We start from the raw sequence: 144,179 nt of genomic DNA on the forward strand, positions 1-144,179 counted from the left end.
AAATTGTCGGAGGCTCGCGGAGATCACCGAGAAGGCTCGGCTACTCGTTAAAGTCATCACAAAGATTGGGAGCTTGCAGGGAGTCCGTCGGAAGAAGTTCGTCGGAAAGCTCGCCAGAACAAGACTCGACGTTCGCGGTTAAAAAACTTGCTTAGGATGTTTTTTTTTGTGTTATGTAGTTCACCTGTAATTAGGATTAGGATTAAGAGATAATCCTATATCCTGGTTAGGGGCCAACTGGGCCCAAAGTCAGATTTGGTTTGGGCTAAAAATAAGCCAAACAAATGAATTGAAGAGCCAGGCGGTGGCACCGCCTGGCTGGGCGGTGACACCTCCTTGGCTGGGCGGTTGCACCGTCCAGCACCCAAGCGCTGGGCGGTTGCACCGTCCAGCACCCGAGCGCTGGGCGGTGGCACCGCCTGGCTGGGCGGTGGAACTTCCAGCACAGGGAACCCTAAGAGAATTCAAATTTTGGAGCCCAAAATTTGAATCCTCTTGAGGCCTATAAATACCCCTCAAATCTCAGCTGAGGTTACAACTTTTGAGAAGCATTTTTGATTGAGAGAAAAGTCTTAGAAAGTCTTAGCAAGTCTTGTTTTCAATTTGCTAGAGAGTTCTCCTCCTCCTTTCTTATTGAAAATTTGTAAGAGGTTGAGCTGCTTGTAAAAGGTTGTAAGAGGGGTGTTTACCCTTCCATTTCAAGAGACTTGCTAATGGAAGGTGGGAGCCTCATCGAAGAGGGGCTTCGCAAGTGGAGTAGGTCATTTGACCGAACCACTCTAAAAATCGGCGTAATCTCTAGTTTGCTTTTTATTATTGTTATTTACATTACTGCAAATCTTCTTACTGCTTTAGTTCCTCATTACTCTTGCTGCGCAACTTTAAGAATACGCCTTCAAGTTAAATTTCTCAAGTTTTGTTCTTAACGTACGAAAGATTTTGATTAAAATCGAAGTTTTAATCCGCTGCACTAATTCACCCCCCCCCTCTTAGTGCCGCTCCGATCCTAACAAGTGGTATCAGAGCAAGGTTATCTCTCATATTTGGTTAAATACCCAAGAGAGATGGCTTACTCCGGCATGCAAGAGGGTCATTCTATTGCACGACCACCTTTGTTTAATGGGTCGGATTACACATATTGGAAGACTCGCATGAGAATCTTCCTCATTTCTATGGACTTTGAGCTTTGGTCTATTGTCAAGAATGGATTTCAAAAATCTTCTCTTCCGATGAGCGAATGGGATGAATCGGAGAAGAAGGTTTTTGCTTTAAATGCAAAGGCTATGAATGCCTTGTTTTGTGCACTAGACAAAAACGAATTTAATCGTGTTTCAATGTGTGATTCGGCTTTTGATATTTGGAGAACTCTTGAGGTCACTCATGAAGGCACTAGCCGAGTGAAAGAGTCCAAAATCAACATCCTTGTGCACTCTTACGAACTTTTCCGAATGAAACCAAGTGAGTCCATCGGAGACATGTACACCCGGTTTACGGATGTCATCAATGGACTCAAAGCTCTTGGTAAAGATTTTACTAACTTTGAACTAGTAACTAAAATCTTAAGATCCCTCCCTAAAAGTTGGGATCCAAAAGTTACGGCCATTCAAGAGGCCAAAGACCTTAAAGCATTCCCTCTTGAAGAACTCATTGGGTCTCTAATGACCTACGAAATGACATGTTAAGCTCATGACGAGCTCGAGAACCCTCTTCCAAAGAACAGGAAGGATATGGCACTCAAATCACAAGAAGACCACTTGAAAGGAACATCAAGTGATGAGGACAGTGACAATGACATTGCACTTTTGACTCAAAAATTTAAAAAATATTTAAGAAAGAACAGATTTAAAAATAATACAAAAAATAAATTTGAACAAAAGAAGGACCAAGTGATTTGCTATGAATGCAAAAAACCGGGACACTATAAGAACGATTGTCCTCAAGCCAAAAAGAGAACATCAAAGAAGAAGGCATTCAAGGCAACGTGGGATGATTCAAGCGCATCCGAAGAAGAGGAGTCCAACACCGAGCAAGTTGCTCATTACGCGCTAATGGCGTTAGGAGAAGAGGTATGTGATTTATTTAATGAAGATTTATCTTTTGAAGAACTATCTATCGCTTTTCATGAATTATTTGATGAATGTAGAACTGTTAGCAAGAAGTTAAGTATCTTAAAGAAAGAGCATGCTTTGGTACAAGATAAGTTTGATAGTCTTCAAACTCCTCCATGCTCTAAGTGTGAGCACTTAGAAGCAATAAAAAATGAAAATTTGCTTCTTAAGGAAACCTTAAACAAGTTTAAGGTTGGTAGCAAAGGATTAGATATGATCCTTGAACACAAGGGTCACATCGCAAATAGAAATGGAATTGGATTTGTAAAAGGATTACATCAAAATCCTACCACTTTCATAAAAGGACCTACATTACATGTTTCCTCTTATATGAAATGCAACTTTTGTTGCAAATCCGGACATATTGCCTACAAATGCCCATTTAGGAAAATTAGTTCACAAAAATTAATATGGGTTCCTAAAGGAACTATAAAGAATTCAATCATAAATAACAAAGTTAGTGGGTCAATTTTTGAGGCACCCAAAATCAAATGGGTACCTAAAAATCATCCTCTTTTGTAGACAAACCCACAAGCTAGGAGCAAGAGATGGTATCTCGATAGTGGATGCTCAAGACATATGACTGGAGATCCATCTCATTTCTCTATGCTCACTAGCAAAGAAGAAGGGTACGTTACCTTCGGAGACAACAACAAGGGCAAAATCATTGGCAAGGGAACTATTGGTAACAAATTTAATTTTTCCATTGATGATGTCTTACTAGTTGATGGATTGAAACATAATCTCTTGAGTATTAGTCAACTATGCGATAAAGGTTACATCGTTAGATTTGAATCAAATATGTGCATTATTGAAAAACCAAATCATAACATGACTATGATTGCTTTAAAACAAAATAATGTCTATACCATCAATCTTGATGAACTAAGTAATGAAATGTGCTTCTCCGTCGTAAATGATGATGCTTGGCTTTGGCATAGGAGATTAGGCCATGCAAGCATGAAAACAATATCTAAGATCTCATCTCAAGAATTAGTACGAGGAATTCCAAATATAAAGTTTATTAAGGACAAAGTATGCGATGCATGTCAACTAGGCAAACAAATAAAAACAAGCTTCAAACCAAAAAATCAAATTAGCACTACTAGACCATTACAATTGATCCATTTGGACCTATTTGGACCAATTGATACAACAAGTCTAGGTGGAAGCAAATATGCTTTTGTGATTGTGGATGACTACTCTAGATACACTTGGACCTATTTATTAGCTCACAAAAGTGATTGCTTCAAGTGTTTCTCAAAATTTTGTAAACTCACTCAAAACGAAAAAGGCTTCATGATTTCATCAATTCGGAGTGATCACGGTGGTGAATTCCAAAACCGTGATTTTCAAAATTTTTGTGAAAGTAATGGGTACAATCACAACTTCTTAACTCCAAGAAATCCTCAACAAAATGGAGTAGTTGAAAGGAAAAATAGAAACCTACAAGAAATGACAAGAACTATGTTGAATGAACATAGTTTACCTAAGTACTTTTGGGCCGAAGCCGTAAATACGGCTTGCTACATCATGAATAGAGTCCTAATAAGACCATCCTTATCCAAAACTCCCTATGAATTATGGAATAACAAAAAACCAAACATCTCCTATTTTAAAGTTTTTGGTTGTAAATGCTTTATTTTAAATGAAAGGGATGCTTTAGGAAAATTTGATGCTAAATCCGATGAAGGCATCTTTCTTGGTTACTCTTCCATTTCTAAAGCTTTTCGGGTTTTTAATAAAAGAACTTTAGTAATTGAAGAGTCTATTCATTTAGTTTTTAATGAAATTTCTGATTTAAAGAAAAATGATTTTGATGATGATCTTGGTTTTGATAATTTGAATTTAAATGAACCCTCTCCTCAAAATAGCCATTTGAATGCATCTTCTTCCGAAATTTCTTTACCAAAAGAATGGAAGTATGTAGATGCTCATCCAAAAGAGCAAATTATAGGAGATACATCAAAAGGGGTTCAAACTCGTTCTTCTTTCAAAAATTTCTGTGCTAACGCCGCTTTCCTTTCTCAAATTGAACCTAAATGCATTGACGAAGCCTTAAAAGATGATTTTTGGATCATTGCAATGCAAGAAGAATTGAACCAATTTGAGAGGAATGAGGTATGGAAGCTTGTTCCTAGACCAAGTGACCACTTAGTCATAGGTACTAAGTGGGTCTTTAGAAACAAGCAAGACGAAAATGGTATCGTGGTTAGAAACAAGGCTAGATTAGTGGCCAAAGGTTTCAACCAAGAAGAAGGTATCGATTACGAAGAAACCTTCGCTCCCGTGGCTCGATTAGAAGCCATAAGGATGCTCCTTGCCTATGCTAGTAGTAATAATTTTAAACTATTTCAAATGGATGTTAAAAGTGCTTTCTTGAATGGTTTTATTTCCGAAGAAGTATTTGTCGAACAACCTCCCGGATTTGAAAATTCTCTTCTTCCTAATCATGTATTCAAATTGACTAAAGCTCTCTATGGCTTAAAACAAGCTCCTAGAGCTTGGTATGAAAGGCTTAGTTCCTTTCTTATTTTAAATAATTTTACCAAAGGCAAGGTTGATACTACATTGTTTATTAAACATTTTGAAAATAATTTTCTTATTGTGCAAATTTATGTTGACGATATTGTGTTTGGCTCTTCGGATGAATCACTATGTGAATCATTTGCCAAATGTATGAGTCTTGAATTTGAAATGAGTTTAATGGGTGAATTAACTTTCTTTTTGGGATTACAAATCAAACAACTTAGTAATGGTATATTTCTTAACCAATCCAAATATACATTAGAATTGTTAAAACGATTTAACATGGATAATTCAAAAGCAATAAACACCCCTATGAGTACTGCGACTAAGTTAGATATGGATGAAAATGGTGAAAGTTTCGATCAAAAAACATATAGGGGAATGATAGGTAGTCTACTCTACCTCACTGCGACTAGACCGGATATTATGTTTAGTGTAGGACTTTGCGCTAGGTTTCAATCTAATCCTAAATTATCTCATCTTAAGAGTGTTAAAAGAATATTTAGGTATCTTAAAGGAACTCCAAATTTAGGATTGTGGTATCCAAAATCTGAAAAATTCGATCTAATAGCTTATGCAGATGCCGATTTTGGCGGATGCAGGATAGATAGAAAAAGTACATCCGGAATATGCCAATTTTTAGGTCATGCACTTGTTTCTTGGACTTCCAAGAAATAAAATTCAGTTGCACTATCTACGGCGGAAGCCGAATACATTGCTGCAAGTGCATGTTGTGCACAAGTAATTTGGATGAAAAATACATTAGAAGACTATGGAATTCACCTTGAAAATATTCCCATAAAATGCGATAATACTAGTGCCATATGCCTTACTAAAAATCCAATTCAGCACTCTAGAACTAAGCACATCGACGTTAGGCATCATTTCATACGCAATCATGTTCTTAACAATGATGTTGTTCTAGAATTCATTGACACAAAGCATCAATTAGCAGATATATTTACAAAAGCTTTGAATGAAGACCAATTTGAATTCATCCGAAGGGAATTAGGCATGCTAAATTGTCCCTAAAATGAACTTCACAAAAAGGACTCGTTCTTTTCCCTTCGTTTATGAATTTGAATTCTTCCTTCTTCTTCAATTCAAAATGATCCATTAAAGTATAAATTATGATCTTGAGGGAAGAAGCTAAACAAAAGGAAGGAAGAAAATTTTTTTTTCTTTCCTCCGCGTGATGCCAGCGGTGGCACCGCCAGATCCGGCGGTTGCACCGACTGGCGCTCGGGCGCCAGGCGGTGACACCGACCAGTTTGGCGGTGACACCGACCGAGTCACCCTTTTAACCCGAGGGGTTAGGGCCGGCGGTGACACCGCCCCCAACCCGAAGAAAGACCTCTCCAAAACCCTCTCCCATTCCCTCTAACCCTCATTCTAACTCTTAGAAACATTGGAGAAGGATTCTTGGTGGTCCAAGCTTTCCATCTCTCAACATAATCTCCACAAGGTAACACTTGAAATCCCTCCTTTCTTTTCTCTTTCTCTTGCTTATTTTTCACAATTTCATCATCATCTTGTCTAGAAAATGGCTCCAAAGAGATCAAAAGGAATAAGGATTGAAGGAGATTCATATAACCATGACCTTTTTAGATCAAAAGAGGTAGCCCTTAGCTTTCCAAAATTTGAAACACGATGTGTCCATAAGGGAAAATACGTTGATTTAGATGAACTAGAGGACTTAGATCCCATTAAGTGGTTTGCTCAACTAGAAGCTCTACCTCTACTACAAATAGATGAACCAATCTATCCACGGTTAGTGAGATTGTTCTATGCCAACCTATATAAAAACAATGATAGCCTAAGCACTTACATTCTAGGAACACCCATTAGAATTTTTGACAGCACCATTTGTGAGCTAATTGGCATAACTGAAAAAGATAGGGGATGCTATTTTAAAGGTAAATGGGACGTCAAAAAAATAGGAGCAACCTATTCCGAAGCCGTGAAAACAATTTTTGCAAATCCAAACCTTGACTTCCTACCCAAGAGCTGTGAACACTTAATGCCTTTCAACTCTAAAATTCTTCATCACATTATCACAAGCATCATATTCCCCAAACAATTTCATCTTGACGAAGTAAGTCAATTAGAGATAGGAACCATGTATTGGATTATGACCGATCAGCATAATTGTTTTGGGTACTTGATTCGCCAACACATGCAGGAAATTATGACTAAAGATACTATATTGCCATATGGGAGGTTAATCACTAGAATTCTTCATGCCTATGACATTTGCATTCCACCCGATGAAGAATCTATTCAAAATGATCGATATAACATAATAAATAAAAACCTGCTGAAAAAACTTAGGTGCACTTTTAGCAATGGCATATGGGTTAGGCAGCCTAGAAGGACGGATCCAATTCCTACACCAATAGAACAACCCGAAACACCAATTCTTATGGGAAGTGAATCTCCTCCTCCTAGTCCCTTTGGAGCAGCACCTTCAGCTCCTGTTTCCTCCTCTGAAGATATCATTATGGCGGAGCTATCTCAGATCAAATCACAGCAAGAACAAATTCAGAATCAACAAGTTGAAATTTTGAAGACACTACGACAAATGAATGAAAAAATAGATATCATGTATCAGCACTGTGGATTACCTCCTAAGGATTAAATTGATGTATCTTTTTATTCTGTTCTGTTTGCTTTTAAAAACAAGTTCATGTTTGTCATCGATTGTACGATAACTGATCTTTCCTTTAGATAACTACTGTCTTAATCTGCATAGATGATGATGTCTTTTGGATAAACTATTTCTGGCAAATTTGAATGATGAACTTTGATAAATGCTAAACCTTTTTCTATGATCATCAATTAGCTGGCTTGTCTCTTTTTGTTGATGACAAAGGGGGAGAAGTGATGACTTACACTAGAACGATAGTATGACTAATATGAATTACAAAAACTTGTGTGATATGAATGTCTTATATGACTTGCAAATCCTTGAAAATATCACAAGATTGATATCATGAAATTTATATTGAAAATCTTTATCTTCTGTGTGATATGAATGTCTTATATGACTTGCAAATCCTTGAAAATATCACAAGATTGATATCATGAAATTTATATTGAAAATCTTTATCTTCTGTGTGATATGAATGTCTTATATGACTTGCAAATCCTTGAAAATATCACAAGATTGATATCATGAAATTTATATTGAAAATCTTTATCTTCTATCGTAGCAAAATTCGTCCCGTATCATTTAACTTATGATTTTCATCGAAGTTTCGTACTTACTATTGTTTAATGAGGATAACGATAAAGTTCTACGATTAGAACTTATCGGGTTATGCTTGAATCCAATGGGATGGAATTCAAGTGTTTTTTATCTTCTCATAATATGGCATATAGATAGGGGGAGTTATGTTTAACTCCGTCATCAATTGATTGTCATCATCAAAAAGGGGGAGATTGTTGAATCTCGGATTTTGATGATATAATCAATTGGTGGGTTAATTGATCTAATCCATATTATTGAGTTAAGTGTGCAGGATTAACTACGATAACCAGAAAACATAAAGCAAGGATACCGGAGTCGAGCTCGATGGACGTTTAAGAGACCGAAGAATCATCGGAGATGCTGCCGGAACCATCCGAGAAGAAATCGGGAACGTGTCGGAAGTTCGCCGAAGAAATCGTCGGAGGCTCGCGGAGATCACCGAGAAGGCTCAGCTACTCGTTAAAGTCATCACAAAGATTGGGAGCTTGCAGGGAGTCCGTCGGAAGAAGTTCGTCGGAAAGCTCGCCGAAACAAGACTCGACGTTCGCGGTTAAAAAACTTGCTTAGGATGTTTTTTTTTTGTGTTATGTAGTTCACCTGTAATTAGGATTAGGATTAAGAGATAATCCTATATCCTGGTTAGGGGCCAACTGGGCCCAAAGTCAGATTTGGTTTGGGCTAAAAATAAGCCAAACAAATGAATTGAAGAGCCAGGCGGTGGCACCGCCTGGCTGGGCGGTGACACCTCCTTGGCTGGGCGGTTGCACCGTCCAGCACCCGAGCGCTGGGCGGTGGCACCGCCTGGCTGGGCGGTGAACTTCCAGCACAGGGAACCCTAAGAGAATTCAAATTTTGGAGCCCAAAATTTGAATCCTCTTGAGGCCTATAAATACCCCTCAAATCTCAGCTGAGGTTACAACTTTTGAGAAGCATTTTTGATTGAGAGAAAAGTCTTAGAAAGTCTTAGCAAGTCTTGTTTTCAATTTGCTAGAGAGTTCTCCTCCTCCTTTCTTATTGAAAATTTGTAAGAGGTTGAGCTGCTTGTAAAAGGTTGTAAGAGGGGTGTTTACCTTTCCATTTCAAGAGACTTGCTAGTGGAAGGTGGGAGCCTCATCGAAGAGGGGCCTCGCAAGTGGAGTAGGTCATTTGACCGAACCACTCTAAAAATCGACGTAATCTCTGGTTTGCTTTTTATTATTGTCATTTACATTACTGCAAATCTTCTTACTGCTTTAGTTCCTCATTACTCTTGCTGCGCAACTTTAAGAATACGCCTTCAAGTTAAATTTCTCAAGTTTCATTCTTAACGTACGAAAGATTTTGATTAAAATCGAAGTTTTAATCCGCTGCACTAATTCACCCCCCCCTCTTAGTGCCGCTCCGATCCTAACAATTCTGTGATTTTTAGAGCTCAAAATTGTTGTAAAGCCCAAAAGTTCTTCTCCCTCTTTTCTTCCAAGTTCTGAGCTTTAAAGAGAGGAGAGAAAATTCTGTAAGGGTTGTCTCCTAAGTCCGTCAAAAGGAGTGAAACTGTAAAAGGGTGGTTGGCCTTGGCCAATTGAAGGAAGGCCTCTAGTTGACGTCGATGACCTCGTCAGTGGAGGAAGCCAAAAGTGGAGTAGGTCAAGATTGACCGAACCACTCTAAATCTCGGTTTGCATTTACTTTGAGCATATTATCTTTACTGCAAACCTCCTCTAAAGCTTACTGCTTTCTGCGCATATACGATCGGGTTTCAAGCTTTGAACCTTCCGAATCGGCGTTTAGACGTAAATCAGTTTTATCGTACGATCATCATATTTCTGTTTGCGTTTACGTTTTGATTTCTTTCATAACTGCAAACTGCCTTTATATCCATGCTTAAACTGCATCTCGCTTAATCAAGTGATTTACGAATCAGCATTTAGACGTAAATCAGTTTTTTCGTACGAATATCATATTTCAGTTTGCGCCTACTATTGGATCAGAATCATAACTGCAAACTGCATTTATATCTTTGCTGCATCTCGCTTAAACAAAAGTTAAAGTGATTTACGAATCGGCTTTCTTACCAAAACCACTTTTAACAAACGAACGCAGTTTTTATTTTAATCGTAGAAGGTTTTCCGCTGCACTAATTCACCCCCCCCTCTTATTGCTCTTGATCCTAACTGAGCCCAGATGGACCTATACGATACTTCGGATGCCTTAATGTGCCGAGCCTTCCCTACAACTCTCTGAGGCCCAGCGCAGATGTGGTATAACCGGTTTAGGTCGGCCTCGGTTGCATCCTTCAACCAGTTGGAAAAAGACTTTAAGCTTAATTTCCTTGCCAGTGCACGACCAAGGCCATTCGTGGTCATACTCCTCGGCCTCAACTAAAAAGACGACGAGCCGCTCTCCCAATTCGTCACCCGTTTCACTACTATGACCAGAGGAATCCCTGACGATCACCCTTCTCTGCTTATGCAGGCTTTTCTGATGGGTTTGCGACCGTCCAGATTCTTCTGGTCACTAGTCGAACAACCGGCAATGACTGTCCCTGAGATGCTTCAACGCGTGAACCAATATATAGCTGTCGAGGCACTAATGGCAAGAATACGTGAAGAGCATAATGCTAGTCATAGGTGCCCAGCAAGCCAATCACGTGAGTGATGGCACGTGTGACTTGACACGAAATCTTTTTGCTAATTATATTTTGGTATTTATCACTTTATATTGATTATTGTATATATGCATGTATATATTGTGATGTCCTTGGATTCGTGCAATGGGAATCGGATCATGATGAGATCATAATAATGAGATCGATTCACCTTTAAACTCAGATCCTAAATAATCCCGATCATAGGTTACTCGAGAGGGACATCGTGATAACTGGACAGACTGATATACTGTATACCCGTCCATATGATGGATGCAGTTGGTCTCATAGCTGCTCATGTGGGGACACTAGGGATACAGTACAGGTGCTCATTGGAGAATGAGTTCACTGATTGATTTGCTTTTGAAATGTTAGATGGTTGATGATGCCTTATTGTCAGACATCGATTCTATAGTCCTAGTGGTGTATTTGGTCCTTAGACTTGAGATACCAAGGATGTCCTATATGAGTGCTCCGCTCTTTGATACCAGACTTATAGGTTTGGATATCCCAAATCTAGTACAGTCGGTTATTGAGAGTGGCAGTTGACCTTACGATGGCTATTGAGTGTCGATAGAGGATCATCCACTCTCAGTGTCATGAGATAAATATCCCATGTATTCTTGCTCAGACAAATCCCTAGCCAGAGTCATTCGGGTTGAGAGAGAAAGAGTTCTCCGGGAGAATTCGATTAGAGCGAGGCTCGAGTAAAAACCATATGGGTCTGACAACACCATGCTCGATATATGGTCTCTGGGATATTAGATGGATGAGGGACTATAGGTACATGGTAACTGAGGATAGACAGGTCCAATGGATTGGTTTCCCCTGTATCGTTTGGGGACTACGGTGTAGTGGCCTAGTACATCCGTAGTCGATGAGTCGAGTGAATTATTATAGAGATAATAATTCACTAAGTTAGAATGACTTCTGATAAGTATGACTCATAGCCAGCTCGATATTGGGCCTAGAGGGTCACACACATATGGTAGGCATTGCGATGAGTAGAGGTTCGGATATGAGATATCCACTAGAGCCCCTGTCTTATTTGATATCCAATAAGCCCCTGAATTATTGGATTTCATGGACGAGATCCAATAAGAGCCCATGAGAGATTATTGGATAGAGATCCACTAATCTAAAAAAGCTTGGGTAATTGGATGCAGATCGAATACCCACTATGGGAGGATCCATTAGGATTCAAAGCCTCATAGGCTAGAGCCTTTGCTTGCCTCTCCTATTCTCCTCCCCCTCTCCACCTTAGAGTAGGCCTGGAGTTTTGAGGAGCGTCGTCGTAGCCCTGTTGTGTGGATCACCGTTAGAGAGGAGGATGCTTGACCTCCTTCACCCTCTCCTAAAGATTTGCAAGGAAACAGGGATATACGATCTTCCTAGGTTACACAATCTACTCTATATGCAGTTTTAAGTTTCACGGATTTTGCGCATTAATCTTTGCACGACGACGAACATCTCTTTAGGAATAGGAGATTTTGTTTTTCTTGTTCTTCCGCTGCGCATGTGATATCGCCCCCAACAATTCCCAATAGTGGTATCAGAGTCAGGTTGTTCGTGCGAATGATTGGTTTTGAACTATGTGTGTTGTGTTTAGGAAGAATTTTGACATTAAAATCGTTGACGCAAAAACAAGGAAGGACAGATGCTACCCTCGATCTGCGTGCCTGTAGCCACCTACAGCGACAACCGCAGCCAGGCAGCACAGCGCTGGCGCATGTGTAAGCGTTATGCCTGCAGCAGCCGGCCAGTGGCCTGCTTGCAGCAGGCTTGTGGTCGGCGGGGCTAGCAGCCTGTGGGCAGAGGCGCCTGCGGCCGCTTCTCCCGCGGGGTGAGGCGCCGCAAGGCAACGGCACCTGTCGCCGCTACTCCTGCAGGCAAAACCCCCCCGCAGGGGCGACCGCCCGGTGGGACAGCACCGCCTGCGAGCGTTGCCCCGTGGGCAGAACCGCCCGCGACGGCGACGGCGCCCGTAGGGGCAACACCGCCAGCGGGCGTGCCGCCTACAAGCGAGGGCAGCGCCCTCGCCCCGCCGCACAGGCCACCGCCAGCAGGGTGGCGGCGGCAAGGGAGTAGGGCATTAGGGCATTCTTGGACAAAAAGATAGTTTTACCCCTATGAATTTTGGAAATTTTAATTATGTCTTTTTATCTAAATTATGAAAATACCCTTAGAATTTAGAAAATTCCTTACATATCCTTGATTTGAAAATATTAATTAATTAAAAAGTTTAATTGATTATTATTTATTATTATTATCTAGTACTTCTACATGATAATGATTTATACATGTGATGTTTGATGTAAGGACGAGATGGACGATCATAGGGTATGGAGGTGCACCGTTGCACAAATAAATCTTGATGTGAGTGATTAGGCCTACTGGCTCTGGCCTGACCACATTAGGTTGTGGTCCATGATCATCTGGTGTGATTGCTTATACACATACTAGATTTGTATATATATTTGCATGCTATGTAGATATATATTATATATGTATATGTGTGATATGTCATATTAGGAGATCAAATTATAGAAACTTCTCTCTCAATAATATTAAGTCGGTAAACATAAGGCAATTAGATTGACCCACGTGGCCTTCCATCATTATAGGTAGGAACCGATTCCCGGTGTAGGTTGAGTTGGTCGAGTCCCTCGAGGCTCACCTATATCGCGACTCGCTATCTTGCTTACGACATAGAGATGTCACCGATGACCTGAGGACATAGTATGCTTGGTCAAGTCCCTCGAGGGTATATCATTAAATCAGACTCATCTTGTAACGAAGGTGTTGACTTAACTGAGCATCATGGTTGGTCGAGTCCCTCGAGACCATGGTGATTCGGAGGCCGAATAGGAGTAGATAGAAAGATAGAGACCTATAAAGCAAGGCTAGTGGCTAAGGAGTATCATCAAAGATAAAGTATTGACTATGACGAAACCTTCGCACCCGTAGCAATGCTAAAATCCATCCGAATTCCATTGGCTATTGCAACATACTATGATTATGAGATCTGGCAGATGGATATGAAAACTGCATTCCTCAATGGGAACCTCGAGGAGGAGGTGTATATGATACAACCTGAGGGATTCGTGTCCAAGAACTTCCCAGATAAGGTGTGTAGGTTGCTTAGATCCATTTATGGACTAAAGCAAGCTTCCCGAAGTTGGAACATAAGATTTGATGAGGCAATCAGATCTTATGACTTCGTTAAGAACGAAGATGAGCCTTGTGTATATAGGAAGTTAAGTGGGAGCGCTATCACATTTTTGATGTTATATGTGGATGACATCCTGATCATTGGGATGACGTAGGAATACTATCTACAGTAAAGGCTTGGTTATCTAGACACTTCTCTATGAAGGACTTAGGGGAAGCATCCTATACCTTAGGGATTCGAATCTATAGAGACAGATCCAAGAGGATGCTTGGCTTGTCCCAATCCAGGTACATAGAAACCATTGTCAAAAGGTTTGGCATGGAAAATTCCAAAAGAGGTCTCATACCGATAAGACATGGGATATCACTTTCTAGGAGTATGTCCCCAAAGACTCCAAAAGAAAGGGCGAACATAGATATAATATCTTATGCCTCAGTGATAGGGTCTATCATGTCTGTCATGCTATGTACTAGGCCTGATATAGCACATGCTCTGAGTGTCACGAGCAGGTATCAGGAGGATCCAAGCTTAGAGCACTGAAAAGCAATAAAGTGTATCCTTAAGTACTTGAGAAGGACTAAAGATCTTTTACTAGTATATGGAGATAGTAGCCTCAAGGTTGAAGGCTACACAGACTCGAGTTTTCAGTCTGATGTCGATGATAACAAGTCAAATTCGGGGTATGTGTACACATTGAATAGAGGAGCAGTGTGCTAGAAGAGTTCCAAGCAAGATACTACTGCTGACTCGACCACAAAGGCATAGTACATTGCTGCATCAGATGCAGCAAAGGAGGGAGTCTTGGTGAAGAAGTTCATCACAGATTTGGGAGTCGTGCCAAATAGTGAGGAGCTGATTTCCTTATATTGCGACAACAATGGGGCAATTGCTCAAGTGAAGGAACCCAGGTCTTATCAGAAATCTAAGCATGTTCTGAGGAGGTTCCACCTTATCAGAGAGATCGTAACCCGAGGAGATGTAGTAGTGGAAAGAGTTCCATCCGAAGATAACATTACAGATCCACTGACAAAGCCGTTGTCTCAGATTGTCTTTGAGCGTCATAGGGGTCTGATTGGGATAAGACACATAAGTGATTGGCTTTAAGTCAAGTGGGAGATTACTAGTCATAGGTGCCCAACAAGCCAATCACATGAGTGATGGCACGTGTGACTTGATACGAAATCTTTTTGCTTATTATATTTTGGCATTTATCACTTTATATTGATTATTGCATATATGCATGTATATATTATGATGTCCTTGGATCCGTGCAATGGGAATCGGATCATGATGAGATCACAATAATGAGGCCGATTCACCTTTAAACACAGATCCTAAATAATCTCGGTCATAGGTTACTCGAGAGAGACATCGTGATAACCGGACAGACTGGTGTGCTGTATACCCATCCATATGATGGATGCAGCTGGTCTCATAGCTGCTCATGTGGGGACACTAGAGATACAATACAGGTGCTCATTGGAGAATGAGTTCACTAATTGATCCGCTTTTGGAATGCTGGATGGCTAATGATGCCTTATTGTCAGACAACGATTCCATAGTCCTAGTAATGTATTTGGTCCTTAGGCTTAAGATACCAATGATGTCCTGTATAAGTGTCCCACTCTTTGATACCAGACTTATAGGTTTGGATGTCCCAGATCTAGTACAAATGGTCATTGGGAGTGGCAGTCGACCTTACGAGGGCTATTGAGTGTCGATAGAGGATCATCCACTCTCAATGTCATGAGAGGAATATCCCATGTGTTCTTACTTAGACAAAACCCTAGCCAGGGTCATTCGGCTTGAGAGAGAAAGAGTTCTCCAGGAGAATTCGATTAGAGCGAGAGTCGAGTAGAAACCGTATGGGTCTGACAGCACCATGCTCGATATACGGTCTCTAGGATATTAGATGGATGAGGGACTATAAGTACATGGTAACTAAGGACAGACAGGTCCAATGGATTGGTTTCCCCTGTATCGTTTGGAGACTACGGCATAGTGGTATAGTATGTCCGTAGTCGATGAGTTGAGTGAATTATTATGGAGATAATAATTCACTAAGTTAGAAGGAGTTCTAACAGGTATGACTCACGGCCAGCTCGATATTGGGCCTAGAGGGTCACACACATATGGTAGGCATTGCGATGAGTAGAGGTTCGGATATGAGATATCCGTCATAGCCCCTATCTTATTGGACATCCAGTAAGCCCCTGAATTATTGGATCACATGGACGAGATCCAATAAGAGCCCATGAGAGATTATTGGATAGAGATCCATTAATCTAAAAGGCTTGGGTAATTGGATGCAGATCGAATATCCACTAGGGGAGGATCCATTAGGTTTTGACAGGAGGCCTCTATAAATTGGAGGGATTCAGAGCCTCATAGGCTAGAGCCTTTGCTTGCCTCTCATATTCTCCTCTCCCTCTCCACCTTAAAGCAGGCCTGGAGTTTTGAGGAGCGTCGTCCCAACCCTGCTATGTGGATCACCGCTAAAGAGGACGCTTGACCTCCTTCACCCTCTCCCAAAGATCTGCAAGGAAATAGGGATATACGATCTCCCTAGGTAACACAATCTACTCTATATACAGTTTTAAGTTTCGTGGATTTTGCGCACCAATCTTTGCACGACGACGAACATCTCTTTAGGAATAGGGGATTTTGTTTTTCTTATTCTTCCGCTGCGCATGTGATGTCGCCCTCAAGATTTCCCAACACATAAGAGACCCCGTGCAGAATCATCGCGAGGGTAAACTTCGGGCCCACTAAGAAGAAGGCTCGACTGACCCGACCTATCGCTCCCGAAGCCCACTCTCACACTATTGAATTCATCCAAAATAGAAATATTCCTTCAAATCAAAAAGAGAGGACTTTTGAGAGCTCCTAATCTAATGAAGACCCCTCGGGAACTTAGAAATTGTTCAAAATATTATCGATTTCATCTCGACTATGGTCATGACACTAAGGAATGTCACGACTTGAAGAACCAAATTGAAGAGCTCATTCGCTGGGGACACCTCGGTCACTACATCAAAAGGCCTCGGGAGGAGATACCATGTCGGGACAGAAAGCTTATGCCCAAGCTACTATGGGAAAATGCCCTAGACATTGGCAGGAGCCCGAGATCACTTTCCCAATAGAAGAAACTGAGCAACCCAACCATGATGACGCACTAGTGATCGCGGTTAGGATTGCTAATGCTCAGGTAAAAAAGATCATGGTTGACACTAGGAGTTCCTCAAACATCCTCTACTTTGATGCCTTCCAGAAGCTTGGCTTAACAAAAGAAGATCTTACTCTGATGATGTCGGCACTGACAGGGTTCGCGAGAGACTCTATCTCTCCCCTCGGCATCGCTGTTCTATCGGTCACCTTGGGAGAAGAACCCAAATCCAAGAGTGTCATGTGACTTTTATGGTTGTGGAACTCCCTTTGGCATACAACGCCATCCTAGGCCGCCTGACCCTCAACAAGTTCAAAACCGTCATCTCCATCTACCATTGGGCGATAAAATTCCCAACCCGAGCTAGGGTCAGGGAAGTCCGGAGCAACCCACGGGAGTCAAGATGATGCTATCTGGCAGTCATGACGCTACCCAAAAAACAGAAGCATGAGAAGAGCATCGCTGACCCTCGGGACACTGCAAAACTATCAGTGCATCCCAAACCAAATGAACCTACCCTAGAAATTCTGCTAGAAAGGAACCGACCCGACAGGATTGTGATGATTGGGTCGGAACTCCCTGAAGAAGAACCAGTACAACTCATCAACTTTTTGGCCAAAAATGCCGATGTTTTCGCTTAGTCACCAAAAGACATGCTTGGGATTGATCGAAAGGTAGCACAGCACTACCTGAATATTCGCACCCAAACATGACTAGTGAAGCAGAGGCCATGGAAGCTAGTCCCCAACCAACAAAAGGTAATAAGCGATGAAGCAGAGTGGTTACTAGTGACGGGATTTTTCACCGAGGCAAACCCTTGTTGGTTATCAAATGTAGTCCTCGTTAAAAAATCTAATGGAAGCTAGAGAATGTGCGTTGACTACACTAACCTCAACCATGCCTGCCCTAAGGACTATTATCCACTTCCAATGATCGATCAACTAATCGATGTAACCTCAGGACATGAGCTTCTCTCATTCATGGATGCCTTCTCGAGATACAATCAAATCAAAATGGCCCCCGAGGATCAGGGACATACTACCTTCATCACACACTAGGGAGTCTACTACTACAAGGTCATGTCATTCGGGTTAAAGAATGCTGGAGCAACATACCAAAGAATGATGAACAAGATATTCGCCCATTAGATCGGGAGAAACATGGAGGTTTACATCGATGACATGATCATGAAAAGCAAGTTCGCTTGAACTCACCTAGCGGACCAAGCGAAAACGTTCAAGACGATTAGGAAGGACGACATTCGCCTCAACCCTGCCAAGTGTGCCTTCAACGTCAGTTCGGAAAAATTCTTTGACTTTATCATCCACCAAAAGGGAATAGACGCCAACCCCGAGAAGGTTCAAGCCATCATCAACATGCATCCCCCCGCTTAGTAAAGAAGGTACAACGTCTAACTGGTAGACTTACCGCTCTCACCTGATTTCTGTCCCAATCAGGAGACAAGTGCCTCCCCTTTTTCTGAGCTTTGAGGAACTCGAAGGACTTTAAGTGGACCCCGAGATGCGAGGAGGCCTTTGCCCAGCTTAAGGAACACCTCGCCCAACTACCCCGACTTACCTCGGTTGCTTCAGATGAACCGCTTGGCCTCTACCTTGCAGCATCTGAACATACGGTCAATTCAGTCCTAATCAAGGGGGATTCAAGGGCGCAACAACCAGTCTACTACATGAGCCACATCCTAAATGGACATGAGGTGTGATACCCACCGATCAAGAAGCTAGCCTTGGCACTTGTATAGACGGCCCAGAAGCTGTGATCGTATTTCCAAGCCCACTCAATCCAGGTAGTGATCGACCAACCATTAAGGCAAATTCTATCTAAATTTGACATATCAGGATGGATGCTCAAATGGTCGGTAGAGCTCAGAGAATTCAACATATGATACATCCCGAGTATGACCATAAAAGCTTAAGTCCTTGCCGACTTTGTCTCGGAGTTAACCCCTCCCGAGGATAATAGCAATGTGAGCACCGAGCCCCTTTATGTGGATGGCTTAGCAAACATCAAAAGAGGAGGAGCCTGACTCGTCCTGAAGGGACCCGAGGGCCAACAGTACAAACACGCACTTCGCTTTGGTTTCAAAGCTACCAACAATGAATCTGAATACAAAGTGCTCCTGGCCAGGCTTAGAATAGCCCTAGAGCTCTAGGTAAGAAGCATTAAGGTTTTCACCGACTCGCAGTTGATGGTTGGTCACATCAACGAAGACCATAAGGCTCAAGACATAACCATGTTTGAGTACTTGTCAAAGGCATGATAGCTCGTCGGCCGCTTCCAACACTTTACGATGACGAGGATTCCTCGGATGCAAAACACACAAGCAGACGCATTGGTAAAGCTTGCCTCGAGTCCAAGCACCGAATTACCTCTTCCCGAAGTCGAGCAACTCCCTTGCCGAACCATCATGGCCAAGGAGATTATTGAAGTTGATGCGACCCCAACCTGGATAGAGGAGATCCTCCGCTACAAGAGGGATGGAACGCTTCCAATCGACAAAGCTGCCTCATGAGGACTTCGGCGTACGCAAGCATGGTATTACGAGATAAATGGACGACTCTACCGAAGATCATTCACCAAGCTACTCCTAAGGTGCCTAGCCCCCAACAAGGCCTAGGCAATTTTAACTGAGGTCCACGAGGGAATTTGTGGAGAGCATAGTGGCGGTCAAACCCTAGCCTTCAAAATCCTCCGGCAAAGTTATTACTGGCCAACCATGCACCAGGATGCTAAGATTTATGTATAGCGATATCAACAATGCCAAAAGCATGCTCGGGTACAACATTAACCTATGGTCCCACTAACCCCAATAGATTGCACGTGGCCTTTCGTGCAGTGGGGAATGGACCACCTCGGCCCATTCCCCCCAGCATCGGGACAATAGAGTCTCCTCGTTATCGGGCTTGATTACTTCATGAAGTGGGTCGAGGCCGAGCTACTAGCGTCCATCACTAAGAGGCAAGTCGAACGATTCATCTGGAAGAACATCATCACCCGCTTTGGCATCCCGAAAGCCATCATCACTGACAATGGGACATAGTTCAACAATGCCAAGTTCAGAAAATTTTATGAAAATTACAGGATACAGTTGAGGTTCAGCTCAATGGCTCACCCTTAAACCAATGGTGTGGCTAAGGTAACCAACCAAACTCTTCTAGAAGGCCTCAAGAGAATAGTCATCGGAGCTCGTGGCATGTGGGTCGACGAGCTCCTAAGCATCCTATGGGCCTCCCGCACAACGCCTAAAACTGCCATGGGAGAGTCACCCTTTAGTTTGGCTTTCGAAACTAAGGTGGTGCTCCCTCCCAAAGTAGTCTTCCTGACCCCTCGGATTGAGAACTTCGAAAAGGGTACATCTAAGAAGGCCTCCACACAACTTAGATCTCGTGGAAGAGCGAAGAGCCAATGCACACCTCCGGGCCCTGGCTTACAAAAAAACTGTTGCAAAACTCTACAACTGAAGGGTGCGCCCATGACTGATCAAGCTGGGCGACTTGGTCCTATGAAAGGTTGAGGTCATCTACTCGATGTGCACCTAGGGCAAGCTTGCCCCAAATTGGGAGGGTCCCTACCGAGTAACCAAAGTTGTTTGGGATGGCACTTAGCACATAACGAGGTAGGAAGGAGATCGGTTACTAAGGACCTGGCACATATCAAGTTTAAAGAGGTTCTATGTCTAAGCAAGTGTTCACAATGCGGGGACCCCTGGGTTCGGTCCAAGAACCCCCACATGATATGAAAATTATGTTCTAGAAAGTAGAGTTATATTAATAATCAAAAGGGTTACATAGCCCGATCGATCGTGACAAACAAAAAATAGAACAACTTCTGACCAATCACCCAAAAATACATGAAGATAGACCTAGGCCTCGGGATCGCCCATGCTGTCGTCAAAAGGCACCTCGTCAGGCATCGCAACATTCTCGTCTTCAGGCAGGTTGGTGAAAGAATCTTCCTCGTTCGCCAGATCAGGATACCGAGCTCAGAACCGAGCTAGAGCAACTTGGTACCCGTATTCATAAGTAACTTGGCCCGACCTTTACAGATCGAGCTGGAAACCAACCGATTCCTTGTACTATGATAAGATTTTCTTCCCCTTTTCAAGCACCACCCGAACCTCCTCAGCAAGAGCTTCTTCAGCCTTCTTCGTCTCTACCCAAGCCGCCTCCAGACCCCACGACAGGTCTAGTAGCTCGCCCTCCATCGAGCAGACCTGCGGGACTCCATCAATAGGCACTGAGCCTCTGCAAGCTTTTCTCCAAACATGGCTCGGTCCCGCTCGGCATCCGCAAGTTCAGACTTCAGCCGAGCCACCTCCGATTCCAGGTTGGTCACTTGCTACTCGGCCATCGCAACAGCTTCCGGGGCAGAACCCCGCTTTAATTCTTTGATTTGACCATGAAGCTCGGAAATCTTATTCCCCATGTTGCTGATTACTCGACCCGCGTCCCGAACTCGATCTATCAGCCCTATGTAGTAGTGTTGGTTCTGCACAAGGACAGCGCAAAATTAGTGATCGAAAGAAGAAACCGCGAAGCAGATTAAGAAGGTGGAATTCTTACCCAGACCAAGGACTTGGCGGCTTTATCGATCAGCACCTCCGATGGAGAGGTATACACCTACTTCACTACTGTCGGGACGAGCGCACCATGGATATACGCCACGAACGAGAAGCCATTAGTCCACACGCGGCACCCCATGGTCAGCCCCGACCAATGCGGCTCGAGGGAAGCCTCTGCCTCGCCATCAGGTAATTCGCCCATCAATAGAGCTTAGAAAGGCTCGTTCTTAGTTTGCTGTCGGATGCGACAAAGGTCTTGCATCGACGCCGGTCGAACCGACCTCCCAGGCTCCACCCCCGACAGGGGAACACGCTCCTTATCGTGCGTGCTCCTGCCCACACTTCCGTCACCGGCAACGTCCTGAGAACTTTCTCCGCGCTCACCCCCTCCGCACGGTAGTAGTTCCCTCAGCCGCTGTTGCGTCAGACATCTTATGGGTCCCCACCTTAGCCTTCTTCCGCGGACGGTCTTGCTCGGGGCTTCTCCATCGTGCGGATGGGTCCAACCCTCCGAGGGAGGAGCGGACGACGAGGAAGGGTGAGAAGTCATTGAGATGCAAGGCATGCCTCTCAGTGCCTTGAGGTTCACCATATCTGCCCAGGGGTCAAGGGTTAGTCAGCAACACAAAAAATGATAAAGCTATGGCTTGAGCAGAGGCAAGGGGACGGGCTCGGACCATACCCCGAGAAGCCGAACTAAGACCCGTCTTAACCAATCACTCCTCGGCCATATTCCTAATGATCCTAGAAGAAAAAAGAATCTCCTTCAAATCCCCAAGCTACTCAAATTTCCCGTTAGACAACCTCGGGGAGGTATTGTTAATCAATTGAGCCGACCATGGGAGTTTAAAACCCCATCCCCGACTATAACTAATAAAGAAGTAATGACTCTTCCACCCCTTGTTATTAGAAGGCGCCCCACTTACCCTAAAATCACCCTGGGACAATAGGTAGTAACCACCCGACCCTCTGGAAAGATGAAAGCAAGTAAGGAAGAGTGAGCGGGTCACGGTGATACCCACACCATGACACTCCCCAAAAAAGACCACCATATACCACCATGAGTTCGGCATCATTTGTCAATGCAAAATTCACTAGTAAGAGAGACAAGCCTCAATCGTCTGGTGTAGAGGAAACCTTAGCCTTGCCTCTAATGCATCAAGCGTCAGCCCGAACCCATCAGGGAATGGGTCATAGGTGCATTGTCCAGGCCGAGGAGCATGTAACTCATATTCGATCGATATGCTATAACGGTCCCGGATGTGGCCGAGTAGCACCATAGTGATAATAGAATCAAAATCATGCAACGATTTTGAGACCTCAAGGGCTCGTACAACCTTCTCGTTCAAAGAAGAAGAAGAAGAAGAAGAAAGAGTTCTTGCTCGCTTTCGGGTTCTTGCTCAAACAAATCCCTAGCCAAGGTCATTCGGGTTGAGAGAGAAAGAGTTCTCCGGGAGAATCCGATTAGAGCGATGAGTGGCCTAGTACGTCTGTAGTCGATGAGTCGAGTGAATTATTACAAAGATAATAATTCACTGAGTTAGAAGGAGTTCTGACAAGTATGACTCACGACCAGCTCGATATTGGGCCTAGAGGGTCACACACATATGGTAGGCATTGCGATGAGTAGAGGTTCGGATATGAGATATCCGACGGAGCCCTTGTCTTATTGGATATCCAATAAGCCCATGAATTATTGGATCCTATAGACGAGATCCAATAAGAGCCCATGAGAGATTATTGGATAGAGATCCACTAATCTAAAAGGCTTGGGTTATTGGATGCAGATCCAATACCCACTAGGGGAGGATCCATTAGAGTTTGACAAGGGACCTCTATAAATAGGAGGGATTCAGAGCCTCATAGGCTAGAGTCTTTGCTTGCCTCTCCTATTCTCCTTCCCCTCTCCACCTCAGAACAGGCTTGGAGTTTTGAGGAGCGTAGTCACAGCCCTGCTGTGTGGACCACCGCTAGAGAGGAGGACGCTTGACCTCCATCACCCTCTCCTAAAGATTTGTAAGGAAACAGGGATATACGATCTCCCTAGGTAACACAATCTACTCTATACGCAGTTTTTTCAGTTTCGCGGATTTTGCACACCAATCTTCGCACGACGACGAACATCTCTTTGGGAATCGGGGATTTTGTTTTCTTGTTCTTCCACTGCGCATGTGATGTCGCCCCCAAGATTTTCCAACACGAGCCACACCTTGCAGCCAGTCCAATGCCCAAGCCATGCCTCGCGGCTAGTCCAATATTCGAGTCATGCATCTCAATCGATCATCACTCAAACCATGCATCAGCAAAATCACCCAGCTCCTTACTGAACCAGTTTACACATGAACAACAACTTGACCTGTTAAAGTGAAATAATTCTTTTCTCTCTTTGTGTATCAAAATGTGTTCCTCATCAAAATACCAACTTAATATTAAAATGCAAATATCAACCAGAATAGCATAAACAATAGAGCAATAAATCAATCACATAATGAGACCAAATTTTTAACGTGAAAAACCCAACGCGGGAAAAACCACGGGACCATAGTCCGCCTCAAACTTCCACTATCAATAGTAATGATAACAGGTTAACAATAAGTCTTTTCTAGAATAGCAAGAGGATCACAGGAACATCAAGATCATATATCTTGGCTCAAGAATAACATATCTTCATCATATAAATGGATCTTATCATAAGAGAATTTTAGGTCTCATAAAGTGGATATCACATGAAAGTACCTTAGAGAGGGTAAATTATAGATTAACACTATTAGGATTGTAGAGCTTGCTACAAGGATTCTCCACATAAAATTTGGACCAAAATTGACAAAGTTTAACCCTTGATCGTCAAGTAGGAAACTCATAATCCTATTTTTCTTCTCTTCTTTTCTCTCTCTGCCTTTTCTCTCACCGTGCGCCTTGCTGCTCGCTGCGCATGCTCACTGCCCTCACCTTTTGCCTTTTAATTAATGATTTTGGCTCAAAAGGCCCAATTGTCCAAGTCCACATATGGGCTAGACCCAACAATTCTCTCCCTCTAGCTCATATGGTGGGCTGTACTAAGCCTGCTTTTCGCCTACATGCTTCAAGTTTTTACTTAGGCAAAGACTTTGTCAACATATCTGATCCATTCTCATTATTATGCATTTTTTCTAACTATAATTCTTTCAACTCAAGCACATCACGAATCCAATAATATCTCACATCAATATGCTTGGATCTGGAATGATATGTTTAATTCTTAGAGAGGTGAATGACACTTTGACTTTCACAGTAAATAATATATCCTTCCTATTTCAAGCCCAATTCTTGTAGAAACATTTTCATTCATAAAGTTTCCTTGCAGGCTTTAGTAATTGCTATGTATTCTGCTTCTGTAGTTGATAGAGCAACATAATTCTGTAACTTAGACTGCCAAGAGATTACTCCTCCTGCAAATATCATCAAGAATCCCGAAGTGGACTTCTTGGAATCATTATCACCTGCTATATCTGTATCTATGTACCCTTCTAACACAGGTTCATCACTGCCAAAACATAAACACAAACTGGAAGTACCTCTTAGATATCTTAATATCAATTTCATTGCTGCCCAATGTTCCTTTCCAGGATTAGAGAGAAATCAGTTGACAACTCCAACTGCATGAGCTATATCTAGCCTAGTACAAACCATAGCATACATCAAACTACCTACTGCAGATGAGTAAGGCACTCTAGATATTTCTTCTTTTTCTTTCTCACTTGTAGGACATTGTTTCGAACTAAGCTTGAAATGACCTACAAGTGGAGAACAAACTGCTTTGGCTTTACTCATATTGAATCTTTTAAGAACCTTTTCAATGTAGGTCTCCTGAGATAGCCAAATCTTCCTTTTTTTCCTATCACGAAAAATCTTCATGCTAAGTATTTGTTTCATCGATCCCAAGTCTTTCATGGCAAAAGACTTACATAGCTCTTTTTTAAGCTTTTCAATTTTACCGACATCTTGACCAATAATCAGCATATCATCAACATATAATAGTAGAATAATAAAATTATCATCTGAAAATTTCTTCATAAACACACAATGATTAGATGTGGTTCTATTATACCCTTGGTTCATCATAAATGAATCAAACTTCTTGTATCACTATCTAGGTGCTTATTTGAGTCCATATAAGCTTTTCATAAGCTTACACACCATATTTTCTTTTCCCTTGACTTTGTAACTTTCTGGTTGCTCCATGTAAATTTCTTCTTTTAAGTCACTATGAAGAATTATTGTTTTCACATCAAGTTGCTCAACTTCTAAATTCAAATGGGCAGCCAAACCAAGAATAACTTGGATATAGGACATTTTCACCATAGGAAAAAGTATTTATTTAAAGTTAATAACTTTCATCTAACTCAATTCCTTCATAACTAGTTGTGCCTTGTGTCTTTATTGTGATATTATTTTCGGTCTTCAATTTGTAAATCCATTTATTCTTGAGAGCTTTCTTCTCTTTAGACAACTTTACTAAGTAATAGGTGTGGTTCTTAAGCAAGGATCTCATCTCTTCTTGCATGGCTTTATCCCACTCATTCTTATACTCATGTAGAATAGCTTCTTGGTAAGTTTCTGGCTCTCCCTCGATAGTATGCATAATATACTCATGTGAGGGATATCTAGTAGATGGTTGTCGCTCTCTAGTGGATCTTCTCAGTGAAATCTCAATTGGTGGTGGAGGTGCTTGTTCAGTTGGTTCAACATCACTTGCTCTCTAGTGTAGGAGTATCATTACTTGTATTTTTACCATAATCTTATTGTTCATCTCCCTCATAATCATCATGAACTACAAGTGAAGGAACTAGACCCAGACTCTAAGGAATATAAATAGAGGTTTTGGCTTCTCAACATTATCATCATCATCAAATAATTGGTTTTCAAGAAATATAACATCTCTGCTTCTAATGATCTTCTTGTTCACTAGATCCCATAATCTTTACCCAAACTCTTCATGACCATATCCTAAGAAGATATATGCTTTTGCTTTATTATCAAGCTTGGACCTCTCATCTTTGGGAATATGAACAAATGCTTTATACTCAAAGACTCTTAAGTAATTATAAGATATATTTTTTTTCTTTCTATACTCTCTCTGGAATATCACTTTTCAGAGGAACTGATGGAGAAAGATTTATCAGGTCAATTGTAATTCTTATAGCCTCGCCCCAAAATGACTTAGGTAACTTGGCATGGGAAAGCATACATCTAATCATTTCTTTAATGGTTCTGTTTATCCTTTCTGCTACACCATTCTGCTAAAGAGTTTTACGAACTGTTTTCTCAAGTCTGATACCATGGAACCTACAATAATTCTCAAAAGGACCCTTATACTCACCACCATTATCTGATCGAACACACTTTAGCTTTCTACTAGTTTCTCTTTCAATATTGACATAAAACTCCTTGAAAACATCAAGTACCTTGTCTTTAGATTTCAAAGTAAAAACCCATACTTTTCTAGAACAGTCATCAATAAAAATAACAAAATAAAGAGCATCTCCAAGAGTTCTAGTTTACATAGTACAAACATCAATATGAACTAAATCAATAACATTTGATTTTCTAGATGATGGATATGTATGAAAGACAACTCTATGTGTTTTTTCAGCTAAGTAATGATCACAAGATTTAAGAGATGTACCTTGTAACTCTGGTAAGATTTGCTTTCTAGCAAGAGTTTGAAGTCCCTTCTCGCTGATATGACCAAACCTCTTGTGCCAAATATCTATACTTTCACCCTTCTAAATTACATTAATTTCTCTTTTATGTAGCTTAGCTTTCATGATATAAAAAGAGTTAGGCTTCTTTCCTCTTGTCACAATTAGAGAACCTTTAGTGAGTTTCCATTTGCTTTCACCAAAATAATGTGCAAAGCCCTCATCATCAAGTCTACCTGTAGATATTAAGTTAAGACGAATATTTGGAACATGCCTTACATCTTTGAGTATCAATTTGCTCCTAATACTGGTCTCTAAGCAAATATCTCCAATACCCACAATCTAAGATGTACCACTATTTCTCATTCTGATATTACCAAAATCACTAGTAGTGTAAGATCTGAAAAAATCGCCATGAGAAGTAATATGAAATGAAGCACCAGAGTCAATTATCCAGTTACTATCCTAAGCTACAAGACTGACATAATCGTCATCACAAACAATAATGATATCACCGTCAGCAGCAATTGTATTGGTCTCTTTCTCATTTTTCTTCCTTTCATTCTGTTCTCGCTTCCAAAACCTACACTCTTTCTTCATGTGACCTAGTCTGTTATAGTGGAAACATTTGATATCTTTTCTAGACTTGGATCTTCCTCTATAACCATATGGATTTCTGCTATAACTTCTTCCACGTCTTTCTTATTTTTTAGTAACAAATCCACTAAAAGAAGATTCACCTTGTTCTTTCCTTCTAGCATCTTCATTTAGCAAACTATCTTTAACCATATCTATAGTTAGAGTCCCCTATGGTGTGGAGTTACAAATTGTCACCACATATATTTCTCAACTTTCTGGTAAAGAGTTGAGAAGTAATAATCCTTGCATTTCATTCTCATATTCATTTTCATAGCAACCAGCTTATTTGCAAGACTTTGAAATAGGCTTATATGCTCAACAATATTACCACAATCTTTATACTTTAAATTTACAAGTCTTCTGAGGAGAGATTCTATTTCCCACTATCTTTTTCGCAGAGGTTTTCTAACCTTTGCCAAACAACATCAGCTTTAGTTTCATTAGAAATATTCTTATGCAAATTTATATCCATCCATCTTCTAATATAGGCAATAGCTTTTCTATGTTGAACTTTTCATTCCTCATCATCCATAATAGAAGGTTTATCTTTAACCTTGATGGGCTTATACAAATCTTTGCAATAAAGTAAATCTTTCATCACACGCCTCCAAGTGAAATAATTTGATGTGTTCAATTTAATCATACCATGTGATTGCTCCATTTCAATCACACAAGAAAAACTAGCACCAAATAACCTATTACTCTGATACCACTTATTGGGAAAAATCTTTTAAAGTGAAATAATTTTTTTCTCTCTTTGTATATCAAAATACCAACTTGATATCAAAATATAAATATCAACCAGAATAGCATAAACAGTAGAGTATTAAATAAATCACACAGTGAGACCAAATTTTTAACGTGAAAAACCCAATGCGGGAAAAACCACTAGACCGTAGTCCACCTCAAACTTCCACTATCAATAGTAATGATAACAGGTTTACAATAAGTCTTCTCTAGAATAGCAAGAAGATCACAATAACATCAAGATCATATATCTTGACTCACGAATAGCATATCTTTGGATCTTATCATAAGAGAATTTTAGGTCTTACAAAATTGATATCACAGGAAAGTACCTCAGAGAGGGTAAACTATAGATTAACACCATTAGGATTATAGAGTTTGCTGCAAGGATTCTCCATATAAAATTTGGGCTAAACTTGATAAAGTTTAACCTCTGATCATCAAGTAGAAAACTCATAATCCTATTTTTCTTCTCTTCTTTTCTTTCTCTGCCTTTTCTCTCACCGTGCATCGTCCGTGCTCACTGTGCACGCTCACTGCCCTCACCTTTTACCGATTTGAGCTCAAAAGGCTCAATTGTCCAACTCCATCATCTGAGCTGGAGGAAGAGAATTAATAGGTCCAGCCCATATGTGGGCTTGGATAATTGGGCTTTTTGAGCCCAAATCATTAATTAAAAGAAAAAAGAAAAGAGATAGGATGACAAATATGAGAGAGGGCAACGTGCGTTCTTGCAGCTTGAGAATAGCGGCACGCAAAGAAAGAGAGGAAATAAGAGAAAGAGAAATAGGAGAGAGAAAGTAAGGTTTCTGAGTTTTCTGCTTGATGATTGGAGGTTAAACTTTATCGGTTTTAGCCCAAATTTGTTGCAAAGAATCCTCACAGCAAACTCTATAATCCTAATAGTGTTGATCTATAGTTTATCCTCTCTGAGATACTTTCCTACTATACCTACTTTGTGAGATATAGAATTCTCTTTTGATGAGATTCATCCTATGTGATGATAATATGCTATTATTGAGCCAAGATCTATGTTCTTGATGTTATTGTGATCCGCTGGTTATTCTAGAGAAGATTTACTATAAACCTGTTATCATTACTATTGATAGCGGAAGTTTGAGGTGGACTATGGTCCCGTGATTTTTTCCGTATTAGGTTTTTCATGTTAAAAATTTAGTCTCACTGTGTGATTGATTTATTGCTCTACTATTTATGTTATTCTGGTTGATATTAGCATTTTGATATCAAGTTGATATTTTAATGAGAAACCCATTTTGATACATAAAGAGGGAAAAGAATTATTCCGCTTTAATAGGTTTTTCCCAACACAACTGAACCGATTGCCCCTAATAAGACGATTGGACCAACCACCGTGAAGAAGCTAAGCCATGCCCCGAACCCCTCCATGAGATGCCCGAAGCATGACTCATGTGGGGGGAAGAGAATGATAGGGCATAATATGATAGCATACCATAGCCACAACAGCACCGATGTGAAAATTACAAGCCGATGTGACAGACCACGTCGACAACTCAGACAATGCGACCGTCCTCTCCCTCTTCCGCCTCCTCACCCCGCAACCCCACCCCCCCCCATCACAGCTTGTGTAGGACCGTATAAGTGATGCTGTTATGTACAAAGCTACCTCGGAAGGTCCGGAATGGCACCGTTTTGAGTACAGAGCCGCCCCGGAATGATCGGGTCGGCACCGCTCGAGGACGATCCGAACACATCGACTAGAGTGGCACCATCAAGTAGAGAGCCAACCAGAATGATCGAGATGGCGTCGCTTAACGACGATCCACACACGTCGATCGGAATGATACCATCGAGTATAGAGCCGCCCCAGAATGATCGGGACGGCGTCGCTCGAGGACGATCCACACACATCGACAGGAACGACGCCGTCGAGCATAGAGGCATGGGCCAATCGCTTAAGGGGTCGATGATCATTAACGTATGGGGTACGACCATTCCCCGTATACAGGTATAAAAGCTTGCCACTTGGTCAGAGCTAGGGGACTGGAGAGACTTCGAACCCTCAACTCTCTCTCATTCCGCAAAAAGCTAACTTAAACTTCGGATGGGTCGAGTTGGAAAATCCTCCTCCCGACCTCGACCTGTGTGCAGGAGTCCAGCGACGAAGAAGCAGACCACTCGCCAAGAGAGAAGACCACGCTCGGGGGATGACGCTCCCCCTCACCACCCGAGCATCCACGTAGGTAACTTTGTATATCCGGGACTGGACCGAGTCGTGCTGACATCTCAATCACGACGTAAAGATTCACCAACATGTATTAAAAAAAAGGGTTAAATATAAGACAAAGAGCAACATTAATAGTATATCTGATAATATTCTATTTAATGTTTAAGTTTGTATAGATTCGGATTCGATCAATGTATTTAGTTAAATAGTATTCATTGCTAAAAATGTATCAAAGGAAATTTTTTATAGTACAATAAAGAATCGTTTGGTCGAGATCGTGTAGGAATCATTATACGCATCATCTGGCCATTAAGTGAAGTTGTACATAGAGATACAAAATAATGATTTACTAAATCAACTTTTCAGTCAACAATACTACATGGTCAACATCATATTTGAATCGATTTCAATCGACTTCCTTGTAATGTCCACGTTGGTAATCTTATAGAGTCGGGCCCCACATAGCATGTCATGTCAATCATGTAAAGGTGACCTATCATTATGTGAGGATGACATATCAATGGTTTTCTATTTGTCATATCTCCGTTTAATGATACCTTAATGCATAAGATTGAAAACATGTCGCATTTTATACGACCAAACCTGTGCTTCACACCATTTATCAGTTTCCTTTTTTTTGTTAGACGAATTAATATATAGACACACACAAAGAAAGAGTGAATGCTCTCATTCTGTGCAACAAAATTGCAGTTCTTAGATCATTCATGCTTGCTTCATTCGAGCTATTCTTACAAATATAGCGATCAGCTTCAATTATCTCAAATAAACTTGACAGATATGATGAGAAATCGCCTCATAGTACATTACATGACTACAAATTTAATACTGTACAGAAACTGATGTAGCAGACTTCCAAGTGCTTCTTTGGTTCCATGTAATCGGTCATACACGATTCAGATCGAACACCTCGAGTCTCCATAGCATTCTACGAGGAAGATTGGTCTGCGACGACCACCGGGGATGACGTTGGTTCGTCCAAGTTCCTCTTGGAAACCAATGAGGAGCTTGCAATCGAATGCGATGAGCTCGACGAAGGCTGAGCCGGAGATGACGTAACGAAAACGGTGATGCTGGTGTTCGCGCTGCTGCTAGTGACAGCCGCCAAACCACCGTCTGCGGCCTTCGGAGCCGGAGGCCTGTCTATGGCCAAAACCCCTTCCAGCATCTGCACAACCTTCCCCATCGACGGTCTCTGCGAGGGCTGCTCCTGGATGCACCAGAAGCTCACCAGTAGCGCTCTCTTCAGCTGCTCCATGTCCACGTCCTGCTCGGCGAGCCTCTTGTCCATTGCGCTCTTGATGTTTCCCTTCTCCAGCTCTTCGTACGCCCACACCGAGAACTTCTTCCGGCCAGTGTCATCCGAAACATCGAAGTTGCGCCGCCCGCTCACGATCTCCAGCAACACCATTCCGAAGCTGTACACATCCGACTTGGATGAGATCGGGAGATTCGCAAGCCATTCGGGAGCCAAGTACCCTCTGGTCCCCCGAACGCTCGTCAAAGTCCTTTGCCTGTGGTCTTTCGCGTTGACCAGTTTTGCAAGACCGAAATCCGAAACCTTCGCGTTGTAATTCTCATCGAGGAGGATGTTTTCTGGCTTGATGTCGCAGTGGACGATGCAATCCCGGCATTCCTCGTGCAGGTATGTGATGCCTCTGGCTGTCGCGACTGCGATACTGAACCGCGTCGACCACGATAGCTTGCCCGAGGAGGACTCACCGGAGAAGAGGAAGCTGTCGAGCGAGCCGTTCTTCATGAACTCGTAGACCAGAAGTCTGTGCCGTCCTTCCGAGCAGAATCCGATCAGCCTGACCAGGTTCAAGTGGTGGGTGCTGCTTATGGTTGCCACCTCCATTCTGAATTGCTTCTCGCCTTGCTCGATCCCCTCGAGCTGCTTCACCGCGACCGCTGTCCTGCTCGCGAGGACCCCTTTGTATACGGCGCCGAAGCTTCCTTCCCCAAGTCTCTCCTTGAATCGCCTGGTCGACTTCTGCAGCTCGCGGTATGAGAACTGCACCGGGGCACCGGAGGCGTACTCGAGGAGCGCGTACTGAGCCGATGATGGCCCATATCTTGCGCCGTTCCGGCAAAAGCACCGCCACAACCCCCACTCGAAGAGCATCAACCCCGAGACAGTGCCAAAAACCAGAACGGCAACCAGCCAACCCTTCAGATTGGAGGACCGCGAGCGGAGCTCTCCCGGCGGAGATGGGGAGTTTGGGAGAGCTGGTGCGCACACTTTGACGAAGGAAGTACTGGGGAGCGCCGTCGACTGGTACCCGCTGACGAAATTGGACGCCTTCAGGTAGCAGAATCCCGATCCGTCACCGAGCGCAGTGGAAGCGACGCAGGAGCCCCCCGAGAGGCAGTTCAACCTGCAAGCGGTGATGCCAACGAAGAATTGCTCGGAGGAGATCTCCGGCGCGTATGTCAAGAACTGGGTGTGATCGAGCTGCAGCATGGTAGAGTTCCCTGGGCAGTCCTGGATCTCGGTCCTCCTCTTGCAACCCTTCCGGTGATCATCTGGGTCGACGAAGTCGAAATTCCTAGACGGGCAACCGCAGGTAGGAGACGTATCGTTGTAACTACAGATTCCCATGTTGCCGCACCATCCGAAGACCTCACACTGGTCCGCGACAGCCGCCCACTGCCGCGAGGCGACGGCGGCACCTCTGACGGCAGTGTAAGTTCTCAGATTTCCGTCGGAGTCCAGCTTCACAAACCGGATGATGTCGTCGCTCTCGCCGTAATCGCTGCTGTAAGCGATGACCACTGCGGTAGAAAGTGATGCATCGGAGAGCGACACGATTCCATTGGCTTGGAGGGTCAACACCGGGGAAGCAAGGGATTTGTTGGCAGTGAAGGTGGAGTTGAACCCCTTGTTGAAATAAGTGATGCTATCGTTCCACGTTAGGGTGAGGTTTCCGCTCTGGAGAATAGAGAAGGAGTAGACGCCGGAGCGCAGTACCTGGCCAAAGGTGAAGTTTTGTGACTGGAGGATGGTGTCGGTGGGGTTGTCGTAGGTGTCCCAGACGACGGCGGTGGAGTTCTTGAGCACGAAGTCGCCGGAATCGAGGAGGGCGGCGGCGGAGACGCCTTTGCTGGCGGTTCCGGACTCCCAGACGAGAGCCCCGGAGCCACTGACGAGGCAGAGGTTTCCGTCGGCGCGGAGCTGAAGGGAGGCGGCTGAGTCGACGGAGCCGCTGCCGCTGCCACCGGCAGACCAGACAATAATGCCGCCGGAGTAGCTGATGGCGGCAAGGTAGAGCGAGGGGCTCTGCCGATCGGAGAAGAAGCCGAAGGAGAAGGTCCCGGTCGGGGACGACCAGGAGGAGGCGTTCGAGGGGGAGAGAGTAGAACCGAGGGGGATGTCCGTCGCCCCGACGAGCGAGAGGGAGCCAAGTAGGAGCAGGAACGAGAGCAAGAGAAGAACAACGGAAGCGCAAAATCGAACCTTTTTACGCAAAGATCCCATCTTCAGCGCTCCCTCCGTCTCTCCGCCGCTTCTCCTGGCGAACGGGATTGGAACCAGGGAGAGAAACGGAAGAAGAAGGCCAGATGAACCGGAAAAATATTTATGTGAAAGGACGAATGGAGCACCGCGACGTTGTTCACTGAACTGGCGGAGGTAATACGGCGCTCCGCTGGCGGTCACAGGTGACGATCGCGTTATGAGGACTCGCATCACCGTCGGATTACTGTGGCGGGACTACAGTTGGTCCGTGCATAATAAACGGCAAGATAGTGATCACTGTCACATATAGGTCAAGAAAACACCAAATGACGCTGTTCCATTGGAGGAAAAACCATGCCCGCAATTTTGATCTGGAGCCCACATCAATCCACCCAATGGATAGTATACAATTCCAGTTTCCTGGCTTACTCGAGGCACAGAGGCAGTGGAAGCGATGCCGTTGGACTAGTGACCTTTGGTCTAAAAAGTGTGTCCATTATTGCAGCGGGGAATGGATGGTGATGGATCAACAAAGTTTCCAGTGAGATCGCATCAGATCCTTCTATTTGTCAGTACATGAATATTTTGGTGTATAAGCGGCACACCATCCGACGTGATGACCTGCCCGAATCTTAACATAGATGTAATAAATGGGAGGGGCTCTACTCATAATATCTTCGACAATTAACAAGTTGATGCGGTGGATCATATCGACTTTATGAACTCAGGTTGATGATAGAGGCCCCACATTACCTAACAGTCTGAACATATCATTACAGACATAAATTCCATGTTAAATGATGTCAGATATAACCGAAGCATCACTTTATATATATATATATATATATATATATATATATATTATTGATAGTTTGATAAAGAACCAAGATATCAATAAAATGGTGTAGGCACATCTAAAATGAATAATTTATTGGAAGCTTATGAGATCGTATCAATGATAATCAAATATTGATATATCAAATTAGTTTGATTTAATATAAATGATCCATAGATGATTTATATTTTTATCTTTCATCCTCTTTCATTACCTGCTCAATCTTATTATGTCATTGTTGTCTCCTTCCTATTTGTATCATCTCCTTCTCCTCTTACCATTACATACTGGTTTATTGTGAAAAGATGTAGTATTCACCGATGACAGATTGGAAATTTGTATTAACATAATGATCGAGGTGGGTGAAAGTAGAATTATAAAACAATCATTATATATCTCTCATCAATTGGATTTCACTTCTAACTCGTGTTACTCCAATCATCATAATCTATCTATCTTAATCTTGAATGGACCTATAAGTTGTTTATAAGAATGATATTATTAATTGATGATCGAAAGAGAAAAAAAAAATAAAATTAATTTTATCATATTTTAGAGCAGTAAGACTCTCATCAAAACAAAATTTAATGATAATTCTTATATTATACTTTGTGAAACATATTAGTGTAGCCATGACAAGTACTCACAACATCATATATTGTTATCCGAGTTTTTTTTTTTTATGTGTGCATTGTTCTTTGCATGTAAAACATTATTAAAAAATAAAAAAATCTTAGAAAGCTAGTGTTAATCATTAAAGTCTTATGAATAAGACTCTCATCAATACAAAATCTACATATAATTCTTATATTATAATTTATGAAATCTATTCTGAACTATTATTATTTACATGTAAAATATTATTCATAAAATATAAAAAAAAATATTAGAAAGCCAGTCAAAATAATGCAGTCATGTCAATCGAGGGCGGGTATAAGTGGAATTATAGAAGAATTATTATATACCTCCAACCAATTGGATTTCACTTCAATATTCCTTCTTCTAGTGTCACATTAATCAACCTGATCTCAAATGGATCCGCAAGTCGTTTGGGACAATGACATTTTTAATTGATGATGGAAAGAGGAAGAAAAAAAATTAAAATTGATTTTATCATTTTTAATTCTTATATTGTATTTTGTGGAACCTATTCTTGTTAGGAAAGGGTTCGGCACTAAAGGGGGGGTGAATTAGTGCAACGGTAAAATCATGTTTTCAAAAATGTTTCATTTCGATAAAATCGGTTTGGTAAAGATGTTAACTTGAAAGCATACGGAAACGTAGTAAGGAGGAATTCAGTTTGCAATAAGGTAAATAGGAATTCAGTTTGCAATAAGGTAAATGCAAACTAGAGAACACACCAATTTTATAGTGGTTCGGTCGTCGTGACCTACATCCACTCCGTCGATTCCTCTTCCGTCGAGGCCACCGGCATCCATTATCGATCTTCCTTTAATAAGCAAAGATTAACCTCCTTCTTACACCCCTCTTCTTCTTTTACTGGGTTTAGGAGACAACCCTTACAAGCACTCACTCCTCTCTCAAACTATTCTAATACTTAGACTAGAGGAGGATTCTCATAAGAGATTTCTACAGCGTTTTTCTCATTTTAAATTCTTTGTGCTTGTATGCTTTAACCAGGGATGAGAGGGGTATTTATAGACTTCAAGTTGATTCAAACTTGGAGCCTAAAAACATCTCATCCTATGTTTCCCAAGCACGGGTGGTACCACCGCCTACGTTGGGCGGTACCATTGCCTACGTCAGTCTGACGCTGATACTGCACTGGGTGGTACCACCGCCTGCAGCCTCTCGAAGGCTGTGTCTGGGCGGTACCACCACCCAAACCAATGGTACCACCGCCTGACATAGTCTCAAAAATTGTGCTACGACGGTGTCACCTCTTGGGTCATTGTTTGGGCCTCTAATTGGGCCCAACACAATCCTTACATGGGCCCAACTGGCCCCTAATTGAATTGGCCCAAATCCAAATCCAATTACATGCTAACTATGATTCCTAAGATATATTCTAAGCTAAACAAGTCCGTAAGTCTAGTTTCTTCCGGCGAGCTTTCGATGATCTTCCGGCGAACTTCCGACGATCTCTTGGCAATGTTCCAACGGACTCCCGGCAAGCTCCTGGACTTCACGACGATCTTCTTGGCGAGTTCTAACGAGCTTCTCTGGCAAGCTCCAAGACTTCTTGGCTGGTTCCTACAGAACTTCCGACGAACTGTCACGGACAAACTTCGAAACAGGATGTTTGATGTAATGCTTATGTATGTCCGTGTCTTTTGGCATGTTCATGCCTTGTACAACATGTAGAGGGGCGGCCGAAGGCATAATAGTCCCATTTTAGTTGGGTTGGTGGCCTCTTTAGGCTTGTAAATAAAGGTTGTGTCATGTGGACACGTGCGAGAGATTCTCGATCTGTAATGGACCATTTTACCCTTTGTTGTGCCACTGTTCAGAGCTTTTAAAGTCTGTTTGTAATTTGCATTGTCTATGAAGTGTTTTTCGGAAGATGTTTGCTTGTGGATCCTGATTGAGGCGTTCTCTCTAACCCGTTCTCTCTTTTGGTTGTCCTAAGGGACAATGGGAGGCTTCGGGGAGGCTGACCTTTGCGGACGGACACGCAAGGGTGCCGCACGACTTAGGCAAAACCAACTAAGTCCGTGACAGATGGTATCAGAGCGGGACAAGCACTCATAGAAACACTTGACATGCAAACGTGGGGGACCTACGGGGCTGCGTTGAGGGCAGTCAGCACACGCGCGACCGTTTGGGAGAAAACGGGCATAGAGATGTAGGGAAAAGGAGTCGCTCGGAGGAGCGGGCATCTGACATTGGCATTCAGAGGAATGACCAACCCTTCGCGCAAGAGGCACCACGAGAATAGACAAGCTTGGAAGAATGTGGAGCGCACAAAGGTTGGGATGGCTGAGTTTGAGCTATGGCTCAACGTTGACAACTATACTTGATGGTGCTCAATGCAAGCGAGACGCTTGGTAAAGGATGAGACCATGCAAAGTGGAATGAGTTGCTCAACGACCAAAAGAGTTATGCAAAGCTCACAGAGGTGAGGGGAATTGCTAACTCGAAGAATTTGGTACTCATGCATGGGCATGTATGCGGACGATGGAATGTTCGTGGCCATCCCAAAGCAACCGAAACTCGGCGCCATGGAGCATTGAAACTTTCTCTTCGGAATGTGAAGGATACGTTCGTAGGAGGCTGAAGTGTGCAACGAGTTCAGCATGTTGCTAGGCCTTGAAGGGTGTAGCGGGGGCTGTATTGACGGGGAGTCGCAATCTGGCAAGTGCGTTTGCAGGAGGCAGAACAATGCACATCTTGTTCAGCAGATCGGAGTAGTCCAAGGGGATGGTGGTCTCCGAAACGAAGAGAGATGTTGCTCCAATGGGACAGTTATCCAGGAGGGATAAGTCCCGTCTCTCCAGAGGGAGAATCATGTGAGACGGACCTCACATGTTGAGGAGGAGTACCTCAACAAACAACAACTCCACGAAGCTCGATGGACTGAGCAAGCGGCGAGGAGTCGTCACATAATCTCGCTTGAGAGAATGCATTGGTGGATGCATTGCGAGATCAAGTGGGGGAGCGACCCAAAGCAACACAAATGAAGGCACACTTGGAGTCGATGTGGAGATCGGACTTAAGGGAGGGCTGACCCGTGGAATAGTGGGCGCGAGGGCCACTATCGACTCAATGCAAAAACGAGGAGCGGAGCAACTTGGGTGTAACTTGGCGAAGTACCCAAGCCGCATGAAAGGAGCCAGCATAGAAGTTGGAACATGGAGCAGAGACACAGTGCTTTCCTTAGACAGAGGTCAAGGACATGAACTCTTGTAGAGGCAAGAGTAGGATCATGTTGTTCCATGGGTCCTTCATTCTGACGAAATGGACTCATCTTGCATGGTGCCAAAGGCGAAGGGAGCTTCTGGGCACATGCACCTTATCTCGGAGGAGCATTTGATGGAGGAACTAAGGCGACTCAATTTGCGGAGGCGAAGTTGGGTTCAGAAGGCCTTAGCACGGGGAAAGAGGACGCAGAGGCAGGTACTCTTGAAGAATATGCCACAGTGTTGCCATTCAAGTTGCCATGAAGGAAGCAGTGCGCAGCGGAGATTATGCTGGTAGGGGCAGAGGCCCAGGATCCAGACAATGGTGCACAAATTACAGTGAAGTCGGTGGACTTCGGGAGCTACTAGGCGACAGACTATCCTAGAGTGGTGCTATATCTAGGTGTGACCCAAGAGTGGGTGGATGAAGGTCGATTGCCAAAGGAGCAAACAAAATCGAAGGTGGAGGAGTCCCTGCGATGTATTAGCAGAGGCCACACATATGGAGGGTTCACAATTCGAGTTTATTCCACAAGGATCAGAATGCAATGGAGATGTCACCAGGAGGCGACATGGTGCAGCGGATCGTGGTGGAACAGTTCGATGGCAATGCGATACACACGACCTAAAGTCCCGCGAGGGACTAGATCATATGGAGGTATGATCGGGAGCTACTGGAAACTCCACTTCGGTGAACAACATGATGGCAAGAAGGGCTATGGATTCAAGGAGCGAAGGCCATGGTACCGCAGAGGTGGGTCTTCCGTGCGTGCATCGAATTTTGCATCGGATGAAAACTTTGGTCATCAGCATATGGGGGCTGGATTCCACCAAGGGAAAAGTTCAGATGCAAGTACTAGTGAGTTCTATGGGAGGGACTTGATCATGCAGAGGTATGATCGAAGCAGCTGGAGAGTTGGACTGCTCTAGAGCTCATATTTGCTTAAGGGAGCCCGGCAAGTCAGAGGACAAGGTCGAGTAAGCGAACGTTGCTACCAAGGAAGTTAAGGAGAACAGAATCGGTGCAAACCCTATAATGCGATGGCAGAGGCCATGCATGGGTGTTGCAGTCTGTCTTTCCATCGACCAAACAGACTGCTTGGAGAACACAGAGGTGTTGAAACAAGGGGTCGAAAGGGGCGAGGAAGCGACGACGAGTCCAGAGGGACTTAGCTACCCAAAATCAAGCATCAGTTAGAATGGAGGTGGACTCAGAGGAGTGCCACAGAGACATATCTACTGATCGTGAAGAAAAGGGATGCAGATGCGAGGCGACGGATAGTAGGGCCATGGGCATGGCAGCGCCATGGTACCGCAGAGGCGGGACTTCCGTGAAAGTCATTGATCCCTTGCTCTCATGAGGGAGAGCGCTTAGTCGTGAAAGGGGCCGAGGAGGTGGAGCATGCAGAGGCAATCTCCAAGTACTAGACAAGACTAAAGGGCAGAGGCCGAGGAACTTCGTAAGACCGGTGTTAATGAGCTTCTCATCAAGTTAGCCGAAAGTGAAGGACTTCAGGTCATGCAAGAGTGCATAACCAAGGAACGAAGCAGGCAGTATGCGGTGCTGTACCTTTGCTACTCAGTGGAGTAGGCGGCAGGGTTGATGGAGAAGACGGTACAATCCCAGAGGCGACCAAACCTATGAGAGAATTACTCCAAGTTGGGGTGAAAACTTCTCGCATTCCAGAAGTTCGATGGCATTGAGAAGGTGAATCACAGTAGCTAACTCAATGCAAGGAGTGCAAACACTTCAAGTGCTTCAGAAGTGTGAGCAAAGAGCAGGCGAAGACCAGTAACCAGCTCGATGCATGGAGTATAACCTTGAGGAGGCGGGCGAAGTCAAGTAACCTTTGCCTTCTCAACTCTCAAGAGAATGGGTCAAACCGAGTACCTCAATTCTCTTATCTATTCAGTAGAGGAGCTCTGCAGATGTTCAAAGACCCTTCAAAGATAATGGAAGACAATAGTTGTCAAATCCTCACCAACGGTGATCGGTGCTACTAAGAGTAGATTATCCGCTTCATTTCCCAACGAAATGCCAATCGAAAGTGGAAGTGATGCGAACCTACTTGGATGTGACAACTAAGTGAAAGAAGAGTCAATGAGCAAATTTTGTGGAGGAAGGACCCAAAACTTCAGAAGTTTGCGAGATGATGCTCGTTAAAGCTCCAACAAGCATCCACCCAGTTCAAGCAGCATGAGGCATTTGAGAGACTGGCGCAGTAAGGATGGTCTTTTCCTTCATCTGGGGGGATCCGCAGGAATCAACAAGGATCAACACAACTCAACCAACCCCACACCAGAGTCAGAGTCATTGGTGAGTTAAAGCAGCATGGCGGATCAAAGGTTCGACTACTCAAAAACAGCAGCGGAGAGCAGCAAGGAGCCAAGAGGCGCATTGTAGCTGGAGTAGAAGATTGAAGACTCAGCAAAGGCGAGGAGTTGCAGTGTCGACAAAGGCTTCAACGAGGACGTCGAAGGAATAAGTGGGGGAGAATGTCACGGACAAACTTCGAAACAGGATGTTTGATGTAATGCTTATGTATGTCCGTGTCTTTTGGCATGTTCATGCCTTGTACAACATGTAGAGGGGCGGCCGAAGGCATAATAGTCTCATTTTAGTTAGGTTGGTGGCCTCTTTAGGCTTGTAAATAAAGGTTGTGTCATGTGGACACGTGCGAGAGATTCTCGGTCTGTAATGGACCATTTTACCCTTTGTTGTGCCACTATTCAGAGCTTGTAAAGTCTGTTTATAATTTGCATTGTCTATGAAGTATTTTTCGGAGATGTTTGCTTGTGGATCCCGATTGAGGCATTCTCTCTAACCCGTTCTCTCTTTTGGTTGTCCTAAGGGACAATGGGAGGCTTCGGGGAGGCTGACCTTTGCGGACGGACACGCAAGGGTGCCGCACGACTTAGGTAAAACCAGCTAACTTCCGACGATCTCTTGGCAATGTTCCAACGGACTCCCAGCAAGCTCCTGGACTTCACGACGATCTTCTTGGCGAGTTCTAACGAGCTTCTCTAGCAAGCTCCAAGACTTCTCGGCTGGTTCCTACAGAACTTTCGACGAACGTTTGGACTTTCGACGAACTCTCGAACTCCCAATAAAATCGCGTCCTTGACTTTGGGACTTTATTTTGCTTTATGCCTTGCTATCGTAGTTAATCTTGCACATGTAAAAACACACTTTGATCTAGACAATTAATACTAAGCATTAATCATGTTGTCCGGCATGTCATTGGTCCCTCGATGCTTTGTCCGATTCTTTGACGCATCGTCCTCTCTTGCGACCTATTGCCCAATCAGCCAAGTGACTCCGCAACTTCGATTTTCTTGGCGTAATATCTGCTCATCTTGGCCCGATGCCCGAATCCATGGCTGAAGCCTTCTATCGATACGTCGATCGATCCACCGCCTCGACGTCTAATCTTCTAACATGTTTTCCCCCCGGCCCAACATGATTCTTCCTGCTTTAATTGTCTCATCCTGATCGAAGCATCCTGCGTCACTAAAAATACAGATCAAATCATAAACACTTATCAATTGGTTTCATCATCAAAATACGAGATTCAACAATTTTGACGTATTTTGATTCACGTCACTGTATAGTCTTGACAAGTACTCACAACATCGTAGATTGTTATCCGAGTTTGTGCATGTTGTTCTTTGCATGTAAAATGTTGTTCACAAAAAAAAAAAATCTTAAAAAACCAATCTTATATACCTCAGAAGAATAGATTATTATGGAATTGTGGAATTCATTTCATAGCATTATTATCCTTTAGGAAGAATCTTGTGATTTGTCAAGTGATCGTGATAGAGCAGCAGCAGATTCAACAATGTTGAAGCCCTTCTCCGATTGATTGCCTTCTTCCACTGCCTCGAAAGATTCTTGGCGCAATGTTCTTTAGGCAACTTTGGTCCCCCGCATGGATAAAGCTCCTCTTTTATCCTCTCTCTCTTTCTATCTCGGTCAGCCGCTGTGAGAATCTAAGAGAAGGAAGGAAAAAAAGACTGCAAGAATACATATCTATATATGGTTTAGAATTATAGTGATATTTTATGGACTGAATCACTGACTGCAAATTTTGCCAAACCGTTGTATGGGCATCTTTGTTGAACATTGTCTGTCTGCATTTCTACGCCTGGAATCTTTAGTGGGACACCATCCAGTGGCTTAGTTCGCAAAGAGTCAGCCAGACATGGGTTATCATTCATCCTCCTCCTCTCACGATTTCGACAAAGCGACGAAGCAGGCGTCCGACGGACGGAGTAGACGTCCGATGGAATAAGTCGCATGGCTGAGGAGTCGATGGTGGCTGAAATCGAGACAAGGAAAAGGAAATGAAGGTTAGAATACAATCGTATAATTTTAAGATATTTTAAATTTTATTAGTATTTTATGAATATTAAAATATTAATTTTATGCTAAGATAAATATCAATATTTGAACATTTATAATATAACATTTAGGTCAAATGTGATTTTTTTATTAAAAATATTAAATATTAAATTTATATTTGAAATGTGTATAAGATCCTTTATATATATTATATATTATATATATATATATATATTTCCAATGTATTTCCAGTTATATTTTTGATATTTTACATTTTAAATATATTGTGAAACGCATCTTTTCTAGTTCCCAAAAAGCCATGCATATAGAACAATATTCACAGTTCCTCATGTATCCTCTCTCTCTCTCTCTCTCTCTCTCACTCTCATATGTGTACTACTACATCCCCTCTCTCTCTCTCTCTCTCTCTCTCTCTCATTCTCTCATGTGTACTACTACATCCCCTCTCTCTCTCTCTCTCTCTCTCACTCTCATTCTCTCATATGTGTACTACTACATCCCCTCTCTCTCTCATTTGTCACCATTAGCTGTCAGAGGCATAGAAAGATTGAAGAAGACAAAAAGAACTCTGTCTGCATGATCATGCCCCAACATTCCTGCAATGCTGCAATCGCCTCTGCGTGCCGAACCCAAACAGATCATTTGAAACCGATGCTTCTTCCAAAAGTCGCCAATCATCAACGCTACTACTGCTTTCTTTCTCTTTCTATGTGACTCTTCAGTAAACTTGTAAGCAGAAGCTGAAGGACTAATTAGTAGATCTCGTCTTAGTTTTCAAACTTTCCTTATTCTCTGTCTCATCGCTCAAATATATAACCCTCGGGAATAAGTTATCGAGTGTTCACAAATATTTGGTGATCCCAATCATGGTTTCTCGCAATCATCCATCCTAGATATATATATATATATATATATATATATATATATATATATATATATATATATATATATATATATATATATATATATATATATATATATATATATATATATATATATATATATATATATATATATATATATATATATATAATATTTGACGGTTGAAATGATACAAGGGTGCGAGATTAATACTTTTGAAGGGATTGATTGGGGCTTTTCTTCAATGTTCTTATACCAATTTGTGTTTGATTAGAATTAGAATTAAATATGGTGCTAAAGTTTGAGTTTTGTTAAGGATTGGTTTATAAATAATTATTATATTTTTTTAATTATTATTTTTTTATTTTATATGACACTTAAACTTGAGATTTATCACTTGTGTAATAATATACTAATCATTTGATATTATTGGTGTTTTAATTTTTGACTTGCATTTCTCAAACATTCTATTATTGTCTTAATAATTATTTTTATAAAACACAAAAAGAATAAGAAATATCTTTAAATATCACATCTAAATTTCATGAGATGAGTTTTTTGTAGAAACTTATTATACCCATAAACCAAGTTTGATAAAATAGATAGTGAATTAAAAAATTATATGTTTTTTTTTATCTCAAACCGCTAAACAAATGGATTTACTTTATCTAAAAAACTGGAAATTAAGATTTTATTCTTCGGTTCGATGCATCGGAAAAATAGACTTGAAGCACAACAACAACCATTACGTATTATTTTCCAACATCGGTACATAGCTTACCTGTCCATATTATGAGTCAGTCCTTTATAGGCTCCACATCTTTGTCCTTAGGACTTGTCAATTATTGTGGTCATAATTAAATTATTGTATTAGTTATTTAATTAATGTTACTGTATCTATATGTTACTTCACGATTAATTTAGCAACAATTATGAAATTATATTATATTTTTGTTTCGACAAAATTGTTATTGGAAAACAACTTCTCCATTTTATGAAAAAATAAAGAAAAAAAGGCAACAAATATAAATTTTAATGTGCTAATATTCTTAGATTCGATGAAACAATCAATGCATTTTTTTTAATTAAGACTAAATATATATTATTTCCTATAATTAGCTTCATTGAGATTTATATATTTATGGACGTGAAACATATAATCTTATTTCTTTTTACGTGTCAGTTTTACTAACAGAACTAAACACGTGTTGTCTCTGTCTCACCTCATATTATCATTGAGTATGTATAATATTTCCCTCGACAGAGCCAACTGTGTGAAAAAAAATGAGATTAAAATTTTTACTTTCGTAAATATAAGAATCATAATATAACTTTTGAAATTGCGGGAGCCAATATACTAAAGGTAACTAATTATATGGATCAATATGTGATTAACTTTCTTTATTATGATATAATTTTAGAAAAGTTGGTATTCAGTTGCTGGCATGGAATTGAATCTTAATATTAGTAGATTGCATAATTACCTAAATTACAATGCAAAGGCACCACATGGAAATAGGAAGAAAGTAAGTTTATAGTTACAAGTAGTTAATCCCCTGAATAGGTTTATTATTGTGCATGAGCACACCATCTTGGAATTTATTGATTTATAGATAAGTAGCTCTCCCAGCATTTGACACCGAGCGTTGTGGCGTCTCTCACGCCACTCACATCTCCATTAATGCATGGAAAATAGGAGGGGAGAAATATTAGACTTACTTCGATCGATGGAAGGAGTTAATAAGTAGAGACAAGGAGGTGGTACTGTAAGGCATACAGTATGAGTTCTTTCCAGCTGAGTGAAGAGTCACCAGGGAGGGAGATCAGAAGAGATGGTACTCATGGGCGAGGGAGCAAGAGAGTTGTTGCAGGTGATGAAGAGGGGGACAATGGTGAGGACAGAGATGACAAGTCATGCAGTCAGGATGAACCCCAGGACCAGGTAGTTAGTCCTCCAACTTATCCTCCCTTCCTTTCTTCTTCTTCCTTCCTCTCTCTGATTGCGTTTTAACTCATGCAACATTATACTTCATAATAGAAGCCTGGGTGGAAAAAGTTCCTGGCTCATGTTGGTCCCGGATTCCTTGTGTCCTTGGCTTACCTTGATCCTGGGAATTGTAAGACACACTCTCTCTCTCTCAATCTAATTAGTTAAGGAAATTAAATTCATTCGCTTGAATTGTGTGACAGTGGAGACGGACCTACAAGCCGGAGCTAAACACAGATACGAGGTAAGCTTAACATGGAAATCTTTGCATGAGAGTCCCTCAACTTTGGAGCCTCTTTCAGTGCTTGGTATCTGTCTGAGACAGCTAAAATACCATCTAAATAAATGATGTAAAAGAAACAGCATACCCACATATAAGGGAAAAATCATGCTTGACCTCTCAGGGTCCGGATACATATTATTGTGTGCATACAGAGAACATTCCAGCTTTGGACGCTGCAACAGCACATATATACCTCCATTTCTTGATCGAAACATAATTTGGAAATTCTCCAAAACAGCTCTTATGGGTCGTACTGATCGGTCTGGCATTCGCGTTGATCATACAGTCACTAGCAGCAAATCTCGGGGTGGCTACAGGTATCACAACCGCACCATTTCGAAGGAGATTAATATATGGTAATCGTGTTCCTAATCATGCATGCACCACTAAAAGGGAAGCACCTGGCGGAGCTGTGCAAAGCTGAGTACCCAAAGTATGTCAACTACTGTCTCTGGGTGATGGCGGAGGTGGCTGTGATTGCTGCTGACATCCCTGAAGGTGTTTCGATTGGAGCTAAATTGTTATGTGGCCCTCTCGCTGTTTCTTCTTGCAATCATTCGAAGCACTTATGGCAATGATTGACTTTCTTCCAGTGATAGGAACAGCCTTCGCTCTCAACATCTTGTTTCGCATCCCAGTGTCGGCAGGTGTCCTCATCACAGGGCTAAGCACTCTCCTGCTTCTTGGGCTTCAGAGATATGGGGTACTGTCTACCATCACTCTTATTCTTTCACTGTTCAATCATCGACTGACGTTTTCAGGGGCATCAAATGGTTCTGAGGGGACACGATTTCTTGTCATGAACTGTTCAGCTATACCTGTGATCCTAACTTTCTCTGAGCTCAATCGAGTTAAAGGAGATGGATGATCTAAAGAAGGTTCATGTGCTCACCACATCATACTGCAGGTTCGGAAACTTGAACTGTTGATATCCATGCTGGTGTTCGTCATGGCTGCCTGCTACTTCGGAGAGTTGAGCTACGTGAACCCCCCCGCGACCCAGGTGATGAAGGGGCTCTTTGTGCCCAGGCTTGGCGGCGATGGTGCCACCAGCGACGCCGTCGCTCTCCTCGGCGCCCTAGTCATGCCGTGAGCAGCAGATCAATCTCGTCGCCACATGAGCGCTTGTCTGTGATTGCTTCCTTGCTGCATCGATCGGGTCTCGCTGATCAAGTTCTCTTCATGCAGGCACAATTTGTTCTTGCATTCAGCTCTGGTGCTGTCGAGAAAGACTCCACCTTCCGCCGAAGGAATCAACGTAAGTGTCATAATAGTCGAACGCAAATGACTCTTATCTCGGTTGAGAATAGATGTTTGAACATGCAAAACTAATAAATACCAATATTTTACTTAATTCTCTTTGTGTAAATCAAATATGATATAATTTACGCCAAACATCAATTTCTAATAAATTTCGATATTCAGGCCAATAAAACCAGCAATATAAAAAAATAAACTATTTATTCTTAGATTAGTAATATTTTTTGACTAAAAAATTAACATGTTTATAAACTCAACCATAATTTTTTTGACTAATAAAATCTCCGACAATCAATCATTGGCTTATCTAACCTCTTAGGATTAATTATATATTACTCTTATAATTAGTTATATTTAGCATCCCGATCTTTATATTTGTAAAAGTTATATTGGAATACCAATAAGTGAAATATTTAACTTTGTTTCTTTTCGCGTATATTTATTATTGAGCAAGTGTTGACTCTATCTCACTTTAATTTATAAAGTCAACGAAGAAAGAAGAAATTAGATTAAATATTTTATTTTTATAAATATAATGATCATAATGTAATAATTTTTAAAAATATAAAAAATTAAAATACTAAAAAAAATTAATTACAAAACTCCTATGTTTTACCTTTTAGTCTATTTCAATCTAGAATGACTTTTTATTTTTATCTCTTACAAATTAGAGTCAAATGTTTTATTTAATTCAACCTCGATGGTCCCACCACTTTCCTGGACCATCCAAGAGAAAAGGGTCGTAAATTGATGATGCGTTGAATGTTTTGTCTTCTCGTGCGAAGGACGCCTGCAGGTACTTCCTCTTGGAGAGCGGCTTCGCGTTGTCGGTTGCGCTGCTCATCAACGTCGCCGTTGTCTCCGTCTCTGGAACCGTATGCGCTGGTCGTAGCCTTCCACCTGAGGATTCTGAAACATGCAGCAATCTAACCCTCAACTCAGCCTCCTTCTTGCTCAAGGTTCGTCCTCTTCCACCACCCACACGAAGCCTGCCATTTCATGTTCACGTTCTCCACAGAACCTCCTGGGCAAATCGAGCTCCATCGTCTACGGCATCGCATTGCTGGCCTCCGGACAAAGCTCCACTATATCAGGCACATACGCCGGTCAATACATCATGCAGGTAACTAGCAGCATACGTAATATACTTCTTTCATTCTTCTTCCTTGGAGTGATCCACAACGCACCGTCCAGGGATTCTTGGACGTAAAGATGAGGATGTGGCTTCAGAACCTCATGACACGATGCATTGCTATCGGCCCCAGTCTCGTCGTCTCCATCATTGGCGGCCCTGCCGGAGCTGGAAGACTCATAATCATAACATCAGTACCTTAGTTTCTCTTCTCTCATGCTCATAAAAGGATTATGCTATCACACCATGTCCGGACTAATTAATGAACCAAGTTATGCAGATGATCCTATCTTTCGAGCTGCCCTTTGCCCTCATCCCTCTTCTCAAGTTCAGCAGCAGCGGCACAAAGATGAGGCCCCACAAAAACTCCATCTACGTGAGTTCATCTGAAGTAACAAGTCGCATTCGCAGTGCACCATGACTACCGTTAATTCTTCTCTAACTCATTCAGATCATAGTCATCTCGTGGATCCTTGGCTTCGGTGTCATAGGAATCAACGTCTACTTCCTCAGCACCAGCTTCGTGGAATGGATCACCAGTAGCAGTCTCCCAAAGCCTGCCACAGCTCTCGTCGGCGTCATCGTCTTCCCCTTCATGGCTGTCTACATCCTTGCTGTTATCTACTTGACCTTCAGGAAGGATACAGCAGTGACATTCGTTGATAAATCTGATTCGTCGCTGAAGGAAATGGAGGATGGTGTGCATCGTTCTGATGGTGACAAAGGAGGTGACGTTGTGCCGTTTAGAGGCGACCTCAATAACATCTCTCCTCCTGAGTAAAGCTTGTTTCGGTATGTGTTACAAGACGTTTATGTTGTAGCTGTATGAGCCGAAATAATCAGAATTATGTTCATAATTATGTGCTTGCAGTGCAAGTATATTACTATTTGTAACTTTTTTACTATTTACAATCACATTTTAATTTTTTTAATATTTATAATTTTTTCTAAATTATTTTTTTAAATTTATCGTATATATATTTTCTTCTTCCTCCTCCTTTGAAACGAAGTTGAGGGGCGGCGATAGGATTGGACGATGTCTCACAACACAACATTAACAGGATGAAATAAAGGATTGTGAAAAAAAAAAATACAAGGACTATATATAGTAGAATAATATTTTATTATTTTTAAAAGATTATCAATAATAAGAGGTTACCAATCCCTTCAAAAAAAAAAATTCAAGGACTATAAACATTTTTAGAAATGTTTAAATAACATATTTGTTTCACCAAATATTACATACACATCCCTTCAAAATTTTAGAATTTTCATATATATATATATATATGTATATATATTCTCGTACGAAAATTGTATATTAATCATTAAGAGTGGAATCATCAGTTCTCTATAAAAAAAAATAAAATAAAACTAAATGGAAGAAAAAGATCAAACAAAAATACTGAATTAGCAGGTCTAGTTCTGTGTGGGTCCCAAGTGGGCCGTTTGTTCCTTCGATTAGAAGACAGGTACATTCGGCGGGTGATGCGTGACGGGTAGGAGATAGCGTGGCTCAAGAAGAATCGGTGAAGACCGGCTTCGGGAGAAGCCGCTCAGACCGCACGAGAAGAACGCTCGCGATTGCTGTGTCCCTCTTCTTGTTGTTATTCACCTCCTTAACCCCAGGCGTCTGTCTCCCTCTCCGCTCCCCTTCAGATATAGAGGGAAGGAGGGTTTCTCCAAAGTAGTTGAGGCAGGAGCATTTGACATCCCCTCGAGGTCACCCCCTCAGCGGCCTTCAATCGCCTCGGTCCGTCCGTTTCTTGATCCTGTTTTTTGGTGGCGGCAGCAGTGGTTGCGGTGGCCGACAATGGGGAATCAAAAGGGGAACTTGGATGGAGGACAGCAGCATGCTGGGGGCCGTGCTCGCCATCCTCCAGTGGTGGGGCCCTAACGTCACCGTCGTCAGCATGAACAAGTGGCTCTTTCAGGTCAAATCGATTTCGTTATCTCCTTTCTGCTCTTTTTTCGTTTGTTTCTTTCTTCGATGCGGAGATTTCGTGCCGTTGTCTTTGTTCTGGTAGTTCTTTTGAATGATTTGTGTAGATGGTCGGAAAGGTGGGATTGTTTTTGGTCGATTTGACTGGTAAAGTCTTGGGGGTTCACTAATTACATGTAAGAAATTTTAATGAAGCCAACTTGTGTTTCTAAATCATTATAATAGAAACACAATAAACTAATGCGGAAACGAAATAGCGTACCTCCAGCCATTGTCGCCAAGAATTTCTGCAGAGGTTTCTTCTTGAACTTTGGTTCTTCTCGGCTCTAAACTCTCGCTTTAGATGGTGTAGGAAACCCTTTCGCTTCAAAGAGATGATTGAGCCAAGGGACCAAAATCCTCATGTATATATAGATGTTCTCCCATCAAGAACATTTATCATCACCAACTCATAACGTTCAAGAATTAATTCAAATTTGTAACGTTTGGACCATAATGAAGAACTTAATGATATTAAATATTTAATTTAATAATAACGGTTTCATGCATAAAGAATAAGAAACTGAAATCATTTAAACCATAATAAATGAAGAAATTCATGATAATGAATTATGAATCTTAATAAGAACGGTTACGTTATTATTAAATAACATATTTAATAATAACCGTTACATTCTCCCACTTGGTCCATACGTTTATCTTAATAATTTGAATTAATCTTTCTCGAACAACTTTCTTAAGAAATAAATACATGAATCATAGCGATAAGTCCTCTAAGAGCGAGTATTATCATCCATGTATCACGATGTATTTAGTTTCTTAATCTTAATGTGGTAATATTACTTTATGAATAAACCTTATGTTTATTCTTGGTCCAACAACAATATATTTTCTCAAAATAATGTGCACATAAATGAGAAAATTTCACAATATATAAGAGTTTCAATATCATTACAAAGTGGAACTAAGTCCCATTTTCTTTACATGATCCTTGAATTTTAGATGTGGCATGCCTTTAGTCAAAGGATCAGCAATCATCAATTCAGTGCTAATGTGCTCAATGACCACTTTCTTTTCTTTTACACGTTCTCTTATGGCTAAATACTTAATGTCGATGTGTTTACTTCGACTTCCACTTTTATTGTTTTTAGCCATAAAGACAGCAGCTGAATTGTCACAGAAAATTCTTAATGGCCTAGAAATAGAATCCATGATTCTAAGCCCAGAAATGAAACTCTTAAGCCATACACCATGTGAAGTAGCCTCAAAGCAGGAGACAAACTCAGCTTCCATGGTAGAAGTAGCAGTCAAGGTCTGCTTAGCGCTTCTCCAAGAAATAGCTCCACCGGCCATCAAAAAAATATATCCTGATGTTGATTTACGAGAATCAACACAACCGGCAAAGTCTGAATCTGAGTAACCAATCACATCCAGATTGTCTGTATGTCTATACATAAGCATGTAATCTTTGGTTCCTTGTAGATACCTCATCACTTTCTTTGCAGCTCTCCAGTGGTCCATACCTGGATTACTCTGATATCAACCTAGCATCCCCACAATAAATGCAATATCAGGTCTAGTACAGACCTGAGCATACATAAGGCTTCCTACGATAGAAGCATATGGGATGTTTTTCATTGATTCCCTTTCAAAATTGTTCTTTGGGCATTGGTTCAAATTGAACCTATCACCTTTCACAATGGGAGCAACACTTGGTGAACAATCATTCATCCGAAATCTTTCTAAAAGTTTATCATTATAGGTTTCTTGTGATAGACCTAAAATACCTCGAGGTCTATCTCTATAGATCTTAATGCCAATGACATAAGATGCTTCACCCATATCCTTCATGTCAAAATTTTTAGAAAGAAATTGTTTCACCTCATGCAGCAAATCCTTATCATTGGTTGCAAGCAAAATATCATCTACATATAAAACAAGGAAACATATTTTACTCCCACTAACCTTCTGGTATATGCATTGATCCATGAGATTTTCAACAAATCCGAATGAAGAAATCACTTCATGAAATTTAAAATACCATTGGCGGGAGGCTTATTTTAAGCCGTATATAGACTTCCTAAGCTTGCAAACCAAGTGCTTACCAACACTAGAGGAGAAACCTTCAGGTTGTTTCATATAAACCTCTTCCTCTAGATCTCCATTAAGAAATGCTGTTTTCACATCCATTTGTTACAACTCAAGGTCAAAATGAGCAACTAATGCTAAAATAATACGTAGAGAATCTTTCTTAGATACAGGAGAAAATGTCTCCGTATAATCGATTCCTTCTTTTTGAGTAAATCCCTTTGCAACAAGTCTTGCCTTGTATCTCTCAATGTTGCCTAACGAATCTTTCTTAGTTTTAAAGACCCATTTGCAACCAATGGCCTTTGCTTCATTAGGCAACTCTACAAGATCCCAGACTCCATTGCTCATCATGGAATTCATCTCTTCTTTCATAGCATCATGCCACAAATTTGACTTTTTGCAACTCATGGCTTATGAAAATGTTTCAGGATCATTTTTGGCTCCAATATTATAGTCAGATTCTTGTAGATATACAACATAATCATCAGGAATTGCTGATCTTTTATTTCTAGTAGATCTTCTTAATGTTGTACCAATGGTTCCTTGAGGAACTTGTGGTTCAACTAGTTGTTAAGGAGCTTGTTGTAATTCCTGAACTGCTTGATCTATTAGAATACTATCAACAACTTGTGGAATTTCAATGATTGGTTGTTCAGCACTAATTTGTACTTGAGGAGTGCTATGAACTATAACCAATCTATCAGTTGATGTGGAAGGTTGAGATTCTATATGATCATGTGCGGAAACTATGTTCCTGAAATGATCGCTCCCACTAATCACATCATCCTCAAGAAATTTAGCGTTTCTTGATTCCACAATCCTAGTTGTGTGAGATGGACAATAGAACCTGTAACCTTTGGACTTTTCGGCATATCCAATGAAATACCCACTAACAGTCCTCGGGTCCAGTTTCTTCTTTTGTGGATTATATATCCTAACTTCAGACGGACATCCCCAAATGCGCATATGTCGCAAACTCGGTTTCCAACCTTTCCATAATTCAAATGGTGTCTTTTGGACAGCCTTGGTTGGAACTCGGTTTAATATATACACAGCCGTTTTTAATGCTTCAGTCCACAAGAACTTAGGAAGATTGGAGTTGCTAAGCATACTCCGCACCATGTCCAATAATGTTCGGTTTCTTCTTTCTGCAACACCATTCTGGTCTGGAGAACCAGGCATAGTATATTGGGCAATAATCCCATGTTCTTGAAGAAACTTAGCAAAAGGACCAGGTGCTTGTTCATTTTCAGTATATCTACCATAATATTCTCCACCCCTATCTGATCTCACAATTTTAATTTGCTTACCACATTGGTTCTCAACTTCAGCCTTAAAGACTTTGAAGGCATCCAATGCTTCATTTTTATTATGAAGCAAATATATATACATATATCGTGAGTGATCATCTATAAAGGAGATGAAGTATTTCTGACCATGTATGTCCATGTCTGGACAACATATATCAGTATGAATTATTTCTAATGAGTCTAAACTCCTATTAGCACCCCTTTTGGATTTATTGGTCTGTTTTCCTTTAATACAGTCCACACAAGTCTTAAAATTAGTAAAATCAAGAGTACTAAGTACCCCATCTTTAACTAATCTTTTAATTCTCTCTATGGAGATATGTCCTAATCTCCGATGCCATAATATAGAGGAGTCCTCATTAATATTACACCTCTTAATGCCAGCGTGAACATGCATTGAACCTTGAGTATTATCATTTTGTAATAAAATACGGTAAAGACCGTCAGACAAAATACCATTCCCAACACAATCAGATTTATATAATAAACGACATGATGTGTCTTTAAAATTAAAGGAATATCCAAATGGTACGAGTCTGGAAACAGAAATTAAGTTTCGTGAGAAACTTGGTACATAAAAGGTTCTTTCCAATTTTAAAACAAAACCACTACTTAAAGTTAAAATGCATGTTCCAATTGCTTCCACATGTGAGCCCATCTTATTTCCTGATAAGATGCTTTGCTCACTTCCCACTGGCTTCCTTAGGTTTTGCATACCCTGCAAAGAGTTTGCAATATGGATTGTTGATCCAGAGTCAATCTACCAGGTGTTAATATTAACATTGACCATATTAGATTCATAACATACATATGAGGTTGGTTTACCTTTCTTTTCAAGCCATTGTTGGAATTTCGTACATTCCTTCTTCATGTGTCCTTTTCTTTTACAAAAGAAACACCTTGCTTCTTTCTTGATATCAGCTTGGGGTGGTATTTTACCTTTTCCCTGCTGATAAGCTTTTTGATTGGCTTGATGTTTGTTAGTTTTGTTCTTCCCTCGAGTGGTTACCATCAATGCACTCTCACCCAATTCCATTACTAGCCTCTCTTCTTCTTGAACACACATGGTCATTAATTCATTAATTGACCATTTGTCCTTATGTGTATTGTATGAAATTTTAAAAGGGCTATATTGAGGTGGAAGGGTGTTCAGAATATAGTGCACCAAGAAGGATTCTGACATATTAACCTCAAGTTTCTTAAGTTGAGCCGTAATATCTCGCATTTGCATTATGTGCTCACGCACACCCTTTATGTTGGTGAGTCTAAGGGATGAAAATTTCATTATAAGGGTGCTTGCTAGTGCCTTATCCGAAGTGATGAATTGTTCATCGATAGCCTTTAGCAAGTCTCGGACATTTTCATGCTGGTCAATAGAACCACGTATGCCAGCAGTTATCTTAGTTTTGATAAACATCACGCTGAGCCGATTGGATCGCTCCCATCGCTCATATAACGCGATCTCAGTTAGAGTGCTGGTATCAGTGACTATAGGTGGTTCGTCTTTTCTAATAGCATAATCAATATCCATCCACCCTAAATGGAGGAGAACCCTCTCCTTCCATATCTTATAATTATCACCACTAAGTTCGGGAATATCACATCGAATATCAGAGAAATTAACAGTTTGAGAAACTACATAAAATCAAACATGCTTATGTCAAAATTTGAAGCTTAATAGACTAAATTACATGTTTTACCAATGTGAAACATGCCAAAAATATGAATCTCATGACATAAAAATTGCCTGTGGGCTAAATTCTTAATTCAAATAGATTCATATGGTCTTTATGATAAAACTATCAAATTATATTCCAATTCATAATCCCTATTGGTAAATTATGAAAATAATATGATATTTTATCCTGATTAATTATATTAAATATAATAAAAGATCCTGTGGGATAACAATTATTATACGAAATATAATCAATCACAATATGATGTCTAATTACTTATGTGATCCTTATTTTAACTTTATATATAATTTTAATTAATTAAGGATGCTGTGGCTAATTCTTAATTAATTAAGATTATATGGATCACTAGACATTTTAAACATAAAAAATTTGCTCATAAACATAATTAATATAATTAAATATGCATACATAATATGAGCATTTTACCAACTAAAATGTTGAAAATGATATTTCCTTATGATTTTCAACAAAATATATCAACAAGTTTTCAAGAAGAAACCAAAATCAAATCATTTTCATGGCATAAAAATGAAAACTTTTTCATATCAAGGCAGAGGTCATTCTGCTCTGATACCAAATGTAAGAAATTTTAATGAAGCCAACTTGTGTTTCTAAATCATTATAATAGAAACACAATAAACTAATGCGGAAACGAAATAGCGTACCTCCAGCCATTGTCGCCAAGAATTTCTGCAGAGGTTTCTTCTTGAACTTTGGTTCTTCTCGGCTCTAAACTCTCGCTTTAGATGGTGTAGGAAACCCTTTCGCTTCAAAGAGATGATTGAGCCAAGGGACCAAAATCCTCATGTATATATAGATGTTCTCCCATCAAGAACATTTATCATCACCAACTCATAACGTTCAAGAATTAATTCAAATTTATAACGTTTGGACCATAATGAAGAACTTAATGATATTAAATATTTAATTTAATAATAACGGTTTCATGCATAAAGAATAAGAAACTGAAATCATTTAAACCATAATAAATGAAGAAATTCATGATAATGAATTATGAATCTTAATAAGAACGATTACGTTATTATTAAATAACATATTTAATAATAACCGTTACAGTTCCTGATCGGCTTGTGTCTGTCTCATGTATTTGTTCGCCGTTCAAGTTAGTAAAGTTGGCATTTTTTTCAAAAAAAGAAAAAAACTACATTAGGAAGAAATTTCATAACCCTTTGGGAGGAGGGTTCATGCAAAGGATAGATCTTTTCCTATTAATACATTTGGGTTGAAAGAGAATGATTTTTTTTTTTCACACAGTACGTGTTTCAGGTCAGAGGCAGATTGACGATTTTGTTGTGTTGATGAATAAATTTACTCAGAATCGAAAGGTTCAATTTGATAAATGTTTATGAAAAACTAAACAACTTTTTGTGTTTGCTTCCGATTCTATTATTCATATTGAACCCTTTTGCATGGTTTCCTTCATGTCTTTCTCCCTGTTTGAGCAAGCTTAGAAACAAAGGCATGCTATAATATTGAGCTAAATGATATCATAATATAGAATCGATGAAATCAATTTTGTGTCGTCTGGCTGACTGAGATCACAAAGGGTTGATCTGAATCTTCTTTGCCGAACTGGACAACATGTGAGAGAATCAAATCTGTCTAGATCAAGATAGAGGAAGATTGGATTGACTCGAGACCGGAGTACCGAACTAAACTGAAATGTGCGAAGGTGACTTAAACTTGAGATGTAACACCGAGTAACAATGTGCTTCTTTGATTTCGGATCAGACTTGATCAGGTTGAGTTGCTTCACTACGGAAAATGTGTCTTGAGATGAATATTTCATAACATAGGGGATGTTAAGAATGTGCCTGACAAGATTTTCCGCCATTGCTCAGATCATATTGTAGCGTAAGAAGGAGATTTATCCAAGGTGGATAATTAAGGGTGTGAAAGTATTTTAGCCGTGGAGTAGGTTTCTTTTCATATTATAAAGTCCTCATAATGACTTGGCCTCAATGGCAGATTACCATAGATAGCTGATGAGGTGGTCGATCTGCCACTGACTTCAATAAGGATATTGTTGGCAACTTGTTGAGTGATTATGCTTTGGATCAGTTGTGGCATGATAGCATCTAACAATTGGTTTTGGCCTGTCCATAATGTACCAAATTACTGATGTGGAGTTTGTGTGCCGCTATGTCATGACACTAGAGGAGGGCTTATAAATTCCCCCTCATCCACCATTCATTGTCTTGCATAAAATTGTGAATTGGTATAGATAGCAATTTTTTTGATGTGGCTAGCACCAAAAGGGGTATCTTATTTTCTTTCCTTATTGCATGCATGCCTGTGTGCCCATGTGAGTGTATGTTTGTGTTTGTGCATGTGTTTGAATTGTGTGTGTATCTGTGCATGAATGAAGAAATGAAATTTAAATCCCTTTGTTACCTCTTCATCTGTAGCTTTTCTGCATTAGAAAGCCAAGAATATCCCGACTGTATATCCGATCCTATTTCTTTACGTTGAAGAACATCACAGTTCCACAGAACCCAAACTGTGTCTTGGAAAAAAGGTATTATGAATTGCAAACACTCAGCTAGTCAGATTGCCTTTGGAATCCACAGGATCTCCATAATCTATCTTGTTTAATAAGGCAAATGAGACGTAAATTTCAAAAGTTGATTTAGCAGTTGATTGGTGATTGCCATAGCCGATTGCATTGTGTTCCGAGGATTTGGCCTAAGATGTGCCAGCATCCTAGTCATGAGCAGATAAAGATACAAAGAGGATCTTGGACTGATTTAGTTTGTATATGCTAATTTTTCATACAAAGTTGATGTGTATATGTACACAAAAGTATATGGGGTGGAATTAACATGATGAGGAGATCAGTGGTAAAGTGGTGGGAAGTGCTTGCTAAACTGTTTCCGCTTTTCTTTTGAAAGGATAAGTTTGTCCCATTACCTACTTCACATCTAGAAGGAGGATCTGGATTAATAGTGTTTTTGTTTCAAAAAACTCGCTAGAAGGAGGGCTTGAACCTCCGACCTTGTGGTTAACAGCCACACGCTCTAACCAACTGAGCTATTCCAGCTTGTTAGATGCAATAAGGTCTATTTCCTTAGAAATCATTTCAGATAAAGAATGTTACCTTCAATTCTTCTAATATTTTCTAGTTCACAAAAATTTATAAATATTCTGATTTTCGTGATTCATAAATATCAAAATATTTCCTAGTTTCTAACTGCTAAACTTGATAGACCGGAAGACAACCATTGTTTTGCAGAATTTGGATTTCAAGTTTCCTCTAACAGGAACATGCATTCACTTCATATGCTCTGTATTGAAGAATATACTGCCATCAAATTGCTTAGGATTAAGCCACTGATTGAGGTAAAATCTGAAGACAGATGGTGGAGAATATTTCCAATGTCATTAGTGTTTTTTTATCAACATTGTACTGAAAACATGAACTTGCTGTATATTCCAGTTTCATTTCTGCAAACAATAAAATCCTTCCCTCCTGCAACAACAGGTTAACTGCTCCCTCTCAATATGTATCTCTGTCTGTGTTTTCTTTTCATGGTTTTCTTTATCAGTATGAAATTTCACATTGCTTGTATCTTGGCTGATTTGTGTGTATGTATCCTACGATGATCTTCTCAATTTTAATTGCATATTATTTGGTTATATTTCTTAAGTGAAATTATTTTTATTTACTTTTGCTCTAACAATCTAAGATATAATCTGTCGTCAAGGATGTGCTCATCTAAATGATTACAACTTCATCAACGCACTCGCTTACAAAGATGCAATCTTTTCGTGAAACCCTTGTCAACTTGCTTGATGCCATCTTTTGGCCCATGGGTCCATTGTAGCCTCGAACCAGACTTGATCATGGGGGACCGAGCATGGTGTCCTCTTTCTTCGCCACCCTCTGAGTGCTGCCCCTACATCAACCTCAGCATTGTCAAGGATGACAACGACGAACCCGAGGAGGCCAAGGAGCACCCCCTCTTTCTCACAAACCCCATCCTATACGACGAGGAGGATCCTTCCTCTAATCCACTCAACTTCCCCCCTTCTTATGCTTGCCCTCATTATCCACTATGGAAACCAAAATCCTTGAAATCGATTGGATTATTAATGAGCATTTTCTGTGAGGAAGCCAGCTACAACCATGAATGTGTCATTTGCTTACAAAGAGTTATTAGGGAAGGTGTTCGATATAATGTCTGTGTATGTCTGTGCTTTTCATTTCATTCATGTTTTAGGCAGCATCTAAGGGGCTTACAGTAGGCTTGATGGTCCTATTTTGATTGGGTTTTGTGCCGTTTCAGACTTGTAAAGGCAGCATGTGTATGGTCACTGTGCAGAGATAAAACTGCCTAAAAACAAGGCCTTCTTTAGCCAATCATTTTGGGTGTTTCCATTTAGCATGACCTTGATCACTAGAACCATCATTGTTTAGCATGGTATTGATACCTCAGAATGGTAATGACTTTGAATACTGAATTGGAATGTTCACTATGTGGATTAGTATGTCTACCGTGCCCAAATGTGCTCATCAACATAGCATACCATGATGAGAAAATTGAAAGCTAACGGAGATTTTCATTGCGTGCCACTTCCATGTTGGGTTCATGTGGGGCACATATTGGAAATTTATTTTGTTTAATCAGTTTTCTAAGACCTCTTATTTATATCATGTTATGGGACGAGAGTTGGTTGGAGGCTGCTCACTCTTTGTCGCAAATTTTCACTTAGATTTCTTAACTATTCTTTTAGATTTGATGTCGATTTCCATTGGTGCTGGTATTTTCTTCAATCTTCTCCATGATTGTGCTAGTAGGAGCTTGTCATCTCGGTTGTATCCTAAGATGGTTTTCTCAATGAAACTTGAGTGGAGGCTGGGGATACATCTTAGGACAACGAATCACGCCTTTGGTTTCTTTCTAATCGTCGTTCTCAATTTCAGTCACATATTGTTTGGTTAGATTTCTTAAATTGGAATGCTGTTTATTTACTTTTACTCTTAACAGACTTTCTGTGAACAAAATGTTCTTTTAGCTCTTTAAATTGTGTCTCATTTAAATGAATATTTAAACTACATATTTGTTTGCTGCAGTATGTAACTTCTAAATTTATATTCAACATTTTTCATGGGTGATGAGGAATGTCATGAATGAATGTTTTCAACTTATTATATTACTTTTTTTTCTTCATCAGTGCATTTCTTCTTCGCATTTAATGATGAAATCTCTAGCTTTAGACTCTAGTATCTGCTAATTATGTTCATATTGTCTTGCAACTTAGCGAGTTCTTTTGCACCAATAGCATACTTCAACTGGTCCTTTCTCTGAGCATCTTAACTTTGATATCACCTGTGTTTGGAAACTGATTTATTTTCGTAAAGTAGAATTTCCTTATTTTTGCATGTTTATGTGCTTGCGCACCCCGTGCGTGCGTACATGTGTCCATGTTGCATGCGTGCATGCGCTCTACCGTGCCAACTTTAAATTGGCCTGTTGGTTTGAATATTTTGCTGATGATCCATGTTAGTGTCATGTCTCCACATCACCGGCATGCCTGTACGATGGGCCTTGGCATTTTTCGTTAGAAATGCATTACTAAGATGTGAGATCGTAGATCTGCAGCGACTTATGACATGAGCTATTAGATTCTTTTTTCACATGTTTTATGAAGCACTTACCATCACATTAGTTCTGTCCTACCAACCTGTCATGCAATTAGGCCAGGATTACGACGGGGACATGCTTAGTTGGTCAAATGCATAACAAGGGATATGCAGTTAGGCTTGCCCTTAAATCCGACGGTCTTCTGGTATGTACATCTACTCCTGCAATGTTTGACGACATTATGACCTTAAGGGTGACTTCATTGCACTTATTGTTGAGGACTCTTGATCCCAATCAATCATTTTAATGTAGGATGCTTTCAATACTTGATCCATGAACTCATATAATTTGTCAATATATAGTTAACAACTCTGCTTTGTACAGTCTCCTATCCGAATATATATGGCTTTAATCTATGTGGGCATAGCTATGCTGGTGTAGACACCTACTTTGGACCGTAGATGCCAGATTTAAGTGATCTTGGTGACATTTCTCTTGTTTTTGAGAAAATAAGAGTAGTTTTATTTTGTAAAGTTATACGCTTGTATTCAAGAATAAGAAAGTGCCATCAACATATATAGGATTGAGAATAGCTCCATTTAAGCAGGGAAGCACTCACTTGAAAATGTTATTTTACTAACCATTTTCTTTCTCTGTTTGGATCAGTCATAGGCAATTGATCACAACAAGCCTATCATAAATTGATGCCATTTTGGTAAGTCCGAGTCTTGTCTGTTCTTCAACTTGGTGACAAAGGATGTCATGAAGAAAGCTTCCCTGCATATGCATATCCAATAAATTACATTTGTCTGATAGATATACTCTACTGGCCTTCATCATTTTACTTTGCTCTTTGGTATTATGCTAATTTGGCTACATTCCTCTTATGTAGCATAAACACAGTATACTACTACCACATGGCACTTTATGCAACCATGATATTGGCTAATCCCAGCAATGTTACTTGAAGGTGCTGGTGGAGTGGTAAACTAATTATATACATGCACCAGTCTATATGTTCATCAATGGTCATCATTTTCAGCTCAGGGGTGTTGGCCTTTGGTCTCAATTTCTCAACTTGTATGTCATACATTCTACTACCGCAGTTACTCTTCCAATGTCACAGGCAACCTTGAAAGTAAGTTCGATATAATTTACAGTCCTCTTCTATACTCCTCTTCTTTAACCATCTATGTTACATGTTTGGGTATCAAATATGAATATGCTGTCGGCCGCTGTTGCCATGTCGGTGTCATGGCTTATTTTCTACGGGCATGTTGTCCCGGAACACTGAAAACTGCGAGCAACCCTCGGAGTCAAATGGAGATGCTCCCCCTTGCAAGTTATAAGCAAGCCATTCTGTAAAGGAAGAACAAAGTTTCATATGGTCATAGTACCGTACGGATTACATGAGTCTTACTTTTTTTTTTTCTTTCCAGAAGGGTGGGTTTTTGTTTTTTGGGCACAAACTTGAGTTGTTTATAGTTTTCTACTGGAATCAAAGGTATTCTTGGAACACTTGTAGTTGTCCTTCTGGTAATCCTAATTCGCATTACTATTGTTGCGTTCTTAGATTTTTGATCTCGTCTCACCTGTTGTTCTGTTTCATATTTGATGTATGATGGTAGATGGCGTTTTAGGTTATGTTAAAGGTGTTAATCACTTAATACGATGGTTAAATATCATATTATGTTGGATGAATTTTTTAGTGATATCTGATACTATTATTTTTTATCCTCTCCGTAGGGGCTTCCTTATGATTCGTGGAGAGGACAGTCGATGGAAGGCACGGTGGTCGGGATCCGACGGTGTCGCTGCAGCCGGCTATCAGGAGATGACACGTACGCCAATCTGCGGAGAGACGTGTCCTGGAGAGAGCTTTTCTCTTGTTCGTGTGTGCCGCTGGTCGGCACACGTAGCTATATTTGCGGTGAAGTGAAGTGGAGGGAGAACACGGATGGAGGATAGAGGAGGAGAACAGCAGGGAGGAAGATGGCAGAGTAGGGATGACATCAAGCACGGGGCGGCGCAGGCGAAGCTGTCGGACGACGAGATGCTGCGGGTGGGGTACAAGCACGGCACCCCCTTGGAAAGCGGCAAGATCTCCGACGCCGAGCCCGTCGACCTGTTCGTCGACGCCCGGCGGATCTCCGAGGCCACCAAGAACGCACGCCCCGCAGAAGAGGAGCCCAACTCCGGAGGACTAAGCTGTCAAGGAAGCCACCGCACTAGCAATTAATGCAATCACAGTAGCAGTTCTCGCTCTCTCTACCAACGACCACTTGGATATCTCATGTTTTCTTCTCGTCGTCTTCCTGTTCTTCTTCTTCTTCTTTCCATGCAAGAATAAGCTGATCGTGAGTGTAGAAGACACCGTGCTTTAATTTTCGTGGAAGTTTTAATGTGATGTTGGTTCTTCATGTTCCTTGTAAATTGGCTGCAAAAGTATAAGATTCGTTAATATTTCCTTTGGTTTAAGAACATCTGGTACCATAACATGATCAATAATGATATAGCTTACTTAAATGAATGGCCTTCAGCGTCTGCTATGGTAGAAATCATATTTGATTCCTGAGAATCTAATGTTGGATGATCCACCAGGAATCAACAAAACAAGGTTTTAGTTCAGGTTGATACTTTTCTTTGCGGGCTGCAACTCAGATGAAGACCGACCAACTCATATTTGTCCCAAAACTCAATCGTGTTCATTCATCGTTGGATTTGGCTTGGCATGCAATTTAGGTCCAGTGAAGTTGGAAATCATGGATGGAACTGCGCACAAAGTTCCGAGTAATGTTGCTGATCACAACATTGTCCGTTTTGGTCGAGAGCTTTTTTTGATGGTTATAAATAATCATTTTTTACATGGTTCTCAGTGTTGAGCCTTTTCAAGATGACAGACACTATCCAAACCCTAATCCACAAAAAAGGGTAGGAAACTGATGATTGGTGAAGTAATAATTTTGATGGCTGCTCCAACTTAGAACTGATAATTTACTATGCTTGTCTCATGTAATCTAGCTAACAAAAGCTAAAACATCCAATCAAATGGCCATCTTTACAGTAGCACCAGGTTTACTGGGTTCATGACACTGCATGCTGGCAGGCAAAGTCTCTCACAGATCGTGAAAGACATGGACAGTTTTTTGAGGACAAACTGGAGCTTTTGGGAAGCTGACAGGTCCCAGAGCAGGCATCTGATGTTTGCACCATGAACTAAGCAAGGGCAAAGGCAAAGGCAAAGCACATATATGTACTGGGAAGATGAAACCTCTGCATATGGAATCTCTCTCTCTCCTCTCACTGTGGCTTCTTATCTTCACCGAGAATCTTCCTCATCAAATTGTAGCTCATTAACCGTGTTTTCGATGACCAACCTATATATCTATCTATCTATCTATCTATCTATCTATCTATCAATTTTGTAGCTGGAAGTCAACTCATGATGAGATTAGCAAGTCTGCAACTGGAAATCTTCATCTACATCACAATCTTCACTGCTTTTCTAGACTTCCATGGATGCTCAAAATCTGAATAATTTTGAACATATGTTGAAGCAGTGAATGGGTGTTTGTGACACATAAATTTGCAGTCACGAAGACAAATGCTTAATATTTAAATGCCGTAAATTTATCTAATTTTGGATTGGCTGACGAAACATTTTCTCCATTGGGGTAATCTATCTCTGATGATATTGTCGTGACACAAAAAGAATGAAATATTGCCATCAGTCCCCAATTCCATCACTGCCAACGTGGCCAAATTAAATGTAATATATAGTATATTCCTGCAAAATTAGAGATTTCTATATATATATATATATATATATTTGTAACTAAAATTCTAAAATTAAGAATATTTTAGATATATTTATATATCCTTTTTAGTTCAAATTAGGTAATTAAGGACATATATTCTTTATTTTCAAATTTCTAAGATAATAAATATGTAAAATAGGTTTTTTGATGACTCAAAATACAGAAATGCGACAATAACAATACCCCATCCATCACAAATGACGATCTCATGCTTCATGCAGTCTGATGATGAGCAAGATAACAATTAAGATCGTTAATAGTCGGAAATCTAAAAGTCAAAATGTGGCTGAACTAATGTAACATCATGAGAAGCGGAAAGGAAAGATGACATGACCACCATTGACCCCATCTCATCCCGTCTCCAAGGACATGATTGGTGTTCTTTTAAGCTAAATTACGGCTACAGTGCGATCTTGCCATGTTCTTCTTCCTTAAAAAGATAGTTAAATGGAACTGGGCCTTGTGGCGTTCTATTGCTACAGCAGCCACGGGCTCGGTTCCCATTCTTACAAGCGAGTTGGGTGCGAGGAGGTGGGGTTAGAAAAGGGACAAAGGCGCTCGCTTTTCCCACTCGCTTTGCCCAGAGACCAACGAAGCCGAGAGGTGGGGCGGGGGGGCGAGGGGAGAGAGAGAGAGAGAGCCGAACACCAAGCCGATCTCCTGTTTAATAGCATCTGGAGAGGGCGTGGTGCCCCTTTGCGAAGCCGAGGAACCCGAAGGAGAAGAGCGGCCGTAAGCGGGCACAGGAGAAACCGAATCTCTTGCCCTATTCTCCGCAGAAGATGAGTTCTTTGGCCCCTCTTCCGTTCCTTGGGTGCATTTCTTGATTTGTGGGGTTTCTTCAACCGAAAATTTGGATTTTTCTGTTCTCCGCCGTGGATTTGGTGCTTGCTAGGCTTTGAGGCACATAGGGAAGAAGATTGGGGCGTAAGGCCATCAAAAAATGGGATCTTGGGCGTGGAAGTGGCTGGAGTGGTGATTTTTTCTATTTTGTTTGGTGGCTTCTTTGGTGGAAGTTTCTTGGGAATTTTGCGGGGATGCTTGTCGCAGGTTTGTAGTTCTCTTTCCGGGAGACAAAATTCCACTTTTGAGTCGTTTTATGCTCTCTGAGTATGGATTTGCTAGGATTTAGGATTTCGGAGCCCAGAGTTTTCCCTAGCAGGGCAAAGGTCGGGTGAAGGTTCGAAATATCTCGATCCATCTTTTTGTTTGCTGGGCATTTTCCTTTTTAACATTTGTGGGTTTCTTCCAGGAAGTCTGGGGTGGAATTTGTTTCCTGCCTGTGTCAGTGGGAAGGAAATCTGACCTTTTCTCTGTTCTAATTGGGGCTTTTCATTAACTTGTCAAGTTTGGAGTTTGAGGCGTTTTGTTATCCTATCGAAGCCTCTTTCTCCTCTGCTACTTGTTTCTGCAACGAGTAGTATGGAATAAAACGGAGGTTTCATTCCAGATATTTGAAAGTCTAGTCAACAATATTGCATTACTATTGGTTTTCCTTTACGTGCTGAGATACTCTGTCCGGCAAAAGCAGCTTCCAGGAAGATGTCAGAGCAAAAATTGACAGATGAGCAGAGATTTAAGGAAGACAAGATGATGAGAATGTTGTTTGGTCAAGGAATGGATAGGATGGACAGAGATGGGTTTGATGGCTCAAAACAAGAACATCACATATTTATGGAGGTTTTTAGTGTAACTAGTGTTGACACAGCAAGTAATCATAACATTGCTTTGAACACCATGGATCTCCAAAAAGATGAAGGCAGCCAATCAAAATTGGTTGAATCTTCGAATTGTGAGAGCTCAGTTCTGACTAGTTCTTTTTCCACCAAAGATTCATCTGGCGAAGCTTCCCAGCCTGCTTGTGTTTATGCGAGACAGGTTAGCGGTTCCAGATGCTTTGCGGATATCTCTTCCTGTTGTGGTGTTGCAGATCCTTATGATGCTGACATCAAGTGCATGAAAGTATCATCTATCGAGCAACAAAATCATAAGAGCGTTATGCAAAGCTACAGTCTGTCAGTCACCGGTGATGATCTGCTTGACCTGGATCGGTTACAAAATTCTTCAAGCATGCTAATGCAGCGTCAACAACAATCACCATGTCTTGTAATAGAAACTTGTTCTCATGATATCTTATCTAGTTGCTATCTCTCCAAAACAAATAAAGAAATTGATGGTAGTGATGATATGGATGATGGTAATGCTTTGGATATTGAATGCAAAAGCCAGGATATAAGAGACGATAAGATAATTATTGAAGCTAAATCTGTTACTTCACCTGTTTCTCAAGAGAGCTTTGCTTCTGGGCTTCTGGTAGTAAATGCAGCAGCTGCTCCTGCAGAGACACCAGGGGTGCCCATACACATGAAACATATTGTAGAAGAGTCCAGCATTCTGAACTCCGGCTCAACTGATGTTGCATCCAAGAGGGCATTGATTAGAGAACTTCCTGAACGTCTTCGTTTGCATACAAATCGCCTTCTTACTGATGCAGGCTGGAAAATTGAGCCTCGTGTGAGAAGTGACAGAACCAAATTGGCTTCCTACTATATAGCACCTAAAGAAAAACTTGTTGTTACATCACTATCTCAAGCTTGGAAGGCTTGTGGTCGGAGACTCTATTCCAGTGCAATGGACTCTGAACTGGAAGATAATGGGAGGGAGTGGACAAATATCGATAGATTTTGGAGTGATTTGACAGACACGCTGTTCTACGTTGAGGAGAATACTCAGTCCACTAAAATTTCCATTTCTCTTTTGAAAAGATGGCAGCTTCTTGATCCATTTGTTGCTGTGGTCTGCATCAATAGGAAGGTTGGTGTTCTGCGAGAAGGAAAGTCTCTCAAGGCTGTGAGTAGTGCTACTTTCATTCTGAGTGAGGATGGTAATACCATCTTGGCAGGTGAGAGCAAAGATAGAGTCATTAAACTGGCAACGCTGGATTCAAATTCAGGAAGTTATTTGAATTATAATGTTCTGCCAGCTAGTCAGCTTGATCATGAGTTTGGAGTAACTGAAGTTTCCAGAAACCAGCAGAGAATACATAATTGCCATGATTTGCAAAACAGCAGCCGACCTAAGCAACAAAAACGAAAATTTTCATGCTCTGCTGGAACACAAGGAAAGAACGTTAAAAGTCTGGCTGCATGCTCAGGAAATGGCTTGCATGGTACCAAATGCTCACATCACGTAAGTTGTGAGGATTCATCCAGTCCAAACTATGCAGTAAATGGTGCTGACACTTCTTTTGCAGTGAAAGATTCATTCTCCAATCCTATCGATGGTCTTTTAGCTCAAGATTCCCTTGCACCTGTTTTAGAAACATTACCAACCGATGCCCTTGCTCCTTTTTTAAAAACATCACCAACTGATGACTCAAATGCTTGCAAATCTGCTTCCACTGATAAATCCTTATTTCTTCAAGAAAGTAATGTTCCATCCAGTTCTAATGCTGAACACCTTGTTGGTAATGGACCATGCGATTGCAAACCAAACCGAAAAGGTTTTAAAGAGGCAAGACAACAAAGAACAGTGATTTCTGCGAAACGGAGAGTATATGGTAAGCATTTAACAAAGTCTGTTCACTGTGATAGGCTAGATCTGCTTAGTCATGAGAATACGGCCAACATAATAGTGGTAGTTGATGAAAGATTGGCAACACAACCTTCAGATTTGATTCCAGGCTGTGAAGATGGGCTTCTTGCCTCTAACATTCACAGTGATATTATAACTGAAAAGGTGGCCATCAAGGCTTCTGAATCTAAGGATCAGAATTTTTCAGTGAACCAAGTAAGTGATTCGGGTAAAAAGGTACATAAGAAGTCCAAGAAGATATCTGAAATTAGAGCATCAAAAGTAGATGGCACAAACGATGAGAAGTCCATGGAGGCTTTAAATTTCCGTTTTGATGACAGAAGTAATGATTATACTGAAACCCAGTGCAATCAGGAAGATTCCCAGACACTTGCATTTGAGTCAACTTTAGGGTGCATGAAAGAGAACACGTGTGCAACAGTAGAAGATTGTTCAAATGTTAAGAAAAAGATGGTCAAATCAGAATCCAAAGCTCCCAGGCAGCACCTGAAGGGCAGGAAAGGAAAATTTGCCATGTCTTTGGTGAATAAAGAAGCAAGTAAATCGATACCTGCTGTTATAGATGAAGAACACATGCCATTCCTCAAAAGGAACAGTTGCAATGCAAAGGGTTTGAGTTCCCAAGTGCTTCCCCCACCAAATTTGCCTTCCTTGTTAAATAAGGCCCACAAGTGTACTGTTTTTGATGATTCAGTTGTTGCACCAGATGATGGCAATACTTCTACGGGTGGCAAGACCATAAATGCCGAAGTTTTATGTTCTGATAATCCAACTGAAGAAAACAAAAAGCTTTCCAAGCCAAAGGTACCTGAAGCTTGTAAGAAAAGAAAGTGGAAGAGACCACGTGGATTCCGTATTAATGATGATGACCTTCTAATTGCTGCTATTATTAAAAACAAAGATTACATCTCCTGTAATGACAAAAAAGGCCCCAAGCTAGGTGTTTCAAGACCAAAAATATTAAAGAAACATGAAAGTCAAAAAGGAGGTTGTAAGTTGCTATTGCGAACACCTGGAAAAGGTGGACTGTCCAAAGATGGGAAGGGAATTAATTTGGGAGCAAGATCAGTGTTGTGCTGGTTGATTGATAGGGGTGTTTTATCCCTTAAAGATGTTCTACAGTATAGGAATCCAAAAAACAATGCTTTGGTCAAGGATGGGTGGATTACCAGAAACGGAATTTTGTGTAAATGCTGCATGGAAATATTCTCTGTATCTGCATTCAAGGCTCATTCTGGTTCAAAGTTCCAAAAACCATCTTCGAATCTTTTCCTGCAGTCGGGTAGATCATACACCTTATGTCAACTTCAGGCTTGGTCTGCTGATTACAAGGCAAGAAAAGGCCGCAAGAGAGATATGAGAGTTGAGGAGGTGGATCAAAATGATGATACTTGTGGACTTTGTATAGATGGTGGTGAGCTAATATGTTGTGACAATTGTCCCTCTACTTATCATCAAACCTGCTTGACCATTCAGGTAGTTAATTTTGTTTGCTTGCTTTTCTTTGAACATGAGATTTGGTTATGCAATATTATTATTTTTCCAGTTTTGCACATACCTTGATCTTAAGAAGTCTGCTATTTTTGTCAATCTGGCCATTTGCTTTTTCAGAATGTTTGTGTGCCTTTAATTAGAAAAAAGTATCCTGCTATTTTTTTCTTTGCTTGCATTTTTTTATGACCATGTTCATTATAATTTATCTGAGTTGGTGGCAATCAAGCTTCACTTCCAAATATAAACTGTCATGCTTTAAGTAATTTTTCTTGAAAATAAGGGCACACAATGAATGTGTGAGTGCAGGATGTCTCCAATGCTATACCACCAAGTATACCATTTTGGATGCCACATATATATAATATTTACACAATTCTTTTCTGTATGGATAGGAGATGGTTGAAACAAGTGAAATGTAACTATGGAAGCTCATATAATTTAATAGAGGGGCATATCAGTAGTTGAAAAACTTTGATGGTTATGAATCTTTTTATTAGATTAAATATAAACAAGACATATAGCTCATCTAGGCCTTTTTAACCCTAGTTAGTCCCAATGTCAATATGGAAGTTTGTAAATGCTTTTGGAAACTATTCATGCAGTAATAAATTCATGTGTTATGTGTGTCACTGACAGAGTATAGATTAAATATAGTACTACTCTTTGGCATATTTGCACTTGCTAAATGAAACTTAGTGAAAGAAAAAGAACCAGTGGAAACCACATGTTCTGCTGCAAAATGTTTCTCTATTGTGTAAAATCCATAAATTATTTATGATAATAAATCTAAAGAGAAGGAAAAGAAGTTGCAACAAGATCCTCCTTTTTATGCCTACTAACATGTGAAAACATCCATGTGTAACTTCCCCATCTCCTCTCACCTTAATCTATCCATCTTAATTGAATTAGGTACTATCATCAATTTAACCTTTAATTATTCCATCAAAAGACTTGATCATCATCAGAGTATTTCTGTTTCTTTTTTGTGTCTACTTTTAAGAAATTGCATCACAGTAACTACTAGCTGCTGGTCAAAGAGAAAAGGTAACCTTTTGAAGGAAAACATTATTGATATACAACCAAACTTATAGATGTAATTGGAGAATATTCTTTCATGGAACATTTCTTGATTTTGTTGATAGGTTGGGGATGTATGGAGACTATTTATTCTTGCTTTCCAGCAATTACAATTTATGTATTTTTTAAGGAAATTATATGTCTTGCATGGCGTGTCACAATCTGGCTGACTCAACTTGATGGGATAATTGACCTGTTTCGTTGAGCCTGAACTACCGGTTCAAAATGCTTAAGCTGAAGTTAATAATAGTACACTCATTATATCTTTATAAGCTAATCATAGTCTTAGTCAACTTCCGATGTGAGACTAATCAGAGTGTTACAGTCTCCCTCACCAAAGGGTTTGGCATCATCGTAAAGGCCTGACATAGCCTAGATAAAATCCCAGCATGGTGCATGTGAGGTATAATCCAGTGATGGTTTCACGTTGTGACGTGTCGTCTTACCCCGTCTACTGATAGTTCTTTGTTACTCGAGCCCTTCACCATGCTTCAATACTAGGTTGACTTTGATACCAAATGTCACAACCCGACTTGATGAGATAACTGACCTGTTAACTTTGTTGAGCTGAAACTACTGGTTAAAAATGTTTAAGCTAAAGTTAACAATAATACACCCATCATACTCTTATAAGTTAATTTTAGTCTTAGTCCACTTCCAACATTGGACTTGAGATATAACAACATGACTTCATCTTGTAGAACATGCAGGTCTGTGTATAAGATCCTGTTGTATCTCTATGTATAACTTTGTTCTTCATAGATGTTAGACAAGCATCATTAGTAATGTAGTTTTCGTGATCAATGATGCTGAATTCCACTTAAGTTTGTCATTGGGATACTAGAATGATCAGTCATTTTTTGTAACAGTAGTTGAGTCAATATTAGTGCACTTTTGAGCTACTGTATGTTTAGCATCCATTTTAATGTGAGAGAAACTACATATCATACCATAATGATCAATTATTTTTTGTGACAGTTACGAGTATTTGGGTCAATATTAGTGCACTTTTGAGCTACTGTATGTTTAGCATCCATTTTAGTGTGAGAGAAGCTAGTGGACATTAGGTCCTGTTCTGTAGGATACCCTCTTTGGGTAGAGCTATAAAAATTGTTGCCTTGTCTCCATTGTCTTGTGATATTTCCTGCATTTCTTTTCCAGCGAAATGAGTGCTTCTATTTCCTCTTGCCTAATTTCTTCAGGAAGTAGAGCTTTCAACATTGCTGTGAGGGGGACAATCTGAGCATGCTGTCTTTTATAAGATGGAGAATTAATGGTCTTATTTAAATTCAATTTGGCCTTGTACTAGCTATTGAATCTTACTTATAGCAAGTTTGATCTTAGTGTTCAGTAGTTAATAATTTGATATCTACTTGCTTTTGGGTGAAATTCTGCAGACTCCTTATTACCATTGTCCCAGAGACACCCTTTAGCTGTTTATGCTTGTATGCAAAAGATGTATTTTTCAGTCATGTTTAGGATTCTTTTGGATCTAGTCAACCAAGGCATTTCTTGTTCTCAATGAAGATTATTGTTTAAGTTGGTTTATTGGAACAATAGCAGTCAGATCAATGGGTTCCATATTTCTAAATTAGATTTGTTATTATCTTGTTTCTGTCAGTAGTTCTTCATATATGTCATGTATAAGTAAAACACGTTTACTGTGAAGTGATTATTTCTTGGTTAATTTAAGGATGAGTTCATTTATTAATTATATACATGGCTTTTCAGGGAAATATTTAACATGATAAATTGATTTAGTCTCCTCATTCTATTTCCATTCAGGTTCTTCCAGAAGGCAGCTGGTATTGCCACAATTGCATTTGTAAGAGCTGTGGAGATGTTGTTGATGCAACCACATCAAGTTCTTTTGCTGTGCTTGAATGCTCACAATGTGAACATAAATGTAAAATTTTCCCATCCTTAGCTTATTCCATATCTATTATATTTCATCATGCAATGTGATTGCTTGTTATAGGACAAAACCATAAATTAAGTTGGAGTACCCGAGACTTATATCTAGTGTTTTATGCATAATACACCTTCAATTTATAAATTTTAAATATGTTTGATGTCATTACCAGATCATGGTACATGCGTAAAGAAAAGAAATCTGGGCTCTGGGGAAGTAGAATCCGGTACATGGTTTTGTGGGAAAAAGTGCAAAGAGGTATGATTTACTTCTTGTTGAGATATTTTTGGTAACTGATTATTGTGAATTTATTTTGATACATCTGGAGAAAGATCTGTTCATCTTCCTTATAATGGGTCATTCTAATTTTTTTTTTCTAATAACTAGATTGATAAAATTGACCATGTGTGTAGCAAATGAAATCGAAAAGGAAAATATTTATGTATTTGTTTTCTTGAAAATTAATTCTTCCATATGTGAATGAACATTTTTCCCTATCCCATGATAGTATGATACTTGCATGTGTCTTTGTTTTTGGTAACTGATTATTGTGAATTTATTTTGATACATCTGGAGAAAGATCTGTTCATCTTCCCTATAATGGGTCATTCTAAATTTTTTTTCTAATAACTAGATTGATAAAATTGACCATGTGTATAGTAAATGAAATCGAAAAGGAAAATATTTATGTATTTGTTTTCTTGAAAATTAATTCTTCCATATGTGAAAGAACATTTTTCCCTATCCCATGATAGTATGATACTTGCATGTGTCTTTGTTTTCTAAAGTTGGCATTGATGCTTGGCTTGGAAAACCTTTTCCTGAATTCTAGCATATTTCTAAGGGAGTTTCCATACATATCTTTTGTGGAGGTTAATATGTATGAGTCAACTTCTGGTGACATCCAACTACCTACCATATGATGATGTTCACTTTATGTCATTAAGTTTACCAGTTATATATTGATGATAAATAGTGACAGAAGCCAATGTGCACATGCACCTGACAAAAATTAAACATTCATCTTGAAGGAAGCTTGTTAGTTTCCTTCTTTAAGTTCTCCAAAGAAGCAAGACAAGTGTTCCTGGATAGGTCACAGGACGGGATGTATTTTGAAAATGCATGTCAAATAGCAAAAACATGCCTATTCTGTGTCTCTTTTTTTCACTTTTCCTTTCCTTGTGGATTAATATTATTCTACAAGGCAAATAGGTCATACTAACCAGGGTGTTGCTCAAGCAGTATTAAAACTAGCTAAAGTGGTAATGCTCCAAGAGCAACACTTAAAATTTTCAGAAAGCCTGACATCATATTAGCTGTGTTTGGTCATAGTCCTACGCTCTTGCCTTGATCCATGCAAAACATGTACTATTGCTACTAGGCTAAGATGAGTGTTTTTTCAAGTTCTTAGGTGTCATGTGTGCTAATGCTGATCAATGTCCCTGAGCATGTATGTTGAAACCATGAATGATTCTACTTTAGGAGACAGGTGGTAGTGTTGCTTTTGATGAGCTTACAAATAATTCGTAACTGTTAATTTTCTTTAGATACTACTATTTGTTTCTTTTTCCTTGTTCATTCTCTTTTTCACATTTTATTTTTCTGGTGTTAGCAGGTCTACTTAGGTCTGCGTTCTCATGTTGGAATATTGAACTGTCTTGCTGATGGATTTTCCTGGACTATTTTGAGATGCAATCATGATGATCAAAAAATTAACTCAACACAAAAAATTGCACTAATGGCAGAATGCAACACAAAGTTAGCTATTGCCTTGAGTATTATGGAGGAATGCTTTCTTCCTATGGTGGATCCAAGAACACACATAGACATGATTCCACATGTTCTATACAATCGGGGGTGAAGTTTTTGGCTTTTCTTCTTGATTTTCAGTAACCTGTTGAAGTGCCTCATGTTCCATTTTCTGCAATTTTAATGGACATTAATGCAGCAAGTTCATGCTTTACTTCTCTAATATTTGTATTTTTTATCAAGGTTTAAAATCTCAATACTGGACCCATACCAATTGCTGGTTGTATCAATATGGGTCTGGTATGTATCCACGTACCAACAAATGATATGTTGCATACTGATCTGACATGGACCAAACAAAGAGGGAGAGAAGAGGAGGCAAGGCATGATGGTGAGGCAGTGTAGTGGTGACAGTGATTCAGCATAGCAACGAGAAAACTAGAGAGAAGAGCAATGAGAGAGGGGGAGAGATGGATGGGCGGGAAAAAAAGGGAATAAATGTTTTAAAAAGGCTGTCAGCTAGGAAGAAATGATGATATGGCTATTGGGCCATAGGCTTACTGCCTGGTATTCCCAGTAATATTAATTAAAACCTGATGGTTGGTCCAGAGCAGACTTGACAAAATCACCCAGTTTGCGTCCCTTTTTTGGTTGGACTAGTAAAGTGAATATGTAATATAAGATATAAATGTCCATAGTCATGCCTTTTTCAAGGGACTTGTAGTGGGGTTATAATATTCTAGTGGTCCTTTTGCTATCAAGGTAATCTGAGATGCTGAAACACTCGGACTGAGTTCATTTCTAGTGGAGTTGCTCTGATGTAATTTAATATATGCTGCTGACTGACTACTCGTACTAGTTCCTGCTGAATAACAACAGAACTCTAGACTCCTGCAGGTGCATGTTCATGACACCTATATAATTCACTAGAACCAAGCTTATGAATTGTGTTTTTTTCCCTGCAACAATTGTTATAGGCTTCTTTCAGCTCCTTGAAGATGATCAATGCTTTCTTCTTTTTTTTTTATTTGGCTGCCACCATTGATTGTTTAATTCCCCGAGTATTACATGAAAAGCTGACTTAGTTACATTCAGTAGATCTTTTAATTAATTTTCATCTCTTGAATCTTGTGACCTCAGATCTTTCACTTGCAGGTCTAATTTCACCCGCTTAAACTACCAAGGATTTTACACCGTGGTCTTGGAGAAGAGTGATGAAGTGATATCTGTAGCATCGATCAGGTAGTCATGCTTGACAGAACATAATTTCTTCAATATCTATTTTTTTTAGTAGTTGTTTTATTTTGAATTCAACTGAGATATCTAGGATAACTTCATTCATTACATGCATATGAACGTGCAATTATGCATGATAGACAGGTGACACCTACATTTCATGTTCATAATTAAGTTTTTAATTACTTGGCATATACCTCTTTATGTGCTTGGAGATTGGAGTATGTATGTAGTCTTGTTTTGAAGAAGTTAGAATCGTTAGATATGGAGAATAAACAGTTGGATTCTGATTTGATTTAAAAATGAATGGTCAACCAATTTTACCAGTGAACATGTCTCAGATAGGTGAGCTGTGGAGAGGCTGTATTTTCTAGTTCTACACCACTAGTGATACTTGCAGTGTTATTGTCTTAGGTAATGACTCAGTTCTTTCTTTCTTTTGCTGCTTAATATATCTGGAAAAATAGAAAATACAGTGGGATCCTTAATTCAGAGGTATATATAGGTCAAAGAAGTGTGTGGTAAGCAATTACAAATGATGTAAATTTTAATGTTTATTGGATCATTTATGGTGTGACAGACTTGCTGTTGTCAAGATGATTATCTTAATCATGTCTATGCATGGGCCCTTGATGAGGTGGATGTTAAGAAACAACGGGAGGTATGTATTGGTCCACCAGCAAACCAGTACACGACCCTGAATGCCTTGCGCTGATTGAACTAGATGGATGCTTATTAGAGCTTTAATGAGCATCGTCTCGTGGAATCTGAAGTTTTGAGGCCTTGTCCTTAATAATGCATTTGTTAGACCATGATGCTTTACTGATGCAACCCCCACTATACCCCACAAGGCCTAACAAAACCCTTGCACAATTTAATTTCTCACGGATGTATCCAATTCCACCATGCCGAAAAGAAAGTTTCTACACTCCAAGGCGTCAAATTTCAATTGCCTTGGGATGGCCACAGATAGACCGTCGTCCATATACAATCCATTGCATGAGGTACTGAATTTTTCGAGTTGACAATTTCCCTTGCCTCTGTGAGCCTTGCATAAACTCTTTCGATCGTCGAGTAATCCATCCTTACTTGCATGTCTCATCTTTTGCCAAGCACTCCTGCTTGCATTGAGCACCATCAGGCTAGGTTGTCAACATTAAGTTGCAGCTTGAACTTAGCCATCTCAATATTTATGTGTTGTATGTTCTTCCTAGCTGGTTCGTCCTCATGATGCCTCTCGTGTGAAGTATTGGCAATTCCTTTGAATATCAATCTTCAATGCTTGAACCTCTGAGCAACTCCTTTGTTACGTCTCTACACCCATTTCCCTCAAACACTCATGTGTGTTGGTTATCCTCTTCACAGCGTTGTTAGGTCTGTATGTTTGTATGCCAAGCATTTTTCGTGTGCTTGTCCTACTCCGATATCATCATTCGCAAACTTTGCTGGTTTTTTCTAAGTCGTGCGACTCTCTTGCGTGTATGTTCATAAAGGGTTAACCTTCTCTTAACCTTGCAGAGTTCCTTAAAGACTTGTAAAAAGATAAAATGGGTTAGTGGAAGTTTTTTACTTGGGATTCCGCAAGCAAATAATTTGTAAAAACTTGGATTGACTTCGCAAGTTCTGAACGGCCATGCAACAAAGAGTCCAAAGCAGTCCACCATGCACAAACGTCTCTATGAACAAGTGCCCATGCGACATTATTGTGAAACCGTGCAATGGACCAACCTAAGATACTACTTGGCGGTCCATCTAGCTCTGTGCCAATCATGCAATTCTAGGAAGTGGCTGATGTTTTCACAAAAAACACTGCAAATTGTATGCTAGAGGCTATGTTTTTGGATAGTTTTACATCTGCATGATAATCGCACACAAGCTACATTTACAAGCCAAAAACGGCTCAAAACCCAACCAAAATGAGATTGTTAAGCCTATTGCAACTTCCTTGTATGCTGCCTAAGTCATGAACAAACCAAACATCATGGACATTATATCGAACACCTTCCCTATGGACTGTTTGTGACAGTTTAGTCCACTTTTGAAATAGGCCCAGGAAGCCATGTGAACCAAATGGTAAGTTCGGTTCTCTCTTTTCAATTTAACAACTTTATTTTTTTCTAAGACCCAAATAACCATATTCACTCACCACATTGCACATGCCTCTCTCTCTCTCTCTCTCTCTCTCTCTCTCTCCCCTCCTCCCCATGTAGCCCGCCCGTGTCCATGCCCTATTGTGATACCAATCATCAAGATTCTATGAATATCTTTTCCTATAACAACCGTGGTTAGATGAGATAATCAATTAAAATTAGGTACACAAAGACCTAACGTGACTATACAAGAAACAATTAGAAGAGATTTGATTGTTCTTGGTTTTATTAGAGGTATTGTCTGGTATAGAGCTCAACGATAGGAAGAGATCTATGTAGCCTACCCAAGTAACAGAAACATTACAGCTTGTTGCCGTTGTTGAGCTGGGCGATGAAACTATATGCTGAGGAAAATAAGTTGAGGCTTAAGTGAACATTAGGCATGGGTTAGATGTCCACAAGGGCTTATTCACTATGGTCCGTTTGGTGTTTTCACTCCCCACTCTCTACCAGAACCCAATTTTTCTACCACATCTCTCCATTTCCTTGCTGACCCATCATGCAAAAGGTTCACTCTTAGATTGAACGTGAGGGCTCCACCAACCAAACCAGCATTCTTCGGAAGAGTGTGGGAAGGCAGGCTGGTAGAGGTTTCATTTCAGTCCGGTAAACCACTTGAACTTTTCTTAGAGCTTGACATGTGAATTAAACCAAACCATTTGATTTCAGGTCTGCTAAACTGAAACCAGGCCAGCTATTGTTTAACACCAAAACTGGACAGAATCAAATTTCTTGGTTTGGTTTGATTTAATCAGTCGGTTGTGTAACACTGCATGATCTGGTCAGAGTGGTGCAACACCCTAAGTTAGTCCCCACATCAGAAGTGGGAGAACAAAACATCTTAATTGATTTATTGATCGTGACAGGGTGGCATTGAACAACCACTGAACAATTTCCTTTGGCAAAACTAACACAGCATAAGATTTGGGGTGATTTCTCGGGAAAAACCTCAGTGGTGAGTTTTTCATGGATAACACCACTAGTTTCTATGTTTTCCAAAGAGAGCTCCTTCTCTTTATAAAAAGACCAAAATACCCTTGAAAATGATTTCTAACCAAACTCCAAACTCCAATTTGTCTAGAGTTACAGTATCTTTTATTAACAGAGTTTTTTGTTTTTATTACTGAACCAAAAATAATGTAATTCCATTAAAAATCACTCTAACTGAATAATATCTCTTTTTTTTTTGTTATCATTCTTTCATAATAAATTATTATTAAAAACTATAATGTTTTTATAAACCTAAAATTCAAGACAAAGTGGAAAAAATAAGAACTTTTATCATTTGAAATATATCGAGACCTTCACAATTTTCATTCAAAATCATTCAAATTTTCATATTAATAATTTTATAGTACCTCTAAACCTATAGTAAAGTTGATATTTATTGTTATAAGAAAATATAATTAATTGAAACTAAGTTACAGTGTTTTTTATTATTGTAATAATGTTTTAGTTAACTGACAAAAACCCTTTGAATGCTTTTTATATTATCATTCTTTTTATAAATAAAATAAATATTATAAGATCTTTTAAAAATTATATGCTTAAATTTAAAATTATGTAAAAAAATAAGGACTTGCCATTTTTATTTTAAGGCTTGTCTCTCAAATAAAATATTATGTGAAACTTAATACTTATAATAAGGTTAATAATTGATGTTTATGAGAATTTAAATTAATTAATATTGATTTATATTTTTTGGAATGGGGTTACAATGTTTTTATTTCAGGAATGAGAAAACATGATAACTGGTTTGGTTGAACCAAAAATACTGCAACTTATCCGAAAACACTGTAACTGGTTCAATTTAATACCAAACTGGTTTAAATGGTTTAGTCGAGCTGAATTTTGGTGGAAAACTTGAAAACTAAACCTGCTAGTTGTCAATGAGGGATTTTTATCATTTTAGAAAATAGGGCTCTCTTTGGGTATTTTGGAATGAGGGGCGTTATCTGGGAAAAACCCAGAACTTGGGGTTTTTCCCGGGAAATCATCCAAAGATACTTTTGTATTCCTAGTGTCAGACCAATTGATCCTTAAATATTCTTGTTTTATCCTACCAAAATTTGTAAACTATGAAGCAACTTAAGCAAGTGTGTGTTGATCTTTTGCTTAATTAGTTTGACTTCCACAGGTGATATATTGTGCTAACCCCATGTCTAGGAATAGTAAATGATATGTTATTGATACCTACTGTTGTGTTTTTTGGAGGCAACATCTATTAGAAAATTGGAGGAGAGATATCTAATTATGTGTGGAGATCATTTTCAACATTCACCACTTTCTTTCACCCTATGCTAAAGGCAGTTATGCTTCTTTCAAGACATTTCCTCCTTGCAGAGTGTAGCTAATAGTTTTGCTTCTTTAAAGACATTTTCTTGTAGATTGTGATTATTAGCTACATTTAGTATGGTCATCTTTGAGAAGAATGCAAAAAGTTTCTGCAGGAATATAACTACTAATGTGCTTGATGGTTCTTTTTTGTCTTACTAGAATACATGGAGTTACAGTAGCTGAGATGCCTCTGATCGCAACTTGCAGCGAGTATCGTCGACAAGGAATGTGCAGACGGCTCATTGATGCAATTGAAAAGGTACTCATGGTCCCACATAGAAGTGCTTTAGTCGAACCTTAATTTTCTGAAAAGATGTTTCTAAGTTGTCTTCATGCTATATATTTCCTTTTTTTACTTTCTGATTATAATGAGGCCATTCAAATAAACTGAAAAAAAATTCCTTCGTTGTCTAGTGACAAATATTTGAAGGAATAATGTACAACTTCATTTTGACAAAGAACTCATTCAAGTTTGAACTCAGTGTATCTTTTACAATGCCACTGATAACTTTCTAATTGGTATTATTTCAGTTGGATGACAAGAGAATGAAGAATATACTATCTTGAGCATTACATTCTTTCGCTTTTGGTCATTCCCTAAATTTAATTTCAATATGATGTCTTAAAAAATGTTATTTTAGAAGAAACATTGTGGCCTTGTACTATGACATGCACTTACTCAGTGCGTGATTTGAATATTCTTATCTGCTCTAAACTAAAAGCAACCTACTGTATGGCTTTTTGGACGTAGATGCTGAAATCTTTTGGAGTTAAGATGCTGGTTATATCAGCTATACCGATCCTTGTTGAGACATGGACATCACATTTTGGCTTTAAGCCTATCGAGGATGTCGAAAGGAGGCAATTAAATCATGTCAACTTGATGTTGTTTCCTGGAACAGCATTGTTGATCAAGCAATTGGAAGAACCGACAACTGAAGAATCAGGTGAAAACATGTATACATGCAGTTTATTGTTAGGTTTCTTCATGCCCTTGTGCTAATAATTTATCTTCAGCTAGAGTAGGGTTTGTCCACATCCTTAATTTTTCTTGGAGTCTGACACACAGATCCCCTGACATTGCAGGATCAAAAAGCGATGTGTGCTTAAAAGGCTATCAATCTGTAAATCCTGATGGTTCTAATGAAGTTACCAATATTACAACTGAAGTGCAGGCTGACAGGACTGCTAGAACTGATTCAGATGATGAAGCTTTGCTCCCAACAGCAGATGTAACTTGTCAAATGGAACAAGAACATGACTGGCAACAGAAGGATTTATTAGTATCATCCTATGACACCCTTAATTCAATAGCCAAGCCTAATGATAATGATGCTAATATTTCTGAACCCTTCCGTAGAAAAATAGCGAACTTAGATATTGATAAGAAGAGCCAGTTTGATTCAGCTGAACATACTGAACAAGAGATATTTACTTCTCTGTCAGTTGTGAGCAAATCGACTGCTTTACATTCTTGTTCTGGCTCTCGTATTATTTGTGCTACAGATGATCGATATTTTGCAGAATCTGTCCCTATCAACGATGGTGAATCTGAGAAGGTTGATATGATTTCTGAAGCTGAAGCTAAAAACATATTGGAAGAAGATAACAGATTGTTTTCTGAAGGCGATGGAATTGAACAGGATATTACTAATCATTCTTCGGAAGCAAAATGCAGCTCATTTGATGGGTAGGTTGCAATGGACATGATTGGCGATTCTCAACCTAAATGAGAATAGGTTGGAAGAGCTTACTGGTCACAAGTTTTTCGTAGATGACTCTGGCACATCCACGGATGAAACCTGATTGTTCTGTGTGATTGCATCCCGTTGAAAAAGTATGCTCCAACCGACATGGAAACTTATATCTCTCACATTATTCTCTGTGGAAATATGTTATAATACTTTCAAGAGCCTGCTCGAGTTTTTCAGTTCAAGTGGGGATTGATTTGTCAGAGCATGGAACGTTGTCAGTCTATCATTAATGAGAGTTGTCTTGTGCTACTGCTATGAATGCCCAAAGTGGAAAGAGCCTGTGAAGCTCATAGTCTTACTCAGCTGACTACCATTGCTCGGAAAATAGCTCATACTTCGAATCATTTGGAGAAGCAATCTGGAGGCAGACATTTTGCTAAATTTGCTGTGTTTGTCGTCATGAGGACTTATAATGCATTTGACCAGTATGAATATGGAACAAGGTTTGCCATTCACTACCAGCAACTTAAGATGGTTTCTTTGAATTTTTATGGGGTTTATATTGCCTGAAGCTACGGGCCTTGCTCTCTTTAATGTCTACTCAACTGGATAAGGCAACTCTTTTGGGTTATGCCAGAGGACACCAAGCACAACCAGCAATGGAATAAGGATCCGAGGCTGACCAAACGTTATTGAGTTTCTTGATGTCTTTGCAGTTAAGCAATGAAGAACTTATATTGGCCGAAAGAGAAACCACGTTACTGTGCAGTTTTCTTCTTTGTTCATTTTCTTTTTCTGTCTCATACGATCTGTTGTGTAGCTGTAATCTGTACTCAAAATGGCCTTTACAGAGTTGGATGAATGGCCTGAATTATACATCTGTTGTAGGCTGCAATCTTTGTAGTGGTTGCTCATGCTAATTAACCATCTGCCCTGACCATGTAGCGTGCTGCGTATCCGATCGACGAACATAAATGCTGATACAGCAAAAGATTTATATGCTTCTTTCACTTGATAATGTTGATTTAATGTGTGCATTCATACAGATATACATGATCTGATTGGTTGATTGATTGGATTTATGTTTTGATTTTAGTTGAGATGGGGTTGTAGGATTGTCAGCAGGAATATTTCAGCTTTATGAATAGTGTGTATTGAACATTTCTTGTTGCCTTTTCAGTTGGCGTGTAAGGTTAGGTATAATGAATATAAAAGTTGTGATATAAATTGGGCTTCAATGTCTGTTTTTTGGTTTTGTTTGATATAATGATTTTAGAGAGTGAATATGTAGAATTCTCATAAGTTTTATTTTATTTCAATGTGATCTCAAATGACCAGACATTTTGAGGGTTAATTATATTATTTTTTATAATTAATTATCTCTTAGCATCACGAGTTTTATAATTTTAAAAATTATATTATGGTTCTTATATTTATAAAAGTAAAATATTTAGTTTCGTTTCTTCTCATGGACTTTATCGATGAAAATATCATACGAGTTTAATGATAAATTAAAATAAGACAGTGAGTATTTTTGTTAGTAAAGTTGACGTGAGAAGAAATAAGGTTAAATATTTTATTTTTATAAACATAAGATCTAAATATAATTTTTGAAAGTACAAGAATTAGGATGTTATGTTTTACTTTCTTAAGTATAGGATCCAAATATAATTTTTAAAAATATAAGAATTGAGATATTTATAAGGGTTAATATGTAATTAGCTCGAATAGGCATAAATGCTTGAAAAATTTTTACCCATTATGTTCTTATATATTGTTTATTGTGATAATAAATGCTCACCATTATTTTTCGAATTATTCGTAACTAGAATTACGAAAAAAGGTAGAATAATTAAAAAATACTCTGAATATATTGATATTTAATATAGAATTGTAATTAAATTATGAATATATAATGATAATGACTATATATGTGTTAATAGACAAATATTTTATTTAATTTTTATTACTTAATAATATTTAAATAAAATTTAAAAAGATTTTAATTTAAGCACACACAAGTTAATTATAAAATTATTTATTTATCGAGGAAAAAACTTTCATCAATTGTTTATGAAACTATGAAATTACTTTATATATCCAACAAAATTATTCATAAGATATAAAATACATTTGAATAATCCAACAAAAATCTCTTATTTATTCTCAACTGTTCGTACAACTTATGGTGATATGGATAATTGTTCATGAGATCGTTCAAAACATATGGATTCTTGGCAAGATTGTTTGTAAGATATGCTGATTTTGCATTGAAGTCCTCTTAAGGATATTATAATGATTCTTGACCATGCTTCCTCACCATGCTGCTTAAGAAGAATGCCCCCAATCTCGTACATGTATGGCATGCTCTCCAAGGCTCAAATGCTCATCACAGGAACAAGAAGTTAGAACTGTCCTTGTGTGTTCATTCTGCAATGGCTCTACCATTCTATTTTCTGTATTTGCAGGGAGAAGAAGACCCGTTCATCTTTGCAAGTTACAACATTAGAGCACAAAAAAAAGAAATCATGATCTTGTGGATGTGGCTCAGGTAACACTGTTGCTTAATGGCTTCCTTCACATTCTACTCTGAAGAAGCTCACCGACCAAAAACAAACTGTGCCATCTGTTCAAGTGTCCCAAACTCCCCCAGAATAATCTAATGATCCAACCCATCACCTCAACACTGTATTGGTGTGACTACCACCACCAACTACTGCTCCAGCACGCCTCAGATCATGACTAGTGAGTAGGAGCATTGGGTTCTAAGTGGACTACCAAACAAAAGAACAGCACATAATCAATCATGGACTCGGTGATCTTGATCTGATCTCATGTGTGCTGTGTCCTTGTCTTGAGCTGCTTTTAGGAAAAAGCTCAAAGAGAGGAAAAAAACTGCATTAGATTCGTCAAAACAAAAAAAAAGAGTGACGGGGATGATGAGAACAATATTTATTGATGAATACAATACGAGAGCAATTAGTTTTCTTGGGAACATGGTATGATACATTCCATGCTTGCTCGTCTTTGGACCGTCCTGGGGTGGTGGTGGTTAGGCTGACCGCCGGCTCAAGGGCCTATAGGAGGCGGACCGAGGGACGTAGACGGATGAGTCCGCGACGGCGCACGTCGCCTTGCACGAGGCGTAGAGGCCGAGGAGCCCGAGCCGGTCGGAGATGGACCACGCCGACCCCCTCCGGTGACGACCGGCGGCCGACCCGCTCGCCGCTAATAGCTCCCCGATGGTGGAGCCCCGCGGGGCCTTGGCGCACACGGCGAGCGCGGCGGCGAAGGGGTCGGGGGCGGGGCGTGGGCCCGCGATGGGTCGCTTCTTGCGGGGGCCGGCGGTGGCGGATCTGAGAGGGGGAGGGAGGGGGAGGAGGGGGTCCGGCGAGCGGGCGTCGATGGCGATCTGGGCCTTGGGGATGCCCGGCAGCCGCTCCCAGGAGAAGGGGACGGCGGAGGGGGAGGTGTGGCGTGCTGATGCTCCGGTGGGCGCACCGACGGGCTTGTTCCGTCGGTATAGCGGCCGCCCGTAGATCTCCGATCCGGCGATCATGTCTTCATCGGTGGATGGCTGTGGCCACATCTCGTCTAACCATAAGAGAGGAAGAGTAGAGCAGAAAGAGCGAGTACGCCTGGACGACGATATATGTAGTAGATCACGAAGCGGTTCGTTCCGGTGTGCCCTCACGAGTATCGGCCTTTAACATGAACCCACCCCTTCGAGCTTTCGGTTGCGGAGAGCCTGCACGAATCATGAAGCAAACCCTTCCCGATCAGACGGTGTAGCAGCCGACCGTCGCTCGAAAGCAGCGTCAATCATCGAGTGGGTATGCAGAAATTTGGTACGGAACGATTTATTACACGACGCATTGCTTCGTGGTCAAGTTCTATCGATCGGAGCAAGGAGGGCGAGTCGTGTCTTAGATGGGGCAACGAATAGTGTGTCGCTGTGAGAGTGCGGTGGATGGCTGACGAAGCCAGGAACCACGTGGGACCACAAACTATTCGTTGTGGGAGCCACCCGTGCTCAAAGTGGTGGAGCCAACGAGCCTCCTCCAACCTGTGGAGTAGCACATGAATCCGATGGTTCAGCTTTTCGAGACTCCCATAAGTCAAAGTATGCTTTAAAATCGGACCACAATGAACCGAAACCATACACTTTATAGAAAGAAAGATATATCTCAAAAGGAAGAAACTTATCTGATGGGGTCCCCACACAAAGACACTCTTTGTCAGCCAACCCTTGGATGACGTGTGGCAAAAATAATTTAACCTCACCTCTTGTACCGACGCAAAGGGTATTGGAATCGAAGACATAGACTTGCATGCATCAACGAAATAGATGATCGTAATGCATCCATTTCACGGATAACCGAGATCAGTAATGATTGTCATTGCATCAAAGAACGATGTGATGATTGTAATAACTAAGTACGTAGGAGTGTGAAAAGTCACCCGTTTGTACGTCCAAATTAAACTAGACATGGTTGTTGAACTGCTTTGAGATATTGAAGGCCGCCAGGACATGTCGTCGACTTTGTTTAATCCTGGATTAGGGATGCTGGTCAACTGCGTCAGGTTGGATATCCTGTGCTTGTCGATTCTCCATTTTCCAGTTGTTAATGTGTCGAATCGATTGAGAAAGTGGGGAATCCATCCAGCAATTCCCTTTTTTTTTAAAAAAAATATTTTTAATATGATTCTAAAAAATAAAAAAAGATTATCGGTATCTTATCCGAATTTAGCTTATTTTATTTAAATCAGGGAACATTTACTAGAAAAAAATTATTATAGATATAAAGATTATGCATGGGAATATATTTATATTTTTAATATACACTTGAATAAAGTGGTCTGAGTGAATATGTAGTTGTAGAATACTTTAAATATTTTATAAATAAAATATAAAAAATATATTTTAAATATGGATTGGTGTAAGTATTGTTTGATAAAATTATATTGAATATTATATTATACAAATTTATCCTTCTAATATTTTAATATTTATTCAAAAATAAATATATTCTTCTTTTATTTAAATTAATAAATAAAATAAATAAATGAAAGTATGTAATCTTATAAAAATTATGTATGACCTAGATATATAGTAAATAAAATATATAATCATATAAATAAATATAAAATAATATTTAGAATATATATAAATAAAATTTTAGACTTGCAAGAAAAGGGGCAATGGCAAAAATTGAAAGAATGGATGAAGAATGAGGGTTACAATTTTTATGATAATATTGTAATTTTAGATAATATAATATGATACTTTAAAAATATTAAAAAATTATATTAACATGTCACAATTGCCGAAATGCTATTGCTGACTTATAGCATTTGAATATTTTTAATATAATATTTAGATAAGATATAAATTTTTAAAAAATATTATATATATATATATATATATATTTATTTATTTTGGCCTTCAATACATATTGTAATTTGTGGTCCCAAACGCACCGTCATTGTCTTGGCATGTTGCTTGAGCAATGTTTGATCTAACAAAACGTGCTGCTTGCTTTGTCGTCGGATATCTTGCTGACACCTCTCTCTCTCTCTCTATGAATGGCTCGGCTGGCTGGTGGGCCGCCGGTTGCACCCCTGCACCCAAGATGGTAAACAAAAAGGAACGTTTAGTGGGCTAATAAGATGATGTTATCATCTTTCAAATAGGAATTGGTAGGATAAATGATTGCGGCATGGAATCACAAATATTCACGCAAAACACAGTAAAAGCCGAGTCTTCACTATCCTTTTGCACAGATTCAGTTTGAAAGAAAACAAAGAAAAAGAGATAATATTCTCAAGAAATAATGGTGCAACCCACGACTGGTTTTGCAAAGAAACTTCCAAATGGCAGTTCGTTGGGTTCATCGGAATTGTGCAGATATTTGGCTGTAAAAATGAATCAAATTTAAGAAATTCCTTGAAAGATGTACAGTATATTACACCAAGAATCTATTATTACCATTCTTCTGAGATTATACATGAACCAAGTAACATTTATAACTCAGCTATTAACAACTAAATGAAAATTTATGCATAACATACATAGCTGAACTTATCCGCATCCAGACTACATGAAATGGAAGCCACCATCAGCAATCCTAAGCTGCTGCCTAGTACAAAACTTGTGGTTCTCCATCTTCAACCATCGATCATGAAGTTGAGTCCGACATACACCTGCATCGCATGATTAGGCGAAAACTCAGGATCCATCATGCGGCGCGTGAGCCGATAGACTAACGTGACATAATCCTCGGACTGTCGAAGGACTGCAACAAACTCCCCGGACGACATATCATTGTCCTCGAGCTTTCCCATCTCACCATTCCCTTGGATGTGCCAAAACATCTTGGGAGAGAGCTGTGCATATAAATCTGCAAGGTAGCATAAAAACATTAAATATGATCATGATATAAGAGAAACATATTATACATCGTACAGTTACATTTAGTAAAATCAACATATAATTAAATGAACTTACATAACAAGAAGACCCAATGTGCACAATGTTTATATTTATGCAGGGCAAATGATCACAACAGAGGGAAATAAAACAATCGTTGTGTTGCAGATACTACAATCCTAGCTGTGAAGGAGATAGTTGTTACAATATACAGAAAATGTGAATATTAGACGACGAGAACAGTGTCCACAAATCAAAGCATGTGAAAATCTGTTAGAAGTGATAAGCAATAAGAGATGAACAAGCTAGATGCACTACCTCCACTGTTGCGATGCTCAACTCCAATACAAAAACAAACACATAATCAACTTGAATTTTTCTATATAATATTTCATATAAGAAACCTCACATGTTTTCCAGTGGAATATATTGGTCAGTACACACTCAAACAAATACCAAAACATATTTCACATTGGTATTTGGTCAGTTTAAGGTGGTATCAGTACATCGCTTCCTAATCAAGCATACCGAGCAGTATGGTTGGTATATACCATGAATTTTCAGACCATGTGCTCATCCATCAATTGTCATCTCAAGATTACTTCAATATACCTGAAGTAGGTGGATCTGCCTCACTGGTAGAATGCAACAATGTAGTCCCAGATATTACTGTAATAAGCCCACAAATCTCTGATGCAATATCACTTGCACTCTGCCCAGACCAATCCTCCATGCATGCAAAGAAGTAAGCACTAGACAAAGAAAATGTAGAAATATTATGACCATAATAAAGATTCGGTACCTTGAACATGATGGCACCTGTGAATATAGTAAGAATTCTGAACATGGCATAGTAGACAGGAGAAACAACTGCAGTACTGAAAGTATCTAATGCTAGGAAACGAGAAAGAACAACAAAAAAGACAAATAAGTAACATTGTTAATCCTAAACCAATTTTTGAAGAGTCAAATCAGCTAAGAAAGAAATCTTTAACTAGATAGGTGTACCACTTAGTAAGATGTAACGTATCATACCGAACAAAGCTCGATACACTGATACGATATGAAATTTCGAATCTCTGATGTGCAATCAACAAATAATCCATTTCCAAAAATTAAACTAACCATGAAAACCATAACAAACAGGAAGTCATTTGGCTATCTTTGACAGTAATATTCTGTAATTTCAAAAGTAGAACTAATTGACTTTTGACTTGCCCCGAGTTTCATCCAACCAGGAGCTGAAATAACTGGTCAATGCAGGTTCCAGAATGTTCCAACCTGGCCTTTCTTTAGTGCCTGTTTCTCAAAATATTACATACAGCATCATCAATTGTCCAATTTATCCTCCATCTAAAACTTATGGCCATCTTATTTATAGAGAAAGTCCTTCCTGTATTAGAAAGCACTCTCTAGTTCAAGGAAAATAAGCAGCCTTCTAAAAATTAATCTAACAAGAAAGCTAAATATTATCAATGCTGAAAAATTAAAGTAAAGAAATCTGGGAAACAGAAGAAGAGTAAAATGGAGACTTGCATAAAGAAAAGTCAGCATGGTGGTCTTATCTTATATCTTAGAGTTGAAACTTCATATGTATAGGCAATCACTAAGGGGAATCATGGATTAAAAGAAAAAAAATGGTGCATTCTTTGAACTCTGATACAAGCATTGCTTCAGGCTCTAACCTTGTTCAAGTAATTTAACTGAACTATGATGCAGGAGATGGCAACCATTGCAAATACCCATGTCTGGAAGTAACCAGCATGGTTGATTCCCTCCAATATGAGCTTAATTGCAATTCCTATGGCCTTAATACTCATCACCTGCATAACTTACAACTATAAGAGACAACAAGAGCAAAGATCAAGAAAAACAACATCAGTACCAGCACAACACCATTACCGTTAAAGATCCAATTGTTGAGCATATGCCCAAGTACACTCAAGGTTTGCAATTATGGTTGGTGCAGTGTGTACCTAGACATACGAATGGTATGCTACGGTGTACCGATGATATGCTAAAACAACATAAAAATTAACTCCAAAAATATCTGAAAAATAAAAAAAAATTATATTAAGATTTTTAAGTTGAAAATAAATATAAATTGTATAATTTTTATGAAAATAATCTAAATTCGGAAAGAATAGTGATACATCTTTTTTGGGCTTTGAGAAATAATTTTGTGATACGTTTTGAACCATCCTTCCGTTAATATTGAATTATCTACAAAGAAATGATTTGAGTGAAAATAAGTTTAAGAGAATTGAAGAGATTGAGAGAGTGATATGAATTGAAAGAAAGGGGAGAAAAGGGTTTAAAAACTTTTTTCTATGATTCAAATAATCAATTTGACCATTTGAAATAGGACAATCTCAACCCTTGATCGTTTATGATCGAAATCGGACCGTTACTGATCGTTTACAATCGAAACCCCGTATTGCCTGATGCAGGGGCAGGTTATAGTATCGTCTAGTAGAGGGTGGTCCACGTACCAATCCTCAATCGGACCAGAACAATGCAAGCTTTTAAATCTGTGACCAATGCAAGCTTTTAAATTTCGCACATCCCACCACACAATGAGACACAAAGCACCCAACGGAGTTACCAGAACAGCTGGGGCAAATATGTAGGCCATAAAGTTGGCAATTTCACCAAAGATCACTGCAAAATTTCAACTTTCCTTCACGCTTAAAACCACACAAGAAAGTGGAGACAGGATCGACAGACAAGGGGCTTACTTGTGACCATTCCGATCCTCCAGAGAGGCTTCAACAGATATCCGTACCCACCTACGCCTTAGGTATAAAAAAAAGGAAGCTCTTTCCTTTCAGTACAACAGCGACTCGGAGCTAGGATATCGACGAGAAGGGGAATGGGGTTACTTACCGGCGCGAGAGCCGGACGCACCGGCGCGCCTGAGGCCCTGCTTCTTGACGATGAAGCCGGCGCCGATGAAGGCGACGGCGAGGAGGAAGCCATTGAGGTTGTCGGCGAAGAGGTGGAGGGAGCCCGCAGCGGGCGGTGGCCCGCCGTTGGTCGAATCCTGATCCATCGTTCGGGCGACATCAGGCAGCTCATCTACTAGCCCGCGGGCGTCACTCGGACTTCGAAGTCCTCGATGTGAAGGCACAAAAAAGAAATGGATGGAGAGATGCGAAGCGCAAAAGGTTAGGCAATCGAACGGGAGAGCGAGGGAGAACAGCGAAGGCGGCGGAATATGCTCCGTCCCACCTAAGCATAGCCATTAAAGAGTAGAAAGTGAAGGGTTCTCATGGAACGTTGAATCAGCCAGGCCTTGAGGACCAAAATAGTCAATTCAACAAGCCATAGCCTTGTAATTGGGATGTGTTCCATCCGACCCAAGAAGAACCATGAAAGCATTAGAAAAAAAATTGAGCTGCCTTTGACCTCAATGGGTAGATCGCTGCAAGAAGAGTCGGATACATGAGATTTTAGAAGACAACAAGGCAGGGCATACAAAATTGAGCCACCCACATGGATTAGACTCATGAGAACATCGAGCACGTTGAATTGAGCTACTTATGCATGAATTTTTAAATTTATGAGATGCATAACAGTATTGGGGTATATCTACAACAAGTCAAAGGCATGAGACTCATGGGAGCATAGGGACATGCCTACTTGAATTGAATTGTCTTGGAAGAGTCAAACTTTTGAGATACGTGAGTATCGAATAGTGTCAACTTAGACAATCCACGTATGGGGTTCTTAACGTATGAGACGTACGAATATATTACTGTGTGATGACTTAAATCATGCACGTGGAGTTGTCAAATGCATGAATACACGAGAATGTTATGGTTTGTTAACATGAAGTGCCCATGAAGGAAGAGTCAAATGCATGAGATAATGTGAAAACATCATAGGATACCAATTTGAACCGTCCACATAGGGCGTGCTAGACGTATCAGACACATTAGAGTTTATGATGACTTGAACTAATTATATATAGTGTGTTGGATATATAGGAGATTCATGGGGATATTAGGGCATGCTTACTTAAATTGCCTATATAACATGTGTCGAACTCAAAATATATGCACGGGTATTGGGTCATGTCAACTTGAATCATCCAACCACGTAGGTGATATTAGATGTATAAGACCCGTGAGTATTATCATGGCGAGCTGACTTGAACCACCCATGTAGCAGTTGTTAGGTGCATGATATGTGTATATGCATTCAAGCATGCTAGATTATGTTGGGAAATTGAGGGTCGACATCTCATGCGTAGCGAAAAATAAAAATAAAATCAGATTTTTTTAAGTCAAGTACTTGATCGTTGTGCGATAATTGGTGCACGAGAAAATTATAAAATAAAAAAACTATATGTATTATGTTAGAAGTGTTCGATCGTATATTCCCGAAATTTTCAGATCCGATGGAGAGGATGAAGGAGAACTCACGTACTCCTCTCTAGCAGTGATCCACACAGTAGACGCAGCGACAACGCTCCTCAAATCACTACGGGATCTCCCTCTCCATATGCACCACAAGGCTACTTGAGCCAAGGAGGAGGAGAGGAGGTTGAGGAGAATAAGAGGGGTGGCTACTAGAAGTTCTAGTCCCTTATTCATCTAATATCCTAGAGACCGTATATTGAGTATGGTAATGTCAGGCCCATACGAAATCCTATTTGAGCCTTGCTCTAATCGAATTCTCCTAGTGAACTCATTTTCTCTCAATCTAAACGACCTTAGCTAAGGATTTTGTTTGAGCGAGCAGAAACAGGATATTCCTCTCGTGATACTGAGAGTCGATGATCCTCTGTTGATACTCAATTGCCTTCGTAAGGTTGGCTGTCATTCCCGAGAATCAATTGTACCATATTTGAAACTTTGAAACCAATAAGTTTGACATCAAAGAATGGAGTACTTATACAAGACATCTTTGGTGTCTCAAGTCTAAGGACCAGACATACAACTAAGACTACAAAATTGCTGTCTGATGTTAGGCATCATTAACTATCTAGCATTTCGTAAACGGATCAATAAGTGAATTCATTCTCCAATGAGCACCTGCACTATACCTTTAGTGTCCCCACATAAGCGATTATGAGACCAACCGCCTTCATCATATGGATGAGTATAAAGCGCACCGATTTATCCGATTATATCGATGTCCTTCTCGAGTAACCTATGACCGGGATGATTTAGGATTTGTGTTTAAAGACGAATTAGTCTCATTATCGTGATCTCATCACGATCCCATCTAGAAGTCTACCGAAGACTTCCGTTTCACGTGTTGAGGGTGTCGCGTGACTCGCTAGAAAAATAGTGAAAGCACATCAAGATAGAAGTCTATATCTTGATTGTTTATTTTTCTACAAAAACTATATATTATTTATTTATGCTACATCTCCTATTTGTTAGAAAAATATCGCTTTCAAATCTCTTATATGACATACTTGATGTCAATCGTCTTTCTGGTCCAAATTATATGGATTGGCTCCGTAACTTGAGAATTATTCTCATGGTTGAGAAAATCGCATATGTCCTTGATATAGTGATGTCGATGCCTGAGGAAGGTGCTAGTCATAGGTGCCCAGCAAGCCAATCACGTGAGTGATGGCATGTGTGACTTGATACAGAATCTTTTTGCTTATTATATTTTGGCGTATATCACTTTATAACTATTGTATAAATGTATATATATATTGTGATGTCCTTGGATTTGTGCAATTGGAATCGAATCGTGATGAGATCACGATAATGAGATCGATTTACCTTTAAACACATATCCTAAATAATCCCGGTCATAGGTTACTCGAGAGGGACATCGTGATAACCGGACAGACTGGTGTGCTGTATACCAGTCCATATGATGGATGCAGCTGGTCTCATAGCTGCTCGTGTAGGGACACTAGGGATACAGTACAGGTGCTCATTGGAGAATGAGTTCACTGATTGATCTGCTTACGAAATGCTGGATGGTTGATGATGCCTTATTGTTAGACAGTGATTCCGTAGTCGTAGTGGTGTATCTGGTCCTTAGACTTGAGACACAAAGAATGTCCTGTATGAGTGCTCCACTCTTTGATACCAGACTTATAGGTTTGGTTGTCCCAGATCTAGTACAGCAGGTCATTGGGAGTGGTAATCAACCTTACGAGGGCTATTGAGTGTCGATAGAGGATCATCCACTCTCGGCGTCATGAGAGGAATATCCCATGTGTTCTTACTCAGACAAATCCTTGGCCAGGGTCATTCGGGTTGAGAAAGAAAGAGTTCTCCGTGAGAATCCGATTAGAGCGAGACTCGAGTAGAAACCGTATGGGTCTAACAGCACCATGCTCGATATACGGTCTCTGGGATATTAGAGGGATGAGGGACTATAGGTACATGGTAACTGAGGACAGACAGGTCTAATGGATTGGATTCCCCTGTATCGTCTGGGGACTACGGCGTAGTGGCCTAGTACGTCCATAGTCGATGAGTCAAGTGAATTATTACAGAGATAATAATTCATTGAGTTAGAAGGAGTTCTAACAGGTATGACTCACGGCCAGCTCGATATTGGGCCTAGAGGGTCACACACATATGGTAGGCATTGCGATGAGTAGAGGTTCGGATATGAGATATCCGATGGAGCCCTTGTCTTATTGGATGCAGATCCAATACCCACTAGGGGAGGACCCATTAGGGTTTGACAGGGGACCTATATAAATAGGAGGGATTCAGAGCCTCATAGGCTAGAGTCTTTGCTTGCCTTTCCTATTCTCCTCTCCCTCTCCACCTCACAGCAGGCCTGGAGTTTTGAGGAGCGTCGTCGCAACCCTGTTGTGTGGATCACCGCTAGAGAGGAGAACGCTTGACCTCCTTCACCCTCTCCTAAGGATCTGCAAGGAAACAGGGATATACGATCTCCCTACGTAACACAATCTACTCTATACACAGTTTTAAGTTTCGCGGATTTTGCGCACTAATCTTCGCACGACGACGAACATCTCTTTGGGAATCGGGGATTTTGTTTTCTTGTTCTTCCGCTGTGCATCTGATGTCGCCTCCAAGATTTCCCAACAGTGGTATCAGAGCTAGGTTGTTCGTGCGAATGATTGGTTTTGAACTGCGTGTGTTGTGGTTAGGAAGAATTTTGACGTAAAAAATCGTTGACGCAAAAACAAGGAAGGGCAGCAACAGTTGCTGCCCTCGATCTGCGTGCGTGCAACGCAGCCGAAGGCGGGTAGCACAGCTGCTGCGTCTGCAGCAGCCGGCCGGCGGCCTGCTTGCAGCAGGCTTGCGTCCGGCCGGGCTGGCAGCCAGCGGGCGTGCCACTTGCAGGCGAGGGCAGCGCCCTCGCCCCGCTGCACAGGCCGCCGCCAGCAGGTTGGCGGCGGCGGCAGCAGTAAGAGGGAATTAGGGTTTCGGGCAAAAAGATAGTTTTGTCCCTGTCAATTTGAAAAATTCCAGTTTCTGTCTTCTATCCAAATTACAAAAATACCCTTAGGAATTGAGAAATTCCCTACATATCCTTGATTTTAGAAAATATTAATTAATTAAAAGGTTTAGTTGATTATTATTTTTATTATTATCTAGTAGTCCTACATGATGATGATTATTTATACATGTGATGTATGATGTGTGGACGGATGATCATGGACCGTGTGATGTGTGTACTTGTGATTATTATTAATGAGGTCTGCGAGCCTCCATTATATTTCTCGTTTATTGTCGGGCCTGCGTGCCTATGATTAAGTTGTAATCACATGAGGAGGCGTAGCGAGAGCGTGGATGCGATAGAGGGACCCACGAGACGGACGATCGTGATGCATGAAGATGCATCAAGATGTCGACGGAACCGACGAGGACGAGATGGACGATCACAGGGCATGGAGATGCACCGTTGCACACATAGATCTTGATGTGAGTGATTAGGCCTACTGGCTCGGGCCTAATCATATTAAGTTGTGGTCCATGATCATCTGGTGTGATTGCTTATACACATACTAGATATGTATATATATTTGCATGCGATGTAGATATATATTAAATATGTATATGTATGACATGTCATATTAGGAGATCAAATCATACAAACATCTCTCGATAATATTAAGTCGGTAAACGTGAGGCAATTAGATTGACCCACATGGCTTTCCATCGTTATAAGTAGGAACCGATTCCCGGTGTAGGTTGAGTTGGTCGAGTCCCTCGAGACTCACCTATATCGCGATTCACTATCTTGCTTACGATATAGAGATGTCACCGGTGACCTGAGGGCATAGTATGCTTGGTCGAGTCCCTCGAGGGTATATCATCAAATCAGACTCATCTTGTAACGAAGGTGTTGACTTAACCGAGCATCATGGTTGGTCGAGTCCCTCGAGGCCAAGGTAATTCAGAGGCCGAATAGGACGGGAATCACAAGGAGTTGTGATCGGCAAGAGTTGCCTACCTTTTAGGCTTAGTGTGATTGGTCGAGTCCCTCGAGGTTACACTAAGACGCTGATTGGATCCTGATCCCCACTAGAAGTCTGCCGGAGACTTCCGTTTCACGTGCTGAGGGTGTCGCGTGACTCGTTAGTAAAATAGTGGGAGCGTATTAAGATAGAAGTTCATATCTTGATAGTTTATTTCTTACAAAATCTGCATGTTATTCATTTCCGCTGCATCTTTATTTTCAGAAAATGTCGCTTTCAAATCCCTTACGTGATATACTTGATGTCAACCGCCTCACTGGACCAAATTATACGGATTGGCTCCGTAACTTGAGAATTATTCTCACAGCGGAGAAAATCGTGTACGTCCTTGATATAGTGATGCCTACGCCCGAAGAAGGGGCAAGCGAGGATGAGATCGCTTGCTACGTAAAGTACATTGATGACTCCACTCTTGCTCAGTGCTATATGTTGGGCTCTATGACTCCTGAGTTACAGAGACAACATGAAAAGATGGATGCTAGATCCATTCTCCTACATGTCCGCAAATTGTTTGAGAAATAGGGAAGGACTCAGCGATATGAGATATCCAAGAGCCTTTTCCGCGCTAGGATGACTGAGGGGACACCAGTTCAGAACCATGTCCTAAAGATGATTGAGTGGATAGAGAAACTCACTAGTCTAGGAATGGTCCTAGTGGATAACTTGTGTGTGGACATTGTGCTTCAGTCCTTACTAGATTCCTTTTCATAGTTCATAATGAATTTTAATATGAACAAGCTTGAGGTGACTCTCCCAGAGCTCCTCAATATGTTAAGGGAGGCAGAGAGTACTATTAAGAAAGAGAAGTCAGTTCTCTACACTGGTGAGACCAGAAAGAAAAGGAAAGCAGAAAGGTCCCTTAAGAAGGGAAAGGGCAAGGGCAAACCAGGTAAAGCAAAGTTTGCTAAGAAAGACCCAGCAAAGGACAAAGGCCAGTGCTTCCACTGTGGTAAAGATGGGCACCAGAAAAGAAACTGCAAAGAGTACCTTGCAAAAAGGGCGAAACAAAAGCTTGATGAAGCTTTAGGTACATTCATGATCAGTCTCCATTTGTTAGACTCTTATGATAACACATGGGTATTGGATACCGGTAGTGCTTATCATATATGCAATTCGTTGCAGGTTCTGGCAAGGCCTAGGAGACTAGAGAGAGGCGAGATGGACCTCAAGATGGGTAATGGAGCAAAAGTTGCTATAGTAGCTGTTGGCAAGGTCGCCCTACATCTGCCTAGTGGAGCTTTTATTGTATTAGATGCATGTTATTTTGTTCCTTCTATTATCAAAAACATTATCTCCATTTCATGTTTAACAGTTAGTGGATATAAATTTATTTTTGAAAACAATGGTTGTTCGATATTATTAGATGATAAGATCATCATGAAAGGAACATTGCATAATGGTTTATTTATATTAGACACTACTCCACATATCATGAATGTAAATGTGTCCAAAAAGAAACGAGATGTGATGAACAGTACATACCTGTGGCATTGTAGGCTAGGTCATAACCATGAAAGAAGGATTCAAAAGTTACTAAATGATGGATATCTAGATCCATTCGACTGTGTTGCTAGTCATAGGTGCCCGGCAAGCCAATCACGTGAGTGATGACACGTGTGACTTGATACAAAATCTTTTTGCTTATTATATTTTGCCGTATATCACTTTATAACTATTGCATAAATGCATATATATATTGTGATGTCCATGGATTTATGCAATGGGAATCGGATCGTGATGAGATCATAATAATGAGATCGATTCACCTTTAAACACATATCCTAAATAATCCCGGTCATAGGTTACTCGAGAGGGACATCGTGATAACCGGACAGACTGGTGTGCTGTATACCCGTCCATATGATGGATGTAGCTGGTCTCATAGCTGCTTGTGTAGGGACACTAGGGATACAGTATAGGTGCTCATTGGAGAATGAGTTCACTGATTGATCCGCTTACGAAATGCTGGATGGTTGATAATGCCTTATTGTCAGACAGCGATTCCGTAGTCCTAGTGGTGTATTTGGTCCTTAGACTTGAGACACCAAGGATGTCCTGTATGAGTGCTCCACTCTTTGATACCGGACTTATAGGTTTGGTTGTCCCAGATCTAGTACACCTGGTCATTGGGAGTGGTAGTCAACTTTACGAGGGCTATTGAGTGTCGATAGAGGATCATCCACTCTCGGCATCATGAGAGGAATATCCCATATGTTCTTGCTCAGACAAATCCCTGGCCAGGGTCATTCGGGTTGAGAGAGAAAGAGTTCCCCGGGAGAATCCGATTAGAGCGAGACTCGAGTAAAAACCGTATTGGGTCTGACATCACCATGCTCGATATACGGTCTCTGGGATATTAGATGGATGAGGGACTATAGGTACACGGTAACTGAGGACAGACAGGTCCAATGGATTGAATTCCCCTGTATCGTCTAGGGACTACGGCGTAGTGGCCTAGTACGTCCGTAGTCGACGAGTCGAGTGAATTATTATAGAGATAATAATTCACTGAGTTAGAAGGAGTTCTGACAGGTATGACTCACGACCAGCTCGATATTGGGCCTAGAGGGTCACACACATATGGTAGGCATTGCGATGAGTAGAGGTTCGGATATGAGATATCCGACGGAGCCCTTATCTTATTGGATGCAGATCCAATACCCACTAGGGGAGGACCCATTAGGGTTTGACAGGGGACCTATATAAATAGGAGGGATTCAGAGCCTCATAGGCTAGAGTCTTTGCTTGCCTTTCCTATTCTCCTCTCCCTCTCCACCTCAGAGCAGGCCTGGAGTTTTGAGGAGCGTCGTCACAACCCTGTTGTGTGGATCACCGCTAGAGAGGAGGACACTTGACCTACTTCACCCTCTCCTAAGGATCTGCGAGGAAACAGGGATATACGATCTCCCTAGGTAACACAATCTACTTTATATGCAGTTTTAAGTTTCGTGGATTTTGCGTACCAATCTTTGCACGACGACGAACATCTCTTTGGGAATCGGGGATTTTGTTTTCTTTTTCTTCCGCTGCGCATATGATGTCGCCCCCAAGATTTCCCAACATGTGTCATATGCAACTTGTGAGCCTTGTATTCGTGGAAAACTAACCAACTCTCCATTTAGTGGAACTAGAGAGAGAGCCACTGAGTTGTTGGAACTCATACATAGTGATGTATGTGGACCCATGTCAACTCATGCCATTGGAGGTTACTCCTACTTCATTACATTTACTGATGATTTCTCAAGGTATGAATATGTGTACTTAATGAAGTACAAGTCCGAGGCCTTTGAGAAATTCAGAGAGTATAAGAATGAGGTGGAGAACTAGACTGGAAAGAGTATCAAAACTCTTCGATCAGATCGAGGAGGTAAGTACAGAGTTTACTCAGTTCCTTAAGGACCATGGGATATTATCCCAATGGACACCTCCTTATACACCTCAGCTCAATGGTGTCTCTGAAAGGAGAAATCGTATGTTATTAGACATGGTACGGTCCATTATGAGTTTCGCTGACCTACCCATCTCATTTTGGGGATATGCCCTAGAAACTGCAGCTTACCTTCTGAACAGAGTTACAACTAAGTCGGTAGTCTCTACACCATATGAGATATGGAAAGGGAAGAAGCCTAATCTTAAGGTTGTTAAGATTTGGGGCTGCCCTGCCCACGTTAAAAGACACAACCCCAATAAGTTAGAATCAAGGACAGAGTGATGCAAATTTATGGGATACCCCAAGGAAACTTATGGGTATTATTTCTATCATCTCGAGGACCAAAAGGTCTTTGTAGCTAAGAGAGCAGTGTTCCTTGAGAAGGAACACATTCTTGGCGGAGACAGTGGGAGAATGATAGAGTTGAGCGAGGTTGGAGAACCAAGCTCAAGCACCACTCTACAGCCCGAGTCTGTTCAGGTACTTAATACACAAGTTTCAACCTTACGTAGGTCTGATAGAGTATCTCATCCTTCTAAGAGATATGTGGGACATATTAGAGGAGAGGATGTTGAGGATATTGATCCTTAGACCTACGAGGAGGCTATTATGAGTATAGACTCCGGGAAGTGGCAAGAAGCCATGAATTCTGAGATAGATTCTATGTACTCCAATAAGGTTTGGAACCTAGTTGATGCGCCTGAAGTTGGAACATAAGATTTGATGAGGCAATCAGATCTTATGACTTCGTTAAGAACGAAGATGAGCCTTGTGTGTACAGGAAGGTAAGTGGGAGTGCTATCACCTTTTTGGTGTTATATGTGGATGACATCCTGATCATTGGAAACGACGTAGGAATGCATTCCACAGTAAATGCTTGGTTATCTAGACACTTCTCCATGAAGGACTTAGGGGAAGCATCCTATATCTTGAGGATTAGAATCTATAGAGATAAATCCAAGAGGATGCTTGGTTTGTCCCAGTCCAGGTACATAGAAACCATTGTCAAAAGGTTTGGTATGAAAAATTCCAAGAGAGGTCTCATATCGATGAGACATGAGATATCGTTTTCTACGAGTATGTCCCCAAAGACTCCAGAAGAAAGGGCGAACATGAATATGATACCTTATGCCTCATCAATAGGGTCTATCATGTATGCCATGCTATGTACTAGGCCTGATATAGCGCATGCTCTAAGTGTCACGAGCAGGTATCAGGCGAATCCAGACTTGGAGCACTAAAAAGTAGTAAAGTGTATCGTTAAGTACTTGAGAAGGACTAAGGATCTTTTACTATGGAGGTAATAGCCTTAAGGTTGAAGGCTACACAGACTCAAGTTTTCAGTCTGATGTCGATGATAGCAAGTCGAATTCAGGGTATGTGTACACCTTGAATGGAGGAGCAGTGTGCTGGAAGAGTTCAAAGTAAGATACTACTACTGACTTGACCACAGAGGCGGAGTACATTGCTGCATCAGATGTAGCAAAGGAGGGAGTCTGGGTGAATAAGTTCATCATTGATTTGGGAGTCATGCCGAGTAGCGAGGAGCTGACTTCCTTATATTGCGACAACTATGGGGCGATTATTCAAATAAGCGAACTCGGGTCTTATCGGAAGTGTTCTAAGGAGGTTCCAGCTTATCAAAGAGATCATAACCCGAGGATGTTGGGAAATCTTGGGGGTGACATCATATGCGTAGCGGAAGAACAAGAAAACAAAATCCCCGATTCCCAAAGAGATGTTCATCGTCGTGCGAAGATTGGTGCGTAAAATCCGTGAAACTTAAAACTACATATAGAGTAGATTGTGTTACCTAGGGAGATCGTATATCCCTATTTCCTTGTAGATCCTTAGGAGAGGGTGAATGAGGTCAAGCGTTCTCCTCTCTAGCGGTGATCCACACAGTAGGGTTGCGACGACACTCCTCAAAACTCCAAGCCTGCTCTGAGGTGGAGAGGGAGAGGAGAATAGGAAAGGCAAGCAAAGACTCTAGCCTATGAGGCTCTGAATCCCTCCTATTTATAGAGGTCCCCTATCAAACCCTAATGGGTCGTCCCCTAGTTGGTATTGAATCTGCATCCAATAAGATAAGGGCTCCGTCGGATATCTCATATCCGAACCTCTACTCATCGCAATGCCTACCATATGTGTGTGACCCTCTAGGCCCAATATCGAGCTGGCTGTGAGTCATACCCGTCAAAACTCCTTCTAGCTCAATGAATTATTATCTCTGTAATAATTCAGTTGACTCATCGACTACAGACGTACTAGGCCACTACGCCGTAGTCCCCAGACGATACAGGGGAATCCAATCCATTGGACCTGTCTGTCCTCAGTTACCGTGTACCTATAGTCCCTTATCTATCTAATATCCCAGAAACCGTATATCGAGCATGGTGCTGTCAGACCCATACGATTTCTACTCGAGTCTCGCTCTAATCGGATTCTCCCGGAGAACTCTTTCTCTCTCAACCCGAATGACCCTGGCCAGGGATTTGTCTGAGCAAGAACACATGGGATATTCCTCTCATGACGCCGAGAGTGGATGATCCTCTATCGACACTCAATAGCCCTTGTAAGGTCGACTACCACTCCCAATGACTAACTGTACTAGATCTGGGACAGCCAAACCTATAAGTCTGGTATCAAAGAGTAGAGCACTCATACAAGACATCCTTGGTGTCTAAGTCTGAGGACCAGATACACCACTAGGACTACGGAATCGCTGTCTGACAATAAGGCATCATCAACCATCCAGCATTCCGTAAGCGGATCAATCAGTGAACTCATTCTCCAATGAGCACCTGTACTATATCCCTAGTGTCCCTACACAAGCAGCTATGAGACCAGCTACATCCATCATATGGACGGGTATACAGCACACCAGTCTGTCCAGTTATCACGATGTCCCTCTCGAGTAACCTATGATCGGGATTATTTAGGATATGTGTTTAAAGGTGAATCGATCTCATTATTGTGATCTCATCACGATCCGATTCCCATTGCACAAATCCATGGACATCACAATATATATATGCATTTATGCAATATTTATAAAGTGATATACACCAAAATATAATAAGCAAAAAGATTCTGTATCAAGTCACACGTGCCATCACTCACGTGATTGGTTTGCTGGGCACCTATAACTAGCAATCTCCCACTTGACCTAAAGCTAATCACCTATGTGTCTGATCCCCATCAGACCCCTGTGACGCTCAAAGACAAAATGAGACAACGGCTTTGTTAGTGGATCTGCAATGTTATCTTCGGATGAAACTTTTTCCACTACTACATCTCTTCGGGTTACGATCTCTCTGATAAGCTGGAACCTCCTCAGAACACTTTTGATGAGACCTGGGTTCCCTTATTTGAGTAATCGCCCCATAGTTGTCACAATATAAGGAAGTCGGCTCCTTGCTACTCGGCACGACTCCCAAATCTGTGATGAACTTCTTCACCCAAACTCCCTCCTTTGTTGCATCTGATGCAGCAATGTACTCCACCTCTGTGGTCGAGTCAGCAGTGGTATCTTGCTTGGAACTCTTCTAGCACACTTCTCCTCCATTCAAGGTGTACACATACCCTGAATTTGACTTGCTATCATCGACATCAGACTAAAAACTTGAGTCTGTGTAGCCTTAAACCTTAAGGCTATTACCTCCATATACTAGTAAAAGATCCTTAGTCCTTCTCAAGTACTTAAGGACACACTGTGCTGCTTTCCAATGCTCCAAGCCTGGATCCGCCTGATACCTGCTCGTGACACTCAGAGCATGCGCTATATCAGGCCTAGTAGATAGCATGGCCTACATGATAGACTCTATTACTGAGGCATAAGGTTTCATGTTCGCTCTTTCTTCTGGAGTCTTTGGGGACATACTCGTAGAAAGCGATATCCCATGTCTCATCGGTATGAGACCTCTCTTGGAATTTTCCATGCCAAACCTTTTGACAATGGTTTCTATGTACCTGGACTGGGACAAGCCAAGCATCCTCTTGGATCTATCTCTATAGATTCTAATCCCCAAGATATAGGATGCTTCCCCTAAGTCCTTTATGGAGAAGTGTCTAGATAACCAAGTCTTTACTGTGGATAGCATTCCTACGTCATTCCCAATGATGAGGATGTCATCCACATATAACACCAAAAAGGTGATAGCGCTCCCACTTACCTTCCTGTACACACAAGGCTCATCTTCGTTCTTAACGAAGTCATAAGATCTGATTGCCTCATTAAATCTTATGTTCCAACTTCGGGAAGCTTGCTTTAGTCCATAAATGGATCTAAGCAACCTACACACCTTATCTGGGTAGTTCTTGGACACGAATCCCTCAGGTTGCATCATAGACACCTCCTCCTCGAGGTTCCCATTGAGGAATGCGATTTTCACATCCATCTGCCAGATCTCATAATCATAGTGTGCTGCAATAGCCAATAGAATTCTGATGGATTTTAGCATTGCTACGGATGAGAAGGTTTCGTCGTAGTCAACACCTTGCATTTGACGATACCCCTTAGCCACTAGCCTTGCTTTATAGGTCTCTACCTTTCCATCTACTCCGATCTTTTTCTTAAAGATCCACTTGCAACCGATGGGTACAATACCTTCGGGTGCATCAACTAGGTTCTAAACCTTATTGGAGTACATAAAATCCATCTCAGAATTCATGGCTTCTTGTCACATCCCGGAGTCTATACTCATAATAGCCTCCTCGTAGGTCTGAGGATCAATATCCTCAACATCCTCTCCTCTAATATGTCCCACATATCCTTCAGGAGGATGGGATACTCTATCAGACCTGCGTAAAGTTGAAACTTGTGTATTAGGTACCTGAACAGATTCGGGCTGTAGAGTGGTGCTTGAGCTTGGTTCTCCAACCCTGCTCAACTCTATCATTCTCCCACTGTCTCTGCCAAGAATGTGTTCCTTCTCAAGGAACACTACTCTCTTAGCTACAAAGACCTTTTGGTCCTCGAGACGATAGAAATAATACCCACAAGTTTCCTTGGGGTATCCCACAAATTTGCATCGCTCTGTCCTTGATTCTAACTTATCGGGGTTGTGTCTTTTAACATGGGCAGGGCAGCCCCAAATCTTAACAACCTTAAGATCAGGCTTCTTCCCTTTCCATATCTCATATGGTATAGACACTACCGACTTAGTTGGAACTCTGTTCAGAAGGTAAGCTGCGGTTTCTAGGGCATATCCCTAGAATAAGATGGGTAGGTCAGCGAAACTAATCTTGGACCGTACCATATCTAATAGCGTACGATTCCTCCTTCCTATGCCCATCTTTACCACAGTGGAAGCACTGGCCTTTGTTCTTTGCCGGGTCTTTCTTAGCAACCTTTGCTTTACCTGGTTTGCCCTTGCCCTTTCCCTTCTTAAGGGACCTTTCTGTTTTTCTTTTCTTTTTGGTCTCACCAGTGTAGAGAACTGGCTTCTCTTTCTTAATAGTACTCTATGCCTCCCTCAATATATTGAGGAGCTCTGGGAGAGTCACCTCAAGCTTGTTCATATTAAAATTCATTATGAATTGTGAAAAGGAATCTGGTAGGGACTGAAGCACAATGTCCACACACAAGTTATCCTCTATGACCATTCCTAGACCTGTGAGTTTCTCTATCCACTTAATCATCTTTAGGACATGGTTCTGAACCGGTGTCCCCTTAGTCATCCTAGCGCGGAAGAGGCTCTTAGATATCTTATATCGTTGAGTCCTTTCCTGTTCCTCAAACAATTTGCGGACATGTAGGATAATGGATATGGCATCCATTTTTTCATGTTGTCTCTGTACTCAGGAGTCATAGAGCCCAACATATAGCACTAAGAGTGGAGTCATCAATGTACTTCACGTAGCGAGCGATCTCATCCTCGTTTGCCCCTTCTTCGGGCGTAGGCATCACTGTATCAAGGACGTACACGATTTTCTTCGCTGTGAGAACAATTCTCAAGTTACGAAGCCAATCCGTATAATTTGGACCAGTGAGGCGGTTGACATCAAGTATGGCACGTAAGGGATTTAAAAACGACATTTTCTGAAAATAAAGATACAGCAGAAATGAATAACATGCAGATTTTGCAAGAAATAAACTATCAAGATATGGACTTCTATCTTAATATGCTCCCACTATTTTACTAAAGAGTCACGCGACACCCTCAGCACGTGAAACGGAAGTCTCCGGCAGACTTGTAGTGGGGATCATGATCCAATCAGCGTCTTAGTGTAACCTCGAGGGACTCGACCAATCACACTAAGCCTAAAAGGTAGGCAACTCTTGTCGATCACAACTCCTTGTGATTCCCGTCCTGTTCGGCCTCCGAATCACCATGGCCTCGAGGGACTCGACCAACCATGATGCTCGGTTAAGTCAACACCTTCGTTACAAGATAAGTCTGATTTTATGATATACCCTCGAGGGACTCGACCAAGCATACCATGCCCTAAGGTCACCGGTGACATCTCTATGTCGTAAGCAAGATAGCGAATCGCGATATAGGTGAGTCTCGAGGGACTCGACCAACTCAACCTACACCGGGAATCGGTTCCTACTTATAACGATGGAAGGCCACGTGGGTCAATCTAATTGCCTCACGTTTACCGACTTAATATTATCGAGAGATGTTTCTATGATTTGGTCTCCTAATATGACATGTCACACATATACATATTTAATATATATCTACATCGCATGCAAATATATATACATATCTAGTATGTGTATAAGCAATCACACCACATGATCATGGACCACAACCTAATATGATTAGGCCCGAGCCAGTAGGCCTAATCACTCACATCAAGATCTATGTGTGCAATGGTGCATCTCCATGCCTTGTGATCGTCCATCTCGTTCTCGTCGGTTCCGTCGACATCTTGATGCATCTTCATGCATCACAATCGTCCGTCTCGTGGGTCCCGCTATCGCATCCACGCTCCCGCTATGCCTCCTCATGTGATTACAACTTAATCATAGGCACGCCCGACAATAAACGAGAAATATAATGGAGGCACGCAGACCTCAATAATAATAATCACAAGTACACACATCACACGGTCCATGATCATCCGTCCACACATCATACATCACATGTATAAATAATCATCATCATGTAGGACTACTAGATAATAATAAAAATAATAATCAACTAAACCTTTTAATTAATTAATATTTTCTGAAATCAGGGAGATGTAGGGAATTTCTCAATTCCTAAGGGTATTTTCGTAATTTGGACAAAAGACAGAAACTGGAATTTCTCAGATTCCGGGGGGGCAAAACTGTCTTTTTGCCCAAAAAACCCTAATGCCCTACTCGCCGCCGCCGCCAACCTGCTGGCGGCGGCCTGTGCGGCGGGGCGAGGGCGCTGCCCTCGTCTGCAGGCGGCACGCCCGCTGGCGGCGCTGCCGCTGCGGGTGGGCGCCCCTGCGGGCGGTTCTGCCGGCGGTGCTGCCCCTGCAGGTTGGCGCCCCTACGGGCGCCGCCGCCTCCGCGGGCGGTTCTGCCTGCGGGGCATCGCCCGCAGGCGGTGCTGTCCCGATTGCGGCCGCCCCTGCGGGGGGGTTTCGCCCGCGGGAGCAGAGGCGGCAGGCGCCGCTACCCTGCGGCGCCTCACCCCGCGGGAGAAGCGGCCGCAGGCGCCTCTGCCCGGGGGCTGCCAGTCCCGCCGGACGCAAGCCTGCTGCAAGCAGGCCGCCGGCCGGCTGCTGCAGACGCAGCCCCTGTGCTGCCCCGCCTTCGGCTGCGCTGCACGCACGCAGATCGAGGGCAGCAACTGTTATTGCCCTTCCTTGTTTTTGCGTCAACGATTTTGACGTCAAAATTCTTCCTAAACACAACACACGCAGTTCAAAACCAATCATTTGCACGAACAACTTGGCTCTGATACCACTGTTGGGAAATCTTGGGGGCGACATCATATGTGCAGCGGAAGAAAAAGAAAACAAAATCCCCGATTTCTAAAGAGATGTTCGTCGCCGTGCGAAGATACGCAAAATCCGCAAAACTTAAAACTGCGTATAGAGTAGATTGTGTTACCTAGGGAGATCGTATATCCCTGTTTCCTTGCAGATCCTTAGGAGAGGGTGAAGGAGGTCAAGCGTCCTCCTCTCTAGCGGTGATCCACACAGCAGGGTTGCGATGACGTTCCTCAAAACTCCAGGCCTGCTTTGAGGTGGAGAGGGAGAGGAGAATAGGAAAGGCAAGCAAAGACTCTAGCCTATGATGCTCTGAATCCCTCCTATTTATAGAGGTCCCCTATCAAACCCTAATGGGTCCTCCCCTAGTGGGTATTGGATCTGCATCCAATAAGATAAGGGCTCCGTCGGATATCTCATATCCGAACCTCTACTCATCGCAATGCCTACCATATGTGTGTGACCCTCTAGGCCCAATATCGAGCTGGCCGTGAGTCATACCCGTCAGAACTCCTTCTAACTCAGTAAATTATTATCTCTGTAATAATTCACTTGACTCATCAACTACAGACGTACTAGGCCACTACGCCGTAGTCCCCAGACGATACAGGGGAATCCAATCCATTGGACCTGTCTGTCCTCAGTTACTATGTACCTATAGTCCCTTATCAATCTAATATCCCAGAGACCGTATATCGAGCATGGTGCTGTTAGACCCATACGGTTTTTACTCGAGTCTCGCTCTAATCGAATTCTCCTGGAGAACTCTTTCTCGCTCAACCCGAATGACCCTTGCCAGGGATTTGTCTGAGCAAGAACACATGGGATATTCCTCTCATTACGCCGAGAGTGGATGATCCTCTATCGACACTCAATAGCCCTCGTAAGGTCGACTATCACTCCCAATAACCAGCTGTATTAGATCTGGGACAGCCAAACCTATAAGTCTGGTATCAAAGAGTGGAGCACTCATACATGACATCCTTGGTGTCTCAAGTCTAAGGACCAGATACACCACTAGGACTACGGAATCCCTGTCTGACAAGAAGGCATCATCAACCATCCAGCATTCCGTAAGCGGATCAATCAATGAACTCATTCTCCAATGAGCACCTGTACTATATCCCTAGTGTCCCTACACGAGCAGCTATGAGACCAACTGCATCCATCATATGGACTGGTATACAGCACACCAGTCTGTCCAGTTATTACGATGTCCCTCTTGAGTAACCTATGACCGGGATTATTAGGATATGTGTTTAAAGGTGAATCGATCTCATTATCGTGATCTCATCACGATCTGATTCCCATTGCACAAATCCAAGGACATCACAATATATGTATGCATTTATGCAATATTTATAAAGTGATATATGCCAAAATATAATAAGCAAAAAGATTCTGTATCAAGTCACACGTGCCATCACTCACGTGATTGGCTTGCTGGGCACCTATGACTAGCAGAGGAGATGTAGTAGTGGAAAGAGTTCCATCCGAAGATAACATTGCAGATCCACTCTTTAATACCAGACTTATAGGTTTGGCTGTCCCAGATCTAGTACAGTTGGTCATTGAGAGTGATAGTCGACTTTACGAGGGCTATTGAGTGTCGTTAGAGGATCATCCACTCTCGGCGTCATGAGAGGAATATCTCATATGTTCTTGCTCAGACAAATCCCTAGCCAAGGTCATTCGGGTTGAGAGAGAAAGAGTTCTCCGGGAGAATCCAATTAGAGCGAGACTCGAGTAGAAACTGTATGGGTCTGATAGCACCATGCTCGATATACGGTCTTTGGAATATTAGATGGATGAGGGACTATAGGTACACGATAACTAAGGACAGACATGTCCAATAGATTGGATTCTTCTGTATCGTCTAGGGACTACGACGTAGTGGCCTAGTACGTCCGTAGTCGATGAGTCAAGTGAATTATTACAGAGATAATAATTCACTGAGTTCTGACAGGTATGACTCACGACCAGCTCGATATTGGGCCTAGAGGGTCACACACATATGGTAGACATTGCGATGAGTAGAAGTTCGGATATGAGATATCCGATGGAGTCCTTGTCTTATTGGATATCCAATAAGCTCCTAAATGATTGGATCCCACGGACAAGATCCAATAAGAGCCTATGAGAGATTATTGGATAGAGATCCATTAATCTAAAAGGCTTGGGTTATTGGATGCAGATCCAATACCCACTAAGGGAGGATCGATTAGGGTTTGATAGGGGACCTCTATAAATAGGAGGTATTCAGAGCCTCATAGGCTAGAGCCTTTGCTTGCCTCTTCTATTCTCCTTCCCCTCTCCACCTCAGAGTAGGCCTGGAGTTTTGAGGAGCGTCGTCGCAGCCCTGTTGTGTAGATCACCGCTAGAGAGGAGGACGCTTGACCTCCTTCACCCTCTCCTAAGGATCTGCAAAGAAACATGGATATACGATCTCCCTAGGTAACACAATCTATTCTATACACAGTTTTTCAGTTTCGCGGATTTTGCGCACCAATCTTCGCACGACGACGAACATCTCTTTAGGAATCGGGGATTTTGTTTTCTTGTTCTTCCGCTGTGCATGTGATGTCACCTCCAAAGATTTTCCCAACAGATACGTAGTTTTTTTACTTATTATTATTATAATATTTTTTCACTTTATATTGCTTATTACATGAATATATTGTGATGTTCATGGATTTGTGCAATGGGAATCAGATCGTGAGAAGATCACGATAATGAGATCGATTCACCTTTAAACATAGACCCTAAATAATCCCGGTCATAGGTTGCTCAAGAGATATTGAGATAACTAGATAAACTGGTGTACTGTATACCCATCCATATGATGGAGACGATTGGTCTGATAATTGCCCACATAAGGACACTAGAGATATAGTGCAGATGCTCATTGGAGAATAAGTTCAATGATTGATCCGCTCACAGAATATTAGATGGTTGATGATGCTTTATTATCATACAACGATTCCATTATCCCAATGGTGTATTTGGTTCTTAGACTTGAGATACCAAGGATGCCTTGTATGAGTACTTCATTCTTTGATGCTGGACTTACAAGTTTGGAAGTTCCAAATCTAGTACAACCGATTCTTAGAAATGGTAGCCAACCTTACGAAGGCAATTGAGTGTCGATAGAGGATCATCTGCTCTTGATGTCATAAGAGGAATATCTCATGTGTTCTTGCTCAAACAAATCCTTGGCCAAGGTCATTTGGATTGAGAGAGAAAGAGTTATCCGAAAGAATCAGATTAGAGCGAGACTCGAGTAGAAACTATATAGGCCTGGCAGTACCATGCTCGGTATACAGTCTCTAGGATATTAGATGGATAAGGGACTATAGGTATATGAAAACTGAGGATATATATGTTCAATGGATTATATTCCCCTGTATCGTTTGGGGACTACGACATAGTGGCATAGTACGTACATAGTTGATAAATCAAGTGAATTATTATGGAGATAATAATTCACTGAGCTATAATACGTTTTGACATGTATGACTCATGGCCAGCTCAATATTTGGCCTAGAGAGTCACACATATATAGTAGGTGTTGCGATGAGTAGAGGTTCGAATATGAGATATCTGTCGGAGCTCCTATCTTAATGGATATCCAATAACCCCATGAATTATTAGATCATATAGATGAGATCCAATAAGGGCCACTGAGAAATTATTGGATAGAGATCCACTAATCTAAGAGGCTTAGATAGTTGGATGGAGATCTAGTACCCAATAGGGTAGGATCCATTAGAGTTAAGTTAACAGGAGGCCTCTATAAATATGAGAGAACTAAAGGGTCATAGGCTAGGCCTTCTTAGTTGTCATCTCCTATTCCACTCTCCCCTTCTCCTCCTCAGCTAGCAGGTATGGAGATTTGGGTGACAATTCAAGGAGCGTCTTTGTATCATCATTAGAGAGGAGGATACTTGACCTCCTTCATCCTCTCCCATAGATTTGTAGGAATTTGGTGTAGGAAAATCTTAGGGGTGACATCACATACGTAGTGGAAGAATATTAAAAATAAAACCATAATTTTTCAAAAGATGTATTCGTCATCGTGCAAAGATTGGTTCACAAAAATCGCGAAACATAAACCTGTGTATATGAAAGATTATGTTACCTAGGGAGATTGTATATCCCTGAATCCTTGCAGATATGTAAGAGAGGGTGAAGGAGGTCAAGCGTCATCCTCTCTAGCGGTGATCCACATAATAGGGTTGTGACGATGCTCCTCAAAACTTCAAGCCTGCTATCTGAGGAGGAGAAGGGGAGGAGAATAAGAGAGGCAACCAAAAAACTCTAGCCTATGAACCATTGGTTCCCTCCAATTTATAGATGTCCCATGTCAACTTAACCCTAATGGATCCTACCCTATTGGGTATTGGATCTCCATCCAACTACCCAAGCCTCTTAGATTAGCGGATCTCTATCCAATAATCTCTTATTGACTCTTATTAGATCTCATCCATAGGATCCAATAATTCAAGGGCTTATTAGATATCCAATAAGATAAGGGCTCTGACGGATATCTCATATCCGAACCTCTACTCATCGCAACACCTACCATATGTGTGTGACTCTTTAGGCCCAATATCGAGCTGGCCATGAGTCATACATATCAAAACTTCTTCTGGCTTAGTGAATTATTATATATATAACAATTCACTCGACTCATCGATTGTGGATGTACTAGGCCACTACGTCGTAGTTCCCAAACGATACAGGAAAATCCAATCCATTGGACCTGTCTATCCCTAGTTGTTGTGTACCTATAATCCCTCATCCATCTAACATCCCAGAGACCGTATACCAGGCATGGTACTGTCAGACCCATATGGTTTCTACTCAAGTCTCGCTCTAATCGGATTCTCCTAGAGAACTCTTTCTCTCTCAATTTGAATGTCCCTGGCCAAGGATTTATCTGAATAAGAATACATGTGATATTCCTCTCATGACACCGAGAGTGGGATCCTCTATCGATACTAAATAGTCATCGTAAAGTTGGCTACCACTCTCGATGACCGGCTATACTAGATCTGGAACCTCCAAACTTGTAAGTCCGGTATCAAAGAATGAAGTACTCATATAGGACATCCTTGATACCTCAAGTCTAAGGACTAGATACACTACTGGGACTACAGAATCATTATTTGATAATAAGGCATCATCAACCATCCAGTATTACGTAAGCGGATCAATTAATGAACTCATTCTCCAATGAGCACTTGTACTGTATCCCTAGTGTCCCCACACGAGCAGCTATGAGATCAGCTACATCCATCATATGGACAGATATCTAGCACACCAATATATTCGGTTATTTCAATGTCCTTCTCGAGTAACCTATGATCGAGATTATTTAGGATTTGTGTTTAAAGGTGAATCGGTCTTATTATTATGATCGCATCATGATCTGATTCCCATTGCACAGATCCATGAACATCATAATATATTTAAGCAACATACAATATAAAGTGATAAAATTCTAAATAATAATAATAAGTAAAAAGATTGTGTGTCAAGTCACACGTGTCATCACTCATGTGATTAGCTTATAGGGCACCTATGACTAGCATTCAAGTATATACGATCTCCCTAGGTAACACAACTATCTCACACGTGGTTTTCAATTTTATAGGTTTTTGCGCATCAATCTTTGCACAATGACGAACACCTTTTGGAAAATTTGATATATTTGTTTTATATTCTTCCGTTGTGCATATGATGTTGCCTTTAGATTTCCTTAGACTTGACAGCACCATGTATGGTATATGGTCTTTGAGATATTAGATGGAAGGACTATAGATACATAGTAAATGATGATAGACAGGTCTAATGGATTGGATTCCCCTGTATCATCTAGAGACTACGACATAATGGCCTAGTATATCCATAATCGATGAGTCAAATGAATTATTTTGGAGATAATAATTCACTGAGTCAAAAGGAGTTCTGATAGGTATGACTCATGGCCAGCTCGATATTTAGCATAGAGAGTCACACACATATGATAGGTGTTGCGACGAGTAGAGGTTCAGATAGGAGATATTTATTGGAGGTCCTATCTTATTGGATATTTAATAAGCCCATGAATTATTAGATCCTACGGATAGAATCCTATAAGAGTTAATAATAGATTATTGGGTCGATATCTACTAATCTAAGAGCCATGGATAGTTAGATAGGGATCCAGCACCAAATATTGTATGATCTATTAGGGTTAAGTTGACATGAGACCTTTATAAATAGGAGGAAATCAAAAGGCCATGGGTTGGGCCCTTTTGCCTATCACCTCCTATTCTCCACTCTTCTCTTCCTCAGCCAATAGAGGCATGTAGAGCATCTTTGCAGTCCTTGCCATGTGGATCACTACTATAGGGAGGATAGTTGACCTCCTTCATCCTCTCCTACAGATCTGTATGATTTCAGGGATATACGATCTCCTTAGGTAATACAACTATCTCACACGTAGTTTTCAATTTTGTGGATTTTTGCACACCAATCTTCGCACAACAATGAAATCTTTTTATGAAAATCTGGGATTTTATTTCTGTTCTTTCGCTGTGCATATGATGTCACCCCCAGATTTGTTTACATTTTCAATACTCGAAGCTTCGATTCGCTTGATACTTACTCATGACACTCAAAGCATGTATTATATCAGGCCTGGTACATAATATAATATACGTGATAGATCCTATCATAGAGGCATAGGATATCCTATCCATATTTATCTTTTCCTCATGAGTTTTTGGGGACATACTCTGAGAAAGTAAAATTTCAGGACTCATTAGTATGTGATATTTCTTGAAATTTTTTATGTCAAACATTTTGACAATGATGTCTATGTATCTAGATTGGGGCAAGCCAAGTATCCTCATGAATCTATAAAAAAGGAAGCTCTTTCCTTTCAGTACAACGACTCGGAGCTAAGGTATTAACGAGAAGGGGAATGAGGTTAATTACTAGCGCAAGAGCCGGACACACCGACACGCCTAAGGCCCTGCTTCTTGACGATGTAGCCAGCGTCGATGAAGGCGATGGCGAGGAGGAAGCCATTGATGTTCGTCAGCGAAGAGGTTGGGGGAGCCCGCAGTAGGCGATGGCCCGCCGTTGGTCGAATCCTGATCCATCGTTTGGGTGACATCAAGCCGCTCATCTACTAGCCCATGGGCCTCACTCGGACTTCGAAGTCCTCGATGTGAAGGCACAAAAAAGAAGATGGATGGAGAGATGCGAAGCGCAAAAGGTTAGGCAATCAAATGGGAGAGCGAGGGAGAAGAGGCGGAGAATAGTAGGTGGAATATGCTCCATCCCACCTAAGCATAGCCATTAAAGAGTAGAAAGTGAAGGATTCTCATGGAATGTTGAATCAGCCAGGATTTGAGGACCAAAATAGTCAATTCAACGAGCCATAGCCTTGAAATTGGGATGTATTATCCGACCCAAGAAGTGTTGGGTCCAGCCCATATGTGGGCTTGGACAAATTGGGTCGTTTGAGCCCAAATCAAAGAAATTAAAAAGAGAGAGGAGAAAGATTAGAGTGTGCAACGTGCGTGTGTATAGGTGTGCGTACAGTGCGGCAGCGTGCAGAGGAGAGAGAAAGTAAGGTTTCTGAATTTTCTGCTTGACGATCGATGGCTAAACGTTGTCAGTTTTGGCCCAAATTTTATGTGGAGAATCCTTGTAGTAAACTCTATAATCCTAACGGTGTTGATCTACAGTTTACCCTCTCTAAGGTACTTTCCTATGATATCTACTCTGTGAGACCTAGAATTCTCTATTGAGGAGATCCATCGATTTGCCAAAGCCAAGATGTATGTTCTTGATATTATTCTGATCCTCTAGTTATTCTAGAGAAGACCTACTATAAACCTGTTATCATTATTATTGATAGTAGAAGTTTGAGGTGGACTACGGTCCCGTGGTTTTTTCCAAATTGGGTTTTCCACGTTAAAAAGATTTGGCCTCATTGTGTGATTGATTTTTTGCTCTATTGTTTATGCTGTGCTGGTTGGTATTTACATTTGGATATCAAGTTGGTATTTTGATGAGGAACTCATTTTGATATACAAAGAGGGAAAAGAATATTCCGCTTTAACATATTTTTTCCCAACAAGTGGTATAAGAGCAACAGGTTGTTTGGTGCTAGTTTTTCTTGTGTGATTGAAATGGAGCAGTCGGATGGTATGATTAAATTGAACTCATCAAATTATTCCACTTGGAGGCGTTTGATGGAAGATTTGTTATATTGCAAAGATTTGTATAAGCCCATCAAGGTTAAAGATAAATCTTCTACTATGGATGATGAAGAATGGGAAGTTCAACATAGAAAAGCCATTGCATATATTAGAAGATGGATGGATATAAACTTGCATGAGCATATTTCAGATGAAACTAGAGCTGATGTTGTTTGGCAAAGATTAGAAAACCTCTTTGCGAAAAAGACAGTGGGAAATAGAATTTCTCTCCTCAGAAGGCTTGTAAATTTGAAGTATAAAGATGGTGGTAATATTGTTGAGCACATAAGCCTATTTCAAAGTCTTGCAAACAAGTTGGTTGCTATGAAAATGAATATAGATGATGAGATGCAAGGATTATTACTTCTCAGCTCTTTACTAGAGAGTTGGGAAACGTATGTGGTGACTATTTGCAACTCCATGCCAGAGGGGACTCTAACTATAGATATGGTTAAAGACAGTTTACTAAATGAAGATGCCAAAAGGAAAGAACAGGGTAAATCTTCTTCTGGGGCATTTGTTACTGAAAAACAAGAAAGACGTGGAAGAAGTCATAGCAGAAATCCACATGGTTATAGAGGAAGATCCAAGTCTAGAAGAGATATCAAATGTTTTCACTGTAACAGGCCAGGTCACATGAAGAAAGAGTGTAGGTTTTGGAAGCAAGAACATAATGAAATGAAGAAAAATGAGAAAGAGACTAATATAGTTGCTACTGAAGGTAATATCACTATTGTTTGTGATGAAGGTTGTGTTAGTCTTGTAGCTCAGGACAGTAATTGGGTAATTGACTCTGGTGCTTCATTTTATGTTACTTCTCATGGTGATTTCTTTAGATCTTACACTACTGGTGATTTTGGTAATGTCAGAATGGGAAACAGTGGTACATCTAAGATTGTGGGTATTAGAGATATTTGCTTGGAGACCAGTATTGGGAGCAAATTGATACTCAAAGATGTAAAGCATGTTTCAGATATTCATCTTAACTTGATATCTACAGGTAGACTTGATGATGAGGGCTTTGTACATTATTTTGGTGAAAGTAAATGGAAACTCACTGAAGGTTCTCTAATTGTGGCAAAAGGAAAGAAGATTAACTCTTTTTATGTCATGGAAGCTAAGCTACACAAAGGAGAGATTAATGCAATTCGAAAAGGTGAAAGTATAGATTTTTGGCATAAGAGGCTTGGACATATCAGCGAGAAGGGACTTCAAACTCTTGCTAGAAAGCAGTTCTTACCAGAGTTGCAAGGTACATCTCTTAAATCTTGTGATCATTGCTTAGTTGGAAAAACACATAGAGTTACATTTTAGACATATCCATCATCTAGAAGATCAGATGTTATTGATTTAGTTCATACTGATGTTTGTTCTATGCAAACTAGAACTCTTGGAGGTGCTCTTTATTTTGTTACTTTTATTGATGACTATTCTAGAAAAGTATGGGCTTTTGCTTTGAAATCTAAAGACCAGGTACTCGATGTTTTCAATGAGTTTCATGTCAGTGTTGAAAGAGAAACTGGCAGAAAACTAAAGTGTATTCGATCAGATAATTGTGGCGAGTACAGGGGTCCTTTTAAGAATTATTACAAGTTCCATGGTATCAGGCTTGAGAAAACAGTTCCTAAAACTCCTCAACAGAACAGTGTGGCAGAAAGGATGAACAGAACCATTGAAGAAAGGATTAGGTGTATGCTTTCCCACGCCAAGTTACCAAAGTCATTTTGGGGGGAGGCTATGAGAACTACAGTTGATCTGATAAATCTTTCTCCATCGGTTCCTCTGAAAGATGATGTTCCAGAGAGAGTATGGAGAGGAAAAGATATATCTTATAATCACTTAAGAGTCTTTGGGTGTAAAGCATTTGTTCATATTCCCAAAGATGAGAGATTCAAGCTTTATAGTAAAGCAAAAGCATGTATCTTCTTGGGATATGGTCAGATTATGGGATCCAGTGAACAAGAAGATTATTAGAAGTAGAGATGTTGTGTTTCTTGAAGACCAATTGTTTGATGATGGTGATAATATTGAGAAGCCATAAACCTCTGTTTATATTCCTTGGAGTTTGGGTCCAGTTCCTTCACCTATAGTTCATGATGATCATGGGGGAGATGAACAAGAAGATTGTGGTGAGAATACCAGTGATGATATACCTACAGTTGATGATGCTGAACCAACTGAACAGGCACCTCCACCACCAGTTGAGATTCCATTGAGAAGATCCACTAGAGAGTGACAACCATCTACCAGATATCAGATATCCTCCACATGAGTATGTTATGCTTACTAACGGGGGAGAGCCAGAAACTTACCAAGAAGCTATTCTACATGAGAATAAGAGTGAGTGGGTTAAAGCCATGCAAGAAGAGATGAGATCCTTGCTTGAGAACCACACCTATGACTTGGTAAAATTGCCAAAAGAGAAGAAAGCTCTTAAGAATAAGTGGGTTTAAAATTAAAGACTGAAAATAATAGCTCACAATAAAGATACAAGGCACGACTAGTTGTGAAAGGATTCAGTCAGAAGAAAGGTATTGACTTTGAAGAAATATTTTCTCCAATTGTGAAAATGTCCTCTATCCGAGTTGTTCTTGGTTTGGCTGTCCGCTTGAATTTAGAAGTTGAGCAACTTGATGTAAAAACAGCATTTCTTCATGGTGACTTAGAAGAAGAAATTCATATGGAGCAACCAGAAGGTTTCAAAGTCAAGGGAAAAGAAAATCTAGTGTGTAAGCTTAGGAAAAGCTTATATGGACTCAAACAGACACCTAAACAATGGTACAAGAAGTTTGATTCCTTTATGATAAGCCAAGGGTATGATAGAACCACATCTGATCATTGTATGTTTATGAAGAAATTTTCAGATGATGATTTTATTATTTTACTACTCTATGTTGATGATATGTTGATTGTTGGCCATGATGTTGGAAAAATTGGAAAACTTAAAAGAGAGCTAAGTAAGTCTTTTGCCATGAAAGACTTGGGATCGGTGAAACAAATACTTGGCATGATGATTCTTCGTGATAGGAAGAAAAGGAAGATTTGGCTATCTTAGGAGACTAACATTGAAAAGGTTCTTGAAAGATTCAATATGAGTAAAGCCAAAGTAGTTTGTTCCCCACTTGTAGGTCATTTCAAGCTTAGTTCGAAACAATGTCCTACAAGTGAGAAAGAAAAAGAAGATATGTCCAGAGTGCCTTACTCATCTGCAGTAGGCAGTTTGATGTATGCTATGATTTGTACTAGGCCAGATATAGCTCATGCAGTTGGAGTTGTCAACCGATTTCTCTCTAATCCTGGAAAGGAACATTGGGCAGTAGTGAAATAGATATTAAGATATCTAAGAGGTACTTCCAGGTTATGTTTATGTTTTGGTAATGATGAACCTGTGTTAGAAGGGTACACAGATGCAGACATGGCAGGTGATACTGATTCTAGGAAATCCACTTCGGGATTCTTGATGACATTTGTAGGAGGAGTAGTCTCTTGGCAATCTAAGTTATAGAAGTGTGTTGCTCTATCAACCACAGAAGCAGAATACATAGCAATTACTAAAGCCTGCAAGGAAGCTTTATGGATGAAAAAGTTTCTACAGAAATTGGACTGGAAATAGGAAGGATATACTGTTTACTGTGACAATCAGAGCGTCATTCACCTCTCCAAGAATTCAACATACCATTCTAGATCCAAGCATATTGATGTGAGATATTACTGGATTCGTGATGTGCTTGAGATGAAAGAATTACAATTGAAAAAAGTACATACCAATGAGAATGGTTCAGATATGTTGACAAAGTCTTTGCCTAAGGAGAAGCGTGAAACATGTAGGCGAAGAACGAGCTTGGTACAGCCCATCATATAAGCTGGAGGGGGAGAATTGTTGGGTCCAGCCCATATGTGGGCTTGGACAAATTGGGTCGTTTGAGCCCAAATCAAAAAAATTAAAAAGAGAGAGGAGAAAGATCAGAGTGTGCAACGTGCATGTGTGCAGGTGTGCGTACAATGCGGCGGCGTGCAGAGGAGAGAGAAATAGAGAGAGAAAGTAAGGTTTCTGAGTTTTTTGCTTGATGATCGATGGCCAAACGTTATCAGTTTTGGCCCAAATTTTATGTAGAAAATCCTTATAGTAAACTCTACAATCCTAACGGTGTTGATCTATAATTTACCCTCTCTAAGGTACTTTCCTGTGATATCTATTCTGTGAGACCTAGAATTCTCTATTGAGGAAATCTATCGATATGCCAAAGCCAAGATCTATGTTCTTGATGTTATTATGATCCTTTAGTTATTCTAGAGAAGACCTACTGTAAACTTGTTATCATTATTATTGATAGTAGAAGTTTGAGGTAGACTATGGTCCCGTGATTTTTCCTAAATTAGATTTTTCACGTTAAAAAGATTTGGCCTCATTGTGTGATTGATTTTTTGCTCTATTATTTATGCTGTACTAGTTGATATTTACATTTAGATATCAAGTTGATATTTTGATGAGGAACTTATTTTGATACACAAAGAGGGAAAAGAATATTCCGCTTTAATAGATTTTTTCCCAACAAGAAGAACCATGAAAGCATTAGAAAAAAAAAATTGAGCTGCCATTGAGCTCAATGGGTAGATCATTGTAAGAAGAGTCAGATACATGAGATTTTAGTAGGATACGTGAGATTTTAGAAGACAACAGGGCATACCAAATTGAGCCACCCACATAGATGGTGTCGCATGCTTAGACTCATCAGAGCATCGGGCACGTTGAATCGAGCTACTTATGCATGAATTTTTAAACTTATGAGTTGCATAAGAGTATTGGGGTATATTAACTTAAATCACTATATATAAGAAGTCAAACGCATGAGACCCATGGGAGCATAGGTACATGCCTACTTGAACTGTCCATGTTGGAGGAGCCAAACTTTTGAGATACGTGAGTATCAAACAGTATTAACTTAGACAATCCAACGTATGGGGTCCTTAACATGAATGTGATGATGTGTGATGACTTGAATCATGCACGTGGAGTTGTCAAATGTATGAATGCATGAGAATGTTGAGATGTGTTAACATGAAGTGCTTACGATGGAAGAGTCAAATGCATGAGATATATGAGAACATCTTAGTATATCAATTTGAGATATATGAGAACATCTTAGTATATCAATTTGAACCGTCCACATAGCGGGGTGCCATGCCAGATATATCAGATACATCAGAGTTCAAGGCATGTTGACTTGAACTAATTATATATAGTGTGTTGGATATATAGGAGATACATGGGGACATTAGTGCATGCTTACCTAAATTAGCTATGTAAGAGATGTCGAACGCAAAATATATACACTGAGTATTGGGGCATGTCAACTTGAATCATCCGACCACGTAGGTGGTATTGGATGCATAAGACCCGTGAGTATTATCATGGCAAGTTGACTTGAACCACCATAGTTGTTAGGTGCATGATATATTATGTATTAAGGCATACTAGCTTGAACGAAATAAGTGGGAACATAGAGATATGCAACATGAACTACTAATAGAAGATGAGTTAGACATGTGAAACATACAACAATAGGGGTAATCAGACACATGAGTCACATGAGCATGTCGGGCATGCCAATTTGAACCACTTACATAGGAGGCATCAAAAGCATGAGATTGTGAGGGCATCTTGTTAGCTTGAAACTACCCTCATTGGAAGAATTGAATGCATATGATGCATGAGAGAGTTTGGTCACGTTGACTTGAGCCACTCCAGTAGGTGGTGTCAAACACTTGAGATGTCAAGGGCATTGTAGCATGCTAAATTATATAGCATATATAGAGGTTGTCAAGTGCATAAGATGCTTGAGAACATCGAAGTGTGCAAACATGAACTAACGATGTATAGGGCATCAGATGAAAGAGATATATGAGGGTGTCGGGGAATACTAACTTAAACCACCTACATGAGGGATATCAAACACATGAGACATGACGATGTTGGGGCATGCTGACATAAACTACCCACATAGAATATCAAATAAAAGATATGCATGAGGATATCGAGGCATACTAACTTAAACCAATCACATAGATATTGATAAATACAAGAGACACACAAGAATATCATAACATATTAATATGAATCATCCATGTAGGGGGAGTAGGACACACATGAGTACTAGAGTGTTAGGGTGTGTGGACTTGAACTAACGGTGAGTAAGAGACAAGAGATGCATGTTGACCTAAATTACCTACATAGGGTGTTGAATGCAAGGTACAAGTGCTGGCATTGGAGCCTGCCTACTTCAACCATTACATAGGAAAATCAAATACATGAGGGTGTTTGGGCAAGTTAACTTGAATTGCTCATATAATGAGGTATCATATGCATGAGAAATGAGAGTGTCAACATACAACCTAGACCACTTGAGTAGGTGTAAAACGCATGAGACAACGATGATGTCCAAACTTGTCTGCATGAACCATCCACATAGGTAGTGTTAGACATATGAGGTGCATAAAGTCGTTGGAGCATACCAACTATAACCTCCCCAATAGAAGGATTCAAGCATAGGAGATGCATGAGGTCACAAGGGTGTGAACTATTTGCATTGAGAGCATTGAATATGGGGGATGCACGAGTGTCAACTTAAACTATCAATGTAGAGGTCTCATATATATGAGATATATGAGAGCATCGTAGCATGCCTACTTGAACCACATGCATAGGGGGATGTCCAACATGTGCGACATGCAAGATAGTTGAGGCATGCCAACTTGAGCAGCCAACATAAGGAGAAATGCATGAGCTATATGTAGGCTTGAAGTGTGCCAATTTGAATCACATTGTCAGACGAATAAGACATGTGAGGTCGTCAGGGCATGTCGACTTGAACAACTAACATAGGGATTATTGGACGTAGGCAACACATGAGGGCATCATGTCATGCTAACTTGAACTCCTCCTATAGGGAGTGTCGAATGCAGGAGACATCAGAGCATACTAACTTGAACAATCAATATAGGAGTTGTTGGACGTAGGCGATGCATGAGGGAAATAAGTCATGCTAACTTGGAACTACTCCTATAAAGAGTCTCAGAGACATATGTGTTGAATCTCAAGATTTTGATGATAAAATTATTGAGATCATTAGGAGCATATCAAGTCGAACCATTCACATATTTGGGTGTTAGACAAAAGAGATACACAAGAGCATTGGAGCATGCTATATTGAAATGCCCATGTAGAGGTATTATATGCATGAGATGTATGATAACAGCTTGTCGATTTGAATAGTCCTCCTAAGGAGAGTGGGATGCATAGAACGTGTGAGGACATCTATGCATCCCCACTTGAATTGCATATATAGGGGGTGTTGAATATATGTACGAGACATATGAGGTTATCAAAGCATGGAGGTTGCACGAGTAAGAGTGTCATATATACGAGGGTATTGACTTGTAACATGCTTTGGGATGAAGATGATGAAGATCGAGTATTAACTTCATTAATCTATTATATTGATTTACTTTATGATATTTACATTAAGATATGTATCAATAACAATAAATGATTCATGTAGTTAATATCAAATAATTATCATTTTAGGCTTCTTTTTGTTTAAGTTAGTATGAAAAATTGCTACCAGAAATCTAAGTTTAATAGTTATGGAACCATAACTTAGGACAGCATTTGTCCTAATTGAAACATATATATATATATATATATATATATATATATATATATTTATATATGCACTTTCTTTATTAAGACTATTACTCCTTATCATCCAATTCTAAGAAATTTCCAGATAAAATCTGACTTACGTTCTAACATATCAATCGTATATTTTGGGCTCAATTAGAATCATTGTGACTCAATTTCGATATTTCAAGTCCTGAGATAATGTCCTAAAGAAGAGGGGAAGCTCTTGCAATTTGTATTCGCAGAAGCAGACAAGTCTCCATTAATTTCGCGTCTGTCCAAACCCAAAACTGGCTTGTCTTCGGATTTCGATTTCCGTTCCGTATGGTCCGATGTTGTCCTCTATAAAACCCCAGACCGTATCGTACTCCCATGAAGCCTCTCGTCCGCCGAGGTCGTCCCCGCCAACACACGGCCTCGTGTGGGCTTCGCGCGGCCCTTCCTCCTCTTATGGCCGCCGCCATCTCCTCCTCTTCCGCCGCCGCTCACCGCCTCTTCTGCTCTCCTCCACCGTCTGTCCGCCCCTCCGGGCCCTCCTCCCCCTTGTTCCTTTCTTTCCTCCTCAAAGCCTCCCTTAAACCCCGCTCTTCTCTCCGTCATCGCTCCCTTCCTCCCCTCTCCGCTTCGTACGCCGATGACGTCTTCGCCTTCGACGACAAACCCCGCGAGGAGTGCGGGGTCTTCGGCATCATCGGCGATCCGGATGCCGCCCGGATATGCTACCTGGGTCTGCACGCCCTCCAGCACCGCGGACAGGAGGGCGCTGGCATCGTCTCCTCCGACGGCACCGCTCTTCACTCCCGCACCGGCCTCGGCCTTGTCTCTAAGGTTTTCTCCCGGTCTTCTGAGCTGGAGCCCCTGGTCGGCTCCGCCGCCATCGGTCACAACCGCTACTCCACGGCCGGTGCCGCCTCTGCCCTCGCCAACGTCCAGCCCTTCGTCGCCGGCTACCGCTTCGGCCAGCTTGCGGTCGCCCACAACGGGAACCTCGTCAACTACGACTCTCTCCGTTGCGAGCTCGAGTCCAAGGGTTCCGTCTTCAACACCTCCTCCGACACTGAGGTTATTCTCCATCTTATCGCCACCTCCTCCTCCGGCCCCCTCCTCGCCCGCATCGTCGAGGCCCTCGAAGAACTCGAGGGCGCCTACTCCCTCGTCTTCCTTACCGCCGACAAGCTCTTCGCCGCCCGAGACCCCCATGGTTTCCGCCCTCTCGTCATGGGCCGCCGCTCCAACGGCGCCGTCGCCTTCGCATCAGAAACCTGCGCGCTCGGCCTCGTCGGTGCCGAGTACGTGCGAGAGGTGAACCCCGGGGAGGTGATTGTCGTCGACAGCCATGACATGTCCATCAACACCTCTTGCCTCTTGTCCAAGAAACCCCGCAAATGTTGCGTCTTTGAGCACGTCTACTTCGCCCTCCCCAACTCTGTCGTCTTTGGCCACCCGGTGCACGCTGCCCGCTACAACTTTGGCGCAGCCCTTGCCCGCGAGTCCCCTGCCCCTGGGGCTGATATTGTGATTCCGGTCCCTGATTCGGGATTCTTTGCTGCACTCGGCTTCGCCGAGGCCTCCGGCCTTCCCTTCCGGCAGGGTCTCATTCGCTCCCACTATGTAGGCCGCTCCTTCATCGAGCCGAATCAGGAGGAGCGCAACCTTGCCGTCAAGCTCAAGCTCGCGCCAATCGATGGCATCCTCGAAGGAAAGAGTGTCGTTGTAATTGACGATTCAATTGTAAGGGGAACCACCTCGTCCAAGATAGTTCAGCTCATCAAGAACACCGGAAAAGCTCGTGAGGTCCATATGAGGATTGCCAGCCCGCCGATCGTTGGCTCCTGCTATTATGGTGTTGACACACCAAGAGCCGAGGAGCTCATTTCTAATCGCCTAGATGTGGAGGGGGTGAGACAGGCACTTGGGAGTGATTCACTTGCCTTTCTCTCGCTTGAGAGTCTAAAGGCAGCATTTGGGGATGAGGCCTGCAAGTTCTGCGATGCATGCTTCACTCGCAAATATCCAGTGCCACCTAGGGAGCATGAGATCTTCAACATGGTCGACAAGTGAGGCTTTTCTTTCTCTATTGAGATAGAAGCTAATTTTGAAGTTATACAATGAAAGAGAATATCATATTTCTTTTTCCGTATTTACTACCTTTCTCCTTCGTCTCTATGATATAGGGATATTAGTGGCATGAGATTTTGGAGAGAACGAATTACTCATAGCTGTCATTAGTTAGGCTATTTATAAAATTTAGCATCAACTTGTTTTTATTCGATTGATGAGGGTAACTTTGAGGAAAATCCTCCCTCCTGTATAAATAGGAGAGGAACATATTAATACATTCAAGTTTTTTCAATAAAGTTTCTTCAATAAAACTTCTTCAATAATTCTTCTTATCTTCTATTCTTTCTTACAAATACATGTGAGGTCGCATAATTTTTTGACTTGGTTTCAGCAATACAAGATTCTTTTCGGGTTTGTATGAACTTCAGTTTTGTTCTCAGTTGTTTGGGACGCAATCTTTTAGTGGGCATGCTGATCATTTTGGAACAAGTGTGCAGATTGGTGGAATATTTGACAGGTCTGCTTTGTTTTCTGTGGTGTGGACTGGCTGCAATGATTAATCAGACAACTCTTGGACTAAATTGTTAAGATATTAGTTTCTGTTATGTTATGTATCTTGGGAATTTTTTGTTATTTTATGCCTCAGATATGAGTAATCTATTATGCAAGATATACCGCGAAGAGAACTTCAATTTTACTATTTGTCGTTTGTAAGCTTTTGTTCTCTGTTCAAAATTATTGAGTTGGAGACCTGATATTGAACTGAAGATGATAGAAGTGGAAAGTTACAGGCCTCTATGACTCATAGTAAGGCTTTCTTTTTAGTTTATATCCTTGATTATTATGAAATCCCTCTGTTCAAGCTTTTCTCTGCAGATTCAGGAACCAAGAAAGGAAGCAATTGTAAGCTATGGCTTTGTACAGTAGTTAAAGCAGTCCACTCACAGTGACTTTTTTCCATTATGACCCACTGACTATGATGCAATCCTCATGGTTCTATCTATGTGAGTAGTGTTCCATAGCTTTGGTTGTTGAGTTTTAAGGTTTCCCATTAATGCTTAGGTGACAATTTGTAGCGGTTATAATTTTACTGGCAGCAATATATATCATTTACTCATGTTAAATAAATTGCTGATTTTAATTGTTTTACGTGGTATTAGTGATAGTATACTAATATTAAAATTTGGTTGGCCTCAGTACTTATCGGTATCATAATTTTAATTTGGTCAAGTACTTGCCAACTCTAGTTTCTATAATTGCAATGGTACAGAAGGCTAATGATGGCTTTGATGCTAATCGAGGGTATCAAGATGAATCCAAATTTAGGCTGTACCGAATTATGGGAATCAAGTCTGAACATTCATTTTGTAGGCTCTAATGTATGACTAGTTACCTGTCAACCTGTATTTAGATGAGGGTTCGCCTGTGTCTTTTTGGAGCTTGCATGATGACAAGATAAAAGGGGCACTGCCTGTGATCAATACACCAGACTTGGCCATTGTGCTTCCTGTGTATATTAAGTATGAAGTTTGAGACTGGCATGTTGTTACCATTGACATCTCTATAGACACTAATGCTACTTCTATTAGATATTTTTTGTCTTGCTACTTCTCATTCAGCTTATTTAGCAGGAACTATCTGCATTTAGAGATTAACACAACTGTTACTTTTGTGTCTAATATAGTCATTTGTTCTGTGAACACACTTGTTGACATCATAAAATAATCCAGATTGGTTGTGTGAGAATTGCCATCCATTCAGCAATGTACCATGACACTATGCCACCTACTTTTTTCCTATCTCTGCAGCTACTGTTTGATTGCCACCTGCTATTCCTACTACATTGATACACAAAAATAAGCCTCATGGCACATGATTTCTATTGCAGTTACGGATCAGTGTAAGTCCTAAACTTATAGATAAATTCTTTATCTTATCTTTTGTTCTTGCAATAATCTCCTACCTTGTTTTTGATCTTGGTCGCAATAATATTGCATTCTTTTGCATGTTCGACAACATGAATTTAAGGAATTCTGATTATCATTTGGATGGTAGGATTTTCTTTCAATTAAATGAACTTACTCATGCAGATCATCTGGTAGGATTCTTTCCCTCTTTAATTAGAGTGTTATCATGGGTTAATCAATTCTAAAAGGTTTTTTTATTCATGTAGTTGAACTTATTCGATGGAAATAATCTCATAATCATGGTCGATATTCTACTTCTCATTTTTGGTGTGTATTCTCTGGCAATAAATATTATACATTCTTGTGAATACTATAATAATTTTATGAGGCATTCCTTTAATTACCTGGATGTGTGTTCTTGTGGATACATGGAGATAGCAGTTGAAATGATTCAAGTCAAATACAGAACGCTGTAATGCTTGGCGGTGAGTACGTATAAGAGCAATGTAGCTGGAACAAATTACAGGCCGAAGAAGGTGATCGATCCACTTGGTGTATGAAATGCATGAAATCTTGTGAAGTAAAGAAGTTAATAGAGCTCCTAATTCGTGCTGACAGACTTGCAGATGCTAGTTCAGCTTTTGCACACACAATTTTTGTATCCATGTATTCTATTATATCAAAAACCTTTTCTTTTCTTAATGATTGGATCATATTTGACAGAATACTGCACTCAGGTGTGATAATATTGATTATTTACTGACGGAAAGAATATAAAGATAAGAATAATTATTAAAAAAGTTTTATTGAAGAAGTTTTATTATGTAACTTTAGCTTGAATACATTAACTTTAACATGATAGAGGATTTCCCTCAATAGAGTAGAGAGTCCCTCTCCATTTATACAAATTAGGAGGAAGAATTTTCCCTCAATAGAGTAGAGATATTTCCTCATATAGTTGAGGAAATCTTATTTGCTATCATGCCCCCACAAAATAGTGCTCCTGTTAAAGATACCAATCTTGGATTGATGTAAAGCAAACAGTTTACAAGCCAGAAGCTTCGTGAGTAGTGCAAGAGCATATCGCTACTGTTGTTGTTATTGTTGCTATTGTTGCGGTTGCGACGGTGATGGCGACGACTGCAGCAAAGGAGAAAACTGTAGTAGTGGAAAAAGTTATAGCAATGCTGTAGCAAAGGAATAAGTTGCAACAGAGGAGGAAGTTACAGCAAAAGAGGAAGTTGCAGCGATGTTACAGCGATACTATAGTAGAGGAGGAAGCTACAATAGAGGTGTAGCAGAGGAGAAAGCTGCAATAGAGGTACAATAGAGGAGGAAGCTGCAACAAAAAAGAAAGCTGCAATAGAGGAGGAAGCTGCAACGATGCTATAATAGAGAATAAGGCTATAGCAGAGGAGGAAAGGTGGGGCAGTGCTGGTGAGCGCAGCACTAGAGATGCCACAGCAGAAGGGAACGGATGTTGGTACAGAGTGGCAGTGGAGAAGACAATTGCTGTTCATCGAGGAGGAAAGATTTATCGCACTAATGATTTGACGACGAAAAAGCAGTAGTAGAAAGCCTTTTTTTTTGCCGCCGGAGGTGGAGAAGCAATAGTGACAAATCGATAGCGAGAAAAGAGCTTGCTCTAGGTAAGTGGCTCTGATGAAAGAATAGAAAAGAACAATTATTGAAGAAGCTTTATTGAAGAAGCTTTATTGAAGTAACGTTAGCTTGAATACATTAACATGTTCCTCTCCATTTATATAGATTAGGAGAGAGGATTTTCCTCAACAAAATAAAGGATTTCCCTCAATAGAGTAGAGAGATTTTCTCATATAAAGGAAATCTTATCTGCTATCATTTACATGGACTTACCATAGAATTTGGGCGACTTTATGTATGTATGTATATATTACGTAGAAGGGTCATCACTTTTTCTTTCTTTCATGATCCGAGCTAAAAAAAGAATGCTGAATATGGTTAAAATCTATAATAAAGTTTGATATTTATTATCTAGCATATCTACACAGTTATATATTATCTTCATGATCAGATGATCATAATTACACATATTTTGTTTGAAATTTTACATTCGATTTCGATAGAATGGGAGATATTTGTTGAAAATTTGAGTCCTAGTTGGTGTGAGAATGGTTATTTTAGTCGCACAAATTCAATTAGATTTGACTAGTTTCGATAAGGGGAGAGAATGGAATGAAGGATATAATTTTCAAAAATTGATCAGGTATGATTTATTGGACAAAGGTGAGAAAGTAATATGTCCTAAACATTAAGAAATCCATTTGTAATCCTTAGAAATTGCAACAGTTGCTATTGTTCTCGAGCAAATCCCCTCAAAAACCCCTTCGTATCGAGGGATATGTGATGGCTTAGGTCGACTTTACCAGCAGTCAAACCAATAACCTTTGTTAGTTTCAGATTTAAATGGGTTATATATGAAATTAAAAATCATCAAGATTCGTGCAATGCAGATTGACCGTCTCTGATTGCTTCTCCCTTTGATTTCTGGTGAGGAGCTATAATGTATAAATTTGATTGCATCGTTGAATTAAAAGGGTTGAAATCAAAATCAACAAAATAATTTTATGGTGTTCAAATCAGAAAATCAAATCAAATCTTAGTTTAAAATATATTTGAATCGATTCATCAATGATTTGATTTTGAATGCTATAAATAATTGTGATTTGATGTATTTTTATCGTTAACTGTTTAAAATCGATTAATCGAATCAGTCCTAAAACCTAATTTTACAAGTGGTGATGTGGGTTCAATTTTATAAAATCTTATTACATCGTCCAATTGATCAAGATTTCAATTGAATTGAACTAATTTATTTAATATATATATTAATTAATTATTTATTTATATATTTAAAATTATAAACTAATTTATTGAACCGGATTAACTGTTTTTGAATTAGTTAGTTAAAAAATTTTGAATCCGGTTTGGGATCAGACTATCTTGCGGATGTCCCGTCCGACGGGTGATGGCGCAGGAGAGGATCAAACAAAAGACCATGATAAAATAAATAAATAATTATTTATTTAAAATATTGCTCAGGTAGAAATTTTGAGATGTTTGGTAGGAATTCCACTAAGATAATTCGCCCGATTATAATATGTTATTTGTCGCTTTTTGGCTTTTGGAATAAAAAGGAGTTCGTTACATACCTACCTCCAACTGTACGTTTACGGCCGCCGTATTGGGTTTCCTTTTTTATGCGAAGAGCAAAAGAAACAGTTTAGTTCACCAAGCGCGGACGCCTCTTTCTTCTCCAGTCTCTCCTCCATCCCCCGATTCCCAACTCCAGAACCTCTCCTCTCCTCGCCCTCCCACGGAATCCCTGTTTTTAGCCAAGCCGCGACCAAAAAGGTGCGATTTTTAACTAGTAGACCTCGTCCTCGGGGCGGCTTCCAAAGATTCGATTTAAGGCTGCGGCGGCGGCAGGCGAAAGCCCTTGCTTTTTCCCCTTTTATCAGAAGAGGAGTTGACGAAGGCGGGGCCAAAGAGAGGCGGGCAGGGAGCGGTGGCGGGGAATCTGATGATTCGCGGCTGTTCGTTGACCGTCTCCCTTCCTCGGAGGCCGTGACGGGCCCTCGTCGCTCGCCCCGAGAAGAGATGATGCGCATCGGTGAGTAGATATCCCCGGTGGAGTTGGGGGGGGGAGGCGTGGGCGAGGGATGAGGGCCGTCGGTGGTGAGGACGCGGAGGCGATGGAGAGGGAATTCGAGGCGAAGCTTCGCTTGCAGCAGCCGTTGCCGGGCGGGGTCGCCGGCGGCAAGGTGGTGCAGAGGACTAACAGCATTGCCTTCAGGGCGCCGCAGGAGCAGTTCACCATCAAGGATTTCGAGCTGGGAAAGGTCTTTGGCGTCGGTTCCTACTCGCAGGTTCGATCTTTTCTCTTTCTATTTTGATCGCCTTCCTGATCTGTTTGCTGCTTCTTCCTATCCCATCTCTGTTATCAGACCTGTTACTCTGCCCACGCAGAGTTATTTCAATGTTATCATAGAGAAAGATAAAAAATGAAAGAAAAAAAAAAGGAAAATATCATCGTCATACGGTAAACAGCTGCAAAGCCGACATGTTCTTTCGATGGTTTGGTGGTTCTGATAAAGTGCACGGGATTGAGATATTTGGTCCTCGTTGTTTACATGTGAATGCATGATGAAAGAGATTGGGCCTGCTGTTGATTAATAGACGGAGGGAATCGACGTGTGGGAGCTGCAATAATGTGTAGGGAGCTTTATATAACATCTAGATTCGCTACATGCCTTAGACCATAAGATTTGCAGGCCACAAGTTGGGTCTTGTGCAGTTGAAATATAGAGTATCTGTACGAACATTTACCTGATTTGTGCACTCATTCGTACTTCTGGATTCCAAAATGATATAAAAGAAAGGAAGAGGGGCCAAGTTTCCAGTTTGTCCTTGATGGTTTCTTCCTCCTTGTATCTACCACAGTTCTTGCCAGTGTATTTGGGTTTATGCACAATAAGCAATGTATTAGTTATATTGTTTTGTTTTCTGACAATACGTGCTTTCTTGTTTTTTATTTTTCATATGAAATTCCAGGGTTGTGTTCATTAGAAACATGTGTTTGATCGCATAACAATATGCTGTAGTTCTTTGACAAACCAAAGAGATAACGGATTAATATTTTGCATTTCGATATATTCTTTTAAGAAATATAAATATTGTAGAGTTCCTTCTGACCATAGATAAGATAAAACCAGGAAGGTTGATTTTTTGCTTTGTTGATTTGAAATAGACATTAAAAACTGCTTCTTTGATGAAACTCTCTCAATTCCTGACCTTTGTAGTGTATATTTCTGTAACTTCTGCCACCCTTTCTCCTCCTCTGTTACTCTTCTACCTTCTTTCTAATGTTCTCATCTTCTACTTCATGCCTCTACCTCTTACCTCCCTATGCCTGCCTGAGAAATTCCAGTACTTTTTCTTCAGCTGAACCCTTAACTTACCTTGACCTCATTGCCACTGACCTCGGTCCCATTCCTACATTCATTACCATCCTTGGGTGTGCCATTGTTGTCGATGCCATCACACGATGAGTTCAGGTTCATGGCCTTTGAGGACATCTTTCCACCACCTCCTGGTGCTTCTGCAACTAATTGACTAGCGGATTTAGATTGTCTCCTCTACCTCGCTGTGCTGAGATACCCAACTTTCCTAAAGGCAAGATGATGGTAGCAGCTGCTATGAGCTCATTACATGGGGAGGATGAAGAGACATCAGTGGATATTGTTTGCCAGTTTTAGTGAGTAAATCCATTTCCATCTTTTCCTGGACAAGTGAATTGAAAATTAAAGATGCAAAATGAAAGTGGAATTGTGGGGAACAGATATGTTATCTCGAAGAAAAAACATTGAATATTGAGACGTGTACATGAATGGAAAGTTTCAGCTGTCTTTTTCATGATGATTAGACTGTTCCACTATAAGTTTTTGATTATTTATTTCATCATAAGGTAAAGCACTCTATTTTTCATCTTTAAACAAGATCCCCCTTACAGTTCAATTTCTCATGATTATTTACCATCAACCATGTGATTTCTCCTGCCTCTTTGCTTGCAACAGTATTTCTGTATAAATTGACCCCTTTGGACATCAGATTGGTAGTAACATCATGTATTGGACCACCCTAGATGTGATCTCTTTACACCGTACCTCTGTTTCTTTGCCTTCAGCTCCTTATATCAATTCATAGTGAATATTTGGTTCTGATCCATATTATCTCCATGTGTTTTCCAAGAGTTAGATTCATAGGTTTGTTGTCAACTAGGAGGACCCATAAGGGCATGTTGGTTGACTGTGATTGCATATAATTAACATTTGATTTCTTTTTCAAATATCATAGAGTATGGTTTGTTGGCATTTCATGTATAAACGCAATTGCTCTTAAGGGTGCCTCTATCACATCAATTCTTGAACTTATATGTTCTCTTTTTTCTTGCATCTGTTGTCAATAATTATAGTGCACAAGGTGTTAATTGCCTTTTATGGTGCCTTTTTCACTTCAAATTCTTGAACTGAATTGTTCTCTTTTTTCTCACATTTGTTGGAAACAAGCCTCTAGTAATAGTTGTTGTTGTTGTTGACGTTGTTGCTGCTGTTGCTTATTGCATGTCACTGCCTTCCTAGACATGCGTCCTACTATCCATGAAGACTTATATACGCAGACATTGTTGGACTCTGAGGAAGTATAGAAAAAGTAGTTTAATACTTGTGGCAATTTTACTGGTATTTTTATTGAATTATTTTTATAAAAATATTGTCTTTTCTATGCATACATGCCTTTAGTTTCTTTAGTGCATCATAGTTCATAAAGATAGTTGTTTTGATCTCTAATTCTCACATATCAGGTAGTCAGAGCAAAGAAGAAGGATACAGGAAATGTATATGCTTTGAAAATTATGGACAAGAAGTTCATTGCAAAAGAAAATAAAGTATCCTATGTAAAGATGGAGCGTATAGTACTTGATCAATTAGATCATCCTGGTATAATCAGGCTGTGTTTTACATTCCAAGATACACACTCTCTTTGTAAGTCTTTATCTTATACATTGAATCATGTTTGAAATGTTTCATTGATTCTGTTGGTTAATGTAAGTTGATTGATAATTGCATGTGTTGGTGTTACCTTGAAGACATGGCACTTGAGTGTTGTGAAGGTGGGGAGCTATTTGACCAAATAACCAGGGTAATATTTGTATAACAGATTTTTTTCTCTTATTAATGTTTGCTTTACTCACCAAACTATATTATTTGTCTGGCTGTAGAAAGGATATCTAAGTGAGGATGAGGCTCGCTTCTATGCTGCTGAAGTTGTTGATGCTTTAGAATATATTCATGGTGTAGGATTAATTCATCGGGACATCAAGGTAAACAGCAGATATGTAAGTTTGACACTTTTCCTTCTATGCATAATTTCTTAAAAAATTAAAACTATATCCTGTTGATGCAGCCAGAGAACTTACTACTCACCGCTGATGGACACATTAAAATTGCTGATTTTGGCAGTGTGAAGCCAACTAGGGATAGCCAAATGACAGTTCTTCCAAGTTCATTAAGTAAAGTTATATGTTTCAGAAAATTTTATATCTAAAAGGTTATAAAACAGCACTAATAATTTATCTTTTTGTTTTCCTTTCAGATGAAAAGGCATGTACTTTTGTTGGAACAGCTGCATATGTCCCTCCGGAAGTTCTTAATTCTTGCCCAGCGACTTTTGCGTAAGGAACCCTTAGCTTTCATTTAACTTTGGGAACCCCTCCTTTTCCTATTTTATTTATTTAATTTAAATTTTTTTTTACTTTCTTTGTGTTCATCCAAGTGCCTCAGATTAGTTATTATATTTTTTGTTAAGCAGTTAACTATTTGGGTTCTTGTGTGATCGGTTTTGCATTCTTGTCTATTTGTATGCAACAGAAGTGACAATAGAAGCAACTTATATATTATATATGGAAAGTTATGGTATAGACTGACTTAGACAGTATATATGTTATTTTTTCTTGTCAATGATGGAATGGTATTTAACTTTGTTTCCTTTTGTCTTTGGAAAGTCATTTCATGTTGATCTTTTTCTGTTCTCCCATTCTTGTTAAGCTGCTATTAAAAATGAGCTGACATTTATCTCTGTGTTTCCTATGTACCCCAGAATGTTGTCCTATGAAATGTAGTTTCTCTAGTCCTTTTTTAGAAACTTCAATCAAACCTCTTTGATATTTTCTTTTTTCCTTTTCATAATAATATAGTTGAATACAATTTTTAAACCAGGTAAGCATATGCTTTATTGCTTCTGGACTTTTCACTACTAACCTGGATACTTTTATCTATCCTATTGATATATGACATAAATAAGCAATTTCAATTTACATTAACAAACAATTCAACAGTTAGATCTCATTAGATATATACTATCTGCCTGGCTAGCATCCCACTGATTTTGGTAGTTATATAACACTTGATTGTTTCAAAATTCTTTTTTTTCTTTCCTGTGGTTATTTGCTTTAGCTGAACTCTTTGGGCAGATAATTTACAGGGCTTCTTTCCACAGGCCTTAGTGTTAATGATACAGTCCAGTTTTCTCTCCAAGAAGCATGATGGAATGAAAGTTTCTTTTAGTTGATGCTTGTTTTGGTTAAGATATAGTGTTGGCATTTCAAAGCATATCATCTTGCCTCTTGTATATTTGGTATCATTTCATGATCTAGATCTGCCTTTCCAATATGTGTTTCTGAAACTAACTACTGATTCTAAGGAGAACTTTTCTGACGACACATGATTTATGTGACTGGAGGTAGGATGGTTGCTGGTCCCAAAGTGTAATCCTTCTTGTTTAGGTTCGAGGATGAATATTGCCTTGGATTTATATAATTCAAACTATTGCCTGGAGCCTTAATATTTGAAAGGCCCGGAAAACCTCAATGATTCGGTCCTAGGTTAAAGGAGAAGGATTTTTGGAAATTGCTCAAGTGCTAATGCACCCTAATTTTCATGGTTAATATATCCTCATTAGCAGATCTATCCAATTAAGAGCATGTGTAGACTGACAATCAGCTAGAGGAAGCATGTCAGTTAGGAAAAGCTGCACCAGTTTGAATCTCATAGTTGCCTGCCTATTAGAAAGGAACAAATATGTAAAAGGATTACCATATGATATCTTCGTTGCATTCATTTTTTAATGAACATCTTGTTGCAACATTCTCTGATATATGGCAGCTTTCACCAGGAACGACCTTTGGGCTCTTGGATGCACCCTATATCAAATGCTTTCTGGTTCATCTCCCTTTAAAGATGCCAGTGAATGGCTAATTTTCCAAAGAATCATAACAAGAGACCTCAAGTTTCCTGAGTTCTTTTCACATGAAGCAAGAGATCTTATTGATAAGTTATTGGTAAGCAACTATCAGACTTCTGTAATGCCTATATTCTCTTTTTATCATTTTCCTCTATTCCTTTCACCATTTTTTTAGTGCACTCGTATATCTGTATTGCATCTGAAGTTATTTGGGTTTACAAATTATTTTGGAATGGCCATGAATAATCCTGTAGCTTTTAGAGAAACTATGTTATGATCAAATATAAGTATCTGATGATTCCTCTGCCGGCAGCTGAATATTGCTCTACTATTTTCCTGACTTTATGCAATACCAGGTCTGTAACTTAGTTTTATTCATCAATACTAAAATTTCATGATCAAGTGAAAATTTATTTAATTATCAGTATTTAGACACTTTTACCATTCATTTTTTCTGTTAAATTCATTGGATACATGTTTCCTATCTTTTGCCAATAAGAAAAAGGAAAAACAACAACAAAAAGAGAAAAGTCTATCTAGATGGAATTGCTAGAGACTAAATTCATAAGATTGCTTCACGGGTTGTAATGTGGCATATGGAAAACCATCATTTGAGTGTGTTTTTAAGGTAGCTAAGTCAAACAGATTACTTTTATAGTTTTTCCAAATTATTAATTGCATTGCATCGACCTGTTTAATTATTTCAGAGAGGTAGGATTTAATAAGTAAACTCAGCTAAGACTGCTACCATATTGTACAAGTAATAAGGCAATGTTTGAAACAGGGCCCTTTTGTTGCATGGCCAATTATTTACAGGAGAAGCTGAAGAATATTTGTTTGTTAGGAATTAGCTACCAACGAAGGACACTTATAGTTTTGGTTTAATGTAGGCATCCCTACCCATGTAAGCAATGAGTCTCCCTAGTCATCCAATATGTAAAGGAGCAATCTTATCATTGTATATTTTCCATTTGGTGTGCCTAAAAAAATTTCAAGTGTGGAATTACTACTGGATCTCCTTGTTGGGACTCCCACTTCCCTGTCGTTCACTTGGATTGACACTTAAGCAGCCAAGATTACCAGTGGATGTTTTCCTGATATCTTAAGGTTTGGTTTTAACAGTTCACTTTTTCGGTTTTGAGACAGTTTTGCTACATTGGGAAACATGTTTATTAGTAATTGTTAGTTTGGCAAGTCCCATAGTCCCACATCGGGAAAATTAGACTTGTTGTCTCGTCTTGGAACTATAAATAAGGGCCTGAGCTTTGAAGTTAGACACACCACGAGAAGTACCACAGACACCACAAGAAGTACAGCAGGCATCACAAGAAAACCTGCTTATGGTTTGAAGTCTTCTTGTTTAGGAAGCTGAAGGTGTTTTATGGCCTAGGAACATTTCCTGAGGCATTTGTAAGTGTCCCTCATTTATAGTAGTAATTTGCTCCTTTTTTCTTCCGTGGATGTAGGTCAAAGTCAATTGACCGAACCACGTATATCTGGTGTTCTGGTGTTTTGTTTGTTCTTGTCGCTTTATTTTTTCCGCTTTATTGTCTTTGTTGTGTTGCCAAAATTATCCTTTGGTAAATATCTTGGGGCTAGCTCTAACAAACTGGTATCAGAGCCTGGTTCTGGGATCTTTTGGCAACAATGACAATATCAAAGATCGTTGTCGAGAAATTCGACAGAAATGTCAACTTCGGCTTATGGCAACTCAAGATGGAGGCCATTCTGGTTCAAGACGGAGTTGATTTGGCACTTCAGGGTGCTGAGAACATTCCAGATGGTACGTCAAAGGAAGATCTTGCGGGTATGGATAAGAAGGCCCGATCCAGCATCATTCTAAACCTCTCTGACGAGGTTTTACGGGAGGTAGCTACGGAGACTACGGCTAAGAGCATGTGGGACAAGCTTAAAGCTTTGTACATGAAGAGGACAGTGGAGAATCGTCTCTACTTGAAGCAGAGACTGTATATGCTTCGGATGGTTGAAGGTACATCTATACTCTCGCATCTTGATAAGTTTGATTCTTTGGTTATGGATTTGGAGAATATAGATGCAAAAATTGATGATGAGGATAAGGCTTTGTTACTCTTGTGTTCTCTTCCCCAATCTTTTAAGCATTTCCGTGATACTTTGATTTATGGAAAAGAAACAGTTTTGTATCAAGAAATTAAATCTGCACTGAAATCTAAGGAGCAGATAGACAGGAATATCACTGGGGAAAGTAGAGAGAATCAGGCTGAGGGTCTGGTTGTCAGGGATAAAATGGATAAAAGAGAATTTGACAGTAGTAGATCTAAATCTAGATCTAAATCCAGACATAGAAATTTGGAATGCAGATATTGTCATAAAATGGGGCACATTAAATCTGATTGCTTTAAATTGAAAAATAAATTAAAGCAAAAGGAAAAATTTGTTGAAAAAACTACTGAATCCGCTGAAGCTAGTGTAGCATCTGATGAGAATTTTGGAAATATTTTCTTTGCTACTGATGACAGGACAAGGTCTAAAAATGAATGGATTTTAGATTCGGGTTGTTCTTATCACATGTGTCCCAATAGGGATTTGTTTTCCACATATGAATCTTGTAATGGTGGAATTGTTTTGATGGGCAATAATGCTGCATGTGATGTTGTTGGTAGAGGAACAATCCGAATTAAAATGCATGATGGTATTGTGAGGACGCTCACTAATGTTAGACATGTTCCTGATTTGAAAAAGAATCTCATCTCTTTAGGCACCCTAGAGGCCCTTGGGTGTAAATACACAGCTGAAGGTGGAGTTATGAAAGTTTCTAGAAGTGCTCTTATTGTTATGAAAGCTTGTAGGTCTGGTAGCTTGTATATTCTGCAGGGAACTACTGTCACAGGTTCAGTTGCAGTCTCGTCATCATTGTCTGATTCTGACATCACCAAATTATGGCATATGCGTTTGGGTCATATGAGAGATATTCGACCACCACAAAGGTATGCAAATTTGGTTGCATATGTTTTGTCTGTTGCAGAAGAAACAAGTGAAGTTGGTGAAGCCGCCTTCTGGTAAGAAAATTGTTGGATGCAAATGGGTCTTCAAAAGGAAGGAAGGTATTCCAGGGGTTGAAGATGCAAGGTACAAAGCACGGTTGGTTGCAAAGGGCTATAGTCAGGTACATGGTGTTGATTTTAATGACGTATTTTCACCTGTTGTTAAACATAGCTCTATTCGTGTTTTGCTTGCTTTAGTTGCCATGTATGATTTGGAATTGGAGCAACTTGATGTCAAGACAGCTTTCTTACATGGTGAACTTGAAGAACAAATTTATATGGAGCAACCTCATGGATTTGAAGTTGATGGTAAGGAAGACCATGTTTGCTTGTTAAAGAAATCTTTGTATGGATTGAAGTAGTCTCCAAGACAGTGGTATAAGAGGTTTGATTCTTTTATGTTGGGTCATGGTTACACGAGGAGCATGTATGATAGTTGTGTTTACTTCCGGAAGTTAACTGATGGCTCTTTTGTGTATTTGTTGCTTTATGTTGATGACATGCTTATTGCAGCTAAGAATTTGTCAGAAATTCACATTTTGAAAATGCAGCTGAGTAGTGAATTTGAAATGAAAGATTTGGGAGCAGCTAAGAAAATTCTTGGCATGGAGATCAAAAGAGATCGAGGAGTTGGAAAATTATTTCTGACTCAGAAAAATTATCTCAAGAAAGTCTTGGAGAGGTTTGGCATGAAAAATGCTAAGCCAGTTAGTACTCCTCTTGCTAGCCATTTTCGGCTATCTGCTGCTCAGTCACCACAGTCAATTGAAGAGGAAGAATATATGGTGAAAGTTCCATATTCTAGTGCCATCGGCAGTATTATGTATGCAATGGTTTGTACTCGTCCAGATATTTCACAAGCAGTCAGTGTGGTTAGTAGATATATGTCTCGCCCGGGTAAAACACATTGGCAAGCTGTGAAGTGGATTCTCAGATACTTGCAAGGGACTTCAGATGCTTGTTTGGAGTTTGGAAAAAATCGTGACACTTTGGTTGGTTTCGTCGACTCTGATTATGCTGCGGATCTTGATAAACGAAGATCTTTGACAGGCTATGTATTTTGCGTTGGCGGTTGTGCAGTTAGTTGGAAAGCTTCCTTACAACCTGTCGTAGCTTTATCTACTACAGAGGCAGAATATATGGCAGTGACAGAGGCGATCAAAGAAGTTTTATGGTTAAGAGGATTGTTCAGCGAATTATGTCTGCATCAAAGTGTTACTACAATTTACTGTGATAGTCAAAGTGCTATTCATTTGACTAAAGACCAAATGTATCATGAGAGGACAAAACACATCGATGTGAAGTTTCATTTTATTCGGGATATCATTGCTGAAGGAAAAGTCCTTGTTCAGAAAATTCATACGAAGGACAATCCAGCTGATATGTTTACGAAGCCTCTTCCGGTTTACAAGTTCAAGCAGTGCTTGGACTTGGTTGGTGTTCATTGTTGGTGATTGCCCGTTGGGGCTTTTGTGAAGAAGGTGGAGCAAGTTTTGTTGGGACATGCCAAGGTGGAGATTTGTTAGTTTGGCAAGTCCCATAGTCCCACATCGGGAAAATTAGACTTGTTGTCTCGTCTTGGAACTATAAATAAGGGCCTGAGCTTTGAAGTTAGACACACCACGAGAAGTACCACAGACACCACAAGAAGTACAGCAGGCATCACAAGAAAACTTGCTTATGGTTTGAAGTCTTCTTGTTTAGGAAGCTGAAGGTGTTTTATGGCCTAGGAACATTTCCTAAGGCATTTGTAAGTGTCCCTCATTTATAGTAGTAATTTGCTCCTTTTTTCTTCCGTGGATGTAGGTCAAAGTCAATTGACCGAACCACGTATATCTGGTGTTCTGGTGTTTTGTTTGTTCTTGTCGCTTTATTTTTTCCGCTTTATTGTCTTTGTTGTGTTGCCAAAATTATCCTTTGGTAAATATCTTGGGGCTAGCTCTAACAGTAATGAACCTTTTGTGGTGATTGATGTAACTGGTATGTTGGTTGATACTGTTTGAACATGTAGCTTCCCCACCTTGATCAAAGTTCTATTGCAGGATACAGATCCCAGTAAAAGACCAGGTGCTGGACCTGATGGCTATGCTTCTGTCAAGAAGCATCCTTTCTTCAATGGAGTTGATTGGAAACAATTGCGAAAGGCACCAGCACCAAGACTTGCTCTGGATCATGATGTACATGCCCTCACCTATATTGCTTACTTGTTGGTCTTTTCTTTTACTAGTACTTGGAAGCTTTTAGTCAATCAGCACATTCTTGAGTAGCTAATCATCTAATTCTCCTTCAGAATGGTGTGGATTATGACAGTCAAGATGCCACATGGAACCTCACACATGTGGGTGGTGCGCCTTCAGCTCACCAACATGTCATACCGGACGGGAATGCTGGTGCCACATCATCTTCGGAAACACAATCTCATATCTCCAGGCTGGCTTCGATCGACTCATTCGACTCGAGATGGTACCTACAAAGTTTTGCTTTGCCTTTCCCAATTTTTACAATCACATGAAATCATGTCTGGCATGATCATGTTCATCTTTAGTTTAGGTTTCTTTCTGTTGTTGTCTTTGGCTGATTCAGTTTGTTGTGGACTTGTGAAACTTGTTTCAGTTTATGAAATCTATATTCTGTCAGTTCCTTGATTCTCAGGTTCTTTATGCTTTTTCAGAAAGCTTTTTGAAAAGTTGTTCACTAGTGGATAACATTTGCATTTATGTGAGCGTCAGGCAAGAGTTTCTTGAGCCTGGAGAGGTGATTGTTATGATCTCAAAGCTGAAGAAGCTGAAGAAGCTGACTAACAGGAAAGTGCAACTCATTCTTACTGACAAGCCCAAATTGCTTTGCATGGATCCCTCCAAAATGACAGCCAAAGCAAACATAATCTGGTCCCACAGTCCCAGTGAGCTTAGCGTCCAAGTAGCGAACTCTTCACATTTCAAGATATGCACGGTGTGTGTGTTTCTCCAACAAGCCTTTGCCATATTTTCCATCGATTTTTTTAGCAAATTTTAATTATCATGGATTTTTTTATTTAACAGCACAAAAAAGTGATATCTTTCGAGGATGCAAAACAGCGGGCATGGCAGTGGAAGAAGGCAATCGAAGGGCTTCAACATCGTTGAATCTGCTGCTGTATCACAGCCTTCCGAAAGCATGATACTACTTCCAAATTACAAGATTATTCCCAAAGGATAATAACAATATGAAAATGGGTTCCGCAATGCAAAGTTGCAGAAGGATCCTGTGTTGGTGTATCACCTTTTTCTTTTCATTTTTATAGATCAAACGGAACCATGATAGATCTATACGAGTCGATGTTTGCTCATGGGACCATGTCAGATAGACTTACTACAAAATTTACAGCCATAGAGCTGTATCATTTTTATTTTGCATATCATTGTTTTCTAATCCTATTAATTAATGCTCGAGAAAACTGATTTCTAAAGACTTATCTCTGTCATTATTGCTTCAAGCCACAAATACGTAGTTTGTATTTGGCCAGTTTGGCATATAGTTAGACTAGTATTTGTGGCTTTAGTATCTCATCTGTTATGCTTGTGTGTGGTGATTATCCATATGTGGATTGTTGACTGTTAGTGTTTATGGTGGAGTATCATTTAGAAATATTATTTTGATAATCTGAAGCATTTCAAGTACCATGACTGTTAGTGTTTATAGCGTATTTATATATAAAAGGATAAGAATTTCAAACGAAATCA

At 40.3% G+C, this 144,179-nt stretch overlaps 8 protein-coding genes, 1 non-coding gene and 1 pseudogene across 12 annotated transcripts; 6 read left to right on the forward strand and 4 right to left on the reverse strand.

The window, feature by feature from the left end:
* Positions 1-31,390: 31,390 nt before the first annotated feature.
* On the reverse strand, positions 31,391-34,421 carry LOC135652695 (G-type lectin S-receptor-like serine/threonine-protein kinase At1g34300). Its single transcript, XM_065173841.1, has one exon. The coding sequence runs from the start codon at positions 34,404-34,406 to the stop codon at positions 31,647-31,649; it is 2,760 nt and encodes a 919-aa protein (XP_065029913.1). The 5' UTR covers positions 34,407-34,421; the 3' UTR covers positions 31,391-31,646.
* An 11,430-nt stretch (positions 34,422-45,851) lies between these two features.
* On the forward strand, positions 45,852-49,583 carry LOC103973755 (metal transporter Nramp5-like). The gene is made up of 13 exons (XM_018821568.2): positions 45,852-46,039; positions 46,136-46,214; positions 46,288-46,328; positions 46,606-46,684; positions 46,761-46,865; positions 46,961-47,070; positions 47,275-47,456; positions 47,556-47,625; positions 48,413-48,586; positions 48,646-48,750; positions 48,822-48,953; positions 49,040-49,135; positions 49,211-49,583. The coding sequence occupies exons 1-13, from the start codon at positions 45,878-45,880 to the stop codon at positions 49,538-49,540; spliced, it is 1,665 nt and encodes a 554-aa protein (XP_018677113.2). The 5' UTR covers positions 45,852-45,877; the 3' UTR covers positions 49,541-49,583.
* Positions 49,584-50,597: 1,014 nt separating this feature from the next.
* On the forward strand, positions 50,598-63,144 carry LOC135652992 (UDP-galactose transporter 1-like; annotated as a pseudogene).
* Positions 58,790-58,863, reverse strand: TRNAN-GUU (transfer RNA asparagine (anticodon GUU)). Its single transcript has one exon. It is a non-coding gene; the product is annotated as a tRNA-Asn (tRNA).
* LOC103973756 (SEED MATURATION PROTEIN 1) lies at positions 62,354-63,828 on the forward strand. The gene is made up of 2 exons (XM_009388403.3): positions 62,354-62,546; positions 63,155-63,828. The coding sequence occupies exon 2, from the start codon at positions 63,366-63,368 to the stop codon at positions 63,645-63,647; it is 282 nt and encodes a 93-aa protein (XP_009386678.1). The 5' UTR covers positions 62,354-62,546; positions 63,155-63,365; the 3' UTR covers positions 63,648-63,828.
* Positions 63,829-65,812: 1,984 nt separating this feature from the next.
* On the forward strand, positions 65,813-83,516 carry LOC103973752 (increased DNA methylation 1). Of its 2 annotated transcripts, XM_009388399.3 has the most exons (9): positions 65,813-66,395; positions 66,479-70,296; positions 73,177-73,297; positions 73,476-73,561; positions 74,919-75,160; positions 76,208-76,294; positions 80,935-81,034; positions 81,527-81,722; positions 81,862-83,516. In XM_009388399.3, exons 2-9 carry the CDS (start codon positions 66,769-66,771, stop codon positions 82,467-82,469), a joined length of 4,968 nt encoding a protein of 1,655 aa, XP_009386674.2. In that variant the 5' UTR covers positions 65,813-66,395; positions 66,479-66,768; the 3' UTR covers positions 82,470-83,516. The 2 variants fall into 2 exon arrangements, with proteins under 2 accessions (XP_009386674.2, XP_065030062.1); XM_065173990.1 differs by having other exon boundaries at positions 65,813-70,296.
* Positions 83,517-85,406: 1,890 nt separating this feature from the next.
* On the reverse strand, positions 85,407-86,309 carry LOC103973753 (uncharacterized). The gene has a single exon (XM_009388400.3). It carries the CDS (start codon positions 86,056-86,058, stop codon positions 85,522-85,524), a length of 537 nt encoding a protein of 178 aa, XP_009386675.2. The 5' UTR covers positions 86,059-86,309; the 3' UTR covers positions 85,407-85,521.
* A 2,185-nt stretch (positions 86,310-88,494) lies between these two features.
* On the reverse strand, positions 88,495-92,193 carry LOC135586965 (probable magnesium transporter NIPA7). The gene is made up of 8 exons (XM_065174399.1): positions 91,786-92,193; positions 91,638-91,694; positions 91,311-91,560; positions 90,907-90,916; positions 90,659-90,722; positions 89,702-89,793; positions 89,512-89,626; positions 88,495-88,870 (listed from the first exon to the last, which is right to left on the reverse strand). The coding sequence occupies exons 1-8, from the start codon at positions 91,949-91,951 to the stop codon at positions 88,638-88,640; spliced, it is 987 nt and encodes a 328-aa protein (XP_065030471.1). The 5' UTR covers positions 91,952-92,193; the 3' UTR covers positions 88,495-88,637.
* A 32,885-nt stretch (positions 92,194-125,078) lies between these two features.
* LOC103973759 (amidophosphoribosyltransferase, chloroplastic-like) lies at positions 125,079-126,689 on the forward strand. Its single transcript, XM_009388405.2, has one exon. It carries the CDS (start codon positions 125,079-125,081, stop codon positions 126,687-126,689), a length of 1,611 nt encoding a protein of 536 aa, XP_009386680.2.
* Positions 126,690-131,822: 5,133 nt separating this feature from the next.
* LOC135652698 (3-phosphoinositide-dependent protein kinase 2-like) lies at positions 131,823-143,852 on the forward strand. Of its 3 annotated transcripts, none has more exons than XM_065173860.1 (11): positions 131,823-132,504; positions 134,997-135,177; positions 135,282-135,334; positions 135,414-135,515; positions 135,599-135,704; positions 135,788-135,866; positions 137,366-137,531; positions 142,507-142,634; positions 142,748-142,920; positions 143,129-143,409; positions 143,499-143,852. In XM_065173860.1, exons 1-11 carry the CDS (start codon positions 132,298-132,300, stop codon positions 143,580-143,582), a joined length of 1,560 nt encoding a protein of 519 aa, XP_065029932.1. In that variant the 5' UTR covers positions 131,823-132,297; the 3' UTR covers positions 143,583-143,852. The 3 variants fall into 3 exon arrangements, with proteins under 3 accessions (XP_065029932.1, XP_065029934.1, XP_065029933.1); XM_065173861.1 differs by having other exon boundaries at positions 131,830-132,504; positions 142,500-142,634; positions 143,187-143,409; XM_065173862.1 differs by lacking the exon at positions 143,499-143,852 and having other exon boundaries at positions 131,825-132,504; positions 143,187-143,354.
* Positions 143,853-144,179: the final 327 nt, after the last annotated feature.

The sequence above is a fragment of the Musa acuminata genome, chromosome BXJ3-11 (assembly GCF_036884655.1).
Source record: "Musa acuminata AAA Group cultivar baxijiao chromosome BXJ3-11, Cavendish_Baxijiao_AAA, whole genome shotgun sequence".
NCBI classification, from domain to species: Eukaryota; Viridiplantae; Streptophyta; class Magnoliopsida; order Zingiberales; family Musaceae; genus Musa; species Musa acuminata.

Coding starts and splice junctions, on each gene's coding strand:
- LOC135652698 (XM_065173860.1), top strand. CDS start 132,298: ATGAGGGCCGTCGGTGGTGAGGACGCGGAGGCGATGGAGAGGGAATTC. Junction 135,178..135,281: donor CCAAGATACACACTCTCTTT/GTAAGTCTTTAT, acceptor GTTACCTTGAAG/ACATGGCACTTGAGTGTTGT. Junction 135,516..135,598: donor TAATTCATCGGGACATCAAG/GTAAACAGCAGA, acceptor CTGTTGATGCAG/CCAGAGAACTTACTACTCAC.
- LOC103973752 (XM_065173990.1), top strand. CDS start 66,769: ATGTCAGAGCAAAAATTGACAGATGAGCAGAGATTTAAGGAAGACAAG. Junction 70,297..73,176: donor AAACCTGCTTGACCATTCAG/GTAGTTAATTTT, acceptor ATTTCCATTCAG/GTTCTTCCAGAAGGCAGCTG. Junction 76,295..80,934: donor ATATCTGTAGCATCGATCAG/GTAGTCATGCTT, acceptor TTGTCTTACTAG/AATACATGGAGTTACAGTAG.
- LOC103973759 (XM_009388405.2), top strand. CDS start 125,079: ATGGCCGCCGCCATCTCCTCCTCTTCCGCCGCCGCTCACCGCCTCTTC.
- LOC103973756 (XM_009388403.3), top strand. CDS start 63,366: ATGGAGGATAGAGGAGGAGAACAGCAGGGAGGAAGATGGCAGAGTAGG.
- LOC135586965 (XM_065174399.1), bottom strand. CDS start 91,951: ATGGATCAGGATTCGACCAACGGCGGGCCACCGCCCGCTGCGGGCTCC. Junction 91,695..91,785: donor TGCGTCCGGCTCTCGCGCCG/GTAAGTAACCCC, acceptor TTTATACCTAAG/GCGTAGGTGGGTACGGATAT. Junction 88,871..89,511: donor GGCAGATCCACCTACTTCAG/GTATATTGAAGT, acceptor GCTACCTTGCAG/ATTTATATGCACAGCTCTCT.
- LOC135652695 (XM_065173841.1), bottom strand. CDS start 34,406: ATGCGAGTCCTCATAACGCGATCGTCACCTGTGACCGCCAGCGGAGCG.
- LOC103973755 (XM_018821568.2), top strand. CDS start 45,878: ATGAGTTCTTTCCAGCTGAGTGAAGAGTCACCAGGGAGGGAGATCAGA. Junction 47,626..48,412: donor CTTCCGCCGAAGGAATCAAC/GTAAGTGTCATA, acceptor TCTCGTGCGAAG/GACGCCTGCAGGTACTTCCT. Junction 48,587..48,645: donor CAGCCTCCTTCTTGCTCAAG/GTTCGTCCTCTT, acceptor CGTTCTCCACAG/AACCTCCTGGGCAAATCGAG.
- LOC103973753 (XM_009388400.3), bottom strand. CDS start 86,058: ATGTGGCCACAGCCATCCACCGATGAAGACATGATCGCCGGATCGGAG.